The 144,179-nt window shown below is 42.0% G+C and overlaps 1 protein-coding gene across 3 annotated transcripts; it reads left to right on the top strand.

Moving 5' to 3' along the window:
- The first annotated feature begins 58,263 nt into the window (after positions 1-58,263).
- EXOC2 (exocyst complex component 2) lies at positions 58,264-143,379 on the top strand. 3 transcript variants are annotated; one of them, XM_083519143.1, is made up of 28 exons: positions 58,264-58,343; positions 60,463-60,622; positions 61,415-61,591; positions 62,491-62,617; positions 73,507-73,620; positions 76,217-76,341; positions 79,414-79,494; positions 84,324-84,469; positions 84,575-84,656; positions 85,665-85,767; positions 89,502-89,620; positions 97,520-97,645; positions 98,486-98,610; positions 102,035-102,103; positions 103,023-103,180; positions 104,449-104,570; positions 105,111-105,172; positions 105,886-105,966; positions 106,437-106,496; positions 107,383-107,444; positions 108,929-108,995; positions 110,002-110,118; positions 112,909-113,050; positions 135,261-135,316; positions 136,083-136,205; positions 138,969-139,030; positions 140,679-140,738; positions 142,689-143,379. In XM_083519143.1, the coding sequence occupies exons 2-28, from the start codon at positions 60,505-60,507 to the stop codon at positions 142,780-142,782; spliced, it is 2,778 nt and encodes a 925-aa protein (XP_083375269.1). In that variant the 5' UTR covers positions 58,264-58,343; positions 60,463-60,504; the 3' UTR covers positions 142,783-143,379. The 3 variants fall into 3 exon arrangements, with proteins under 3 accessions (XP_083375269.1, XP_083375270.1, XP_083375271.1); XM_083519144.1 differs by having other exon boundaries at positions 58,336-58,499; XM_083519145.1 differs by lacking the exon at positions 58,264-58,343 and adding an exon at positions 58,352-58,406.
- Positions 143,380-144,179: the final 800 nt, after the last annotated feature.

Below are 144,179 nucleotides of genomic sequence, written 5' to 3'. Positions count from 1 at the left end.
TGTTGTTGTTGTTGGGCAACAACCATGTACATGAAACCTTCCAGAGTAACCTAAAAACCTAGCCTCCTGTCCCAAGGAGCTTCCAGTTTGCATTTTGACTGATTGGGTGGAAACAGAAGGTAGGGGAGATAGAGGCAAGGGCAGCAGGGGAAAAAGATGTGTGGCATACAGTTTAGTTCAGGGCTCAGTTAGAGATTATGGCGGCCATTTTAGGTACGTAAATTATGGTTGAGGGACAAATGCAATAGGGAGAAATGGATTTACGGTTAGGGAAATGATTTCGGAAGCAAAAGGGACACATGGAGAGGAGTGTAAGAATATTTTATTGTCAGGAATATCATCCGAGATGTCATTCTGATTGCTCACCACATCTGGGGGGTGGGGAGCCCAAACAGCTCCTTTCACTTCTACTGACTTTGTTTTCTCAGCTGGATAGCTTCAGGGGAAGAAAAGACTAAGGAGTAAACTCTACACAAATCTGGAGCGGAGGCCCTAAGGCGATTGGATGGTACCTTCTACACCTCCTTCCGGCAACTCCTGCAACCAAGCTGGTATTAAACGTCTTGCTCGGCTTTCCTTTGGACCACATCAGCAAAGCCAAGAAGAGGGTCATGTTGGCTGGGCAGCCCAGGACCTTCATTCACGCTGCCCAGGCTCGCACCTCCAGCTTACAGCAGTTTGACTGCACCCCCAGAAGCACACTCCATTGTCTTTCGGGACTGATGGGTACCAACAACAGCAATCTTCCAGGCTCGCCAAGCTGCACATTTGCCATTTTACCAGTGACCGCAGGAAACACGAAGCCTCAAATTGCCCAGGGAAAGAAGGAGATAATGCATTCCCAACTCCTGCTGTTCAGGGCGGCACCCTGCCCTAACTGATTATGCACCCTGGTATGAATTGGGTGTTCTTGGGCTGGAGGTGTGGTAGATAAAATTAATATCTGTATTTACACTGCCAAGAGGTGATTTCAAAATGGTACATGATTATGCAACAGGAGGTCATGGAGTTTATCAGTAGACCGTCAGGTGCAGAAGACAAGCAGCCCCAAGAGGTTGGCAGAAGTTAACTTTCAGGTTAAGGGTGACTATGAAAAATTAACAGTAATGATTGCTGTGTGCAATGAGGGAGGGCCATAGCTCAGCGACAGAGCATCTCTTTTACTCACAAAAAGTCCTGGCTTGAAACTCCAGCATTTCCAGGTAGGGCTAGGAGGGTTCTCTGCGTGAAACCTTGAACTGCTGCTACCAGTCATTGCAGACAATACTTAGCTAGGTGGACCGATGGTCTGAGTCAATAAAAGGCAGTTTCCTATGTCCAATGATTTCAACAACAACAATCTTTATTATGGTCCAGAGACCCAACAAATCGTTACAAAGCAGTACACAATTCATACAGCCTACCTCCAGATGGCTTTCAGGCAAAATTTCTACGATCTCTGCCGCAGGTACCCAACTGTGTCCCCAACTCCATACTTCTGTTAGAAGCTGGTGAATGCCCAATTTCAACTAAAGTGTGGTGGGCTGCCCTAAAACATTGGCTCAGGATTTCAGTGTTTGATCTAGGGAAGGGTTTGTACCAACACCTGACCAGTGAGGAATTTGTCAGCAAATGGCAAAAAAACATGAATAAAAAAGCCACCTCTATTGGTCTGTCACCCCCCCCCCAACTGTATTACCTGGGTTATGAAGGCACCCAAAAGATGTTAAAGCAAAGATTATGGGATAAGGCACACAGAGACTTGCGATCTCGATCACACGCAGTCTGCTGGCAGTAGGAGTACAATATGGGCATGTCTTTAAGTTAACATCTTACATTAAAAACCTGACAGTACCAAACTATTGAAGGCTTTTCACCAAAGCCAGACTAAACGTCTTTCCTTCTGCAGCATTGGATGGCAGATTGAGAGGTGTTCCCTACCAATGATTTCTATGTCCCTAAAGCCGGAATTTTTATATTGTGGGGGCGTTTATTGTGGGGTGTGAAGTAGCGGGTTTCACTTCTAACTGGGGATATTAGAATGAGATTGTGACACACATTTGAGTAACAAGGTAAATCTCCTTGCACCCCCCTTTAAAAAAAAACACCAAAAACTAGGGTTGACCTCTCAACAAAACAGGAAATCCCCTTGCAAGTAAATTCCCATAACCAGTCCCCTTGCTGTTTAGTCTGTGTTGGATCAAGTGGTGGCTTGCTTGTTCTTTTGATTGGCAACCTTAGTCCTATAAAAACAAATGTACGGAGGGAGTCTCGCAAGAAAAGCACCTCCCCACCCACCCCCGGCAAGCTGAAAACCCTTTTAGCTTTATTTGGACTGAAACTTGATGATAGCTATACTAGACAGGAAGTCCTCTTCTGCAATGTAGCCTTAACAGGATGACACATTTTCTCACAGAATGAGCAGCAGGGTTGGCGAAACCCACGCCATTGCATGTCTCAGGATTTTTTATATTTAATTTCACTGTTTTCAAAGGAGGAAGCTGTTTATTTTCCTTCCAGTTAACACGAATTGTTATGCCAATAAAGGTGAGAGCTTAAAACAGCGCATGACAATGGAGACATGGAGCACCAAATGTTTGTGAGTTTGTGACATGGGCTGATTCACATGATTTTTACTTACACAGATGTAGGCTTCATCTATAGAGCTGCGTGAGGGTGCATTAAAACAAACCAAAGCCAGAGGAACTAACAGCAGCAAATATTTTTTTTGTGTTTGCTAGCCTGTTTCACACATCACAGTAAACCACAGTTAATGGTTTGCTGTGAGCATGCTGCAATAGACTGTTTTACTCCTCACTGTTATTCTGAGGAGAAACAAATTATGATTCTTAGCGCTATGTCCAAACCAAGGATCAAAGTTTCTTTGACTCCTGATAAATCATAATCGGTAAGCCAAGAAAAAACACACTGCAAATTGTGATTTATCATGAGAAAAACAAATTATTATTATTATTATTATTATTATTATTATTATTATTATTATTATTATTTGTACCCCACCTATCTGGCTGGGGACTAATAATAATAATAATAATAATAATAATAATAATAATAACTACTTTTATTTATATCCTGCCCTCCCCAGCCGAAGCCAGGCTCAGAGTGGCTAACAACATTATAATGATACAACATTCTAAAATCATTTCATTATAAAATCAGTTCAAATCAGGTTACTGGCAACCACTGGGCTAGAGTTCTGTGAAGAATTGCCAAAGGAGGGGGTCAGGTTGTGCCTTGGCCAAAGGCCTGGTGGTACAGCTCTGTCTTGCAGGCCCTGCAGAAAGATGTCAAGTCCCACAGGGCCCTAGTCTCTTGTGACAGAGCGTTCCACCAGATTGGAGCCACAGCTGAAAAAGCCCTGGCTCTGGTTGAGGCCAGCCTAACCTTTCTGTGGCCCGGGACCTCCAAGATGTTTTGTTTGAAGACTGTAAGGTCCTCTGTGGGACATACCAGGAGAGGCGGTCCCGTAGGTATGAGGGTCCTAGGCCGTATAGGGCTTTAAAGGTTAAAACCAGCACCTTAAACCTGATCCTGTACTCCACCGGGAGCCAGTGCAGCTGGTATAGCACTGGGTGAATGTGCTTCCGCAGCAAGGACCCCATAAGGAGTCTCGCCGCGGCATTCTGCATGATAAAACATCAAACATTAAAAGCTTCCCTAAACAGGACTGCCTTCAGATGTCTACTAAAAGTCAAATAGTTGTTTGTTTCCTTGACATCTGATCGGAGGGTGTTCCACAGGGCGGATGCCATTGGTTTGGACACAACACTAAGTCAGGTCCCAGCAGGAGATGGAGCAAAGCAGGAGCAATTCCTTCCTGCATAGTAAGCCAGTCATCCACAGCTGAACATTTTGTGCCAATGAAGTCATTGTATGAAACTCCATCCATTCACGGAAAGATGGCAAGATGGTGGTGCAAACAAATCCTTTTCACTGCATTTCTTATTGATACTGAAGCTTTATGCTACCAGATATGTCTAATAAACGCCATCTGTTCTCCCCTCCCTGAATGAAGCTTCTAAATCAGGCTTCCTCCAGATGTTTTGAGACTACAATTCCCATCATTCCTGACCACTGGTCCTGCTAACTAGGGATCATGGGAGTTGTAGGCCAAAAACATCTGGAGGGCCGAGGCTGAGGAAGCCTGTTCTAAATAAATGAAGTTTCCCTCATTCCCTGGTATCGGCGGTATCATCATCAACATCACTATTATTATTATTATTATTATTAGACATTCCTATTTTCATTTGAGAAATGTTGGAGGGCATACCGTATTTTTTGCACCACAACACTCACTTTTTTCCTCCTAGAAAGTAAGGGGAAATGTCTGTGCGTGTTATGGAGGAAATGCCTACGGGTGGCATGCCTATGGATTTTCCTCCTCTAAAAACTACGGTATATAGGTACTCCAGAGGAATAATCATATGACATTTGAAACTATGGGGTGGTTGCAATGGTGATGACCTATCTCTACACATTATGTTGTTCTTACTGATAAGTCTGCAATGTGCACATTTTCAGATTTATTGCACGGTTCTTTATATCAGAGAGTTAGGATAGGTTCAGTTAGAATAAGATACATATTATTTAGACTTAAGTAACCAAAATACATAATATGATCTACATAATAAAAATAAGGTGGTGGGAGGGGGAGAATAATTTTGGTTCAGTTTGCGGTTAAAGGTAAACCTACCTAATCTGCCCTTTTCAAAACAAATTGCCAGCTGACAGGCAGCTACTCTTCAAAATGTGCAGTTCTCTGAATTTTGTAATACAGTTCTCTAGCCAAGTAATGTGTTCAAAGATACATTGACTAGGGTCAAATGTGCATTAAAAGGCATATATTGGTCAAGATGACATACAAAAACACCATATAATATGGGAAACTGCTCCCAAAGATTTGTATATCACGTAAATTCGCATATGAACATGTATTAGGAGAATCTTACACTAAAATGCTAATGAATTTTCACGAGAATGTTTTTTTTTAAAAAATGCAAACTGATGTGGAAATGTGGGGGACCAAACTTGAGATCAGAAAAATAAGAACCTGTGAGAAACTGAAATTGACAGATTCGCTTGTCGCTAATGAGAAACTAAATGCTGTGCATATTAAACAGATCTTAAATAGCAGGAGAAATTTAATAACTAGCACCCTAAGTTTAAATATTTACTCTGCTATTTCTGCCTGCAGTACCAGTGTAATTCCTTTTGTATTTCCGGTCACAGTTGTCACAGTTCCTGTGACAATGTCACAGTTATTTACCCCGTGCAGACCTGGAAGTTTGCACTCCCAGTCCTGAAAATTTATTTCTTGGTACACCAAGTCTCACAACTCATTTGTTCTTTTAGGGAAATGGAAAGAAAACCTCAGTAACAGAGATCAATGGGGGGAAATCCACTAAGTTTTCCACAATAAATTCTTTCAAATATCATGCATTTTGGATTGGAAGCAAGAAACTTCCAAGAAACTAAATTAAGAATCCTATTCTTGGTTTATGGAATGCCTGGTTTGATATAACAAAATTGTTCTTAAAGAATGTGATTTGTTTCATTAAACAGCTGAATGGGAGCCAAGCTATTGGGAATGCTTATTCTAGTTCTGCTCAAAACAACCTCTGCACAGAGATTGGATTTTGGTTGATGTACATGATAGCTTCCTATTCCGATCAATTGACACTGCAATCCTCTACAGAAGTATGTTACTCCCAGGTAAGTGTATTTAGGATTTCAACCTAATTACACTTCATAAACTGGTGAATCAGTGGTGGTGATCCTCACATCCATAGGTCTAACTGGGCCCATTGGGGTATGGCTTGCAAGACTGCCCCCCAAACCATGCCCACCTATGCCACACTTGACATCATGAATGATGTAACCAAGCAGCTGCCAAAGACCAATCAGAAGTTTAAAGGAGCTTAAAGTGCTGATCAGCTAACAGTGAGGCTATTTGAAGCACCATGTTTGCAAGTACAGATTGTACTCAAGCTGTGGCTGCAAACTGACATTTCCCCCCTCTTCACACCAGTTTGCCAGTCCATTGAGGAATAGTGTCCATTTGCAGGTGTGGTTTGTTTCCAAACCAAGCCTGCAAATGGAGAAAGCTGGGTTTGTTGTCAGAGCTAAACAACTGACTGGAACCAACAGTGAGTCCCTCTGAATTTGTCACCAGATGTCATAGTGACATCAGGTGATTGACAGGTGAGGGCTTTTGAAGTTTGTCGCCAGACTTCATAATGACACTAGGTGATTGACAGGTGGTTGGCCTCACCCACCTGTCAGTGCAGCCTATGGGGGGGGGGGAAATCCCCCACGCCTGATAAAGATGGAAGAAAATTGCAGGGAGGAGCCACAAAATCCCGCTGCTTATATCCATGTTGCCATATATGAAAAGTATGCCCTGCTGTTAACTATCCTTGCTGAAACCTGTTCTAATTTCAAATCCTTACCACGATGTACAGTTACACTCGAAAGACATATGTTACAGTGCTGAGTCAATTAGGAAATGTTCTCTTGGGTTTTTTATATGTTATCGCATCTTCAGATATAAACAATTGCCCATCACATGATGCAACAGAAAAAGCTTTTTTAAAAAAAGAAAAAGAAAAATGACTTTGACTTTATGATTTATTAAGTGACATGTATAGACTTTTAAAAACTTAGTTAATGACACTCATGTCTCTAATGACAAAGACACTAGAGTTTGCCAACATTTCCAAAGTGCTAAATTGGCAAGTAATCATGAAAAGCAAGATATATGAGTCAACCAATCACTCTCCAGTGCTGATCAAACATTTCTGGTATTTCTATTTTAAAGATGTAGTTGTGATTTGGGGGCACCTAAGCCCAGAGCTTGTACATATACACAGTATGTCTTAGGTAATTTATTGTACTTTAATTTGGCAAAGTCTAGTCTTAAAATAACCGAAGGAGGCAGCTGTTCTGTTCATAATTCTTTACATATGATTTCACTTTGCAATGAGGAGACTGAATAAGACACTCATTTAATCCTCTGTAACTTTGAGAGGTAAATAACCCCCTTGTTTTGTGGGGAAGGCAGGACATATGAGAGGTGATGTGAAGTATAATTGGCAAAGGTTCTAGAGCTAATTGATCAATGACAAATTCATGGTATGGATTGTATTGATTAGAGATACCTTAAAGGACAGTGAGACTGTTAACTTTTTATCAAAAATGCGCAATGCTAAGAAAATCAGAGTCCTTGCCCCTCAGGCCTTGAGTCAGGCATAGGTCAGCAACAAAAGCAACAAATCACCTGAGGCCAGTAAAGTTAAAACTTTATTCAGGGAAATAAACTACAGAACTCAGGCCTAGGGGTCTCAGCAACTCTTCCTACTAGGTCTTGCCCCAATGAAGCAGTTGTGAGGATTAAAGGTCCCCACGTTCCCACCCTCTCTAAGGCTCCTCATCTCCAGGGTTTTCCCCGTGCAGTCTCAAACTGTGCCTGCACACAACTGATCTCTGTTCTGCTCTTTTCATTTCTCTGTGCATTCTTGGAGACCAGGGCAGAGGGGAGCTGGTTGCAGCAGGGGGGGGGGACTCCCTGTATTCTTCAGCAGCTTCCTGACCCCCCCCCTCCTCTTCAGCCTCTGCTTCAGCCTCAGAGTCTGAACTGCTCTCTACCACAGACTCTTCCTGCTCACTAAACCCTGTTGCTCCTCCATCTTCCAACACCTCATCCCCTGGTCTTCTTCCTCTGACCACTCATTATTATCCCACCACCAATCCCCTGTATGTCCCCTAGAGGGGGTTCCCCAGCTGGTCCCTTCCTCTGCATCCAGCCAGAGCATGACATTGCCTGAGGATGGGGAAATAGCCAAAATGGAAACTAGCTTACAGTGCACTCCTGATCATGTCCAATCAGAAGTAAATCTGATTGAATTTAATTGGGGGCTTACTATTAGAGTTGCAGCCTAATGTTGGTACCTGGACTCTATTGAGGCTGCTTTTTCCCACCTCTTACTAGGCTGCAATCCTGTAACCAATTACCTGGGAATAAGTCCCATTGAACTCAATGGACATACTTTGCCCATGTATAGACTTATGCTATTAATGTCAAGCACATGTATATTTTTGAAAAAAGTTCCTTTGAGATGTTAAAGGCGTATGGTTTCACTGAACTATCCCTGGCATTTTATCCTGCAGCTATATTAATCAAACAAGCAAATAATTGCTTTTCAGGTTGGAGGCGGGTTTGGATCTGGACTTATATATAAGTCTACACTGCAATTGCCAATTTGCAGAAGAGTTGTACAGGTGCGGATGTCTTGTTTATGTTTATTATAAGCCTAGCTAGTTCAGTTCTAATGAGTGCTATGTGAAGTTGGGAAATCTAGTAATGAATAGTCTGCCTGCTTCCTGCATGTTGCTAATCTTCATAAACAACCCTTTAAGAGTGTTTCATGGTAGCAGCAAATAACACATTTGCTTATCAGTTCCTACTATTTTCTTTCTGCTGTTGCCATGAAACAAGGAACACTACTAGAACTGATTCCTTCATTTCATGTCAGCTTTGTATATTCAGCATTCCTCCAAAGAGTTTTGGGCACTGCACAAGGTGCCATCTGTGTTGAGCTCAATGAAAATCCTGTGGGGTAGTTTAGGCTCTGAAAGTGTGACTTAATCAAGAGGGTCAGAGCGGAGTGAGAAATTTGAACCCAAGTCTTCTTGTTCCAAGAAATACACTGCTGTGAGGATTGCTCTGGGCATTTAGCATGACCTGCACTCAGTGCCTTTTGTTAGCTAAAAGTGATGGCTGGTGGCTACTAGACATCACACCTCTCCTGCTTGGATTAGGGGCTAAAGAAAACTGTTAGGGGAGTGGAACTAAAGAAGGGGGGAATCTAGTTTTTTGCAGGTAGTTGGTACAAAGCAATTTGGGAGAGGGAAGTGGAATTCTGTTTACTTTAGGGAAACTTAGAGGGCAACTCTGTGCTGGGATGAGCAGCTCAGGATCCAGCAGATCCCTGGCTTGGCTTGTTGATTCCCAGTTCAGGCAGCATTAAGTCCTCCATACAGTGGCTAAGCTGCATACTACACTACCAGGGGCGGAGAGCAGACGGGGGCATGGCTGGTGGCCCGGGGGCATGACACGCATCCCAGGGGCGTGATGCACCGCCTGTGGGGGCATGGCCCCCGGTGCATGGGAGAGTGCGCAGTGTGTGTCCGGGGGGGCCACCGCAATGGCACCCTACCAGAATAGTGGTGCTAGGGACAGTCTGCTCACTCCGCACCCCAGTTCCTCCACCAATGCCCCCATCCCAATTCAGCTGCAGATGCATGGAATTAATGCACTGGTGGAACACTCTTTCTCATGAGACCAGGGCCCTGCAGGATCTGATTTCTTTCTGCAGGGCCTGTAAGACAGAGTTGTTCCGCCTGGCCTTTGGCTTGGAGTCAGTTTGATTCCCTCCCCCTCTTTCTTTTTCCGTTCTCCTCCTGTGATGAGGCTGCATTTTAATGTTTCGATGTTTTAATGTTTTATTTTAATCTTGTTTTTAAGTGTATTCATTCAACTTGTTTTTATCATTGCTTGTTAGCCGCCCTGAGCCCGGCCTTGGCAGGGGAGGACGGGGTATAAATAAAATTTATTATTCTTATTCTTATTATTATTATTATCTTGCTCAGCCAAGGCTTGGTTGCCTGAGTTGAGGCTAGTGTAACTCCCCCAGTAAACGGCATTCTGGGGGCAGGACCACAGGGGAGGGGCATAATCTGTATTTTAAGTCTGGTTCAGATGGTCCTGTGACCTGGCAACCTGCCACAGAATTCTATTTGAAAGGTTTGTTCCCCTTATTCCAGGTTTAAGCAATGACAGCAGCCCCTTTGCTGAATGAAGTGTGAATCTTGTGTAAGTTTATGTCAGCTCACTTTGCACCGGTTCCTTGTGCATAGGATTGCTCCTTAAGGCTGCTTTGTCATTCCTCACGCCACAACTTGTAAATTTTAAAATAGATGCTACAAAAATACCATGGGCCCCAGTACTAGGTACATAAGAAAAGCCCTAATGCATCCTTTCTCAACCTGTGGGTCCCCAGATGTTGTTGAACTACGACTCCCATTACCCCTAGCTAGCAAGGCCAGAGCTCAGGGATGATGGGAGTTGTAGTCCAACAACATCTGGGGACCCACAGGTTGAGAACCGCTGTCTTACTGGGTTTGGCCAAGCATCCTGTTCTCCCATTGGCCAATGCCAGCATCCTGTTCTCCCATTGGCCAATGCCATGCCTATAGGAAGCCCACCAGCAGTAGCCCCTCCTGAATGGAGGACTCCCCTCACAATGAGATGATCTTGTAGAAGACTCTCTCAGAGACTTCTTACCTCTCAGGGAAATGAATAATCATAGCTGTAAGGAAGCTATTTCCCCCTGGACATTTTGGGGAACTTTCTGAAGGTCTTTTCACATGTTACCTTGTATGGATGTGTGCTTCTGGAGTGACAGAGAAGGGTTGGGAAACACAGAAGGAAGCCAGTCAGAGAGTTAGAGAATTGGTTGAGGCTTCCTGTTGAGAGTATGTTTGGTGGCAAACACAGATTATCTGCTGTACAGTGTGTGACATGCTTGTATTGAAGGGCCCTACTTGTAAATAAATTTCATTGGACTCCTGTCTGAAGAAACATGGACAGGATCCAGCTCCAAGGGTGCAGTCGACCTCCCATTGTTTAAAGTGGAACTAGATTAGGCCTTAAGTTTACTTTTCAAAGAAACTCTAATTGCTACCAATCAAAGCACACATAGGCCATTTGGCAACTTATAGCAGTTGATTTCTTTTTTAAAAAAAAAAAAAGCTGGAGATTTTTCTTTGCTTATTAGACTTTCCAAGTAGTTGGGTGGGTTTCTTCATTTCGGAGCTCCAAAACAAAAGCCAACTATAACAGCTTTCCTTTTGAAGTCTTTTCTTTAAAAGTGACCCGCTTTCATATGTTTACCAGAGGGTTTTTGTTTTGTTTTTTCCTTACAGAGAAAATCCTCTGTGTGAGAGAATTGACTAGGGAATTTGCAGGGGGATGAAAGATTTTTGTGAAATTAGTAACATGCGTGACCATCTACAAAAATAAAACCTTGGAACTGGATGAGATCGGACAGATGAGCAGTTCTAGAGTATGCTAGGTTTCTTCTCCAATGTGTCCCCAATGTGTGAGTAAAATATTTTCTGCTCTTTATTGATCTGAACGTGGTGGGCATTCTGATCCACTTCAATGCAATAAAATAGGTACTTGCTTTGAGAAAAAAGAATATGTAATATAAAAAAAATCAGCTGGGGGCGATACGTACATGTTCATTTATTTATTTGTTTGCATGTACAGACAGTCTTAAGGGACGTGGGTGGCGCGGTGGGTTAAACCACAGAGCCTAAGACTTGCCGATCAGAAGGTTGGCGGTTCGAATCCCCGTGATGGGGTGAGCTCCCGTTGCTTGGTACCTGCTCCTGCCAACCTAGCAGTTCGAAAGCACGTCAATGTGCAAGTAGATAAATACCGTATTTTTCGCCCTATAGGACGCACTTTTCCCCCTCCAAAAATGAAGGAGAAATGTGTGTGCGTCCTATGGGGCAAATGCAGGCTTCGCAAACCTCTCCGCAAGCAGCAGGAGTGCTCCCGCTGCTTGCGGAGAGTTGCCTACATGCTGAAGCCCGCGCGCGCTGAGCTCAGCGCGTCCAGGCTTTGCGGACCTCTCAGCAAGCAGCGGGAGCCAGCGCTGGGCTCCCACGGCTTGCAGAGAGCTGCCTGTTTGGGGGCTGGGGCCGGGGGAAGCTCGGGCTTCCCCCGCCCAAGCCCCGCTCCTGGGGGGGGAAATATTTTTTTCCCCTTTATTTCCCTCCCAAAAAACTAGGTGCGCCTTATGGGACGGTGCGTCCTATAGGGCGAAAAATACGGTAGGTACCGCTCCGGTGGGAAGGTAAACGGCATTTCTGTGCGCTGCTCTGGTTCTCCAGAAGCAGCTTAGTCATGCTGGCCACATGACCTGGAAGCTGTACGCCAGCTCCCTTGGCCAATAAAGCAAGATGAGCGCCGCAACTCCAGAGTCGGTCACGACTGCACCTAATGGTCAGGGGTCCCTTTACCTTTACCTTTACCTTTACACACAGTCTTATCCTTGGGTGCTATATGAGTTCCAGCATTTCTCATCCAAGCTGTTTGTATGAGGAAACTGGATCAGCAATCATTCATTCAGACAAACAAGAACTTGTAAAATGATCAACAGTTTAAATGAGGCTTTTAACTGCTGGGAGATACTTAGTCAGTTGACTTCTACACCTCCCACAATCCCATGCTACAAAGTCAGCATCTCGCTGGATGCCACCCATCGTATCTGGCATATCCACAAGTCCTCCTTATATCCCTGCTTGATCCCAGGGGTCTTTGAGGGAATCACGGTGAGTGGTCCCCCATGGCTCACATTCATAGCCACAAGAGCCTTGTATTTGGTATTGTGTGTCCAATTTTGTGGAACTCCCTGCAAGCTGAGGTCAGACAGGCCACCTCCCTGCTGAACACCCAGATTTTAATCTGAATCCAGATGTTATTGTCTTAACTTGTTTTTTAGTCTCATTGTAGTGAGTCTTCTTAGAGTCTACTGTCATTCAATGGTATATGAACTGCTGAAATAAATAAATAATAAATATGGCCATCGGCCTGAAAAAAAGGTTCCCCATAGGTCACAAAGGATGGTTCCCAAAGCAGCTAAAAGCAGCTGACCACAGTCATATAGTGCTTTTAAAACTGGTCACAAAAAGCTGGCAGATTATTAGCTACAGTTTCTGAGCCGCATTGAACCTGGTTACAGAAGGACAATTTCCTCAAGGGTGCTATATGGACCACTGGTCTGGCTTAGCATAACACAGTTTTCTTCATCTTCACCATCACTATTATTATTAAATCGAGTAGAAACAAACTAATGACCCTACTGGATAGGATAAATCAGCTCAGTTAACATTTGTGTTTTGAGGGCATTAGTAACTGAATGACTAACTAAGCCATATAAACACCTTGCTGATTTATCATGATTAAAATTATGTATCCTTTATCTGGCTGTATTTCTGAGCTATGCCCAACCTGCGGTGTAATGAAAAACAGTTGCCCAACAGCAGCGTCTGCTGAATTTTATCTCATGGTTAATCAAAGATAACGTTTGTAAATGTTTTTCAGTAACAGGCAATCTGCATCTACCTTGTTACATTTTTACACGACCTTGCAACAGATATTTCCTGGGTAGGTTTCACAGATGCAAACGAAACAATAACACGATGAGGATGTAATTCAGTCTTAAAACAATACGAATAACAGCTCTTAAAATAGATTTAACATTTATTTAAATTAATTAACATTTATTTAAAGAGGTTTTAAAAAGCCTGGGAGAATATGCCCAGCAATGAAAAGTTAAGTTTGCATCCTGCAATCCGTACTAGGGAGAAGGTTCCACCCAGGGGATGTCATTACTGAGAAAGCCTTGTGCCAATCACTTCCCAGGGGATGTGGGCAGATGAGTTTAGTGCCCTGGCAAGGTGTTGTGGTAACAGGCATTCAGGTCCTAATTCATGCAGGCTTTACAGCTGAGCCATTCACACTCATTCCTATTTTACAAATGGGAAACTGAGGCTGAGAGAGTTGTAACTGATTGAATTTATGCAGAGATGTTCCCAGCCTGCATTTTGACATATACAGCAGTACCTTGGGTTATAGATGCGTCAGGTTACAGACGCTCCAGGTTACAGACTCTGCTATCCCAGAAAAAGTACCACCGGTTAAGAACTTTGCTTCAGGATGAGAACAGAAATTGTGCGGCGGCAGCAGGAGGCCCCATTAGCTAAAGTGGTACCTCAGGTTAAGAACAGTTTCAGGTTAAGAACGGACCTCCAGAACGAATTAAGTTCTTAACCCGAGGTACCATTGTACCTCATGGCCAATTTTGAGGCCTAGGTGATATGTAAACTTTGCAGCCCCCACCCTAGCAAGGGTAAGGAGAATTGCCGTGTGGTGGCCCTGAGTTTCCACAGTGAGCAATATTTTATGTTCAGTAGAAAACTAGTGGCCTTCCACATGCTACTTCACTCCAATCATCCATCCCACCATTCAGTCCAGACACTGAGGTCCAGTTCTGAGGGCCTTCTGGCTGTTCCCTCACTGTGAGATGTGAAGGTAGAGGGAACCAGGCAGAGGGCCTTCTCAGTAGTGGCACCTGCCCTGTGGAATGTCATCCTGCCAGATGTCAAAGAGATAAACAATGACATGACCTTTCGTGGACATCGGGAAGTTTTTAATGTCTGATGTTTCCCTGTGTTTTTATAGTCTTTTGGAAGCCGCTCAGAGTGGCTTGGGCAACCCAGTCACCTGGGTGGGGTATAAATAAATTGTTGTTGTTGGAGTTGGAGTCCAACAACAAAGGGCCACAGGTTCTCCACCCTTGTGTAAGGAACAGGATAACTGAATTATGCTGGGGCTGCCCATCCTATTGCAAGGGTGGAGAACCTCAGGCCCAGGGTTCAAATGAAACCATTTACCTGATCTTGGATATCCCCAGGTACACCTTCTCCTCAGTCACATCCTCTCTCTCCACCACCAGTTCTACCTGAAGGTTTCTGTGTGGCTGAACATTGATAGTGATTTTTCCGCTTGCCTGGATCAAGGATCGAGAGGGGCAGTTTTATAAGAGTATACATTTAAAGTAGATGTACACATGATTAAGTTAAGTTAATATGCAGAAAATATAAAAAATAAATGTAAAGAACTACAGAAAGGGGGGGGAGGAAGGCGAGTTTCAAAATGTTAAAACAATTGTAAAATTATTGAAATAAATAAAATTGAAAATCTTATTTTATTTTATTTTTAAGGATAGAGAGGGGCATGCGTGAGGACCCTCCAAGTGTCCCTATTTTCCAGGGACACTTTTCCTTAGGCCACCCCTGTTTTCATCAGAGAAATGTTGAAAGGGATAGAGTTATCCGATCCCCCCAAACCATCTGAAGGCAGCCCTGTATAGCGAAGCTTTTTTATTTTAAAATACGTATGCTGGTCACTGCCTGGAGTGGCTGGGGCAACCCAATCAGATGGCTGGGGCATAAATATTATTATTATTATTATTATTATTATTATTATTATTATTATTATTATTAGACATCCCTATTTTCATTGGAGAAATGTTGGGGGGGGTGTATAAATACTGTGCAAATGATACAATTCGCTCGTATTGCTGCTCCCACTTTGCCCTCTGTCCCTGCCCACCACAGTCATGTGGCCCCTGGAAAGTTGCCAAGGAAGGAATGCGGCCCTCTGTAAAATATTCCCCACCCCTGAACTAAGTGGCACAGGTGGGTATTGATTTGATGAGGAGGATGTTGTCTCACATCTCACCCACCCTTTATTTCTAACTCTGGCGCTCGGCCTTGTTCTCCCCACAACTCTCCTCCCCTTAGGGTGCTTCAGAAATACAATGTGGCAGAAAGCTTACTTGACCCTTGTCACAACTGGCCCACAGCCTGGATTTCCCTGCATGATTCTCGACAGTCACCAGAGCCCTCCCTTGATTACACCTTTGTAAAGGCTTAGAATGCATTAAGAATAATTGCAGTTTGTTTAATATGCCCACATCCTTGAGGCTTTAAAAGCCTCTCTGCGCCGCAGCACTATGCCTTCCTGTTGAAACTCTGAGAAAAGCACTCCACAGTTCACGGCACGAAAGTAATTTAATCAAACCATTTTCTTTCCACCGCCGTGCTTTGAGTTGAACCAAGGTTTTCATTATGAAGCGGTTACTTAATATTTTCTTCAACGTTAAATGCTTTTTATTAACGTTTCAATAGTACATATGCCGTTGAGTAAGTCGGGTTGCACAGTTAATGAAGCCAGTTTCATAGCTTGTAGGATTGCGTCGGCTGCTAATAAAAACCGCTTCAGTTTCACTACCAACATTCTTTCGGAAAAATTCAGAGACGGCTGCCTTTTCCATGCGCTATGCGCGTAAGCCTTTCCTGGAATCTGGAAGCTTGTGAGGTACAGGTCCTGGATTCTAGGTCCTGGGAAAACCAACACATATAGAAGTCTCTGCATATAGCCTTTCCAGTTACTGATGCTCAGACCCTCCTAGTGTCCCTGTTTCCCAGGGACAGTCCCGGATTTTACAGAAGCCATCCTAGTTTCTGATTTGAGCCCAGAATGTCCCGCTTTTCCTTAGGACATCCCTGTTTTCATCGGAGAAATGTTGGAGGGTATGGAGTTATGCAACCCCCGAGCCAAGGAGATAAGTAACTACACAACCTTTTAAGAAGACACCTAAAGGCAGCCCTGTATGGGGATGGTTTTTTTAAAATGTTTAATTATGTTTTTATATATGTTGAAAGCTGACCAGAGTGGTGGTAATAATAATAATAATAATGGAATAGGACATTCCTATTTTCATTGCAGGAATGTTGGAGGGTATGCTCACACCTAATGCTTAGACATTTGGAGACAGGGAAAGGTGCATAATATCTGGAGTTGGGCCAAGACTGCCCCTTTAATCATGTGGACCACTTTCACGTTTATAACACAAGAAAGGGGCTTATGGGTGAATCTGTCAATCTCAGTTTCTCATCAATTTGTGTGTTGTTGTTGTTTTTTTTTTTTGTGTGTGTGTGTGTGTGTGTGTGTGTGTGTCTGTTTACAAAAAAAACTGGTCCTCATGTGAATTCATTCCCAGTCACAGGTAAAAAAGTGGTTTGTGCTTTAAAAAACAGTAGTAGCCCGCATACTTTTCTGTGTATGACTTCTAAAAAGTCAAACAGTCAGGTAGTCTCTGGATTTTTAAAGTCCAACCTGCTTGATAAACCAATTGAAGCTGGCTGGCTCACCATAGTTTGCTGAGGGTGAAATTACTTTAACGCACCAACAGAATACAAACGCCTGGCAAGTAATTCAATGTGCTGTTTTGAGGGACTGAATATCTATGATTGAGCGTTCTTTTGTGACCCCTAGTGGTTAATTCTAATAATGTCCTCAAAATGAGTAAGGGTGGCAAATCTTCTTAAATCGCTTGCTTATTTCCATTCCTTTTTAGCAAGCTGAAAGAAAGTGAACTGTCAAGCATTTGCAGCAAATACTTCCATTTCCCCATTTTCAAATTACCAAAATTACATATCCGTCTCTACATTTTAGTGCATCGCATGCAAGATGTGAAAACTTCATTCAGCTGTCTCGGTGAAGAATCAAATCCTTTTACTCCTAGAGCAGCCCTTGCCACAGCCTAAATAAAACGGATGTGCAGTGCAAAGCTATGCATGTTTACTCAGAAGCAAGTCACACTGTATTCCATGGGGCTTACGCCCAAGTAAGTGTGCATAGGATTGCCTCTGTTTCATGGAGTTTTAATTCCTAGTTCTGTGGAAGTCATCTCCTTATGATGTTACAGTTTATTCGGAGAAGGCTTAATTCGTTTTACATGCTGATGCTAAACACATTTATTTTTGAAAAGTCACGCCCATGTACATGCCCTTTCTATTGTACTCCTAGTCACGTATTTACGTGATTTCATTGCTTTGTGTGCCTGCCTAAGTAGTTCATTTGCTGGAAGAGTATGCTTGTTAAAAATATATTATTACCTTGGACAGCAGCAACGTGGAATGAAAAAGGGGAAAGGGGGCGTTTGTGTACTTTGTGCAAGGATTTCTCTGGTCCACTTTAACGGAGAGGAAGCTGTACAAATCATAGGCACACATTGGTAATGAAACTCTGTTTAGAAACACCATCTCTAACTTAAACAGAAACTCCTGCAAGCTGAAATGCAGGGACTTTCAAACCCTCAGTAAAGAGATGTGGACAAGCTAATGGGCTTTAAAATGCTCCATCTGTGGAGCCATCCACAAGGACTGAGTAACCTCTTCGGCAGCTCTCACAGATAGCAAGACCCGTCCTGTAATCTTTCGACGTATACGTCGAAGAGCCGAAAATAAACGGAAAATGAAACAGAAGCGCGGCAGCAGTCGAAGCAGGTCACGTTCCTGATTGTTACCATCTGGGGTTAGGTCCCACAGAACACAGGAATGGGAGTTGTGTGTATAAACACCGGCTAATTGGCAAGCAATGTGGGGGAACCTGATCCTGCATTAATGAGGGCGCTGCTGCCGGGCCACCAAGAGACAACTGCTTGGGAGCCGAAGGAAGCTCTAGTCACGCATCTCTGCAAGTGTCATCATCCGCCCAACTCGCCAGGTGTTGCTGAAGGCCCAGACCCTGCCACTTCTGACCTCTCCACTTCCATGGCAGGAAAGGCAAACTAACACTCCGTGAAACAGCTGACACTTGGTCCATTTTTAGCAACCTCCTTAGGAAATTCCATAGCCGTACGAAGAACTGGATATCTCTTTGGTGCATGTTATCATTTGTGATCGCTTTCTTTCTCTCTTACGCTACGAGAAGTAAAAAAAATTTAAATAGAACAGTTTCCTAGGACTTGTTTGTTGGGATTTTCAGCAAAGAAAGTGCATTACAACCCTTAGGCTTCTTGTTTTCACAGAATTGCACTTTTACAAATGGGTGGCAGAGGCTGGAAGAAAATAGTCTGGATCACCAAACACCACCCTATAACAGTGGGACTTTGAAACACACTGTGTTTCCCAAGCCAACATGAATTTTGGTTTTTACATTTGGCTGAGGTGGGTGGTGGAGTGGAAGGCAGAGAAGGTAAAGGACTCCTGGACAGTTAAGTCCGGTCAAAGGCAACTATGGGGTTGCGGCTTTCAGGTCGAGGGAGCCAGTGTTTGTCCACAGACAGCTTTCCGGGTCATGTGGCCAGCATGACTAAACTGCTTCTGGCACAACGTGATGGAAACCAGAGTGCACAGAAGCACCATTTATCTTCCCGCTACAGCAGTACCTATTTATCTACTTGCACTGGCATGCTTTCGAACTGCTAGGTTGGCAGGAGCTGGGACAGAGCAACGGGCGCTCACCCCGTTGCGGGGAGTCAAACTGCCGACCTTCTGATTGGCAAGCCCAAGAGCCTCAGTGGTTTAGACCACAGCGCAACCTGTGTCCCCAGGAGAGAAGAGTTTGCTAGGTCTGTATCATTCTTTGTTTACATGGCAATAAAGCTGCTTTACAAGGAATCAGACCACTGGTACATCCGCTCTTTTAATGAGCCGGTAGCTTATAGGCAGCGGATGGGGCTGTGGTCTAAACCACTGAGCCTCTTGGGCTTGCTGATCAGAAGGCTGGCGGTTCAAATCCCCACAATGGGGTGAACTCCCATTGCTCTGTCCCAGCTCCTGCCAACCTAGCAGTTCGAAAGCACGCCAAAAGTGCAAGTAGATAAATAGGTACCACTCCAGCGGGAAGGTAAACAGTGTCTCCGTGCACTGCTCTGGTTTTGGTGTTCTGCTGTGCCAGAAGCGGCTTAGTCATGCTGGCCACATGACAAAGAAAAACTGTCTGCAGACAAATGCTGGCTCCCTTGGCCTGTAAAGCGAGATCAGCACCACAACTGCAGAGTCGTCTGCGAATGGACTTAACTGTCAGGGATCCTTTACCTTTATCTTTACCTTTAATTTAAGTTAGAAGTGAATTGCAGACTTCACAATAAGGCTGCATATGCCTAAGCACATATGAAGCACATTTGAAGAATTCTGGACACTGTGGTTAAGGGTTTCTGGGAATGGCATCTCTGTAGGGATAAACTACAGTGCCCAGAATTCCTTGAGCAGGGATATGTGCTGCAAGTGTGCTTGAAGGGTATTGTGTAGATGTAGGCTGAGTTATATGTGTTTTGTAGCAATCTTGGATCAAATCCCCTCCATAAATGTAAACTCTAAAAGTGAACAAAAAGTTAGCAGAAACACACATTGATGTTATTAGATCAAGAGCTACGAAATAAAAGAGGGAAATGTCTCAAAACAAAACATCCATATGGTGCAAAACGTCAATGGATGTCTTTTACAAGTACACAAAGTTTCCTACATCAGAGGAGAGACTCAGCATTTTTCGCATTGTGATCATTTCCAGAGTCCTTGAAAATGGCCGACTCGTGAGGCAATCCCACATTCTCTCCCCGAATGTACAGTTCATTAACATTCCTACTGGGATTATGATCAAAGTTTTGTAGTCAGTTCCATTCCACATGCTCCTTTCAATGTGTTCCAAGTCTTTTACAAAGTCAATGTGTTGTGTATTTGTCAAGAGACCTTCCTGAACTTTTCCCACCATATCTAGAGGGTTAAAAGGTAGACATCTCAGTTACAGGGGAAATGGCTTCAGATTGGCCATTTGAAGTAATGTGCATTAGGGGACAGCACAGCTCAGTTTGAATTAGCAAAGTTATGGTTACATTATTTCAAAGCAGCTTTGATTTTATTATTGATTATTTAATTTCTAAACGGCTTAATATATTTAAAATATATCTAAGCAGTGTACAAAAAACTGAAGCAACGACAGACAACTTAAACAAAATGTTACAAAAATACACATTTCAATATAAAAATGTTACATTAATACAAAGTTACTCAGGGCTTTTTTTTGGCCGGAACTCGCCAGAACTCAATTCTGGCACTGCTCATGTGGGTGCCATTGCCATTCTAAGAGAATGAGGGAGGCATTCATGGTGAGTTCCAGCACCTCTTTTTCTAGAAAAATAACACTGAAGTTACTAATATACCGTACGTATATGAATCAGTATTGATTTCTTTTCCTTCTGACACACTCTCCTTCTCAGAGTCTGGGTTCTCACCCAGGGTCCAAACCAGGCATAGGCAAACTCGGCCCTCCAGATGTTTTTTGAGACTACAATTCCCATCATCCCTGACCACTGGTCCTGTTAGCTAGGGATGATGGGAGTTGTAGTTCCAAAACATCTGGAGGGCCGAGTTTGCCTATGCCCGGACTCCAAACAAACTCTCAGCTCACCCACAAAAGTCTCACAAGGAGAAGAGTTTCTGGTTTAAGCTACAATCCTAATTAAAGTGTTAGTCTAGAACCTGGGAGACGAGGGTTAAAATTCCCACTCAGCAATGAAGCTTACTGGGTGACTTTTAAGCATATGGGTATTATTTTTTATTTTATTGATAAGCATGTTCATATACCACTGTATCATAAAGATTTATCCCAGCGGCTTGCAAGAATATAAACAAAACATTATCAGCATGTCATGGCACCAAATAACACTTTGTTGGTGCAGATTTCCCTAACAGACAGGCAGACAGACAGACATCGATTGACACTTAAGGCCTGCAATACTGAAAACTGGGTGGGGGCAGAAGCCCCCTTGTTCATGGCCCCCATTCATTTCAATGGAATATACACATATTGCTGCCTCCACCACTGAAGTAAGCTGTGACGTTCTTTTGTAGACTGAATTCCCACATAAATAATGATCCCCTGAGTCAGACTGGCTATTAAAGTATGAGAGATGTGTTTAATCTTAAATGTCCTGTGGACATCTGTAGCAATCTATCGCTGTTTGATTGGCTTATTCCTGTCAACAATAAGAATGTTTTTTAGGATTCCATTAGGATTTTTAAAATTGCCATATTTTGGAGAGGGGACTATAGAGTATAAAGGAGGTTTATTGTAGAAAGTGGAATTTTGGAACGGGGCAGCGTTCTCCTTTTGGAAGAATGAGCACAGGTTCTTGATTTGTCTCTAGGCCAACTTCCATCAGACAAAGGCTTTATGGTGTAGAAAGTACGGTACTCATTCAACAAGAAATTATATTTTTGAATTAAAAGAGCAGAAGGCAATAATCAGACAGCAAGCAAGCAAAGCAAAGACACTTTAATAAAAGAGAACACAGTCATTTTGATACTTAGCCATATTGTAATAATATAGTGAGCAGACTGTCCATTAGACCATAGCCTTTGGTCTGCATGGATGGGAACGCACAAAAAGTGTAAAATTAGCCACAAGAAAATGTTCTTGTTATTGCCTGAATACAATAAAGACCAAGTGAGATTTACAAGGAAAATTTTAATAAAATATTGATTGTAGAAGCAGTAGTTTTCAAAGTAGTGTTCTCTATATTCAAATATCTGCTTGTGTGTGTGTGTGTATGAACCTTATTCAGTAATAAGGTTATTCAGTAATGAAAGATGAAAATAATAGGTTTCCATTTTACTTATAAATATTTTCTCAAGCAGGAAGCCTATTAAATCATGTGGAGGCTGTATCACATAGTATTAAACCGATCATGGCTGGGGGAAGAAAAAGAAATAAAACCACAAGTCTTCAAATACATAAGACTAAGACATTGCACCAGCACCGGTATTGGTTCCACATCACCAGGGACCAGCTGCACACTGGACACACACTGTGCTGAAATGTGACTGGTTCCTATAGTCCGCACTAGGAACAAAGGAAGCTGCCTTCTACCAACTCAGACCATTGGTCCATCCATATTGTCTACAGTAACTGGTAGTGGTTCACCAGCATTTCAAACAGGGTTCTCTCCCAGTCCTATCAGGAGATGGTACCTGGGACCTTCTGTATGGAAAGCCAATGCCCTACCACTGACCAACCACCCTTTCCCACTAATAGGCATCAATTGAGCATTGGAAGTGTGACTGGTCTCCATTTCCTCCTCTGCAAATCTATGTGATTGGGAGTAGGGGGAGAGTGCCCAGAAGCATCCTTTGATCAGTGTTATCCCCATGATGTTGTTTTCAAAGGAAAAAGGTGTTGAAGGACACTTCATTCCTGATCAATGTCCATTTAGGCCAGCTGGTATGTTGCCATGGTGTGGAAACCACTTCCTGTTTATCAGGTCCCATGCTAGGCTGGTAACTTCCATAGATACAAACCACTTGGGATGGGCAGATTTGCACAGTTACTTACTATGCCAGCACCACCTGCTTCAAGCATGGGAAGCAGCTATGTCATCTGTCCATCATATGCATTTCCTGTTTGCAGGCAGCTCGATCCATGCACTTCCTGTATGCAGACATTTTTTATGTGGCATAGGAATTGACTGTGGAAAGTTGTTATGGGCCTGCCTAATAGTGAAGAAATTATAAAATTAAACTATTGGGCATAGGTTTTTGATAGAGCTCACTACAGATCCTAACAAAGTTTTTTAGCCCATTGGTACTTAAAAGAAATACTTTCTTTAGACCTCAGGCTCCCTCATCCTGCTGGTATCTCCCTCTTGTTCTTCAGTAGCTCTGTATAGTTACATCTTTGTTGGCCCTCATTCACTTGAATTTGCTATTAAAGGGAATAATACTCTTTCACCTGTCCACAGAGTTAATAGTAGGGAAGATGTCTCTTAACAGAGCATTCCTCCAACTCCCCCCCCCCCATTAAAAAAGCCAGTTCTTTTTGAAAACAACTTGCTCCCCTTGAGTGCTAGAGTTGATATTCCTTCCATTCACTGATCAATTTTGAGGGTGTGATTGGATTACTAAGCGATCGACAAATATCTTTTTGCAGCCAATGCCATTAGAACACCATTTCAGAATATCACAACCGGATAGTGTGTTGTCTGGTAATTTCTACTATGGAGCCCAGTGGATCAAACCATTCAGTCTAGTGAGTCCTTTATGTCTGATCTGGTGTACATGCCACAGACAAATTGCCATGTCTGCCTTATGAAAAAGTGAAGCCCCTTAGATTTGTGGGATCATACAAGCCCTTATTCATATATTTGAATGCTTGCCTGAATTATTATAATGCAAACCATGGTGGTCTGCTAGGATGTAAGACCCAGGCTGCTGGGAAAAGGATAGTTACATTAACATGAGGCGTGGCAGCATCGGGGGTACCAGCCTTGTCAATGTCTCATGCTGTGATTAAACACAGGGGTATTTTTCCTACATTAATGAAGCCCAAAGGTATTTGTTTTGATTTCATCACTCTCACCTCATTAGGCATGAGAAACGTTAACTTATACACTGGGCCGGGTTTGCCTAAGGTTCTGTTTACTCTTCATAAATTAACATGTTAATTCACTGTAATAAAATTCATGGTTTACAGAAAGATATCAAACATCGTCATCCATTATACTCCTTAATGCAGCGGCTTCAGACTGTGCAGCTCACGGCTCTATTTACAAAGCAGCTGGATGGAGCACTTAAGACCGCAACGATTTACATCCTAGTATGCGCCATTTTCTGAAGTAGGCCGGAAAAAAGGACAGAGGCCAGAGATTATTTCCATGTACTGTGACTGACTAGCTTCAGAGCATAAGCCTGAAGGGTGTAGAACAGGACTCCACAACATTTGATCCACCAAGCCAAGTGTAACCCATGGCTAGGTTTAGTTTTGGAGGATTGTGGGGTATTTTTTATTTTATTTTTTTTGCTTGGGGGCAGTTTGTTTTCATTCACCTCATGTGGCAGTTAAGGCATTGGGTGGAATCCTTGTCTTTCAGTTTTTGAGTGAAGTGGTGCATCACCCTGTCTTGAACCAGTGGTGTATCCCTCGTGAGAGGGGTCTTGGTAGAATCTCTGCCCAAAAGCCAAGCGTGGGGCAGATAGGCCATAGATCTTCCAATGGTGGTCTTAGGATGGCCACCTCAGTAGGTCGATGTCTCGGGGGAGGCCTATATTCATTGGCACGACCCTGATGTGGTTTCAGCCCTCCAGCGGGAGGCTGAAATGGATACACACCCAAGGCCTGAGCAAAAATTCCACCTACACTTGTAATCAATAAAGCTGTGGCAGTTTTAAACCCAGACCATTACCTCTTTGAGTTTGTTTGTTCTATCTTGGTACTTACTGGCTGGGGGAGGGTGGCACTGCAATTGGTACTTCAAAAGGCCAGAAGGAACAGATTATTTCCATGTAATATGATTGACTAGCTTCAAAACATGAGCCTGAAGGCTATGGATCAGGGTTCCACAATGTCTGATTCACCAAGCCCAAGTATAACCTACAGGTACAACCAACCATGGCTAGGTTTAGTTTTTGGTTTCTTGCTTTGGGGCCAGTTTGTTTTATTTCATGAAGTTGCCGGGAAAACAAGCAAGCAAGTCTCTCTCTCTCTCTCTCTCTCTCTCTCTCTCTCTCTGTGTGTGTGTGTGCTTGTGTAATTGTTGCAACTCTATGCCTGGGATGCGGAGGTATATGTCTTTTGCAGCTAGCTTCAGTTGGTGGGTCTTGAGGTTCTAGTAAAAAACAAAGAAACAAGGGAGATTCTACACCCACCCACACCCAAATTTGTACAATAGGGAGTGGGAAGCCTCTGATCCTCCTCTCTCTGCATGCTGTTGTTGGAAAGCCACTTCCATTATCTCTGAACACTGGCTATTTTCCGCCATTGCCCCTACACTGTGGAATGCCCTTCCCTCTGCCATAAGTGAAACATTGTTCATCAGTTGCTTCAGACATCTCAGGAGACATTGCTTTTTACCCGGGATTTCCACTGACCCATGAGATTCAATCCTTGAACTGCTAAATTCCTGGCTTTTTATAATACTGTTTTATAAGTCTGTATGTTGCCAAAGTATTGGAGTCTCAGCTTCACTGGAAGGACAGATCCTGAAGCTGAGACTCCAATACTTTGGCCACCTCATGAGAAGAGAAGACTCCCTGAAAAAGACCCTGATGTTGGGAAAGATGGAGGGCACAAGTAGAAGGGGACGACAGAGGATGAGATGGTTGGACGGTGTTCTCAAAGCTACCAGCATGAGTTTGACCAAACTGCGGGAGGCAGTGGAAGACAGGAGTGTCTGGCATGCTCTGGTCCATGGCGCCACGAAGAGTCGGACACGTCTAAATGACTAAACAACAACAACATGTTGCATCTCTGTTTTTATGTTACTGTTTTGTTGTTTTTACATTGTGTTTTTGTACACCACTTAAGATATTTGTAAGTATTAAGCACCTTAGAATGCTTAGATAAATAATTTTAATTACGTCTAATTTGGAAACAGAGGAACAGACCGGTAATCAGTGCAGACATTCTGGAATTGATTTAACATTTTGCATGGGCCACACCAACATCCTTGCAGCAGCACTGAAGATGGTCTGAAGTTTCCAGAGACTTTTCCAAAGTCTAGAGTACATTGTAATAGCCAAACCTGGATGTAGCTAAAGCGTGTGTTACCATAGCCAGGGCTGACTTTCCTTGGGAATGGCTGCAGCTTTTCCTGCCACAGAGATAGGTTTCACTCACATAGTTTCTGTATGTTAGCCTGCTCTTAAAGACACAGGAGAAGGGCCAGCCATATTGCTGAAAACCTAGGATGGCTAAAAAATAAAAGTGTGGTCTGATAGCCTAAAACTCAAAAACCAGCTCAGCTGGTTAGAGCGTGGTGCTGATAACTCCAAGGTTTGATTCCCATATGGAACAGCTGCCTATTCTTGCATTGCAGGGGGTTAGACTAGATGATCCTCAGGGTCCCTTCCAACTCTACAATTCCATGCTTCTATGCTTCTACCCCTGGCCCATTGGCATACACTGACTACTTGCTACTGCATTGTATTCCATTGTCAGCGGCTTTGAATATTTTTTTAAAGAAAAGGAGGATCTAAATCAGCTACATATTGTGGAAAGTTGTTTGCCTATTTGCTATGTATTTGGAGACCTCTTAAGATACTGTAACCAAAATTTGCATGACAGTTCCTGAGATCAAGGAGCGGGCTGTCATCTCTCTTTTGGTACAATTGGATGCCATTTTGAATCAAGATGGCAGACTGGTGCTCTCAAAACCACACTGATTTTAACCACTAATTTCAAAGCTGCCCTGGTTTCTTTGGTTCCTTAGAATTACTGAGCAATATCAGGTAAGGCAAAACCTCTGATTTAAAAAAACTAGGATTTTACCTAATGACGACTGCAATCCTATATAAACTCACCAAGGAGTAAGTCTTATGAAACACGCACTGTAAAGTTGCCACTTTGGAAGAAAAGCTCTGAACTCAAAAAAGCAAAGGGAATTGACTTCAGTGGCAAGGAATTTTCAGTTAATTTCCCACAACTAACTCTCTCTCTCTCTCTCTCTCTCTCTCTCCTTAATAGAAAATATATTTGCAATAGACTTGATTACATTTATGCCCAGAAAGAAAAGGGCGTGGTAAGATTGGCACAAGGGTAAACAACTGGCAAATGATTCATTATTCAAAATGTGCCCAATAGCTTTTGTTTTCACTCCAAAGCCTTTTAGAAATTAGAAACTGCTCACCAGATGGTTTTTTGTGTGTGTGCATGTGCGAGGGGAAAAAAATACTAATTTTAACTGCTAAAAGGTTCATTGTTATAATATTTTTCTGCCGAAAATCTCTATGTCTTGTTAAATGTTTATTGAATACTGTAATGGTATTACATTTACTGTTAAATGATATTGACATTTTTGAATAAAAAGAGGGGGTTGGTACATTTCACCCGCCTCCCTTTACCCTTTTTAAAACCGAGTCAGGATAAAATACGAACATCTGGTAGGAACCTTATGTGTGGCATTGAAACAAATAGCACTTTTGGCAGTGTTTCCCTTGAGTGTATTTTTTTTTAAGCAGCATATAGCTTTTGTAGCACTGAGTATGATTAAGTACAAGACCTTCTTGCTATCAGGGTAATGTTTAAAGACAAGTCGCCAATAAACCCTCAACAAGGTGGCTAGTGAAGTTAGGTTCAGCTAGCTATGAAACAGCTGCTTCTGGAGCAATAGCCCAGCTGTTTGGCATGGGAGAGACCTTCCTAGCATTATATTCATCATGTTATTAAAAATAGAAAGCTAGCTCACCCTGGACAGCCTCTGGCAGCAGAAGCTGGAAGAAATGGCAATCCCATCCCCACCACAAGGAGCGTAATAGGAATAACGGGTGTTCCGTGTTTATCAGAATCAATGTGTTTGTAAATGGTGGATGAAAAGGGATAGCCAGCAGCAGAACGTGGATCATTCTCCACTCTTCTCTTTGGTGCACCGTTCCATTGCTATAGTATTTTGTTGACTATAAGTGCTTTTCCACATTCCTCGCAGCTTCTCTTGTAAAGGTGGAATTGGGTGAGCTGTTGGATAGTGGAGAATCTTCCCCACTCCATCAGTGTTTTAGGGGAACTTGATGCCTTAAGTAGGATTTTGGAATTTCAGATCTAACCTATTGGCTTTGCACAGGAACAACTTGCCTTCATGCTCCCTTCACTGCAAGGTTCAAATTCCAGCCCTCTATTTGAGAATCAATGGTCTAAGCCACCAAACACTGTATTCTTCTAAATCAGCCTTCCCCAAACCTTGATATGTTCTAGGAACATAGGAAGCTGCCATATTGTATTGCATTGCATTTATACCTCAAGTTTCCTCTAAGGAGTTCAAGATGGCATACACGGTCCTCTTCTTCCTAATATTATTCTCCTGCTTTCATTTGACCAGAGGTAGTCCATATGGTGCTCCCCAGATGTTTTGGGGCCATGGCTCCCATCATCCATGATCACTCCTTGTCCTTGCTGGGAGGTGTAGTCCAACACTTCATTGGCTAACTCCTAGATGGGCTACTTCTTTGAAGTCTCTCAGCCCCACTCACCTCACAGAGTGTTTGTTGTGGGGGAGGAAGGGAAAGGAAATTGTTAGCCGCTTTGAGACTCCTTAGGGTAGTGATAAAATGGGATATCAAATCCAAACTCCTCCTCCTCTTCTTCTGTCTAAGCTGCTCTGTGTCTGTGTCTCACACAGCTTCTGAGACAGCTGTAGACAATGGGGGCAAATCTTCCCCTTTCAGCTCCTCTTCTGAGAGAAGCTGATCTGCCTAAGAATGCATTCCCCAATCCTCTGCTTCAGACCATTCCCTGACACACACATGTGTATGAATTAACATATGGAAATTATATGCAAGCAATCTTTTCTTGTCCACTTTTTTGGCAACGTGTATATGACCTCTATGGCACGCAGGTTTGCCACTTGCAAGGTCGGTGGTTTGAATCCCCGTGGTGGGGGTGAGCTCCCGTTCCTCAGTCCCTGCTCCTGCCAACCTAGCAGTTCAAAAGCACGTCAAAGTGCAAGTAGATAGAGACCGCTCCAGAGGGAAGGTAAACGGCGTTTCCGTGCACTGCTCTGGTTCGCCAGAAGTGGCTTAGTCATGCTGGCCACATGACCCGGAAGCTGTCTGTGGACAAACGCCAGCTCCCTCGGCCTAAAGATGAGCGCGCAACCCCAGAGTCGTCCGCGACTGGACCTAACAGTCAGGGGGCACCTTTACCTTTACATGACCTCTATAACCAGGGCTCCCGAACCCTTGCTCAGAAATCCCATATTTACTTCTTGATTCCACTACCAATCTATGCATGGGCTTATGTCAGGGTAGTCAACATGGTGGCTTCCAGCATAGCCAGTGGTGGAAGATGATGGGAGCTGGAATTCAACAACATCTGGATGGCACCCAATTGACTAACCCTGGTTTATGTGCATTATTTAGAATTCCTTGTGGAGTCCTTTTCTTTGTGTTGTGGCTACCAGCAGGTGCGCAGGTGGCTTCAGGCTAACTTTAACAACAGTGAAGTAAGATATTTTGACTGCGCCCTCGTCCTGCCCTTCTCTTTAAATTTCAGCGTCGGGTGTTCATTCAAAACCACACCAAAAAATGTGAACATTCGCTCCAGTATTCTAGATGTAGGACGGGAAATTAAATAGCTTTATGGCTGTGAATTCTTATCCTCATAGGCTCTTCTTAGCTTCATTAGTCAGCTGCAAAAAATGTGCTCCAGGCTGAACTTTTGGTCATTTGACCAAAGGCAAATTTTAATACTCAGTTTTGAAATATGTATTTTAAGATGCAGGGCTTGAGGTATAAGAGTTTAAAATAATACTTTGTTCAAAGGCTTGTGTTTCATTTCTATAGTGTAAAAACTCTGAAATCTAGAACTAGAAACAAAATCAAATATGATTTTTCCCTCTCTCGCCAATAATACTGAAACATGGCTCTCAGTTTACAGCCAATTTAGTTATGGTTTGTGCATTTTTGTCTGGGCCACGGACTTCCCTTTCTAGCAGTATTTGAAAACAGAGTAAAAATGTGCATAAAAATGTCCAGAATTAATGTTAGGCCCATTGCAGCAAAAACTGTGTAACCAGAACCACGGTCAGACATCTTCAGAGACCATCCCCTATGAGGGGTCCACACTGCCAGGCCTTTATTTGCCCTGTGCTTGCTGAGCCACCCTCTCTGACCTGGGGCTGAGTGAGGATGGAGGAGTGAGTGAGAACAACTACAACAAGGATAGCTAGCAGCAATGGTTAGTCTCTTGCAGCAAAACAACAAAAGTTCTCTGGCACCTTACATTGATTTAAATATGAAGAAAGCTTATGCCGTATAAATAAATACATAAGTTTTCTAAATGTCACAGGTCTCTTTGTCATTTTTAAAGGGGGGGAATTATTTACATAGGGCTGGCTAACCCAAGATTGTTGCACTTTGATTCAAATGTAATGTCTACAGCTAGACTGAAATGAAGAGACCAACAAGTCTTAAGGCTTACTGCATTAATGTGGTTAAAGAATTGTGCCATCCCTATACAGTCGTACCTTGGTTGTCGAACGGAATCCATTCCGGAAGTCCGTTCGACTTCTGAAAACGTTCAACAACCAAGGTGTGGCTTCTGATTGGCTGCAGGAGCTTCCTGCACTCCATCAGAAGCCGCAGAAGACACGTTGGACATTGGGCTTCCAAATAACGTCTGCAAACCAGAACACTCACTCCTGGGTTTGCAGCATTCGGGAGCCAAAACGGATGAGTACCAAAGCGTTCAACAACCAAGGTACAACTGTAATTCTTTTGATGTATGTGCATTTGAAAAAAGATGCATCCTTGCCTATTATGGGGTGAACAAATTTGTCTGTTTCTGGTCCATATCACTTTCACATCAGCATTAATCTGTTCCCTCTCCGCAAAAAAACCTAATTCCTATCCAAATAATTTCTTCAATACATATTTAAATGTGTGCTTTCTCTCAAAATACCTCTGAGAGCTTAACACATTAAAGAACATTTTCTCTCAAAATACAGATATTCAAATGCACATTTTGTTACATTTAAAATGCTGAGAGCATTCAGAGAAGAGCGGTAAATCTGGGGAATGGCTAGATTCTGACCTGCACATTAGCCTGAGAGGTGAATATTGGATCATTTCCTAAAGGAATTTGCAAAGATCAAATTCTCCACGAGAAAAGATGTATCCTTTGCCTACACAGAGCTTTAAAAGCTGAAATCCTGAACCTAATAGGCATAAGATCCATTGAACACAGTGGAGTTTATTTCTGAGAAAGCATGATATGACTGCCCTATTGATTGCTAGCAATCGGAATAACTATCCTAGCACTAACAAAATGATACAATGCATCCTCAAAGGCAAAAAGGGGGCAGTGATCTATCAGCAACAGGGACCAGGACATAGGGATTGTGCTTGGTAAAGAGGAGTTGGCAATACCAAAAAATCTTACACTCATTGTCTCAAATGTCCTAGCAGAGTACCAGAAACAGCAGCTTTAACAATGATTCATCTGGTATCAAATGAATGCTTTCCTATGCTCACTTAAAGGCAGGTCATAAAGTTAACCTGTTTACACTGAACTTTTTATAGCATACATTAACATACACATTGAGCTTGGAGAATGTAATTTAACTTGAGGGGGCAAGAGCATGCTAGGATCCAGCCTTTGGTAATCTGGTGCCTTCCAGATGTTTTGGACGACAGCTTCCGTCAGCCCCAGCCAGCAAGGCTATTCTGATCAGTTCATGCTAAGGAGCAGAGCTGAGGGAGGTGAGGAAAACCACTGGAAAATGAAGAGAGGCAAACACACTACAAGATCTTTTGTTTTCCCCATACCTATTCCTTAACAAATCCCTTTATTGAGCTGTGTTTCCAAGTCTTGGACGTCTGCTACAACATATGCAGACAGACTTTGTATTTGTGGTCAACTTCGGGTGGAAGACATCACACATTATCTGTTAGCCTGCCCCTTATATAGAGAACCAAGAGATCGTTTCCAGAAACCTTTGTTCACAGAAGCAAACAAGTACACACTAGTTTCTTTTGAGTGACAATAACAGCTTTGTAACACAGAGACTGGCCCCCTATGCACTGGCTGGGGGGGGGGGGAATCAGGAAAAAAACAATTAGATTCAGAGGTTTAATCTGAAATCAAGCTGAATTTGCGTTTCTTGGTGTCTCTGGTAACTTCCCTCTTACATCAAACTGGATTTTAAACAGGCAAAATAATATGGAGCTGTCAGAGGTGCACAAGGGTTTTAACACTCAGAAAATTGGCAACGTCTTTTTTATATTATGGATTTTCATATTATGGGTGTGTGTTCTGTATTGTTTCATTAATACTATTGCCTAATACAAGTTTGGCTAAAATAATAAACTATGATAAGAATCCCTTGGTGGACACTTGCTGGGCTTCTAAGTCCAGTGCTTTCACTATTTTTGAACTCCTCTGTCAAGTATAATTTCTGGACAGCCACATTCATGGATTGTTAGTTATGTCATGTGTCTATCCTGAAAGCATTGAGGGTGCATATCAACATGATTTTGTGTATAATTGTAAGCTGCGCTGGGGTGGGGTTTAGTGAATAGCGGTAGAGAAACAAACAAGCAAACTTGAATGGTGGAGTATGTAACACCTTGGTGCTGTTACAAACGCAAATCATCTTGAATGCACAATAAAAAAGGTCCTGAGGTGACCATACATGTTCCATTTAGCAAACATGTCTGATCGCCATGTGAGCAGCTGGCTCTGCTCACACAAATGCTGACTTTAAGCTATTTCCCTTACTAGGAGAAAGAGAGAGTGCTTCTCCCACAGGTAGCTCTTCCCCTCACTGCTATTAAGAAGCAATGTGGAGCAGCTAACCGTGGCTCAGGTAAGAGAGCTGGTGGCTCACCTGAGATATTTGGAACAAAACAATGGAGCAGGATAGGGAACTGAAGTCCTCAGCCAAGGCTCTGTTTTGATGTCTTCTTTGGCAATCATTTGTAGCCGAGTAAGATAAACACAGTTTTAATAATGAGTCCGTAAGTGACCGTGAAGGCCAATTCTGGATCCACACGCCCTTCCACAGTGGGGACATTGGTGGGAGCTGATCATGGTGTGGATTTGCCAAGTGTGCCTTCCTCTTAGCACGTTTCTCCCTTGCATCCTGAGTTTGAGTGTCTTCAAAGTCCATGACACCTTTGGTAAAGGCTGTTCTCCAATTGGAGCATTCACAGGCAAGTGTTTCCCAGTTGTTGGTATTTATACTACATTTTTTTAGATTTGCCTTGAGACAGTCTTTAAACCTCTTTTGTTGACCACCAGCATTACGCTTTCCATTTTTAAGTTCGGAATAGAAGACGATAATCAGGCATCCGCACAACATGACCAGTCCAATGAAATTGATGTTGAAGAATCATTGCTTCAATACCCAGCCAGGAACATGGGAAGACTTCTTCTGAGGATGAGGTTTGGAACCTTCAGAGATCCCCAGTGTGATGACCTAGAATTTTAAAATTTAGATATATTTTTTTAAAAGCTTCTTTTTGAAACTTTTTTAGCTACGGTGGCAAACTATGATAGTGGTGCGAACATTTGCTAGGCCATCTGGGCCAGAATATTTGAGAAGGATCCCTACCTCTTGACCTTTTTCATACTCCAAGGGAGGCAGCAGGCAAGGAGGCAGACCCTCCAAGTGTTCCTATTTTCCAGGGATGTACCTGATTTAGAGAAGCCATCCTGAAATGTCCCACTTTTCCTTAGGATGTCCCTATTTTCATTGGAGAAATGTTGGAGGGTATGGTAGGATGTTCCAGCTGAAAAAAAGTCAATACTATTATTCTTACTATTTCCTTCTAGATCAGGAACCAGGTTCTTGGTGTTGTGATGATCGTATTAAACACCTGTTAGTCAGGTGGGTGGGTTGAATTCTGGGTTACCTCCAAGGAGGTAACAGGTGCTGTCAAAGGTAACAGCACAAACCCAAAGTTGGGCAGCTGGGTACTTAGATATATGGCATGCACAGACACGTCAGCAGGCTTTTGCTGTACAGTGTGTGCACACATCTTTGGACCATCAGGGCTGTTATGTGGAATTAGCTCTTGTTGATATCCACGGGATCTCTATAAATATGTTTAGGATTAAGGTGAAAACAGTGGATCAGCACTGTCAAAAAACCTCCGGCGGATATTCTTCTAAAGCCGAAAGACAGCTTTACTCTCACAGTTCTGCACACACCTACTTCTTAATGTTTTGACATTTTACATGTCCAAATTATTCTGGTTTCTTCTGCGGAGACCTGTAATTATTGGTCTCTGTGTATTTCCTGCAGACTTGATGAAAGCAAGCCAGGATTGCTACCAAGCAAACGAGAGCAATTTGGGATTCTGATGAAAGTGAATAGTAATTGGTCACTGAATTTAATAAACAAAAAGATTTTGGGCTCAAAAACATCTGCACTGAGTAGGTATCGTACTCCAGCTGAATATGCAGGGATTTGAGTAAGAAGTGAAAATAAGGATAAAAGTCATGTTGAGCAGTGTTGGTTGTGGTTATACGTTTCAAAGTCTTTAGACTTTTCAGTAAGGCTTTTTTAAGAGCATGAACTGAACAGAAGAAACAGCAAATATACAAGGCAGCTGTTTGAAAAGGAAATCTTAATGTCTTGCATTGGGTTTTTTAAGGAGGGAGGACTTCACCGTTCCTGATAAGGCTTTGGACCACATGATGAGTATGCTTATTCTAGCACCTCAGATTCTCCACGCTTCCTGAATTCATTAGTTTGAGAGAAGGTGCATTGAGATCTTTGATGAAATGGTCAGGAAAATGAATATGCTGGCATTTCTGTACTCTATGCCAAATTAAACCAGGAAAAAAGGATTGGTAGTTATATTTGGTCCATACAGTGCTATTTTTCTAGAAAAAGAGGTGCCAGAACTCACCATGAGCACCTCCCTTGTTCTCTTAGAATGGCAATGGCACCCAATTGAGAGGTGCCGAAACTGAGTTCCAGAGAGTTCCAGCTGGAAAAAAAAGCCCTGGGTCCAGAGTACAGAAATGCCAACACACACACACACAATCTGATTCAGTTCAGGTGGGCTGCTACTGGACCCTTTTGACTATATATAATATTGCATGTGCTGGTGGCGCTGTGGGTTAAACCACAGAGCCTAGGGCTTGCCGATCAGAAGGTCAGCGGTTCGAATCCCCGCAACGGGGTGAGCTCCCGTTGCTCAGTCCCTGCTCCTGCCAACCTAGCAGTTCGAAAGCACGTCAAAGTGCAAGTAGATAAATAGGTACCACTCCAGCAGGAAGGTAAATGGTGTTTCTGTGTACTGCTCTGGTTCACCAGAAGCGGCTTAGTCATGCCAGCCACATGACCTGGAAGCTGTACGCCGGCTCCCTCGGCCAATAAAGCAAGATGAGTGCCGCAACCCCAGAGTCGGTCACGACTGGACCTAATGGTCAGGGGTCCCTTTACCTTTAATATTGCATGCATGGGTTGGGTGTTGCAGACTGCATTTTAGATTAGTAGCCAAATTCTCAGTGTTCAATGTGTACCTGCCTAAGGTATGCTGCAGAGTCTTGTGACTTGATATTACACCCTGCAGACATTTGATTGCCTAGGCACAGTCATTTCAAGCTGTATGTAAGCTGTTAGGGACCTTCCACTTAATGTTTCTTTCAGGGTGCTGTTACTCATAGATCATTTAGGATCTGCTGTCATAGCTGTCAACTTTTCCCTTTTCTTGCGAGGAATCCTATTCGGAATAAGGGAATTTCCTGCGCTGTTTTGTTTCCTTGAATCAAGAGTTAACTTCACTGACACCCTGTGAGTTCTTGCTGATCTGATCCCTGACATGAGTCTCTTGTGCCTTGCAAGACTGCCAAGCATGCAGACGCTTGCTGTGTTCAGGAAGATGCATCTGTTCCCAGTGACAGAAGCATCAATGTATCCTGCCCTCCACTTCTGACTCCAGTTCCTTCAACCCAGATGTGGGCTGATGCCCTCTTTAGATTCTCTTGTTGTCCTACTATCCTTGCAAGGAAGAAGAGAGATGGGAGTCTTGCTTCACTAGATGGGCAGCCGTATCCTGGAAGGGCAAAATACCCGTCTTCTCCAGCCTCTGTTCCCTGGTCTCAGCTTCCTCCCTTATCAGTTCCCTCGTCAATCTCAGCCTGCCACACCATTCCTGAGCCCATCAATGCCCTGGGGCTCAAGACATAAAGGGATTTCAGTCCGCCACTCCTCCTAATCCTTATGGTAGAACTGTGCTTGTTCTATTGAAGATGTATCATGTCTTTCAATTCCAGACCTTTCTTGAATTGAGGTATTAGAAAGTTTTTTTGCAACCAGTGTAGCTAGCCTTTTTCAATGTTGCGGCTTTTACTGGAGGTTATATTTTCATTTTCCGACACATGATCTGTATAAGCAGAGTATCGTACTGGACCGTAGTGTGGACTGTAGTCACCTTTTATTGTAAATGTTTTTGGTTCTTCCAAGTCAATGTTTACACTATTTTTATAGTTCACACATGTGAAATAACAGCTGGAGTTTGCCAAAAAAATGTATTCATCAAGTGGTGTAGAAGCAGTAGCTTTAAAACTAACACAGGTGCCCTCGATCCCCTATATAGAATAAACAGAGGCACATGACCAAGATATGCAGAACTCATTTCTTGAAATAACTTCTCTCCTTTTGCAAAAAAATAAATAAATATGCCATCAGCTCTGTTCTTCAAAGACATCATCCACAAATGAAATTCTATTAATTGCCGGCACTATGTTCTCTTTAATGGCAGAGGTACAGTCCAATTCAAAACTTCTCTCCCTCTCTTGTATACTGCCTTTCATCAGTTGATCCAAGGATGCTTGAACTGCAAGCATTATTATAAGTAAGTCTTGTTGAGCTCATTAGAACCTAGAGCTAATGCATACATGTTGAACTGACCCTCATTTGAATCAATGACAGCTGGCGCCAAAGGTTTAACGGGCCGGGTAGAAATCTCAGAAGATGTAGCACCATTCTTGGGCAAGGTGCACCAGAAATAGAGTGATACCTGTTGCACCTGGCATGAGAACCCTTCCACCCTATTACGCTTTTTATAGAAGCAGACCACTAATGTGAGCCATAGTATTCATGCAAATTGGTATAGAATTATAATCTGTGAATAGGTTCTTGCTTCCTAGCAGTTTGGCTGTTCTGCAACCCTAGTTCATGTTTGGATTTACCATCTTTCCATAATGTAGAGATTGTGACCTGATGAGGCATCTAGGAAAGCTGACCCTACAGTTAAGTGAGGCAACCAATCCTGGCTGTTATGAAAGGGTAAATAGGTAAAGGGACCCCTGACCATTAGGTCCAGTCACAAACGACTCTGGGGTTGTGGCGCTCATCTCACTTTACTGGCCGAGGGAGCAGGCGTTTGTCCTCAGACAAACATGTGGCCAGCATGACTAAGCCACTTTAGGCAAACCAGAGCAGCGCACAGAAACGCCGTTTACCTTTTTGCCAGAGTGGTACCTAATTAGCTACTTGCACTTTGACGTGCTTTCGAACTGCTAGGATGGCAGGATCAGGGACCGAGCAATGGGAGCTCACCCCGTCGCAGGGATTCGAACTGCCGACCTTCTGATCGACAAGCCCTAGGCTCTGTGGTTTAACCCACAGCGCCACCCGCATCCTATGAAAGGGTAGCAAACTGTTTTATTTTTTTATTTTTTTATTTTTTTATTTTTTTATTTTTTTTATTTTTTTTATTTTATTTTATTATTGATTGATTGATTGATTTTAACTGGGGCAGGAAGGAATTCCTTGTGGCATTCTCTCTCTCAGTTGCCAAAATAGCTTGATTAACTTACTGCTGCTTCTTGGGCCCCTCTCCCTAATCACTTGCTTCACCACACAAACTACTCCAGAGTAAGGATGAGGAAGAAATGTGCTTCAGTTCACATTTTAAGCCAAATCTATGAAATTTGCGTGTTACGAGATAATGCAAGAAGTGAAACACAAACTTCCTTTGAGATTTGCACTTATCCAAAATTTACAGTGCAGTTCTCTAAATACTGTTTACAAAAAAAAAAAAATCATATATGGGGTGTGTGTATAAATTTGAATATATTAATAAAAATAGCATGCAAAAATGCATTATATTAGGATAAATTTGGTGAGATTCCTGCATTGCAGGGAGTTGGACAAGAAGACCCTTGGGGTCCCATCTAACTCTATGAGTCTACAAAATGTTTTGCAAAAATGTGTAATTAGTCAAAACTGCATGCAGAAATATGTTTATTAGGAGAAATGGGCACTGAAATGCTGAAGGATTTCCATGAGGAATTATTATTATTTTAATTACAAATTGCTGCAGAAATGTGGAGAACAGAACTTAAGACTAGACAAATTAGGAAACCAAAATAACAGAAATGGACAGGTCCTTCCATCCTTAAAAGGGTAAAGGGACCCCTGACCATTAGGTCCAGTCGTGACCGACTCTGGGGTTGCGGTGCTCATCTCACTTTATTGGCTGAGCATGTGGCCAGCATGACTAAGCCGCTTCTGGCAAACTAGAGCAGCACGCGGAAACGCTGTTTACCTTCCCGCCGGAGTGGTACCTACTTATCTACTTGCACTTTGACGTGCTTTCCTTACTCTAAAGTTAAAGAACTGGTCCTTGGATTTCTTCATTGTCTATAAGGGCTCAAGACGAAGGGGAAGGTCAAGCTGACTAAGGGAGCTTGCAGTGATGGACAAATGGTCACAAGTTAGTTAATTACTTGGGGTGGGGTGCGGAGATGTGGTGAAATATGAATCAGCCCTGAGATCGTATGAAACATCACTTGGGAAGACAGGCTGGATCAGCGCTGGATTTAGATTTAATGAGGCCCTAAGCTACTGAAGGTAATGGGGCTCTTTATATGTCCAGCTGTCCTTTGTCAACAACAAATTGTTGCTGTTTTTGTGTTGAATATATGCTATATGGTAATTAAGAACAGATTAAGTTTGAGACCCAAAGTACCACTGTATATAGAAATGAGCAAACCAGTGATATTTTAGGGAGCAGGCTAGCAGGCGGGGCCCATTACTTACATCACAGGAGCCTACACAACACAACACACTGTTGCTGTATGTTATTTGTTTTTTTATCTTATATTTTGGAAATGTACATCCATGTTTTCTTTTTCATTTAAATTTTTGGGGGGCCCGCAAGAGAGTGGGGCCCTAAGCTATAGCTTGTTTAGCTTATACGTAAATCTGGCAGTGGGCTGGATCCAGAATTGGCCTCCACAGTCACTTACGGACTCACTGTTAAAACTGTGTTTATGGAAGACAATCTTACTCAGCTACAAGTGATCGCCAAAGAGAAATAGAAGAGTATTAAAGAAGGGGAGGGCATTTCTGTGAATATGTATTCCTTGATTACTACTGAAAGAATATTTTATCAGATCTTCTTTTTTTTAAATCCCTCTTTTGTGGTTGGAAAATAAGGTAAGCTGTGGTGAATTCCAAATGATTTACTGCCAACACAGTTTCTTGTTACACAAGTGCGAGGGGTGGCCCATACAAGAATGCCATTGCTGAGGCGATAAAATATACAAAGGATGTAGGTCTGTATACAGAAAGGCTCATGTGGAAATGTATGGATGCAGCCTGTTTTCTTCATGCTTGTTTTCAGTTGTGCACTAAATTATTACGTATTTTGTCACACACAAAAAATATTCTGATGCTTGAATTTGTGGGGCGGGGAATCCAAGTAGCATCTATCAACAGAAAAGTGATTTGTGTGCTTAATTTAAGTACTTCTGTCTTGCACCACATGGGGAAAATCAGCATGCACTGTTGAAAGACAACAGTTTTACTTTTGTGAAGAATAACAAAGGTTTCTCCGCCCCTTCCAGATTTAGCCTTCGGAGGCTGAGATTCTGAGCCAAACCCTCAAACCCTAATTCCAGCTTAATTATGGCTAACTTCTATACTTTTTAAAAAATATTTGGAATGAAGTCCTGCTGTGCTCAGTAGCACTTAATAAGTAAGTTTCAGATAGTGCAATGCGATGTTCACTTACCTTGAATAAATCTCAGCGAGTTCAACTAGGCTTACTCCTGAATTGACATCTATAGAATTGCACTGAAGTTTTAGAGCGTTTGAAAAATATTAGCCTCTGTCTTCCAAACAGTAGCAAAAAAGCACAAACTATGGGAACCTCAGGCCACGGGACAGTTTTGGGGCACTGTCAAATTCCTATAAAGCGGGGAAAGGGTGTTGGAGAATAAGGCCACAAAGCAAATTGTATCAAGCAGCCATGTTATTTTTGTGTTAGCATTTTTGGTTGAAATTTCCAATCTGTTCTGGGTATCGTGGACAGAGCAAACAAGAAAAGAGAATCAAAAACAGCTGTCAAAAACCATAAACCCACTTTAAGGGTCAGTTGCAAAGACTGGTGTTCCCGATGTGTTTCTTCATACCAGGTGAATTGTACCTTTGACTCTTGCATCAATCTGCTCTAATTGTATACTAACTGCAAATAAAGCCATATCGGATTTGCTAATTTGTCCGCTGGCAAATCTAGGGCTGAAGAGAAATATGCAATGCTTTTTTTCTGGGGGGACACAGGGGTACGCATACCCCTAAACATTTTGTGAATCTACGTTTGGCCTCATTGAGGGGCAGTATTTCAATATGAGTAGGAAAATGAGACATGCACATCACAGCACTGGGCTCCACCTAGCCAGCACTGTGACTATTTTTATTTTATTTTACTGGCACCTCCCAAATCGCTGGGGCGTTAGGAGGCTAGAAAAAAAATTGCTTGTGGGGGATTAAGGCTCTGAAATGGAGGGTTTGCCACCTGTGGCTTAGAGTTACGTTGTCATTAAGGTGAGAGAGTCTGAAATTTCAGCATTGTGTTTTGCTCAGTTTCTTTACTTGGCCTTAAATCCCACTGGAAGCAGTGGGGGCATATCCAAGCAATTGTGTTTACAACCATGACCTGCCTAAGGCCCCAGCTACACTATACACCCAAAGCAGTAGCCAACAACTTTAAACAACCATGGCTTTCCCCCAAGAATCCGGAGATTTGTTGCTTATTAAGGGTGCTTAACGACCCTTATTCCCTTCACAGAGCTATCATTCCCAGAGTTCCCTGGGAAGAGGGATGAACTGTCAAACCACTCTGGTAATTTTTAGAATGAGCATGTATAGCTGTTCCTTGAAGACAGTTGTGCTTTGTTCAGCCGTACAGGTCTGTTGGGCAAATTGGTTCATCCAGCTACAATAATTAGCTGTTTCCTACCATGCCAACCAAGGGATATTGGGGGGGGGGTAGAAATCTCATTCAGTTTGCCTTTCAAGGCAAACCTGCCAAATTCTCAGTTTCCAAAACAAGACTCTAACTGAAGCACAGCTATCCTCCTGAATTCACCCTTATCTGAATTTTGCAATGTAACTCTCAAACCCCCCTCCCCCTGTGCCAAATGCATTGGTTAGTGAAAAGTGTGCCTGAAATGAATATATTAGTGAAAATTACATACAAAATGCATTACATTCGGGGGAATTGCTTCCAAAAATATACACTAAAATACTCATAAATCTTCATGAAGGTTGTTGGGGGTTTTTTAAATAAAAAATTGCAAACTGCTGCAGAAATGTGGAGAACTGAATTAAAGATTGGAAAAATGAAAAACTGAGAGAAACAAAACTGGCACACCCTTTTATCCTTTGTCAAGGTATACTTGAGACTGATTGCCACTATGGCTCTGGAATAGCAAAAGGGAGAGGGAGAGAGAGGGAGAGGGAGAGGGAGGGAGGGCGGGGGAGAGAGAGAGAGAGAGAGAGAGAGAGAGAGAGAGAGAGAGAGAGAGAGAGGCTCTTTGTCATTTTTGCTGCATGATTTCCTTGGTTGCCTTGCAGAGCTGCCTAAAAGCAGATCACAAATCCAAGGAGGTCTTCGTCTTAATTGGGTTTTGAATTGGCCCGGCAGCCCATGACCTATAGATGCAGAACCAATGTACTCCACACCTGGAAAGGATGAGCTAATAAGCACCCCAAGAAGAGGCTTCCACGAGTTCTGTCCTTCTGAGACCACATAAGCTTGCGCAGCATTATAGAAATATGGTAAGAATTAGGCCAGTGGTATTTAAAGTATTGTTTTGAAAACAAAGGACAAAGATAATACACACCACACTGTACCACACATCACTTTCAAACAGGCAAAAAGGTCTAGGTTTCTCCCACCTCCCCTCTCCTCATCAAAATATTTTCCGCTAGCTTTATTTCTATTTCTCCTTTTAAAAGCCACAGAGGGGGATGCTACACTAATGCAGTATAAACAAATGTCACTTTTGACTTTTGGGTATTCCGTTTTGCTTGTACAGTGGTGCCTCGCAAGACGAAATTAATCCGTTCCGCGAGTCTCTTCGTCTTGCGGTTTTTTCGTCTTGCGAAGCACGGCTATTAGCGGCTTAGCGGCTATTAGCGGCTTAGCGGCTTAGCAGCTATTAACGGCTTAGCGGCTTAGCAGCTATTAACGGCTTAGCGGCTTTAAGAAAAAGGAAACAAACTTGCAAGAACTCGCAAGACGTTTCGTCTTGCGAAGCAAGCCCATAGGGAAATTCGCCTTGCGAAGCGACTCAAAAAACGGAAAACCCTTTTGTCTAGCGAGTTTTTCGTCTTGCGAGGCATTCGTCTTGCGGGGCACCACTGTATCTGATGATTCTTGAAATGTATTCTTGTGGTGATGTGGCTGCATGGCGCGTCTTCGCAGAAGGGATCTTTATAGAACTTTAATCATTGTTATAAATAATGTGCTTTGATCTCATATGCAATCTTTAAGATGCGAGCTTTTTCATTAAGTGCTGTGATTCTGTTTCAATATATATATATATATATATATATATATATATATATATATATGTATGTATATAGTAACATATCATTTCCAACAATCACATAACATAACTTCTTATCTTACACATTGTTTTAGACTTCCATCAACACCTCTTATGATTTTCCATTTTTTATCACTTGCTGTGATTCTGTTTCAAATGACACCCTGGAATATTTGAGCAAGAGGTACCTGAGCCTTGTTAATGAAATGAATGAAATATGAACACATACTAATACATTTCTCCAAAATGAGAGTGCCTGGAGCAGAAAAGTCGCACACACCCTGCCCAGGTAAAATATGTATATTTTACACATTACCTAACTGGCAATTTGCCACACATTAAAGGCACCCCCAAATTTGCTACCCCAGGTGGACCTTGCTTAAAGAAGCGAAGGATCCCTCACCAAAATGCTCCCAATTTTGCAGGTGATGATGTAATCCTAGGCGTGAGCGTTCAGAAGCAGTGGTACAGTCATGTAATTTTAAAACCTGAACTTAATAGTCTCACGAGGGTGGGTGGGTCTCTTTAGAGGATGTTTATGACTTCACTTTAATGTGGCAAGCCATGCCTGCTGCGTTTGGTGGGGGGTTTCCTCCTGCTCCTTTCGCTGAGAAGGGCATCAGACCTCTTCCTCAAAGTCCACTGTTCAGAAGTAGGCCTCACTTAAATGTATACCAGATTGCAGCCTGAACACCTGAAATTCTGCAAGCCAAGGAGCTTACACAACCTCCAAGTGTTCCTGTTTTCTAGGGACAGTCCCAGATTTACAGAAGCCATCCCAGTTTCTGATTTGATCCTGGAATGTCCCGCTTTCCCTTAGGATGTCCCTTTTTTCCTTGGAGAAATGTTAGAGGGTATGGAATTACATGACCCCCGAGCCAAGGAGATAAGTAACTATGCAATAGTTTCCAAGTGTTGGTGCTGACCTTCAAAGCTCTAAACGGCCTCAGTCCAGTATACCTGAAGGAGTGTCTCCACCCCCATCGTTCAGCCTGGACACGGAGGTCCAGCTCCGAGGGCCCTCTGGCAGTTCCCTCACTGCGAGAAGTGAGGTTACAGGGAACCAGGCAGAGGGCCTTCTCGGTAGTGGCACCCACCCTGTGGAAGGCCTCCCATCAGATGTCAAAGAGAAGAACAACTACCAGACTTTTAGAAGACATCTGAAGGCAGTCCTGTATAGGGAAGTTTTTCAATGTTTAATGTTTTATTATGTTTTTATATATGTTGGAAGCTGCCCAGAGTCGCTGGTGCAACCGAGTCAGGTGGAGAGCATATAAATAAAATTGTTGTTGTTGTTGTTGTTGTTGTTGTTAAATAGGACGTCCCTATTTTCATCAGAAAAAATGTTTGAGGGTACGAGCTTACATAAAAATGCACAAATCTATTAAATGTGCTTTGGACCACAAATGAAAATTCTGGATTACATTTTTCAGAATTAGAAATTTGGAAAGGGACAAAGACTTTGGTGGTGAAGCGGATAGGTAGTGTATCGGGCAATACAGTATATTTGGATGACCTGGAAAACATGGCTGGGAAATGTATTCAGACCTGTTGGGCTTTCAACGCTGGAACATCCACAGACAGACCTTGATGCAGACAAGTATGCAAGGCATTTCACCCCCCTGCCCTCAGATTCCTGCCCCATCTCCTGTTAGGACTCAAATACTGACACGGTTTGCATTTTTTTGGTACAGAATGTATTGATTTAATGCGTAGAGATCTTTCCTATTCTATTGTTTCAAGAAGATTCTGGAACTTTCTCTGTGTGATACAAGCTTCCCTCAGATTCCTGCCTCTTGTGGGTATTGTTTCGTTCATCTGCCCTGTGTAGCAGAAGGAAGCCACCTTAGATGGCATTTTCCTGTTGGGACTGAAATACATGGTCACTAGTGGCAGACCTGCGTTCAACCCTGGGATCTAACATTGTTTTTTATTTTTCACAAGCCTTGACCGGCCATTGCTGTTTCAGGTGGCTAAAAAGTATGTGCCTGGTTTGTACTTTGAATGTTTAAGAAGCTTAAAGCCGTAAAACGCATAATGCAGCTTGAACTTTTTAGTGTTATTCTATCAACAGAAAGGCAAAGTCTTTGAGGCTCGGCCTTTGTCAGAATGTAAATTCCAGCTTGTAATACCCGGGCTGTATGTTTCAGGAAATCGGTATCAACCTATTAGCATGCCGTTTTCCTTGGAGAAGAGCCATTTTCACACTGAGCCTGTATTCCTAGCTGCAAACCTTCCTGTCACTGTTCCGTGTCCACGACCCAGCCTAAGGCAGCCTTTGACGGCTCTCTAGCCATTTCCTGCATTCTGCCCGAGCACTAATTGAAAATTTGGGTGGCCTTGCTTATTTATTTTCATGGAATGCAGTAGGTTATATTTTCATGGCACTTTCTCAGCAGTGCAACGTTTCAATTTCAAAATTGCTGCGGCGCGAGGAGAAGTGCGCTCCCAGGCGTGCGCGAGCACAGACAAAAGGATGAGGCATGGAACTTTGATTAAACCATTAGAAAATAACGGAGGAAAATAAGGAATCGGCGTTGCTTTTCTCTTGCAGAACCAGAGGCACAAATGCTCGTTTTTAAGCGTTAACGTGAATTTCAATTTTGAAAGCTCGGATGCCAAGCGTATTATTATGTGTATTACTTTATACCCAGATTAACACTGCCTCTACCATACCAATTTTCAGCTCTCTCTAAAAAAAATGTTCCAGTTACAGATAGGTAGCCGTGTTGGTCTGCCATAGTCAAAATAAAAAAAATTCCTTCCAGTAGCACCTTAAAGACCAACTAAGTATGAGCTTTCGTGTGCATGCACACTTCTTCAGATACACTCTGCTTTCTTTAAGGTGCTACTGGAAGGAATTTTTTTATTTTTTAAAAAATGTGTTTTGGGCTTTCAGGATGATGCAATAGGGATCCTCTGCAAGTTTCAATGGGTATACATTCCTCCCCTCCAAAAAAAATAAAAAAATATCCAGTCTTTTGCTCCCTCCTGCTCTAAGTTTTACAAAATTGCCAGGAAACCCGAGTAGTGTGGACTAGGCATGGTTGATTTTTTCCAAAACGTTATTCCACAAAATTTTGGTGTGAAACCATTTGGGACAGTATATTTGGAAATCTGGCTTTCAAGTGCATCATTAAAAAAGAACTTCTATATAGCTTCTTATGGGTTCCTCCTCCCTTAGCACCATTTCCTTTAATCCTATGTGTTTTTCCAACATATGAAATACTTCTTTTGTTTTATATTAATATTTGAAAAAGCTCTGCTATGTTGTACTTGTCAGAGTGAGGCATGTTCATGCAAATCTACATACCTTAAGCTGGGACAGTAAGCTGTTGCTGACATTGCTGGCATAGCAGGACACAGATACTCACTCTCTGTATGCCACTGACAGCACAGAATACATTTATCTATCGTAACTTTGGCATTTAAATAAGTATGGTTTCATTGGAGCAAATTGACTTGGATGTGCTCAGAAGAGTCCATTTTCTTCGGTGGTGGATCTCTTCAAGATGTGGCAAAAAAAGGAAAAAGAGCCATCTTCAAATATCTAAAGGGCTGTCACACGGAGGATGGAGCAAGCTGGTTTTCAACTGCTCTGGAGGGTAGGGCCCAAACCAATAGCTTCAAATTACAAGGAAGGAGGTTCCAACTAAATTTCAGGAAGAACTTTCTGGCTGTAGGGCTGTTTGACAGTGGAATAGGCCCCCATAAGAGGTGGGGGGCTCTACTCCCTTGGAGGTTTTTAAGCAGAGGTTAGATGGCCATCTGTCATGTATGATCTAGATGAGATTCCTCAATTTCAAGGGTTGAACTCAATTTCAAGAGTCCCTTCCAATCTACAGTTCTATGGACTCTTTCGTTTCTTTTGCTATTATATATTCTTTCTATATCTTTACATATTTCTAGTCTTCAGGCTTGAAGATTGTTCTTATGTTCTTATGTGTTGCTGGATCAAATCAAGGGCCATCTAGTCTCTTTGTCTGGTTTCTGTTTGTAAGCAGCAACCACCTCCTTTGGGCAACTTTCACCTTTTCTGAATAACAAGCAGTGTCACTGGGGCAATCCACCCGTGGATCCCAGATTTATTAATGTGCCCATGAGGTGGACATTATTACATTTAGGATTGCCAAGCTAGACAATATTAAAATGTCAACCACCTCTCTTGTACCAGACTCGGGGAAAGCTCAGGGACCCCTTCCAGCCTGGACTACACAGAGCTTTGAATGGGAAAATGGTCCTAACCTCTACAAATGGAGGCTCACTTTCTAGAGGAACAATGCTAAATGTATAAGAAAGCACACTGATTTTCAGCATTGTTGGCATCCGTATGTCTTGAGAGACAACGGGGTGCACTTCCTGGGATGAAGTCAAATCACTGGAGAATCACAGCGCCTGCTGTGGCTGCAGAGACCAGTAACTCATAACTGCTGCCCCCTGTGTAGTTTTTGCTGTGTTAGCAGCACCCAAGTGACCTCTCTGGGGTGCAAGCCGGGGCAGTGTGTATGGAGGTCCTGGGTTACCTAGACGATGAGACCCTCCTCTTGGCCCCACTGATTTGGGCCAATGGAAAGCAGAGCAAAAGATTTGGCACCATCTTAGCTGTAGGACTTGGCAGATGAAGGCGTACAAGGCATCATCCAACCGCCTTAGGGACTCCACTCCGGATTTGTGTAGAGTTTACTGCTTAGCCTTTTCTTCTCCTGAAGACATACCGCAAGGCAGCGAGTGTGGATTTTTCTTCAGGGTTTACTCCCAAAGCCTTTCTCACAAATGAGTATAGCCGCAAGGCAGCGGAGGTTTAAGATCAGAGTTTTCCTTCTCCGTTTTCAGCATAATACATCAGGATTATTATTATTATTATTATTATTATTATTAATCACCCACCCCTCACCAGCAGGAATATTGTTTCCATTAGACTCTTGTGCGTTTTTTCTTTAATTTAGAATTGCAAATAGTACATGGAAGGTATTTTTCAGAAGCTATGTTTGTACCGAGCCAGAAAAATAGCAGCAAAAAAAATGAACAACATTCTTTCCTGATCTGTGGAAAAACATTTTTGCCTGATCTGTGGAATACAATATTCAGTACTTTTTAGCTGTACAGGGTTTTGTGAACAATTTTGGGGGATTTGTTTGGCTTCCAAAAACAATGCCTCAGGGTCAACAGTGCATGGATTCACAGATAAGGCATTGAAGAGAAGAGGAGGGTGGAAATGACTGGACTGCAAGCCAGTGAGATAAAGCAGTGTGAGAACTGTGGGTTCTAGTCAGGCTACAAAAGGCCTTTTTCTCTGGCGCTGTGGATAAATGGACTGTTAGACCATATTGTTCTGGCCATGCTAAGTGAGGAGATAACTCTTCTCAAGGTTTCCATTCCTTCATTTCTACCGTCATTTAAGATGCTTCTTTGGTGGGTATTGATTGCTAGATGTTTTGATGGGGGCTGAGGTGTCCAAAATATGGGCTAAGTCTTGTGTTTTACCAAAGAAAGACTGTAAAAGGTATAAATGGGTTTCAAATGGTAAAAAATAAATAAAAATAGAACAAGTCACTGCACAGGCTGTAGCCTGCACTATAAGAAGAAAGGAAGGCAGCAAAAAACAGCTAAATCAGCCCTTCTGTTTTAACAGCACCACTGGCACTAAGTAGATATCCTTTACTTTCCCTGGTTGCCTACATTGAACAGTCCATAAACAGAAGCTATGTACTACCACCAGTGTTGGAGGAAGTATGGCTCTGAGTACAGGTACCAGATACTGGGAATCTCAAGTGAGAAGATTGTTGTTGAGTTCATGTCCTGCTTTCTATTGGCATCTGGTTGGTCCCGATTCTCAGAGAGGTTTAACATTCAACCTCTGTTCTCATGGAACTCTGGGAATTCTAGTCCCCAATAACTCTTGACACTCTTAAAAACTACAGCTCGCAAAACTATTTGGGGAAAGCCACGTTTAAAGTGTTTTTAAAATGACTGAGTTGAGGGGATACAATAGTGGTTTATAAGATTATGCAGAGTGTGAGGAAAGTGGATAGAGAAATATTTTTCTCCCCCTAGAACTTGTGGGCACCCGGATGTTAGAAAATTCAGGACAGATAAAGGAAAATTCTTCCTCACGCAGAACATAGTTAAACTTTTCTGTCACAAGAGGCAGTGATGGCCACCAACTTGAACGGCCTTAAAAAAAAGGATTAGATAAATTAATGGAGAATAATGGTGGCTACAGTATGTTCTCTCTCTCTATATATATATATTAACATATAAATTATAAAATGTACCACAAAACCTATCACTTATACAATCTTTTTAGACTTCCATCAGCACCTCTGATGATTCACCGTTTTAACCACTTCTTATGCATTTCTTAACTTTATATTGCCTTTACATCTCTTAAAAAATCATCCTTCCGCTTCTTCATTTTTGCAATACTTCCAATAATACTCCTCACAAAATGTCTTGCAAACCTACAAACGTCGTCTGATCTTCATAAATACTTTTCAAGTAGTCCGTAAATTTACTCCAGTCTTCTGTGAATTTATGGTCCCGCAGGTTTCGAATCCTTCCTGTTAGTTTATCTAGTTCTGCATAGTCCATTAACTTCATTCTCCATTCTTCAATCGTCGATAATTCTTCTTGCTTCCTTTTTTGGGCGGTGGCTACAGAATGTACACCTCTGAATACAAATGGCTAGAAATCACAGACAGAGTGTTAGGGATTGGACTGAAGAGGGCGAGACCACTTCTCCTGACGCTACAGGAGAAGAGGAATGCAGTATTGATTTACAGCAGGGGTTTGAGGAAGGTCACAGCTCAGAGATAGATGAACAAAAGAGTTGGGAAGTGTTAGAAGAAGTGGGGGGATTGTGACAGGGCAGCCAGCTGACACGTTGTCACTAGAGAGTATTTCTGACCCCCCTTCTCCCAGAACTCAGTGTTCATTAAGTGTGCAGTAACAACGGAATCAGAGATTTTGGGCCACAAGCAGCCACCGTAAAGGGAGATGCTGTTACTAGGAAGGCGGGAGGAGGAGCCCAGTTTGGAGCAATGCCATTGTTAAGGAGTATTGTGTTCTTTTGCCTCCCATTATTAAGATTAAATAAAACTCAATTAAAAAGGACTATACCTTGTTTTCTCTGCCCTTGCTGCAACCGGGGGAGGAATGGTTTTCTCGAAGCCTTGACAGAGTCTTGACACAGAGACAGCGCTGTTGTGCTTAAGTTCTGTTTGCGGACTTCCCATGGGTATCTGATTTGCCACGGTGGGAACAGAATGCTGGACTAGAGAGGCTTTTGCCCTGATCCAGTAGGACTCCTCTTATGTCCATGCTGCTCTTACTTGGAGATGAAAAGAAGAATTTTATCCATAACTCTTCCAGCTTCCTGCCATGTTGTATTAACTGGGAAGGGTGATATGGACATGGTTTTAAATAGAGTTGGCTAGACAGTCCCGGAAATAAACAGGGCAGTTTCTAAAAAGCTCTTAAAACCACTAAGTAAAAACCTAGGTTATAGAAAACAATGGTACTGTTGATGGCTGCGATGCCCTAGTCTTCAGGCTGAGTATCTGTGGGGGCTTGTGACATGAAGCTGGTTTGCAACGTTTTTATCCATTCTTTATTAAAACATGTAGCCAAAACATTTTACTATAGGAAAGCCACCCAAAAGATGTTCAGGATTCGCTTGTCACTTCGAGCTTCTAACAAGCAGTTTGCTAGAAATTAGTCCTTTTTCCCATGGATTGATAAGCCTGTTTTTCAGTCCCTATCTATGACCATCCTGCTTTCTGAGCTCTACCCAAGGTCATGTATATTTTCACTGGGATATGCCTTTAATATTGCATTTAATATGATCTTTCCTTTTATGTGTAACAGGACGGGTTGATTTACAGCAAGGCAACTGAAACTGATTTTAATCACAATAAAAACAAATCCTTTTCTTAAAAATAAACCAAAGCTCAAGCAAAAAGGTTTTTACATGGCTTAAGAACAGTTTGCTTTCACCATCCCATTCACCTCCAGTCAAAATATTCAGGTAGGCAAGTGCTGGTTTGTTACAAAAGCAACACCTTAAATTTCATTTGTACACAGTCCATGTATAAAATTTGTGTGACAGCTTCTGTAATGCATATGTGAATATACTTCACTGAATGTCGTGGGACGTACTTCTGGATAAACCTGCATAGAATTGTGTTGCACAAATCTCTTTATTAAACTTGAAAATATGCACGTTTCAGTTGAATTTATTGTTGCTTTAGCACTCCACCAGTGCTTTAACATACAAGTTATCATATAAAGTTGCAATTCCAATTTGTAACCATTAAGGGGGTACCCTTATACAAAATAAACAGCATGTCTGACAACGTCCACCATGCATTGTAAATATGATCTCCAGATCTTACTCCTGAAAACATGCCGACACATCATGACTTTGTACAGTTATTATTTCATTTATTTTAAAATACTTATAGGCCACTTTCATGAATACAAATCTTTCAGGGAGGCTTACATAATAATAATAAAAATCTTTCAGGGAGGCTTACATAATAATAATAAAAATAGAACAAAGCATAAAAGCAAATAACATTACTACAAATCTCCCTGGCAGTAATAAAAAGACCCAGTCTATAATGTAAAACATGATTTCCACAAAACTAGCTGTTCAGAGAATACAGAAGAATGCCCAAATCAAAAAGAAAATACAGCTCTTGTGCGTGCCATCTGAAATAGGTAAGTCTTCAAGGCCTTTTGGAATGACTAATCTAGGTGGCCATCTCCGGGGGTTACTGGTAGAGTTGTAGAGCGCTGGGGCCACCACAGAAAAGGTCCTCCCCTCATCCCTGAAAACTTCATTGATCTGAGGGGCAGACAGTTGAGAAAGGACTCTGTTGTAGATATTATGGGCTGGCAGGCTGATATATACAGTATATGCAGGCAGCCCTTCAAATAGCTCCAGTTCAAATAATTTAAGACTTTAAAGGTTAAAACCTCTAAAGGGCCTTCTCAGTGGCTGCTCCCAGACTCTGTAACATGTGCCCTGGAGAAGCTAAACTGGCTCCCTCTTTGCTGTCCTTTCACCAATAGGTAAAGATTGGGAACTGACTGGTTTTAATGAAAGGGCTCGTGCCATGCTGTTTTTATTGTAATCATTTGTGTATTTAAAACATTTTATATGTGTATGCAGTTTTAATTCTATCAATGTTTAATTGCTTTTAAACTATTGTCATTTCTATGTTTTTAGTGATTCTCTTTTTTTTATCTGTAGGCTGCCTTGAGTCCCACCAGGGGGAAAAGAGGGGTATAAATAAATATACAGTGGTACCTTGGATGTCGAACAGCTTAGTTGTCAGACAAATCGGCTCCCAGAAACCACAAACCCAGAAGTAAGTGTTCTAGTTTGCAAACGTTTTTCGGAAGCTGAATGTCCGGCGCAGCTTCCATGGCTTCCGCTTGAGTGCAGGAAGCTCCTGCAGCCAATTGGAAGCCGTGTCTTGGTTTTCGAATAGTTTTGGGAGCCGAACAAACTCCCGGAACAGATTAAGTTTGAGAACCAAGGTACCACTGTATAATAATACAAGTAATAAAACCAGCACTATGAATTGGGTTCAGAAATGCTCCAAAAGCCAGAGAAGCTGGTATAATAATAGTCCTACAGGATTGAACTGCCCCACTGACAGAACTTTCTGACTGCTGCATTGTGAACCTGTGAACCAGCAGAAGTTTCTGAGCCATCTTCAAAGATGCCCTCACATAGAGCACATACAACTAGCCAAGCCTAATAGTGACTAGAAGATGAGTCACTGGGGCTAGGCCTGACCTCTACAGATAGAGCCACAGTTGGTGCACTAGTCGAAGCTGGTGGAACATATTCCTGGCTACTGGTCTTCCCCAGCTAGCACTGAGTCCACAGAACGACTTCAAAACAGCAGAAGGAAAAGATGCGTAGCTGTAAAAAGCATAGAGTCTGGGTAAGTCATTTCCTGGTTCACACTGATAATATATTTTTTAATGTCCTGAGGATATAAGGGAGAAATGCTCATAAGAACCAATGGAGAACTCCAGGATTCTAATCTAGCTACAGCTGGGCATATATAACACCCCATCTTTGCTCAGCAATGGAGAGAAAACCCTCAAAATGGAGATAGACAAATAGCCCAAAGACTGAGCGGTGGATATGAAATGCTCACTGACCATTGAAGGGTGGGGGGCAAGAGCAAAACTGTGCAGGCTAAGAAGGGAAATGGAATGAATGTCTGGAATCCTGATCACAAACACAACATACTGCCATATTCTGTTGCAGCGCCCCACTTTTCATGTCCAGATTAGTGTCAGACTAGAAGCAAAGTTTGAACCAGGACTTCCTAGCTCATGCCGAAGTCCCTTTCCTCCTATGCTGCGCTAGCTCTCTCTAATGGTCATTTCTGTAATATCTGAGGAAGAACTCACATCCATTAAAATGGACATGATCAGTTCTTATAAGAACCTGTGATGGGGCAGTCATTAAGCGGAAGCTCTTGCGAGTTTGATGCCAGGAGGCGCCCAAGATATCACGACAAAAGGCCATGACCGCCGTCAGTGTGTGCTCTCAGCAAGGCCCGAGGATCCCCACGTCCCTCCTCGCCAAACCACACAGCCCTCAGGCCAGCTGTACAGATAGGAGGAGGCGGCGACAAGCAGCTTTCTTAAATACACACACACTTTCCCACCCCCCACCCTGCCGGTACCTCAGCTGAGTGACAGCCTCTTGATGTTGCGTGCGAGTGAGTTCAGCTGGTGCTGTGTGGTCTGGGTGTGTGGTCTCCAGCTTGGCCGAGAGGCTGCTAACAGGGTGGATGAGAGAGAGCAACTCTGTTTACTTTAATTTATTTCGGATGCCGGAACTGTGCCCAGAGTTTCTCCTGAGCTTGATTCCACAGTTAGTGGCAGCAATCCCTCACAGCTGCGGCGCAGTCTGAAATATGCGCTGAACTCCTCGACCAAGTGCCTTTGCAGCATCTGCTTCAAGTCCAGCCTGCTAATCCCCTGTGACTCAGAAATGTTAATGGCATTGCTGAGTGCTGTGATTATTTTGGTTTTACTATGTCAAGATAGGATCTCCCTCTCTCTTTTTCTCTCTCTGTCTCTGAATCCTGGAAGATGTACTTTTTGTGGGTTATTTAATGCAGGAATTTTAAGATATTGGTAATATGTACTGTAGCTATGAAGTCTGATACAGCAGGTCTTTTTAAAGACGTGTGTGTGTATGTGTGTGTGTGTGTGTTTAGCTGTGACATACAAAATTGTAATCTAGATTCCAGATCTATTTGGGTCATGCAATGAACCTCAAGTTGTGCAATCTCATATTCATATTTTGACCCTTTCCCATTAATTTACATTTTAATTTGCTCACTGCTTTAGAATTGGTGAAATGCCAGAAATCTGCTTTTATTTTCTTATTTATTGTACGTATTGATATTATACCGTAAACTGCTTCAAAGGCCTGTTTATTGGGATAGTAAAGCACATTAGGAATGCTAGAATAAAGCCGCAACCTTATATACTTGCTTACCTGGAAATATGTTCAATGGGACTTACTTCTGAGTAGAGATATAGAGGATTGTACTGAAAAACAAAACAAAAAAAACCTATTCAAAATTGACTTGTCATTTGCTAATATTTGCTTGATGTGAATGCCGGTTACGACAAGATAAGGCAAATTAACCTTTAGTTATTTAGACTGTTTCTTTATGCGTGCTTATCTTTTCATTTTAAGTAGCTTAGAGATATTTGAGAATATATTTTTTTTTGAACCAAATGTAACATTCATGACCAATACTTGTTTAAAATGACAAGTCTCCTTTCATTATTCAAATAAACATGCATTCACTCTTAATATGACTTGGAATTCCAGCATTGTTTAGCTTATTCATTCCTAGTCTTTTCTGGCAGACTTGCAGGAATGAACTTAGTATTATTGATGCAGCGTTGAAGGCTGTAATATTCATAGCAGTGGTGAAGGCTCTTGCAAATCTGTGGGCTAAAGCTCTCCAAAGGGATTAAGGAATATCACCAACATTTTTTTTAAAAAAAAAGTATTGAGGTGGAGGGGGGAAGTGCCTTACTGTTTTAACTTGTGTCTACTATATTTCTGCATTTATGTTGAATTCTAATTTTCCTTAATTTGTTCTTGTATTATCTGCAGTGATCTCAGATCACAGCTTGGAAGAAGTGAAATGGTTCACTGTTTCAGTCCCTGCCTGTGACATGACACACAGGGGTGGGGGGAAGAGGGGAGAAAAAATGCAAACAGTCATCAAATCTTAGTTTAACAAAGTTAAATATAAGTTCTTTGGGGAAGGGTCATAGCTCAGTGGTCAGTATAGACAATACTGAACTAGATGGGCAGATCAGTCGGTCTAAAGCAGCTTGCTTTGTTCTTATAATGGCCAGTTGGAATGGATGTTGTGTTGTTCAGCAAACCAGTTACATAAGAAGTAAAGCAATAATAATGCCATATAGGTATCACACTTTTAAAACATGAGACAGCAGGGGGACTGTATTTTTTAAGACAATGCTTTCTAAGACTCACTCATTCAGAACACTTTTATCCTTATGTGGTTCTTAAAGCAGCTTACAAAATATTTGCACAATTCAATCACGTTTAAAAACTTTTTGACCCATACTCAGAAATAACATTTATTAGCAGTGTTTATACACATTTATGTTTAAGAAGACCCCAAAGTGCTTTCCATATCACTACAATATCAACAGAAGACAGAATACATTTAAGACCTCCGTACTGACCAAAATGCGATTTCATGCATTTAACAACTAAAAAAAATACCAAGAAAGAAAGAATTTAAATTCAGACCCAAACATTTCTCACTCATTCTTGGTCCTCCCTGGTGTTGCCAGTGGGACAGGAGGCCCACTGAGTTTCTTTGAAGTTAGTTGAGTATCACAGCCTTGGAGTCAAACTCCCCCTCTTCAGCAGATGAGTTCAAGGATGTGGGGTCGAAGGAGAAATTGCAGACAGAAGCACTGCCACAAGACTATACCTTGGTGCCAGTACCCCACCAGCCTAAGGATGTTGTATTGCCATCCTCTGACTCAGAGGACTCTATAGCAGAAGCCCCAGTACAACCGGTCTCCTTCACTTGCAACTGGGACAAAACGGCTGCTCTTACATAGGGATAGCTCGAAGTCTGACTGTTGCTGAAGCAACACCCAAAGGCTGTTCTCCTGTCACATTGAGGATGAACGCTGCACAAATCAGCTTTGCTTTGTTGCTGTGGAGGTCAGCACTTGCAGCAAGACACTGAGCAGTTGAACTTTGCTCAGTCCATGGTGAAGACAGTCTTTCTTTACTGGTTCCCATGGATGGCCTCTAAAACCAGGGAGAGGGGCTAAGCCGTCAGAAATTGCTCAGCCTGTGTTCAAGTCAATTCTCCCCTCATGCATAAGGTAAAGGGACCCCTGACCATTAGGTCCAGTCGTGACCGACTCTGGGGTTGTGGCGCTCATCTCGCTTTATTGGCCGAGGGAGCCGGCGTACAGCTTCCGGGTCATGTGGCCAGCATGACTAAGCCGCTTCTGGTGAACCAGAGCAGCACACAGAAATGCCGTTTACCTTCCCGCCGGAGCGGTACCTATTTATCTACTTGCACTTTGATGTGCTTTCGAACTGCTAGGTTGGCAGGAGCAGGGACCGAGCAACGGGAGCTCACCTTGTCACGGGGATTAGAACCGCCAACCTTCTGATCAGCAGGTCCTAGGTTCTGTGGTTTAACCCACAGCGCCACCCACGTCCCGACATCTTCTTAAAAACAATACTTTTTTGTAGATGTACTGCTTTCTCATATGCAAATTTAATCAATTGATAAATATATTAAGCAATCAAAGATGTAATTATTGTGTAACAGTCCTAATGTAAACACAATGTTTTCATTGCCCAAGCTTTGCTTCTTTTAAATTTACTTATTTTGCTGATAATGGACACTGGTCAAACTCAAAGCACTATAATGCTCTTGAGTCTTTTCTTCATGCTCATCATTCCAGTGCAGTTTTTTTTTTTTAAGTGTTCTGCAATAAGCACGGAAATACCTGAGTAGAAATATTAGATTTTGGGAGGCTCAGCATTTTTATTACATGAATTCATACTGTAATGGAAAGAGGCAGAGTGTGCCAGCTTCTGAAATCCAATAAAGCGTGCTGCAATATTTTCTAATATTACTGTCTAGTATATTCTTAATTCCAGTGCATCACCTGAATGCCTTGGCATTATAGACTAAGGGGAAAGTGGAACTGGGGGGAAAAATAAATACGGAGAAAATAAATCTTCAGCATATAATTTCCTTCATATTAATATTGCTTTTAAAAATAATAATAATAGTTTGGGCCTTTATTTTTGACCCTAGGATTATTGTTCTCCCAACATGTCTTACTGTGCATAAGGATGTCTTTTACTCGGGTAATTCACTGAATTTGTGCTCCTTGCACAGTATTCATGTTCTTACACTTTGGCCTGTCGCCAGAGTTTCAAACTTTCAATAGGTTAGAAAGTTGCAATCTCCACACACACAAACACACACCCCACTGAAAGTATCAGATCAACAACATTAGTTTATTTATTTTTTGCATCAGTTTTAACATCGCCCCTGTGTGTAAACGCTCTGAGTCTGGACTATAGTTACAGGAAGCTCCTTGCACATTGTTGGATGTTCTAAATAAATATTAACAAGTAGGGAAACAAGCCACGCTGAGCAAATCAGATGGGGTCATGTTGTACTGATTTCTGTTTCAGTGTATCTGAAGAAGTGTGCATGCACACGAAAGCTCATACCAATAACAAACTTAGTTGGTCTCTAAGGTGCTACTGGAAGGAATTTTTTTTTTAATTTTGTTTCGACTACGGTAGACCAACACGGCTACCTACCTGTAACTTGCACTGATAGAGGAATTCTATCCCTGCACTACCCCACTGCCCCTAAATTGCAGCAATCTGGGAGGAAGGTTGGCAACTCTGCAGGTCACCAGGGTACAGTAGATGGTTTTGCAAATTGCAGCACTTGCCGCCCTCCTAGCTTCAACGACCTGTCTCCTCGCCTTGTTTGAAACAACCACATTGCGCTGTGAACTTTCCGTCCAGAGCCTCTCGTGGAGGGAGCACTGCAAATACCGCAGTGTTAACAAGCTAACAGTGAAATAACATACTGAAATCTGGGGTAGCATACCTGAACCAACAGCATAAGGACAATTGTTTTCTGAATGCTTTGCTACTGAACGAATAATAATAAAAAAAGGAAATGTATTATTCTGCCACAAGGTAGATAGAGGAGAAGCAGCAATAACTCAATTTGCACGGATATAACGCGCGCGCTCGACCCTGGCGAGGGACATGGAAAGGAGCGAGGAGGAGGGGTGGGGCAAAGAACTCTGCCGCTCCCTCCTCTCGCGAACCATTGGCTGCGGACGGCTGAGTGGCAGCGCCGGCTTAGCCAGCCAGCCGGCGCTCGCCCGGTTACGTCATGTGCGTCGGCCTCCGCTCCGTCGCGTCACTTGCGTAGCGCTCCTTCCGCCCCTTTTCCGCCAGCTGCTCTTCCGGCGGGAGGTAGGTCTCTGCTTGAGTGGCGTTTTAGGGAGCGGGGCGGCGGCTGCAGGCTTCCTGCCTCAGGTGGCGGTTGACGGTTGGGAGAGGGTCCTTCTCCGCCACCTCCGTTTCCAGCTCAGCCGAGGGCGCTGAGGGAAAGCCCGGCTGACTGGTTGGGTGGGGCTTTTATTTTTATATTATTTTATTTTGCCAAGGAAGAGGGTGGGGGAAGGGAGTTAACTGGGAGGGGTTTTTTGTTTGTATTTTGCATTTTCTGTTTTTATCTTGTATTTTTACGCTGTGAACCGCCCTGAGGTCTTCAGATGAAGGGCAATACATACATACATATATATATATTACATATATACACACACACACATATATATAATACACAATGCAGGCACACACACATATGAAATAATAATACAAGCATGCAATAATAATAATATGAAATAATTATTCATATTATGAAATAATAACAACAACAACAATAATACAAGCACACCCACCACACATGCATACCCCACTGGCCGGCTTGTAGGTGAGCCTTGGGATGCCACCATGCGCTTTGGGCTTTCTGGGCCACCAGGCTATCATGGGTCACGGCCAGCCTAGTGTCACAACTCAGACAGCATGCATGAAACATGTTCTGGTTCAGCCTCCTTGTACAGTCATACCTTGGAAGCCAAACAGAATCCTTTCATTTGACTTCCAAAACATTCAGGAACCAAGGTGCGGCTTTCGATTGACTGCAGGAACCTTCTGCAGCAAATCGGAAGCCGCATCGGATGTTCCAAGTTCCAAATAACATTCTCAAACTGGAACAATCACTTCTGGGTTTGCAGAGTTTGGGAGCCAAAAGGTTCATCTCGCAAGGCGTTCAACTTCCAAGGTACGGCTGTACTTGATCCAGCACTTGCAATGCCTAATCCTAACCTTGCTTCACTCAAATGTACTGTTACGCCATGCTCAGTGAGGCTTTACTCTGGAGTAAGCTAGTGAAGGATTTGAGCCTTGAAGCAGTTTATTGTTGCCGCCATTGCCTTGAGCATGGGGGTCATGCCCATGGGTTGCTCCTGTCACCTTTTCAAGCCAATGTCTGGCCGTTAAGTTTGCCTAGTGCAGAAGGCCTGGGTGATTTGCAGTAGATCTGCAAGGTTTCTGATTCCAAACTTAAGCTAAAAATAGCAGGAATTAAATAATGCCCCCCACATGCCCTAAGTTACACTACAGAATTAAATAAATTTAGTACTCAAATTGATTTAATTCCAAGTGCAAGTCTTTTGAACCAGGCTCTTTTTAGTGTGCGTATCTGTCTTTCTAGTATAAGACCCTAAGCCCAGTACATAAGGTGGACCACCGCTGCTATGCCACCCTCCAGGCAGTGATGGTGTTGCCACTTGCTGGATGCAGTGACAAGGGCAGGGGAAGCATTCGGATGGCTGGAGCAGGCATGCTTTCACCTGTTACTACCATTCCACTGCTTCCTGCATCCTTTGCTACCGTACTCCCAAGTAACAGCGGCACTGCCACATGCAGAACAATGGTGCAGTTGTGGTGCCCCATCTTGCACACTGCAATAGTGCACACCTGAAGTCTGCCCAACCCAGATATATCCTGTAGAAAGAAGGGCACTTTGACAGGTAATTTCATGCTTGCTTTTGATGTGAATCATTTTGGCTCATGGTTCCTTTCAGATATCTCTGAAAACAAACTTAATGCCCAATATGGTAATGTTGCCGTAAAAGTAGTTCCATTGGAGTTGCTGACACAAGTAAATAGAACTTTAATTCCTAATTCTCATCATGGGTGTGGATCTGAATGTCCAACCGGTATAGCAGGAATCAGGGCATTTGTGTACAGGCCACCCACATGGAGCTAGTGGTTCACACAGACAGCGTTGGCTGGGAGCCTGGCAGCGATCCTGGGAGCTCCCAGGGTTTTCAGATGGGCGCCCCCATGCATCTGACCCAGCCCTAATTCGAAAGTTGAGAAGTTTCATCTTGATATTCCTTAGGAACCATCAGCACTTAAGAATTAAACACACCTTAGCAAGCCATTTTAAATCACGCAATTGAGCGTTTCTAGGTTTTATCGTAATTGGTGCGATGTCAACATTTCACTTTTCTCCCTGATTTAGACTGCTGAATATATCAGTCTTTCATCAAAGAAGAAAGCTATAATGTCTCATGCACGCAAGCCCCCTCTTGTGACGGGCATTTCTCCCAATGAAGGCATCTCATGGACAAAGGTCACAATTCGAGGAGAGAACTTGGGAATGGGCCCAACAGATCTAATAGGTAAAGTCAAGAAAGCTGTTTCCGTCTCGATGGCAGTACTATGCACCCAGCAGAGTTTATTTGGAAATGTGCAGTTGCTGATAATTTACAGTAGTGGTATTATGAAAACACTTGATAGACAATAAAATGTTGTTGGTTTTTCTTCATGAAGTTGAAGAGATCTTTCCTAAATACCAGGGGAGGAATTCAGTGTTGTGCTAAAACAAACGTTCAGTTAGCTCGAGTATTTCCACTTGCATGACAGAACAACCCCTCTCACCCCATGTGCCGTTCTGGGGGTTCTCCTGACACCTCTGGAGCCAATTTGAGGGATGGGGAAGAGGGGGGAGCCCTGTTGCAGAACTGCTTAGTTGAGTCCAGCCCAGGGGAAGTATTGTTGCGGTATTTCTTCCTGAGCTTCCTTTTTCTCAGATCATGTTGAAATGATGGGTCAGAAGGGATGCAGTGAAAGGTTTTCTGCCAGGGGAAATTTAATTTGCCCCTTCAAGTGTCTCACGCCCCCAGTTTTTAGAATCACTACAGTAACATGCCACTTGTTCTCTTTGAGCAAGCTTGCTGTGTTGTATCTGTATCATCACTTTCACCCGGTAGTCAAGACTGAGTATTTCAGTACTGGCTACTAATGTTTATGTATTTAGAGCAACACTTAAAAAAAAATTCTGGAGTGAATGCATAAGACACTTGAGATGCGTTTGTGGGCTGAAAGCACTTCAGGCTCCCCCGATAATGATAAAATAAAAAATATTCACTGTTAAGCAACATTTGTTCCTCTGCTTTGTGTGACTCTCTCAGGCTTGACAATCTGTGGACACAACTGTCTTCTGACTGCTGAATGGATGTCTGCCAGCAAAATTGTGTGTCGAGTAGGTCAAGCTAAGAATGACAAAGGGGACATTATTGTCACTACAAAGTCAGGAGGCAAAGGAACTTCCACTGTTTCTTTTAAACTCCTGAAACCTGATAAAATAGGTATGGTTGTATTATCCATTTATTTCTCTTCCTGTAAGTATTGTTCTGTAATAATTTTTTTTTGTAAAAAAGGAAATCTTCATGGGATGTGCAAGTGGGTTTCTTGAACAAATCGTAATACTGTATTTATACAGATTTATACTATTGGCCTATCTAGTCCAGTTCTGTCAACTCTGACTGGCAACAGTTACCCAACCTGTCTCAGGCATAGGTTTTATCCATGCCTGGTCCTTGAAGTTGGTATTGAACCTAGGGCCATGTAGAGTATTTATTCTGACTTTGAACGTCAGCTGTTCTATGTAAAATCTTATGAATTCAAAATACTTGAGCTTCTCTTGGTTGCTGATCAATTTTTAAATTAGGCTATTCTTATACTAGCACCTCAAGCTCATGGACTTCTGTATAGTAGTATGTTCTGTTGTATCCAATGGGCATTCCACTGAGTTTCTAATAAAACTGCTATGATTATATGATTATATACATGATATACCGGCCCTTGATAGCGTAAAATATATTTGAATCTTTCTGATGCTATTTGGGCACGTGTGCATTTTAAAGCAGGGTGGAATGTAGAGCCAAAATTAAATGTATTATTTTTGCCAGTTGAAGTTTTCCTTTTGCAGTATAGATACAGGAAAGCAAACAACAACAACCCACCATATTTTGTGTCGTAGGTGAGAAATCCAAATAAAATCCTCTGAACCGTATTGCTCTGTAACTCTTTGGCTGCAGAGGCAGATTAGGAGCAGGATTTCGAGGTTGCTTTTACCCTATTTTCCCCCAGACAATTATCTAAGTATGCATTTTATACTTGTAGGACTTTTTGACTTAGTGCATGAGAACTTCACGATGCTCGACAGAGCTTGTTTTTCTAAGGATATCTCTTTTGTTTTCTCAAGGTATCTTGGATCAGTCTGCAGTCTGGGTTGATGAAATTAACTATTACGACATGCGCACTGACAGGAACAAAGGGATGCCCCCTTTGTCTCTGCGCCCTGCTAATCCTCTTGGTATTGAGATAGACAAGTGAGTACCAAGTAGTATCAATTTACATTCTTACCTGACTTCCCTGTAAGAATTCAAAAATATTTCAGAATGTGAGATTTGAAGAAAGCAAGACTATAGTATGATTTCACTTTGCCATGGAAAGATATTGTTTCTTCAGTTTCTTATTCTGGAAATGGGAAGAATAATTACTGTATATTTCTGTCTGAGGTTATGCCCTATCAACTCAAGAATTTCTGCATGTGCAACAGGTCTTTTCCCCCTGCATGTGTGCCAGTCCCTCCCCAAATCTATTCTTGACAGCTAAGCGGAACCCCCCAGAACAGATCACGTTTTAGCCAACTAAGTCCTACCCAGAGTAGGCTCATTGAAATTAATTGAACTGTTAGTCATGTTCATTAATTTCAGTGCGTGAACTCTTGAGTGGGGCTGACATTGGCTACAACCCTTAGTTTTCATAACATACTGAATATTAGTGTTGTTCATATTTTTATTTATGAAAATATTTCCACACCACTTTTTATTTACAGAGAGGAATATGAAAGTGGTTCACAGTAATAAAACATAACAAATCTAGTTAAGACTTCATACAGTGTGAACAATTTTAATAGCTGTGGGGGAGGACAGGATGAGGTGGCAAATGACCTGAGATCAGCTGTTAAAAGCACTAGCTAGTTTTATGTGATTCTGTTTAGATTGGGATTTGCAGCAGGAGTTGCAGAGTAAAAATATATTTTCCATCCATCTGTCTTTTTTCTTTTAGTTTTTATTGAAATACTAATTTGTTTCCTAACCACAAATCTGAGTGTTTTTATACACAAATGCCACATTTATGCCAAGGTTCCAGTAGTTGCATTCATATAAAAAACAGTTTATATATATTTAAAACACTTGCTGTCATAGCAAGTTAAGTGCTGCAGTGCTACTCTAATATTGCAGATGAACATACCATGAAGAAGTAGATGCAGATAGCTGGGCACTTCGCCAGCGGCCCTGAGGTTCCTGTCTGGTGTACTGTCCTGTCTACTTCTGCAGTCCTAGTGGTGAAGGAACCAGCTAGGAACGAGAACAGTGGTTATAGAGATATCTGGCCATGTGGTAGACATGGCTGTGTTCAGGAGTTCCTTAGGGTCAGTGGTGGTACAGGGGTCTGCTGATGGCTCCTTGTCCTCCTCTTCCATTGAGGAGACAACCAGCTCCAGGTCTCATCAAGGCTGAACCTCAATACTTGCACAGTAGACGGAGAAAAGCAGGCTTTCAGATAAACCAGCACAGCAAATAGTGCTCATCTTTTTAAAAAAATAACAACAAAACTAACTTTAGGGATATTGACATACAACATATGACAACATAGTAGTTTTGGCTGGCATGTGACCTCAGTGCTACAATAGCAATTTTAACAAAAATCTTTCTAATCTGGATATAGTGTTTCTGCTAAATATAGCAGACAGTAGTTACTATGTATTGTAGGTTCAATCCCGTATAAATTAGGTTACTTTATTTAATTTCCAAGAGGACTATATGTGTAGCAGTGCAAACGTCTACAGCAGTGGAGAACCAATTCTAGCAGGAAAGCCGTTCTTCCATAATGGCTAATGCTTGGATCCTTAAAAAATTAACTTAAGGAAGTTCACACAAGGAAAGCTGCCTGTTCTCTCCCAACACCCACTATAGAAGAAGGTCACTCAGGTTTCAGACTTGTTGTGAAAACCCAGACCACAATAAACTTATTTGCATTTAAAGTGTCATAGGACTGTGTCTTTTTGAGCAATACAGTTACTCAGTGGCGTAGCGTGGGTTGTCAGCACCCGGGGCAAGGCAAGTAATTAGCACCCCCTAACCCGTGGATTTGCGCCTCCTAACCCCCAGATGTTGCGCCCGGTGCGGCCGGCCCCCCCTGCACCCCCCATGCTACGCCACTGCAGTTACTCTGTGCTGATAAAACTGATTTGTAGCTCCTTTCTTCTCTGACATGAATACGCATTCCCTAAAATATGACAGTAATGAGCAATCCTACATATACTTCATCTGCCTAGGACTGGCTAGGAATAATAGTACAAAGCCTGTGTGTGCTTTGCGTCCAGTTACTATGTCATTCCTAGGCATTTCTCGAAATATTCGCAGTAGCACTACATGTCGTTTTATTAGTAAATTTAAAAATGGTTTCCATCTGCAAGGTCTAGCTTGTTGAGCATACACTGCCACCTAATGGAGTGTGTGAATCCTCTTTTGTGTAGGCAAAGTTGACAATTTTATCAGAGGTAGTTTATTTTTTTGTTTATATGTAAATACAAGAAGACTGTCATTCAGCATCCCAGCTGGGAAGCTAGCTGCAGGTTTAGTTAAATATTTTGATTGTCAGCATCAGAAGTCAAAATCTTACAAGGAAAGAAAACTTCATATCAATATAGGCAAGGTGATGCCTTCATAGGCCTAATCTGGCCAGCGTTAAAACATTTCCAATGATTTAATTGTGCTCTCGGCTCTTCAGTTGAATGGAGTAAAAGTGCTCAGCTTTGATCAGGTTTTGCCCTGTATTCACCATCAGTTGAAGGTCCTTCTGTTGTCTCCCACTGTCTTATATGGATGCAGTCAGCAATAGTGAAGTGAGGTTCTGCCACATCAGTGTTGCCCTTAGGCTGGGTCCAGATTTGCCATTAGCTGTCCTTTGGACTGTTTCCAAAGGCCATCCTTGTCCTCTGTCCTACCATTGGAGAAAGTCCTTATTAACACCTTTGGGTTTGTCCTGTTTAGTCTACTCCAGCGTCCTTTCTGCTGGTCTTCTGCATGCATGAGTAACAGAATACAGCTGGTACAAACGTTTGCTCCTATGAGTCTGGCGGGGGGGAATGTGAATGGTTACTTAGTTTGTTTATGGTGGTTGCCATTCAGTCTTTATTTACTTAAAATGGCTCTTCTTGACCTATAAAATCCTATGGAATCCAGTTCACGGGACTTTTCACTGACAGTGTCCAGTAGAACTGCCTGGTTTTAGTTTTTAAATAGATTTTACGTGGCTTTGTGCACAGAATCATTACCTCTGGGTGGCTGATAACTTTTTAAAAGCTTTATTTGTGAGGCACAGATTTACATTTCTTCTTATATAAACCTGTCAAATCCCACCATATAACTAAATTCTCTCAAGGGAAGCAATAGTATTAAACTGTTTCTTCTGAAGCATTTGCTTAAATGGAGTATTCTCACACCTAGTTTCCAAGCTAGGGCTGAAATCGTAGCCTGGCAGCACCTGGAGGGCCAGAGGTTCCCAACCCATGACTCAGGGAGAAGGAAAAATTGCATTCCTTTTCTGTCTTCCCATCCAACCTCAAGAGCCCTGTTCATCCTTAGGGGGAAGTAAGTAACCAAGGCTACCACCTACTTTATCTTTTCCTCAAGAGGCAGCCTCTGTCTTCTTCAAACCTCTCCTCTTCTTACCCCATTTCCACAATTACCGTATTTTTTGCTCCATAAAACGCACCAGACCATAAGACACACCTAGTTTTTGGAGGAGGAAAACAAGGAAAAAATATTCTGAATCTTAGAAGCCAGAAAGCAGCAAAAGCAGCAATCCCTCTTGCTGTTCTGGCTTTTGGGATAGCTGCGCAGCCTGCATTTGCTCCATAAGACGCACACACATTTACTCTTACTTTTTAGGAGGGGAAAAGTGAATCTTATAGAGCAAAAAATACGGTACTTCTGAGGCTTATGAGACATCAGGAGGAGTCTGAAGGCTTTCCAAGTCTTGCCAGCCCCACCCCTGCATTTTGGCATCCCATCCTAGCCAATTACTGGTCAGGCTGCTGAAAGGCAAGTCCAGCAGTTCCTTCTCCACAGTTGGGTTTAGATGAGCCAAGCAGAGGCATCAAGGAAGAATAGCAATGACAGGTATAAAAAGAGAAGAGAGATTAGAAGAATAAAAGAAGCACTGCAGATTATCAACATACTGATAACGAATTTAAAAGAGGAAATCATCGTGACAAAAGGAAGATGATAAGAGGTGGGAAGAAGATGGATTGTCCTTAAAAGCTATAAAACAGTACTAATGAAACATACATGTTATATGCTACAGATTATATTTTAACCGCTTTTGGGGCTGAACATAATATTAATACAAAATGCCAATATAAAATATAACAGTAATACAGAGTAAATATTAGTACACTACAAGGCAGTACAGTCAATCAGAACAATATAGCAAATATCCAAATACCCACCATTCACTTTCACAGGCAGCTTTCGGCGCAGATGTAATTCCCAGCATTCCTTTTGGAAACTGGGATAACTCACACTCCCCCCCACCTTTTCCAGTCTCTCATTTCTAATCAAGTTCATTCACAACAGTAGCCATGGGGGAGTGGCCTCAGCCTTATCAGACAGTGAAAGAATGCCCCCCTAAGCAGTCATTTCTTTGGTGTCAGCCCCTTTAGGGTTTCCCCACCAGGACTGTCCTGCCAGGGGTCTCCAAGTAGATACGCTACCCCCCTCCCCAAAAAACCCTAACCACAGCCATAGCAAATTCTTGTTCTTCATGGGTACGATGAACTAGCCGAACACTATGGCTCCTCCAACAGTTGGTATCCTCTTTACAGCTCTTCATAGTCCTGTTACCGACTTGTCTATGACTCAATAAGCCAAGTTAAAAAGCAAATGATTGAATACTCAGTTTTGTGGATAACTCAAATTTTCAGTGATTTCTTAAGAGCACATTGAGTGGAATGACAGTAATAAGAAGCAAATTGGAAGGGATCGGTACATGTTGCACAGTTGAACTTTGGAATTATTTACCATGAACTGTGCTGATGGCCACCAACTTAGAGGGCCTTAAAAAATTCATGGAGGATCCGACTATCAATAGTTACTAGTCATGATGACTATATTTTACTTTCAGGGTTAGAGGCACCATGGCTGATATCCAACTACACTTTACTGAGAGTAGATCCATTTAAATTAATGGACTTAAGTTTCTTACGTTGATGGACTTCAGTAGGTTTGCTCTGAGTATGACCATCATTGGCTATCATCCCATGATTTTGAATCCCAGTTGCTAGGAAAGAACGCTGAGAGAATGCCATTACCCTCATGTCCTACTTTTCAGCTTTTTGGACTAGATAGGCTTTTGGTCTGATCACAGTTGTTAAATCTGCATGTAATTAAGACATGAATAGCCTCTGCTGTATCTGTCTTCTCCAGAAGAGGCCATAACTTCCAAAACAGCCGAATCTCCTTAAAAATAAAGAAATCTATCCATAGTCACCACTTGACTATCCAGGAAAAGTAATGGATCCAGGAGCATCTGCAAGCTAAACCCAAATGGTGGAACTGCAGTCTAAAGTACATCAATCTGATTAGTTTTATCAGTGGTTTAAACAACACTCCCTTAATTTGTTTCACTTGGATTTATCTCAGAAAAAGTGATTGTGTAAGGCAGAGCTTTCCAAATTGTGTGTCGCGGCACATTAGTGTGTCAGCAACAGTGTGTAGTTGTGTTGTGCAAACACTCCCTGCGCTCCTCCCGGGGCTGGAAAGGGGTTAGTTTGCTAGTAAAACTGAATTACTGTGTTGTGAAATAATGCATGTCTAAAAAGTGTGTCACCAACATGAAAAGTTTGGAAAGCTCTGGTGTAAGGTGTGTTTACTGCTCAGTGACTGCAGAACCGAGGAGTGACTTACATTTGTAGAATAGATTAGTCACTAAAGATCTCCCAATATGATCCCAAGCACAATGCTTTTATTTCAATTTAATTTTAGAAACTTTTCAGTTGGAAGTTTATAAATCAGCATTGCAAATCATGGGCAGCTCATTCATAACATCAGTATCATCGCTTAATGATGATGTAATGAGTCAACAACTTCCATATGTGAATGATCCATAAGGAATCCTCATTACCATAGATAATCATGTCATAGCTCCTCCACCATAGAGCTTTGTTGAGTGGTCATGTGATAAGAAATCAAGTGGTGAACATGCATGTGTGAATTCCCCTTTGAAAAGCTATTTATGGGGAAACGTCCCAAAATTCTAAAGATGGTGTTGCCTCTCGACATACAGTGGTGCCCCGCAAGACGAATGCCTCGCAAGACGGAAAACTCACTAGACGAAAGAGTTTTCCGTTTTGGAGGTGCTTCGCAAAACGAATCTCCTATAGGCTTGCTTCGCAAGACGAAAATGTCTTGCGAGTTCCTGCGGGGTTTTTTCCTTTCCCCCCCTTTTTCTAAGCCGCTTATCCGATAAGCCGATAAGCCGCTAATAGCGCTAATCCGTCAATGGGCTTGCTTCGCAAGACGAAAAAACCGCTAGACGAAGAGACTCACAGAACGGATTCTTTTCGTCTTGCTAGGCACCACTGTACCTCCAGGGGAGCCAGCCAAACCAAAAGCATTTGAAGTTGCATTCTTCTTGATGTGACACTTTTATTTTGTTTTTAAGATAAATTAGATACATAATGCCATTTCACATTTTCCAGGCGGCTCAGCATGGTCGCTCTTTGGTTACAAGCTGACGTTTGCCACCCCGTATTTTGACTCTCACCTCTCAAGTAAGACAGATATCATAGACTCGCCATTGTTACTGTTGCAGGCTGACTATGGTACTTGAGCCAGTAAGCAAGTCCTAGAAATTAATTTGACAGTGGAATGCAATGAAAACATAACACACTTTGAGTGGAGCCAACTGTCTCATATACTGTCATCCAGTCCGTTTGACAAACTGAGCTATGATAATCAAACCACTTACCAGAATACAATTCTGTTTTTATTAATGGACGTTGCCCAATGGTCCTCATCCTATCACAGTCTCACTTGATTTCTTTTTGGCATGCTTTCATAAGCCTGTGTGTATTTTGTGATTAGCTTCCAGAAGCATAGAAATTGATACTAGGTGCTGTAGTCAACATCTTGAAATGTTATTTCATTTTTAAAGGGACTTCTACTTACTTATTTATTCAAACATTTTTATGCCACCTTTCAGCCCTAACAATGGCCTCCAATGTGGTTTATTTTAAAAAAAATTAAGGGTAACAGGATTAAAACTAAAAAAATCAAAACTAAAAATAATACAGTTGAAAGTTTCAATATCAGTTAAAAAAAACAAAAAACAACATTCAGACCAAGTGGAATCTTTGTTCTTTTTTTACTGCCCACTTTGACAGCCACTGTTTTAGCAGGTTTTTTTTAATTAAAAAAATCCCATTTCCTGTCTTAGCATTTAAGACTGTCTACCTCTTGTTAATGTTTTAGCTCCCTTTTTAATTGTTGAATTGCTGTTTTTATATTGTCATTGGATTTTTGTAATTTTGCTTTTTATTTTTTATATTTTAAATATGTACTGAAATAGTTATTATTTGAATAGTGTTTGCTATCAGGAGACTAACTAATACATTTAGTAAGCAAGTAAATAAAGTTTGCAAAATAAAGTATTGCCTTTATACGTAGCAAGATTCAGCTCTGCTGTCTATTTTTTGCAACGTTTGTAACATTTGTAACATTATAGCCTTTGGACCCATAGCAAGGCAGGAGGACAGGGAATAGAGGAAGGAAGGCATCCTTATTGCTGACAATTGCTGAGTGATTTAGATATACAGTGGTACCCCGCAAGACGAACGCCTCGCAAGACGGAAAACCCGCTAGACGAAAGGGTTTTCCGTTTTGGAGGCGCTTCGCAAAACGAATTTCCCTATGGGCTTGCTTCGCAAGACGACAGCCCATAGGGAAATCTCCGGGACAGTGGGAAGCGCAGCGCGTCTTCCCCACTGTCCTCGGACCTCCTCCCGCCGCCGGCCATCGGAAGGAAGCTCCGATGCCCGGCGGGGGGGGGGACGCCTCCTCCCGCCGCGCGGCATCGGAACGAAGCTCCGATGCCCGGCGGGGGGGGGGGGACTTCTCCCGCCGCCGGACATCGGAACGAAGCTCCGATGCCCGGCGGGGGGGGGGGACTTCTCCTCCCGCCGCGCGGCATCGGAACGAAGCTCCGATGCCCGGCGGGGGGGAACTTCTCCTCCCGCCGCGCGGCATCGGAACGAAGCTCCGATGCCCGGCGGGGGGGGAAAACTTCTCCTCCCGCCGCCGGACATCGGAACGAAGCTCCGATGCCCAGCGGGGGGGAGGGACTTCTCCTCCCGCCGCCGGACATCGGAACGAAGCTCCGATGCCCGGCGGGGGGGGGACGCCTCCTCCCGCCGCGCGGCATCGGAACGAAGCTCCGATGCCCGGTGGGGGGGGGGACTTCTCCTCCTGCCGCCGGGCATCAGAACGAAGCTCCAATGCCGGGCGGGGGGGGGGGGAACGTCTCCTCCCGCCGCCCGACATCGGAACGAAGCTCCGATGCCCGGCGGGGGGGGGGGACGCCTCCTCCCGCCACCGGGCATCGGATGGCGTTCCTGAAGACTTGGGGTGGGAGGAGGGTTTTCCTTCCCACCGCCAACATTCAGAATGCTGTTCTGAATGTTGGCGGTGGGGAGGAAAAACCCTCCTCCCACGCAAGCCCCGGGAACAGAGGGAAAGCGCTGCGCGCCTTCCCCTCTGTTCCCGTACCTGTCCTGAAGGCTTGCGGTGCGGAGAAAAGCCCTTCTCCGCACCGCCAGCCTGGCAAGCGGTTTCCCTAGGAATGCATTAATTGATTTTCAATGCATTCCTATGGGAAACCGTGCTTCGCAAGACGAAAAACTCGCAAGAAGAAAGAACTTGCGGAACAAATTAATTTCGTCTTGCGAGGCACCACTGTATCTGTTCTTCAGTTCATTTGAGCCAGTAGAATCTTGTGAACAGTGAAGAATAGCACTCATGTGGTTTCTGGTGATCTAAGCTCCACTATTCAGCTTTCAAGATGTTATCCATAGCTAGATGCATTAGATCTGGGTTTCCCAAACGCTCCGACAGTTGAGGCACACATATGGAGGAGTAAGCAATACCTGTCCTCAAAACAATGTGTTTCTATATGAGTAGGTAATTTGGCATTGGGAGCAATAAAGGTTAGGGAAGGACCTAGCTCAGTGCATGCAGAAGGTCCAAGGGTCAATTCTCGCATCTCCAGGTAACACTGGGAGGGACCCTCGTTTGAAATCAGTATAAGGTAACTTGCTATGCTCCTGTGTTATTGTGACCCATAGTATCAGTGCGGTAAAGATGTCATTGCCCCTACCCTTAGTGCATCATCGTCCCTTCTCAATTTAAAGGGTTCTTGATGGTGTGGATACGATCTGCATGTGTTGCTTATAACCACATTGACCCATAATAAAAGATGTATTGGAGTAGGGCAGGAAAAAGTGGTTCCAGATCTCCATCATGTCTATAGGCTAACGTTCGGAATTCACCAGGTTCCAGGCACATTTCACACCTGGCTATCGGATAGAATTGTATCCGTTATATTTTTATCTGCACAAACAGAATGAATTTCAGGAACCAAAAAGCCGTATTGAAAAATAGGACTTTCGAGCCATCTGGCCCCAAAATGGCAACTAGGCATTCTATTTTGGCGACTGTAACCCTGGTTCAAGGGGCCATTTGCAGCCTAGCTTATGTATATGAGTTTCTAACATTGCTACATAGGCTCTAAACTGAACCACCTGCAAAGGGCTCTAATTTTCATTGAGCCATGTAGTTCCAAGGAAATAAATGGGGCATCCGATCCAACACCCTTCCCTGAGGCAGAATATCCTCTGCATTTTTCCATTTCTGACCTGATGACACAGAGCCTTAAACTCATACCAAATTATTTGGTTTTCTGTTTCTATTCCCATTTTATGAACAGGAAGAAGATAAATAAAAGGGAATAAGGGGCAACCCAGTCAGATGGGTGGAATATAAATAATAAATTTTAATATTATTATTCTGTAAGAAAGCAAATTTATTTATTACTGTAAAAACGTGGGATCCATTTCCATGTGGTCCACCCTGCAATGGTAATGTCTGTACACAAAATTCGTGGGCTTAGGTTTAGCAGACATTGTTGCTTCCCATGCCTCAGTGGTAACATATGACTCAGGTCTAAGAACAGGATGTTCACTCAAAGGGGGTTCTGTTTTATTCTAAATGTGTCATGCACCGTAGAGTGTTCGCTTTTATTGCAGAGTTCGCTGGAGTAGTTAAGAAACAAGAGATTTGGTTTCTGCTTGTTTGTGGTCTCTCAGTGAATTTTCTGAACAGGTGATCCATGGCTAACTACTATAAGTAGAAGTGCAGGGGTGATTAATACAGGAAAACAAATTAGTCACAGGTTTCATCCATCATGGAACATAATGTAGTTGTTAAGTTTCACGCGAATCAAGGAGCCGTGTAATATGATAGAGCTTGCTTAAATGACATTCAGATCGGTTTAATGCAGTGTGTTGTATGTAGGGCTCTTCTTTCTTTCATTCTTTCTTTCTTTCGGAAGGGGGTGAAGGAGAGACAGTTGAAAACTCCAATTGCTTCAGAATACTTCTGCTAGATTGTTGACTGGGGCTGGTTGAATGGAACCTTGCCAGTTACAACCACACTAGCTTCCAGTCCCATTTCACAGCACAATTCAAAGTGCTGGTTTTAACCCTTCAGTCTGTACCCAATAGACTGCCTTCCCCTACACGAGCCTACCTAAATGTTAAGTTTGTCTTCTGAAGTGCTTCTCTGGGTGCCCCTGTCATTAGTTATATGGGAGAGTACCATTCTGGATGTGGTGCCTCACCTCTGCCATGCCAGTGACTTACATTCTCAGAGCTTTAAAAAATCCCCAGCCGCATTAAAACAGACCTGCAAACATTTGCATGAAAAGTGCCATGAAATCCATTGATGCCCGTGACACAGGCAACTTGTATGTGGGATTGTAATGTTAATGCTTCATACCTTCATTTGAATGACAATCCATTGTGTTTGTATATGTAAGAGAGCATTCTTCCTCCTGGCCTTGTTTCTGTAAATATTTTTTATTTACTTTTCAGAGGAAAGTTTCCACAAAAGGAGCTGGAAGCTCTGTTTCCTGGGATGAGTGCTGACTTCACCAGTGAAAACTTTTCTGCAGCCTGGTATTTGATAGAGAACCATTCAACAACAAGGTTAGTAAATACGAAATTTGTGTGGGTGCTTTAATACTATCCAGGAAGGATCAGTAATACTGGGTGTGAATTGGCGGTTGATGGTTGCAGATCAGTAGCTCATAAAGATTTGCGTCAGTGACATCTTTTACTGACTATGTGAGGCAACCTTTAGGTTGGTCCAGAGGTTTCATCTTGTGCAGAACGTGGCAAGCTAGATTGCTTGTGCAGGCAAATTATCGCCAGCATATAATTCCCTAATTGTGGGACTTCAGGATAAGGTTACTTGAGAGATCTCCTTAACCCTTAAATACCTAGTAGTCACTGCAGAGCATGGGAGAGCTTCTCCTGCAAGTTTCAAAGATATCAGAAGCCCATTCCACAGTAACTTGGAGCAAGGCTTTTAGTATGGCTTCCTATGTTTTGTCTAACAGTACAGTGGTGCCTCGCAAGACGAAAAACTTGCTAGACGAAAGGGTTTTCCGTTTTTGCGTTGCTTCGCTAGACGAATTTCCCTATGGGCTTGCTTCGCAAGACGAAAACGTCTTGCGCTTTTTTTTTAAAGCCACATGAAGAGGCGCAGTTGCGACGGACCGTGCTTCGCAAGACGAAAAACATCGCAAGACGAAAAGACTCGCGGAACGAATTCTTTTCGTCTTACGAGGCACCACTGTATTCCTGTCGAGGTGGTGGCACTGTAGGTTAAACCACAGAGCCTAGGACTTGCCGATCAGAAGGTTGGCGGTTCAAATCCCCGTGACGGGGTGAACTCCTTTTGCTTGGTCCCTGCTCCTGCCAACCTAGCAGTTTGAAAGCACATCAAAGTGCAAGTAGATAAATAGGTACCGCTCCGGCGGGAAGGTAAACAGCGTTTCCATGTGCTGCTCTGGTTTGCCAGAAGCGGCTTAGTCATGCTGGCCACATGACCCGGAAGCTGTACACTGGCTCCCTTGGCCAATAAAGCGAGATGAGCGCTGCAACCCCAGAGTTGGCCACGACTGGACCTAATGGTCAGGGGTCCCTTTACCTCTGCACTTTCCACTTGCCCACGGTCTGCACTTTCCAGAAACAGTTGAAGACATTTTTGTTCTGACAAGCTTTCCCAGCTGGATGAACAGATCTCTACCATGGGTTTTTCCTTCCCTCTCCTTTTTCAACTCATCTGCTGTTATTTTCTATTATGTCTTTAATTGTTTTTAGCAGTTTTTATTGTGTCGTGCACATCACCTCGAGACATACATGTGGAAGGCGAATAAATAATGAATAATAGCAATTGCAAAGGTTGTGGATTGCATCTTAACTCTGAGATTTGGTGTAAATGTCTTAATATTAGCCATAAATTAATAACTCGGGGAACAATTTTCCTATTCATCAGATTTACTATCATATTAATTGAATGCAAGAGATGAATGAAGAATGTAAGAAAACGTTCACCAGCTTGAATGGCTTTAAAAGAGATTTGGACAAATCCATAGAGAATAACACTATCAGTTGGTACTAGTCATGATGGCTATCTATTGCCATTATCACAATAGGTGAACACCACTTCTTGGGGCTCATAAGTGGAAGAGGGCTGCTACTGGGCTTCCTATAGACATCTGGCTGGCTACTGCGAAAACAGAATGATGAACTTCCTTGGTTTTTGTCTGATCCAGCAGAGCTGCTCTTACTTTGCTTGAAAACCCCAATAATTTGATTTTACCATGTTTTTAAAAAAGTAAACCACCCCAGTACTTTGCCTCTGATATGTATGAAAAATTGTGCTTCTCATTTCACCATTTTAGTGTGTAGAATGCATTATTTCATACCTCCATCTATTTGAAATACCAAACTCTTTTATTTCTTGGAATGTAGCCCTCTAGACAGTAGCCATAATTCATAGCTGGAGTTCATTGTTAACGTATTTACTTATTTAAATTGAATATTCCTCCTCTTGGCATGTTTGCTGAACCAAGTACATTTGTCATTATGACAAGAATAAACAAAAGTACAAGGATAGAAAACCGAAATTTTAAAAGGCCAAGATCCAATTATTGTTTTAGACTAGTAACAGCAACTAGGAGATGAAAGATTTGTATGAATGACATTTTGGTTTGCTATATCATGCAGCTGTAGACAATTTTGTTAATTTGTCTATTTCTATTCTTTTTTCCTTTTCTTTCTCTTCCCCCCCAAAATCTAGTGGTTGTTTTTTTAAAAAGAAAATGTAAAGGACCCATTACAATACTTTGTGTTTCAGTTAACAATATTGTTTCTAATAGATATTGAGACCTAGCTGGTCTCACATCTTCTGTAAATCTTCCTCTTTTTTTGTTCTGTTCTCTTCCTTCTCCTTACCTGTTCCAAATGTTTTTGGTGGTGCATTCACATAACCATGGCTTTTTCATGGTTGATTCCCATATTCTAACCTGGTAATTTACAACTTCCATCAAGTATTAGCAAGCACAACACTGCAACATGCCTCATGCCACTGGAGAAATTAGGAAATTGTCCACTAGGCATTCTGGTGTCTCTTAAGTCTGTAGCTAGGGTTTTCAATCTCTTCATAATTTAAGTATCTCATTTCGTGTTTATTATATGAATGAATTCAATTTGCTTTCTTGCCTCTTGGTTTCAGTTTTGAGCAACTTAAAATGGCAGTTATGAATTTGAAGAAACAAGCCAACAAGAAAAATGAGGGAAGTCTACAGTATGTCAAAGGAGGTCTCAGTACTTTCTTTGAAGCACAAGATGCCTTATCAGGTAAGTGTCGGATTCAGTATACAGAAAACTATACTGTATTAATTGCCTTTATTTTTGCCCTGATTTCTAGAAGAATATGTGGATGGACATGGATCAGACAAATATGAACATTATAGATGACTAAGGTCACTAGTGGAGGCAGGAAGTTCTGAAGAGCTGTAAATCGATAGAGAAAAGTACCTGTTAGGTATTTCCAAAAGATTTTATAACTTCCCTCTCCAAAAATGCTAATTCTTACTTTTGAATAGCATTAACTCACGTGAATAGATGCTTACATTATTTTACTCTGGTGACTGAGTTAACAGGCTTCTCTATATTACTGAGGTAAGAATTGGTATAAAATACATTTGTTTTCTGGAAATTAAATACATAGATGCTCTCTTTCAGCACAGTTTGTAGCAGGCCCCTGAGTTCAGAGATTTGCGTAAACTGGATCCTTGCATAAACTGATGCTTACGTCTCATCTTAAAACAATCTGTAGTTCATAGAAGGAAAAGCTCTCTAGTTCTATCAGCACAGAGGAATCTGAGGGAAGCTGCTATCTGGGATCAGAAAAGAAGTCCTTTACGTGAACATTTGTCATTACCCATTTGTTGAGAGTGTTTTGTTTTTTCCCCTCGTGGGAAGAATTACATTTCAGAAATGTGAGATTCTGGTCATGGAACATTTACAATGTGTTCTGCACTTTTATAGGCTTTCTTAACTGCCTTTATTGTTTAGTTTGTGTGGATGTAGAACTGGAGAGTAAGTGTGCTGCAGTATCTCATAGAAGGTGCGTTTCAGTATTTAAAAGCTTTTTGGGGCTTTTCCAGCTTTTTGATAGTGCAAAGCAGAAATGCCCTATGCTCTTAAGTCCACGCAGATAAAATCAATATTGCGGCACTAATATAATAATAAATGTTTTCTTAGTTTATCTATTGTATTGTTTTGATCAGGCACATCTCCTGGAAAAACAAACTCTTGTTCGTAATTAGTGTTGTAAAATGGATATTGGCTTAAGCATGACAGTTCTCTGCTTTTTAACTAATTGCCATTCTGTGTGAAAGCCACATAATCTGGGTCTTCTTTCCATTTGGCAGCATACAAAAAGAAATATATTTCTAGTGTTTGCTGGTATAAGCAGGGAATAAAAATTGGGAAAGTAGGGATGCCATGTAACTGATGCTTCATAATCTAAAGAGTTGTAGCGTTACCAGTTGCCTTCATTCCTGTTGGACAGGCATGGTGGTCCAAATCCAGCCCTTGAATATATTTTATCTGGTTTTTGGTGGACATATCAGATTTTAATCATGTGGGCAGAACATTTTTCAGCACTTTACACTTTATTTTTCCATGGCAAGATCTTCTTATTTTGTAACTTTGTTAGTGAATCGATGCCATTTGCAGATATGAAACTAGGCAAGCTTGGCAGGTTCAAAGAGTTTAGCTTTGCTTACCAAATGCAAGTAATATAAACATACTAAATTACATCACTCTCTGGGGCACCAGAACATTTTCCTATGCACACTGAAAATTTTCTGCTGCTAATTACCTATGCAGATCATCTTAATTTGCATAGAAAAATTAATACATCTCTCTTGTCAGATCTTGTCTATAATCCCCTGTGTACTTTAATTGTAAAGTGGTTGCATTTAGATGATGCCAGCATTGGAACGTGATCATTTGTGAGATGCAGATAGAAATGGCATCTATGTAACTGAGTGAACTTATGTGGGTATACAAACATACAAGGTGATCAAGAAGATTTTGTATTTTTACATTAAATGGATCCAGTAAAATATATCATTTTACCTGATTTGTAAATCCTTTGGGAATGCCAAAGCAAGCACTACTGAACTTCCTTCCAGTGAACATTTTGTTGTTTGGCAAAACTGTGTAAGATCAGCCCTTCTTTCCCTTTCCCGTTTCACATCTAAAACAATAGTTTTGTAGACATTACACATTCCAAATTGGTATGGATAATGGCTTTTAATTCAGCGTTATTTAGTTAGGCATGTGATGTGTGACACGGCACAAGAAGTCTTAACATCTACTTTGGCATATTTTTGGCTTGCCCTATAGGTTTTTCATTTCTTATTTTCACATGAAAGTCAGTTTCAAAGCATAGGCCTGCAGAACAAGCTTCCCACCCTTGGTGTAAATTGATAAATGAAGGACTTTGGTGGGAATGAATTCAGCAAATATTCTCCCACCACCGTTCTCAAGCAAGAGGTCCCATTGCCTAAACTGGAAATATTCAAATGTTATGTTCCCAGTCCAACCGTTATTCAGAAATCCTGTGTGTGTGTGTTCTTCATAAACTCCCTGATTCCTAGTCACAATAGCCCCTGAAATATGCTACAGAACAAGCAATAGTAGAGAATAATAGGACAAGAATAAAGTTACTGGACATCAGGAGTGAAGGAAGCAAAGTGGGGGGGAAAGTATTTTAATTTGGAAGCTAGCATGGGAATCTTCTGGTAAGATACCCTAAATAAATAAATGAAGGACTCAGGCATGGAAAAGCTCTAGAGTTAAGGAAAGTCGTGGCAGTGTGCCCAGGTACTGTTAGTGAAGACCAGTGGTTTGAGGAAGGCGTGAAAAGTTGGTGAGATAACAATTATATTTAGTTTAACCTATTCCACAGTGCCGCATTGACCTTTCCAAATTAGAGCACAGTAGGACCTACAAAGTGGTATAAAATAAATTTGCTTCCTGAGAGTCAGATAAAGCAAGAAATTATAGTCAATGAAGCAAAATAAAATATACGAAACAGAACTATTTTATACTACATACAATAAAGCCCAATATATAATACAGAATTTTAATGTTAATTTAGAGGACTAAATAAGGAAACCTGGCCCCCCACAGGTTGATGACTTCAGCCGTACTGCCAAAGATCATACCGTAAGCTTGCAGAATAGGAGAGTTTAGAAGTCTGAAGTATCTGGCTCTTATCAACAGTGCCCGCTTCACTAGATCCCTAATTCTTTTGTAACAAACACGTACCGCTCAGATCTAACAAGGGTATTGCTCAGACATGTTGTCTCACCCATTAAAATGGTTGGCATTTAACAAGATGTTTTATTTCAGCAATCCATCAAAAACTGGAAGCGGATGGAACAGAAAAAGTGGAAGGATCCATGACGCAAAAACTAGAGAATGTTCTGAACAGTGAGTTTTGAACACCCAGTAACAGCTATTTATAGACTTCGTGTTTTATAACAAGTTGAGGCATATTTCTTGGACTTTGAAATTTTGGGGGAAACACATTTTTTTCCAGATTCTTATTTCCAAATCATGAGAATATATGGAGCCTAAGAGTTTAACAAATGATAGCATTGCATAGGATTTAATTACAAAGGGCAATTCATCTGGATATGAGGCAGGTTTACGGAGCGTAGTTTAATAGCTTTTATTATATCATTTAACATTTCATATTCTTCAGAAAGAGTTTTGAATATCAATCGAGACATGGAATAATTTTGCAAGTACATGGTCTTGTTTCTCTACATTGGATGCCACTTGTGAAAATATTGGATAAATGGTAGCCATTTGGGGAGCAATCCTATAGTAACATCCTCTAACATGAGCAGTTTAGGATCTCTGGTTGATCATTGAGGTTTTCAGCATAGCCAGCTTACTCTGGCTGAACTCCCTCTTCCTTGGCTTACCTGGTCATACACTGGCATTTCTCCTCCATCCTGACCTATCTGGGACCCAGCCAGCTGATCCAAGCTTGCTAAACCTTAAAGGGCCCCCTGACCATTAGGTCCAGTCATGACTGACTCTGGGGTTGCAGCTCTCATCTCGCTTTATTGGGTGAGGGAGCCGGTGTACAGCTTCCGGATCATGTGGCCAGAATGACTAAGCCGCTTCTGGTGAACCAGAGCAGCACACAGAAATGCCGTTTACCTTCTCGCCGGAGCGGTACCTATTTATCTACTTGCACTTTGACGTGCTTTCAAACTGCTAGGTTGGCAGGAGCAGGGACTGAGCAACAGGAGCTCACCCCGTCGCGGGGATTCGAACCGCCAACCTTCTGATCGGCAAGTCCTAGGCTCTGTGGTTTAACCCACAGCGCCACCCGCGTCCCTGCTAAACCTTAAGCTGGTGAAAGGGCTGTTCTGGGTGTGGGACGAGACAGGAAAAATGGTCACCTCAGTCACATGACCCGGCACCTCAGCAAAGTTAAGGCAGCAAAAAGCCGTTAACTCAAACTCTATTTTATAGGCTTGTTTCTCCTCTGCCATGCTTATTCCAGCTCAGCTAGCAGTAGCCTCACAGCCAAGTGGTGTTTGGATCTGGTATAGTTTTACATCAGCTTAACTTACACTGGCTTGCTTTGTGTATAGGATGGCTCCCTGAGTCTTTGATGTGCACTGAAGACACTAACATTTCCATTTCTGCTATATCTGAGAAATTCCTTAGCCTCTTTAGGTTTCCAGGAATGCTCTGTGCCTCAGTCTGGTGATACCACTTTATTTATTTTTTAAAAAAATCTGTTGAACTCTCTCTATACAGTATATATGTATATTTAAATGTGCACAACCCCTGTCCTAAATATAAAAAGCCTTCAAATTACAGAATGTGATTTCTAACACAAAACCTTTGTCACTTAATGGCATTTCTGAAAATACTTGGGAGATTTGCAGAGGCACTGGGAGTTTTTGTCTCATGTTATATTCCACGGAAATAATTATATTATGTACGATCAGGCTTCTTTCTGAGCTTTCTACTCAGCCAGAGGCTTAGATTGCAGGATCCTGCTACATGAGAGGGTTCACCAGTTCAACCCTGGTATCCCTGCAGGCCCTTGTACCCCCAGAAAGTTGACTCCAGAAAGTCAAAGGACCCTGTGGACCACCTGTTTTTTTGGGGGGGGGGCTATGGAAAGGGCTGGAAAATTGTGAAAACGTCCCACCTCTGCATGACCAGAAGTGGCTTCTTTTTGCAGAATGGGATCTTTGGTTTCCTAGCACTAAGGGAGAGAGATATTCATGCTCTCTTAACATACCAGCTTGAAGCTTTTATAGGGGTTTCATTTCAAACCCTGCCTGGTTAATACAGAGATTTTGCCTTCTCTGGATGAAGCCACGGCCTTAGAGTAACTGATCCACTTCCTAAGTGTATGTTATATCCTAATCTGCCACACCCTACTCTTCCACTCGAACAATTTTAGCAGAAGATGTAACCTTTGCCTCACTTGCCTTGAAACACATATCACAATTTAATAAATAACGGGATTGTAATAAACTACATTTTGAAGGAAGAAGACAAGTTAATGCTGAAATCTTAGATGATATAAAAAATTATTCATCCCAGCATTCTAAATCAAACTTAAATAGAGGTTCATGATTTGAAGGCTGGTTTCTAAATATGTGATTAGGTGTTGCTTTTCTCCATCTTATCCAGAGTTTAGTTGAAATAACTTGACTTCCAAACTAGGAAACATTTTTATTTGGCATTTTGTTCAAGGAGTCTTTCAGAAGAACCATTAAAATATGAAGAAAGTGGGGTTTTTTTGGTGGTGGTAAATTGCAATGGATATTATACTGGATAAATTCCAGCACATGGCTAATCAGGGTATTTGGTTGAAAAGAAAAGTATTTTGCAAAAGACTCTTATTTTGTTTCATTGTGAGGTAAGTTCTTTTACCTTCCTCAGTGGAAGCAATACTTCCCTTTAACTGTATCAGTAAGCACAGAACTGCATCCTGATAACTGACTCACTTTTTGAGGATATGAGGATATTGAATGAAATCAGAAAACTGACATGAAGGCATTTTCTTCTCCCTTTTCATGTCAGGATGTTTTGTTTGCGTATGATTAAAGTCTCACCACTGCAATTGGAAGTAGTAAGCTTTGAACAGCGGTATGCTATACAGAATCTCATATTTATAGTTTACTTGTCTGTTGGGACTCTCATTTCCCTACAGGCAAAGCTGGAGGGAAGCAAGTGTGAGCCAGAATTTCAGGCACAGCTTCTCACATCCCAGTTCTTTCAGTCTTAGGACATCTGGGAAAAGAACTTTATTTAAAACCAAAGTGATTAAGAAAGCAATTTTACCAACTTTTACAATATGACAAATGTAGCAGTTCTGAGGGTTTCAAGACAAGATCCAGTTAACTTCAGTTGTATAAAACAACCCTGTTTGAATAAGGTCAGTTTTTAAAAAAAATAAAAGAAGTTTGGCTGACAACATTTGTTTTGTATAAATAAGATGTTGCATACTGTATACAGATCTCTAAAAAATACTAATTTCTTGCCAAATTCCTGGTCATCTTGGCCAGAATAGGTGCCATTTGCTGTAATAGGAAATGGTATAACATTAATTGTTGCATACTATTAAAAAAAAACAAATTTTGAATAAAAATAGCTTTTCACTGTTTCTACCAACTGGAAGAAGGCTGTTTTTGAATATGCTATCTTGGAGTTCCTTGACTATGCTGATCTATGTTTCAAAACTGGAAATTTAAAATCACTAAAATGTCAGTAAATTGTTCTGAGCTGACTATAAATGTTTTTGAATCTGTTTCAGACTTTAAATGAATAATGCCATGCGGTTTTTAATCAAAATGCATTTTGCGACACTTGTTTGTCAGAAGACCACATTTGATTTGGCTCGATATCACCCTATTTCCTTATTGGAACATTATTTTCTTCCAGATACTCATTTTCCAGAACCATTTTTTAAAAAACAAAAAAAATGTAAAATATAATCCGGTAACCCATTTCTAAAGAATAGGATTTAGCAAAAATACCCCACTAGGTTTGAGACATCAGGTAATTGTGGTGTGTTGTTTTTCTCCCCCTAACAACCATGAAATGTAGTAGGACCAATTCTCTTGGCAAAACAAAGTTTCTTGCATCGAGGGCTTGAAACTTCATCAGTGTTTAAACATTATTTAGATATAACAATTATTTTACAAAGGCTACTTCTAACATGAGCAGCCCACCCACAGTGTTGACGAGAGAAAATGGCATGCGAGCCACCCAGTGAGACTGATGTAATTTTTTCATCTTTGCTTAAATTATAGTCACTAGACCAGATAATGTAGAAACTTTTTTTTTTTTACAGGCAGCCATCAAAAGAGCTAAAAACATTCACCTTTTTCTGGTAAATTAAAAATAAGTCACAGGTTTGAAGGGGGGGGGAGTAAAATGTCTAATACATCTTATTGTGAGTGAAAGAGGCAGGGGCATATATTTTGTCAAACTGAAACATGCTTTAGTATTGGATATACTATGTTGGGCATGAAGATTAAACACAATTAACGGCTTGATCTCTCATAATTTAAACATTTAACACAGAAATTCTTACCCACTCAGGTCCTTAGGTTCCTGGTTCAGGATCTACTGAAACCAGTCTGTGTTGCTCAAAACTCTGGATCCGAAGAAAAGTCAGAGCTTGTAATTTGATAAATTTCTTAAACAGAATCATTTAATGGAAAATAATAAGGGCACCCTGCTAGTCACATTTTCCTAAAAAGTCCAATTATCTGTTTATTATTTCTCTTCCCACCAAAGAACAAAACCTGTATTTTGTTGCTCATAACAATGGCATTAAAAATTGTGTTTGCTTCATTGTATCCTTCTGTAATGAAAGGAATGTATTGTGTGATGATCAAATTGCCTACAAGGCTTAGGTAGAACTGCAAAATTCAGCTCTGTAGCCAAAGCAAACTCTAAATTCACCACAATGAAGTCAAAGAATTTGGTCTAAGAAGTAGGGTTGCCTTAATTGTACTGTGGTTTCTACCACATTAAAAGTCTTAAGTAATCAACACTTATAAAATATTGATTCAGTACCTTCGGTTTTTTTTAAAAAAATTCTCTTACAGATTTAATACGCATGTTTGTATGTGTTAATGTAGCTATAATTAATCACTATAATTAGCTTGACAGATACATAGTTAAAACTCATTACAAGCTACTCTACTTTCCATTGTAAACAACTTATTTACATATATGTTCCAATTTTTATGTTTATTTTTAAAAAGGAGCAAGTAACACTGCAGATACCTTGTTCCAGGAAGTTTTGGGTCGCAAAGACAAGGCAGATTCAACAAGAAATGCACTCAATGTCCTCCAACGCTTCAAATTTCTTTTTAATCTTCCATTGAATATTGAAAGAAACATTCAAAAGGTACTTGTTATTTTAAGATACAGTACAGATAAGGTTTTTACCCGCATGAACACTATATATTTCTGATGGCAAATCTTTTTTCTTTCCCTTTTTGTATTTTTCAAGGGTGATTATGATGTAGTCATTAATGACTATGAAAAAGCGAAGTCACTGTTTGGGAAGACTGAGGTTCAAGTGTTCAAAAAATGTGAGTTTTGAACTTTAAGAAAGTCAGTTAGGAAAGAGTAACAGCACAAGCTAAGAAGCCCTCTGTGGCATTTAATTTCTGTTTTTGCGAGGCATTTTGCAATGTGTGGAATAATTACTTGAAACAACAGTGCAGATTCCACCTGAGAAGTACAAGAGAATGTACATTATTCTGTACTGCATATAGCAGGAGTTTGTCAGTCCTTTTGCCATTATGTAACATGAAACAGGTTGAGATTTGGGGTGTCTTCTTTAGGTATATTTGCATCTTTTAAAAAGCTATGGAGTTGCAGCCTGCAGTTTTAAAAAATACTTTTCTTGCAAATCTTTCCAGGCTAAAATTAAAATATAAGTTGCTTGTGTATTTGCCTGAGTGCGGAAAAAGATTCTGAATCCTAGTACGAGTTCTTTCTTGATGCTCTAAAAATACATTGTTGCATATTACATGTGGTTTTGATATTCTGCAAGGTACATATTTCTAGATCTGTAAGTAAACTATCATTTCAGAGTGAAATGAAACTGGAAGAAATTAGTAATAAAACAAATCAAGGATTTGACTGAAGAAGTAACAGAAATTCCAGTTTCGCTTTCTACTTGTAGTTAGGCATGAAAAGCAGAGAACTAACAAATGTAAGAATGAGGAAGAAAATTATATGAAGGTGATAGTAGTAGAGATAACTCACAAATTATGCCCATCTAACTTTCCTGTATTCAGCTGTATATGCTTGGCAATTTAAAAAAAAATGTCTGGGGAAAAACTTTGGCAATCCCATCCGCCATTGAACCCAATGTGTTTTGATTATACACAGTTTTGGCTTTTCGCTCTATCACCAGAATATACCCCTTTGTAAGTTGAGAGTCACCTGTGTAATATCTTGCTTTTTTTGACTACTAAAAGTTTTGCTTAAAAAGCTTGAACTAATAAAGGTTTTGTTTAAAAGGTTTAGCTTTACATATGCATAACATTTTATGCTAAGGAAAACCAAATTTATCCTCTTTACAACCATAGATTATGCTGAAGTTGAAACACGAGTTGATGCATTAAGGAAACTGCTTTTGGATAAATTGCTTGAGACTCCATCAACATTACATGATCAGAAACGCTATATAAGGTGACATTTTCACGTTTTTGTCTTTTATATATGTTCTTTGTATCGATGGGAATATTTCTTGGATAATACCTTTTTCTTAACGTAGTAATGTGTTACCATAAAATAATGGCAAAATCTCTATAATGTTTTTCTACTGTAGTGTTTTGTGTGAAACATTAACATCAGATTACATTTAATAGTTTAGATAAGTTTGAAAAAGTCTCTTTCCTTATTCATTTTTTCAAAGTGTTTCTGACGTTTTGTTTAACTGGAAACACAACAAATATTCAACACTTAGATCCTATGTTGTTTCATTATAGAATGCATTATTCTAATACTAGGCATACTGGTTTCATGGTTGATTTTGTGCAATGTAAGAGGTGTAAAGTAGCTTTCATCTGAAAGTGCGTATTAACAATACCTTTGAAATGGACAATACTGAAATTAGGAGAAGTTAATTATAAAAACACTTTGCAACCTTTGTATTGCTGTGTCCTTTAATACTCATTTAATTTCACCCTTTCTTTTGGAAGACACATACAGAGCTTTGAAAACACTTATGCAGCTAATCAATATTTTTCCTGCAATGCAGAGTGTCTGGAAATTTGTACAGTATACAAGGCATCTTAAAGGAGCTATATATCACTCTGGGGGCAGGAAGTTTTGGTTTCTCTTGTTGTCCAGTTTATTCAGTTAGCTATATTTAACTTGGATAACTAAATACGAATTTAATGGTTTGAGAGATGGATATTAAAGCAAATTATTTTAGCTTATGTCATTTTCTTTTAAAGAGGAGACAAAATAGTGATGATGTTTTGTACCCACATTGACCTCTAGATGCTTCTGCACAAGTGATGGAGTTGAATGGGGCAAACAGGGATTTGCTGTTTCATCTGTTGGCCTTAATCCATCTTGTTTCCTGCTTAGAAGCAGTGTGCTATATGCATCCCTGCAGCAACAGAGGGCCCATTTTCATCATGATTTCTTTTTCATATTTTGCATCCTAAACTCCGAGACCCAGAACATTTGGCAAGAGCTTGAAATGGCTCGGTGGGGCTTGTATTCAGGGCATTTTAAATTTGGCACCAAATTTAAGCCCCACTAGGATTGGTTCCAAAAGTGAGGTTTTCAGGCAATGTGTGCCTGCAAGACCCACTGGGATATTTGCTGGAACTGAAAATCCCCAAGTGCCTCTGATCACTGCTGAAGCAAGGGAACTCCCCAGTGCTGCCAACCTCAGCAGGGTTTTCAGGCACTGCTGATCAGCAGTGTGTGTCAGGACACATTTCTAGACAAAATTGCACAGGTTTAATTATGAGGCAAACCTAAAGTTAATTTTGGGTGTCCTGAAGCCTAAATATCCACAAGTTTCTTAATAAGGCTCCTGTTGCAATGGTTGGAAATATTGCATACTTTATATATGACTGACTGGAAAGAACCTTGAAGAACTGAAATGCTGCTTTAGGAACATATAGGGTTTGGGGTTTTTTTAAAAAAGGAAGCTGGTAGCATATGCCTAACTTCATTTATAATGTCTGCCAGGTGCAGACGGGAACATAGATTGTCACCGCTAGTCCCCAGAGAGCACAGTGTGTCAGCCTCTCATTCACAGTAGCCGTGCGCAAGGCACTGAGAATGGGGAGAGACACTTGAAGCTTAAGCAGCGCTTAATTGGGTCAAAATCCCGTTCCAGTTGTGGAGGAGCAGACAATTCTGTACATCCCATCACCACACTTACTTTGTACAGTGGTACCTTGGGTTACATACGCTTCAGGTTACATATGCTTGAGGTTACACTCTGCTAACCCAGAAATAGTACCTCGGGTTAAGTACTTTGCTTCAGGATGAGAACAGAAATCATGCTTCTGCGGTACAGCGGCAGCGGAAGGCCCCATTAGCTAAAGTGGTGCTTCAGGTTAAGAACAGTTTCAGGTTAAGAACGGACCTCCAGAACGAATTAAGTACTTAACCCGAGGTACCACTGTATGTCATAACACCAGTGCTCCTTGCAGCCAGTTGAATGCACCTATGTCTGTGCAGTTCTTTCTTCTCAATGAAGAGACGGAAGATCACACAATTTGGCCCACCCCCTCCCCTATGAGGGAGAATATTCCTGCTTCCCTTACTGTGTTGCATTATGAGCACAATGGAGGGGAATATTCCCGCTTCTGTCCCACCGAACAGGATTTGGCTCAGGTAAGCATCTGAATTAGGGTCCTATGTGTCTCCTCAACCTGCGAGGATGGATAATGAATCCTCTTGCCAAATACTCTAACTGTTCAGTTTGCTTAAGCCCCTGGAGCTGATGCAAGAGCTTAGAATAATTTTTCTGTGACTTCCCCTTCACTCCCCAAGAAATGTAGGGGAAGTGGTATCACAGCTGAGTAATACGGAAAGATGCAGTGAGGTAGAGTAGACAGTGGGAGGAGCTGCACCCCAAGACTCGGTGTACTAGCTAGAGGCGTATTTCATAATTAGCTGCTTCTTTTTTTCACCCTCTCTTCAATTTTTTGATTTTATTTTTTTTAGGACAGAAATCTTGAATACTTGCCAGTGGGGAAAAGAAAGAAAGAATAAAAGTGCTCTGGCTTAACTATATCCCTTTATTTATATTATGTCAAACCCCGCAACACTCATATACTGAGTGGGGATTTAAAAAGGCTTAAAACTTCTCGGCTTGCTTTGGTGTATTACTAGGATATGAGTGATATAGATGCCCCCCCTTTAACATTACTATGCGTTTGTAAATAAGGGGCTGCCTTTAGTTTATGTCTTGTAGTCTGCATCTAACACAGCAACCTGGCTGAAGCTGAGCAGGTCTTGTCACTGCCTGTACTACCTGATATAGGTGTAGTAAATAAGTTATCATTTGCAGTTATCATTTGCAGAGTCTACAGACTCCTATAGCCTTGGAAAATAGTGTTGCGGTATGAATGCAATCCCATATAAAAATGCCATGGTGTTAGCTAGAAATAACTGCCTATGGTAGCACAATCTGGCAAAACAAAACAGCAGACTGAAAGCATAATACCACAATGCCTCCATTTCCAGATTCACAGTGAATTTACAAAAACTCTTTTAAAAATAAAAATCAGTATTAATAACTATGTGCACATGATTTGTTTCTGTATTAGTGTATCTGTCTCTAGGCATTTACTAGTGAAGGTTTTTTTTGTATTTGGAAACTTAAAGCTAGGTGAATAGGCCACTTTTTTAAACGACTTAGAATGTTTGCATGTGTAACAAGCCTTAATCTCCAATTACCTGTGATTGTCTACCTTTCCATTTTGCTTGGGAACTGGGCCTGTCTTACTCAGAAGTCAGGATTAGTTGTACTTAAGCTGCAATCCTATACATACTGTTTTACCTGGAAGTATGCTCGATTGCACTCGGTGGTTCTAAAATGTCCATGTCTAGGATTGCACTTTTAACTGGAAACAGCTGCCTTGGAATATTGCGAAAAGATACACATTTAACACAAGCTCTGTGGCTGTCTTTCTGTTGATTGTAATAGTGACATAGGCTAAAGCCGTATCCCACTCACCTGGGGTAAGCCCCACTGACTCACTGGGACTTACTCTTGACTGGGATTGCACTGTTAATTTTCAAATCATCAATTCTGTTTCAGAACTCTGGTTTTGCTCCTTTTTGCCCAGGATTGGGGTGGGTGGGAAGAAAGGGTAGTGATCCATGAAACACAGAAGTGTCATGGATTGGTTCTGAATCCTCATTTATTCAGCATAATAATTTTGCAGGTATCTTTCTGATCTCCATGCAGAAGGGGACCCAGCTTGGCAATGTATCGCTGCCCAACATAAGTGGATTCTGCAGCTTATGCACAACTGTAAAGAGAGCTATATCAAAGAACAAAAAGGTAATTAATTTTTTGTTTGAAAAAGTGTCCTCCATTGAACCTGAAGACTGCGGTATAGGTTTTCCCTCCGCCGCCTCTCTCTCTCTTTGTAGAGATTTCGCATACATAAACCTTTTCAGCTATTCAGTTTTGATCCATCTTATTTTACAAGAATTCATATTTCATATGAATTCTTACGATTCTTGAAACTGACAGGGAGAAAGATACAAAAACACAACTCCCTTCCTGGTAGGAATGATACCCAGCCACTGCTTGTCTTGCCATCCACTTTTTCTGGTGATCAAGAGAAGCAGTGACAGCTGGAGCTCCCATGAGAGCATTCCTGCTGATGTGCTCTTCTTCCAGGGACACAAAAGCTGCAAAACCGTTTTTTATGGAAGAAGGTAGCTTGCAATTGAGGGACTGGAAAGAAATACGTAACTGTGTCTGGGAAAAGATGTGAGTGGGTTTAAACAGTTTCTAGTGCATTGCTGTCTTTGCTAGGACCAAGTGCATGATTAAGGCATGCCGAGTTTGATCTGGTTTTAGATCCTGGTTAGTATTAAACCACAATTCAAGTAAGGGGAAACTGTGGTTTAAATAAGTCACAATGTTAGTACTGCAGCTGGGCATGCAAGGGCAATACATAAAAGTGGAATACGCAGGCTCTCTGTTTGTTTGGGGGCCAATAAAGCATGGTTTATCAGCCTGAGATCATTATGTCTGAGTTGCGCTGAAGACTCCCCAGAGTGGCAGAAATCTTAGTGCTTAGTGCTGATTTCTGCTGCTGGGGAAATACAGTAATATGCTGTGGCTCTTCTGCCTGATTACTGCTTCTCTTTTTGTCTGTTGGCATTGTGTGAGGAAAGAGGGTTTCAAACGGACTTCCCAATGCAAGTTGTATAGCACAACAAACAAGAAAATCAGGAAGGGAGTGCTATGCAGTTTAGAAATGAAGTCTTTTAAACATATCTGTAGAAAAGGCTTAACTTATTCCTAGGTATGCTTGATATCATGCTAGCTCCTACAGAATCTCTGAGCACTTTTGCAAAACGTTCAACTTTGATAGAAAAGTATGAATATCAAGCAAATTGTGAAACTTGTTTCTATTCCTGGAGTAAAGATATGTGTTTGCTTTTAGTGCTAACGTACCAGTAGCTTTGCCTAAGTGCTAGGAAATCAGACAGATCTTTGCCCTTTCGTGCCTCCTACCAGACTTCTATTCACCTTGCAATGAATGATCTATCTTTGTTTGATCAGACAGACAGGCCAACAGGGCCTGTGTCAAAGGAGCCTTTTCAATTTGTTATCCTAGCAGCTGGTTCTCCTCTGTTGCCTTTGCATACTGTACATCTGGAAGAAGGCCTCTTGCAGCTGGGAGTTATTTCATCCCTAACTCACATCCCCTGTTCCTAATAGAAATATTCTTTTAACAGTGAATGTTCAGACAAAGCTTTAATGTAGTATCAGTTATGAAATTAAACTAATAATCATTATGCAGCTTGGCATTTGCTTCTTGAACTCTTGCCAGCTTAGCAGACGTTTCACAACTTTTGAGGTAGCTTACCTACTTCCGTCGGCCGCATCTTAAAATAGGATGGACATGACTACAAGTGCATTTATACCAAAATATTGCAGATCTTAAAAAGTATAATAAAGCTCAGCGAAGGTCAGTATTGGTCAACTGGGTTCTTGAAATTTGCAGAGAAATGTCTATATAAACCCTGTTCAAATTAAACCAGTTCCAGTTCCTCTGAATTTTATGCAGTTTAATCACGACCAGCGCTCAGAGGCACACTCTGTATTAAATAGATTTGGTATTGTGCAACTCTTTTCATTGGGGCTTACCCAAGAGAGGTTCATCGTATAATCCATACTATGTCAAGGCATCTTAAAATAGGCCATACATAGGCTCCACACTGTCACAAAGCTGACCACAGCGTCTTACTAATTCTGTATGGGTAAATTCGCTCTACAGCAATTTGAATTGGGTTCAGATTAATTGCTGACCTCCTCCATGCTGAACAGAAGACAGCAGCAAGTACAGCAGCAGTTGAGCAGCTGGATCCTATTTCTTCCCTTTCCCTCCAGCTTTTAGCAGGTGCAACCAAAGAGGAGGCTTCTGACACGGCCCGTGAAATGGCAACCTTCCCTGGGCATATGAGGCAGAAGGTGTAGGTTGCCTTGTTTAAAACAAACAAAGCTCTAAATTGCATTCACTGTAGTGTTTTGCTAACCTAGACATACATACATCAGGAACAAATGAGTGGACTGCTCATTCAAAAATGACATCATGATGAAGTTCAAGGGCAATGTACGGTTATGCCTTCTCCTCTACAGTTTCTTCCTCAGAGTCCCAGAGGAGTGGCATGAGTCTGTGCGCCACTTGTATTGGCTATAACATGGTTTCCCAAACTTGGGTCTCTAGTTGTTTTTGGACTTCAATTCCCATCCCTAGCTAGCAGGACCAGTGGTCAGGGATGATGGGAACTGTATTGCAAAAACAGTTAGAAACCCTAGTTTGGGAAACCCTGGGCTATAGTATTGGTACAGTTCTTGCTCACCTCCACTAGCATTTAGAGCTTAGTCCAAATATTAAAGTAACATGGAGGGTTTTTTCCTAATTTTTCTTTTTATATGTAGTTTGTTTTATCTTCATTTTCAAAACTGCTCCATAATTTTCAATTCTTGACCATAGGGGTGGGGGGTGGAATATCCGACTAAGGCCTTATTCAGTGTACACCTATGAAAATAAATGTTAAGTAACTTGAGCCCATTGATTTTAGTAAGTCTATTCTGTGTTTAACTAATGTTAGATGTTTGCTGCAAGACTTTAGTTTTCTTGTGGATTAGACTCTGACCCTTAATTCTGAGCTTCCCCACATTTTAAATGCATAAAATTCTTAGGAGGGCACATTCAGGATTTTACCATTCACCTAAAGCACTAAAAGAAGGAACTCGGAAACAGTCTAAATATTAATGGCAGGTTTTACTTCAATACACTGCAAAATCTGGTAACTCAGGGGTTGTTGTTTTTTTAAAAAAAATCATTTATCAATCAATTGATAGATATTAAAACCACTTTGTTCAATACCAAAATGTGTATTTGTTTTAAATGTAAAAAAAAATGTTTCTAAAGTGAACTGAACTAGTTGGCAGTTGTGATAGCAAAAAGCTTTATAAATGAAAGGCATTTTTTTTTATTAGCAACATCTTTTTAATGTGCGCTTGATAAATGGCTCGTCTTAGTTTCCAAATATAGACAGATACGGGGAACAAACAGGACATTTAAAAATACATTGTTGATTCAAGTTAATTTTAAAGGAACTTCCTTAATTTCTTGCTTCGGCAAATTGAAAGTCTTCTGTGTGGCGTGTTTGAAAGGAATCCTATCCTCCTTGTGTCGGTGCAGGCTTTAGGCACTGCCTGTTTGGTCAACAAGCAACGGTGGGTGGTCGGGCTGTAGCTCAGGACAAGGGCCTGCTGTGCACAGGAAAAAATGTTCAAAGGTGTTTAAGGGCGGTAAGGAAGTCTGCTGCCCTTCAGAGAATCCAACAGCTATAGATCAGTGTTTCTTCTCACTATTGTACCCGTTAAGAGAGACCACGATATGGCGTGCAAAGCAAAAGAAAATACTGCAGTTTCATCATTGTGTGACATATCTGTAGAACTTTCATAAACTTGTGTACAGACTCTTATGCGTAACAGTTGATTTTTCTGTTATTTGATGGATTTTCCTTTATATAAACAAAGATCTGTTGGATAAGCCATGTGCTTAAAGCAAGATCACAAATAATTTCATTGGAATGTTTTTGCTAAAAAATCAAAAACAGATAGAACTAAACTTTACATTAGCTCTTATCAACCACGTTAAACCGCGTGTCTCGCTTAACGTGAATTGTGCAAATGAAGTTTTGGAAAAAATAAAATGTTCTGGGGGAAACGAAATTGCAACCAAACATTTGTGCATTGCTTCTTAAAATATCAAAGCTTCCTAGTTCAAAATTATTATTCTTGCTAAACCTAGACTTCTAGCAAATTTATCTATAGCCACACTCTTAATAACTGATTCACGTTAATTTTCAGGGACCTGTATTGAAACCTGTACATAGACTGTGCAAATGTAAATTTTCCCAACACAGTTGCAGCTTTGTATAGAATATAAATTGCAGTCTCTCTAAACGCCATTTTAAGTAGTATACCGAAATGTTTAAAAAGATTCCTTTTAAAAGGTAAGCACTTGCTCTGTTTAAGGTCCGTTGGTTTCTCCATTGTTCACAGACGTTTTATGTTATTTTGAACGCGTCTTGTGTTTTCTTCGTTACTCTTAGTTTTGGAAAACGTATTTTTTAAAAAATAATCACAGCAATTTAGGAGTGTTTCACACACAACACACCTTCTTCCAGCAGATTGTGAGCCCCCAAATTTCCCCTCAATGCATGTCTGAAGTCTGAAAGCTACAATAACTTCTCCTGAATTTGAAGAAAACACAGCCAGCTAGATAGTAACATCTACATCCAGTGCTTAAAATAGCGGTGCATGGTTTTAAATGGCCACGCTTTAACTTTTTGTTCTTAGTGAGTGAGGTTTGAATGCTGATTTGTACAAGAACTCATTTTCTCCCCTGGCTGCAATGTGTAGTCCTGAAGCGCTATCTCCTGGACAACTTGGAAAAAAGTCAGCTTTGCTAATGCGCTCCAGATGTTCATTAGTCCTGAGGGTATATGTGCTGTTGCCATTCCCTGCTCCTGTGTTGTACTTTCTTGTAATGCTAGACAACCAATTAAGAAATTAGTTTCATGTTAAACTTTCTTTTCCTGGTACCACTGCAAACTGATGATGTGGTTTCTAGTGGAACAAGAGCGTATTCTTTGCCCTGTTTTCTATTATTGGTGAATAAACAAACCATTGGTGGGGTTTTTTTTGTTTTTTGTTTTTAGTGCAGGAGTGGCAATTTGGTGTAGTCATGCTCTCATCATATCAATCTAGTAACAGACAAGCTGTTTTGACCAATACTACAAAAGGATCGCTTTTTGAGCTGGTGTATTTTTTTGAAATAACCATACCAGTATACTAAGCTATCTTTTTTATTGTTATTAAAAAAATCCTAATTACTAGAAATCCTTTGAACTTGAAATAGGCTACAATGCATAAATGAGAAATGTGTTTTGAAATATCAAAAGCACATAGGAGGGGGGAAACCCATAGTTTTTACTCTTTCCTTTTGCAATGCAAGTTGAAACATTCTGGATTTTTTTTTTAATCAACTAATACTAAAATGCCAGGAAAATGTTTTTGATGTGAATATGCAAAGAAAGGGGTAATGTATAGCTTTAATGTATGAAGAAGAGCGTTTGACCTGGAAAAAGCCATGCCAAACAGAATAATTATGTTTCAGTTTTGTTTTGTCTTACTATATTTTTCCAGTGATTTTCAGGAAATTTACAGATTATTTGACTTAGTTTTAAACAACAGAGTGAAAACCATATGTATGTAAAATGAGTGATTCAAAGCATTTAGAATTTCAATAGGGTTTCTAGAATACCCTTGTGAATTTTGGGTTGGGAAAGAAAAAAAATCATAATTAGCATGCTTTCCTTTTTGTTTGTTTTTGTTTGGTTTTCCTGTTTAAGAGAGGTTACGCTAATGCTAATTTAATTCGTTTAAAAGCCATTCTGCAAATATCGGTCAAATGCCCACACTCAGTATATACATCTGCATAAGTAGATGTGTTTTTCAAGTACTTTTGTAAATTCTCTGTACTATTTTTTTTCTCCTTCACAGCGTTGGTGCCTGAGCTTTACTCTTAAATATTGTTTTGCAGCTAACCTAAATAACAGTTCGTGTAGACCCATTGCTTAAATCAGTCACTCCATGAAATAAAGGACTGAATGGCCAGGCTGCCAAATTGTTTATTTTTTGTTTGAAAGTAGGTGGGTGCTGTTTAATACGAACATATTGACAGTATTTGAGAAAATTCATGAATATTTTTTGTCAAATTGTTTACAGTATACTTTTTCAGTCAGGAGTTACATAGATTTACTAAGGTTGCAATAAATTTCCATAAAGGTTACATTTGTAACTTTCTTTTGTGGTTGACTGAGCTGGTGTCCCAAAACAGCTGATTGACCTATCAGAATCATAATGTTTTCTACCAATCTAAGGCTGCATATACCAGAATAAGCACATCACATCATTTGGCACTTAGGGTCCTCTGCACAAGCTTTTCCTGGTAGCAGTGGCAGCTAGGCCCAGTCAATGCCTGAACAGGGCAGAACTAGACTGAACAGATCCATATTTTACAGCATAATCCTTTATACGCCTGCTTCTTTAAAAAGAAGTCAAAGCAGATTTACAAAGAAACTTGACACATTCTACATTTGCAGCCTTAAAATGACAGTGGTGCAACAACCAATTGCAATCATCTTTGCAGGAAATCCAGGAGAACTGATCTTCAATATTGCTTGCATGCCACCAATCTTTGAGCAGTGTAAGATTCCAGGGGTTCCAAGGTTCGGTTTACTTGGAATAAGGTACAGCGGAGACTGTGGTATCTTTAGGATACAGTGGTACCTCAGGTTACATACGCTTCAGGTTACAGACTCCGCTAACCCAGAAATAGTACCTTAAGTTAAGAACTTTGCTTCAGGACGAGAACAGAAATTGTGCTCCAGTGGCGCGGCAGCAGCCGGAGGCCCCATTAGCTAAAGTGGTGCTTCAGGTTAAGAACAGACCTCCGGAACGAATTAAGTACTTAACCCAAGGTACCACTGTATATGGTTTATTTACACATATATGCAACCTGAGCCTGCGTTTCTGGGTTTCTGTGGATAAGGGAAAGAGACACAGCTTGCATTAAGATTCCAAGAGTAATGTTTGCATATCCCTCTTTGAATTTAATTAGGTTTATTTGTTAAGGGTCTGTGAATCACTCCGGCTTAATAGTGAGCTCATGTGTTTAGTGCCAAGAGAAATGGAACCAAAAGCGGGTTTCATTTTCCAAGTAGCCAGTGTTGCATTTTGCAGTAGGCAAAAAGCCATTTCCCAGATAAGTCATAACATTTGTATCTGCAGTGTGAATTGTGGGTTCCCGGGTGTTACTGGTGCTTTGTGGGTGTCACTTGTGACATAGCTTTTCCTCCCTGCTCAACCACATTTTGTTAATTGCTCAGACATGCAGCACTACTGTGTACATGTTTTGAAAGTTATTCTGAGGTTGTGAATTCCCCTGCTCCACCTTCCCAACTGTCTAATGCAGGCATGGCCAAACTTGGCCCTCCAACTGTTTTGGGACTACAACTCCCATCATCCCTAGCTAACAGGACCAGTGGTCAGGGATGATGGGAACTGTAGTCCCAAAACAGCTGGAGGGCCCAGTTTGGCCATGCCTGGCTAACGTAACATCAACATTTAATCAAAGACTGTATTATTGGATGCTCTAGAACCCCAGCATTCAAACTCTCCATTTTTTGCTTAAATGTATTTACGTTCTTCCATAATCTAGGGAGGAGCAGTAAATTTCCTATGCTGCCTCTAACCCAATTCTATATTGCTTACCTCTATACTTCTATCATAGAAATTACCCTTATGTGCATCAGCTCATGCTCTGGAGTCCACCTCCAATGTTGCAGGAGCAGCAAAAAGCCATAAAGCTACTGGCCTACCAAAGTATAGTGGAAATGAGCTAGTGTTGTTTATATCAGAAAGGTAAATTCCATGTGGGTTCTGAAGCATGGGTGTGCCCTTTGCAAAAAGTATATATCATAAAGAATAGAAAAGTATACATCATTTTCTTCATGCACCCGCCTGTCTGTGTAGACCTCAACACTACGCTATGTTTATTTGTGTGTTTTAACACTGTTCAGATCAACAGATTGCTAATGCCAATAGCTGTATAATTCTCCTCCCCCCACTTCCCAGGCAATCCATTACTGCACAGTCCAATGTTGGATCTGGACAGTGAAGTACGCTCCTCCTCACTTGGCCATCTCAGTCGGAGTGCTTCACTGAAAAGAGGCAGCAGCAATCAGTCCAGTCGTGACGAAAGTAGGTGCTGAGATTTTATTTCTTCTTCTGCTTTTTGAGAAACCGGTGTTGCAATTTGATGCTGGTGTGATGCCCTGATCATGTCTGCCTGCTTGCACAATGGGAATCTTATTGTGCAACAGGAATTCTGGTTTCTCATCTTCCCCAAACCCCCCACCCGTGTGCCCCCAGAATCTGCTCTGGGGGATGCTCCAACCCTCTGAAGCAGATTATTGGGTTGTGGGGAGAATGTGTGGTCGCGTAAGCAGATGCCTACTTTCTCAGTGCCCTTGTTTTTTATCCTTTTGTAAACAGCTTAGAGGTTTTCTTACAATCAAGTGATACATACATTATGTTAAATAAATCCATGAATCAGGAAGTTTTCCTGGCTTATTTCTCACCTCTTCCATAAACTCACTAGGTGTCTTTAAGCATCCAATACTGTTCATGCCATTTCATGCAATTTCGTCCTGAGACATCAGTTGTAAGGATTACAATAGAATAATTGTGTGAAGTGGTCTGAATTTTATATAGAGCTATGTAGATTGATGATGATGATTTTTTTCTCCGCATCCTCACAGCATCCTTACAGTGTGCTGTCACCAGAACTTGAACCCTATGAGAAACTAATCAGATTATTTCTTCTACCATGATGGAATCCTGTCCTGGCCCCTCATAGCAGCATATTTCTCAGATGATTGTTAATCAGTTAAAATTCCTTCTTGATGTGAGCACCTCTGTAATTGCCTAAGGTTAAACTTGTAAAGCAGACGAATTCCAATGACACATCTACAATTGAAAACAATTCCTTACCGATGATCCTTCAGTAGTTAACTGCTGATTTTGTTGCCCCTTTTCCAGCTTGGCGATTTAAAGCTCCTCAGCAGGTGGCGTTTGTCGAAAAGCTAACAAAGCTTGTCGTAAGCCAGCTCCCCAACTTCTGGAAACTCTGGATTTCTTATGTGAATGGGAGCCTCTTTAGTGAGGTATGGCATTCAGTCTTTCCCATACTTTCAGCTGTATACAGTTCTTTGAGGAACATGACATCTTTCTCCAGGTTTCTTTTGTTTATGTATCAGTCATGCTTTGTACTCTCTCAGTCCCCTCTTGCTAGCCAAAACAGATGAAGAGCCTTGGAACAGCCGGTGTGAGACTTGTCAATGCAACTGGATTGAAACTGCTTCCTTACACTTCTTCAGATCCAATATGTCTAGTGGTTAGAGTATCAAATTAGCCTGGGGATATTGAGGTTCATATCTCCCCAAGCTCACTGAACGACCTCAAACAAAGCACTATTTCTAAGCCTGACCTATGTCTCAGGGCTCTTCTGAGGAAAGATTTGGTGGAGGAGAGGAGGGGGAAGCAGATCCAAGTATACTGTGTTGAGTGTTTGAGAGGAAAGCAGAATATAAACCTAATAGAGTGGTACCTCAGGTTAAGAACTTAATTCGTTCCAGAGGTCCGTTCTTAACCTGAAGCACCACTTTAGCTAATGGGGCCTCCCCCTGCCGCCGCCGCCACCACCACTGCGCGATTTCTGTTCTCATCCTGAAGCAAAGTTCTTAACTCGAGGTACTATTTCTGGGTTAGAGGAGTCTAACCTGAAGCGTCTGTAACTCGAGGTACCACTGTACATAATAATAATGCCTTTTTTGTCTGGTTCTGCTGCAGACCAGCATCAGTGATTAGCAACACTGATCAGCTGCCAAAGGTACAGCGAGGGCCCCTGCTACTCTGGCATCCCTTCCCTGTCTTGATGGTGGGCATGGCGGAGGGGATTGGGTCCCTCTGTCCCCCTGCATGTCAGTCCTGACAGCAGCTCCCCTTCATTACCTTATTTCTACTACCACACCGAAGATCAGCCACAACTGCCGCTGACCCTGGATTTCTGTATGGCAGATGAGAGAGCTGAAAAGGAGGAGTTCTCATACCTATTAAAGGGGCATTAAATATTGTGCCCCCCAAACCTGGAGCCCCCCATCTTCTGAGAGGACAAGGGTCCTCCATTATTTTCCTCTAGTACTTTTGACGTCTGGACTTTCATATGAACCCAAAGTTCAACATCCAGTACACTTCTGGGTGCCTTAAAATGAAGTCCACACTTAAGCAGGCAGGGAGAGAAGCAGTTTGGGGTTTCATCCCACTTAGCCCATAATTTTTATGGCTGTTCTGAATTTCTGACAATTTACAGCTAAAAGGACAGTTGAGCATAGACACTGAGGCACAAAGAAGCAAACAAAAAACCCCACAGGGGCCTCATGTAGTCATGAAAGTGATGAGCAATGATTGAAAGGAAACGACCAGTAATAAAGGAACTGTGATTTATTTTCTCGAAGTTATAAGGGTGATCTGTATTTCTTTAAAAACGCACACGTTTTGGTTAGGGTTTTCAGTTTTTTTCAACAGAAGGTTTGTAGCTAAACGGAGACCTATTTCTGTGTACAGATTGAATCTGTACACAAAACTAACCGTTGGTACTTACCACAGAGGTCTGTATAGGTAGGTGCTTAACTATTCAGCAAAATCAGTGGTGGGTGGAAGGGAATCAGTAGCTTTGGTGCACCTTTACGTGTTTCTAGAATCTATAGGGTTGAGCGGGAGCAGAGGACCTCTGATTTTAACTCCTTGCACAAAGATGGAGTCATCCATTGCTCTGTCACATTCTCCCTCTGATCAACTTGTCTAGACTGAATAACACAGGAAGTAAGCAAAACAGGTTTAATGAATATTGAAAATTTGCAAGGTATACAGACAGGCCGAGTTGAATCAGCTTCCTATGTTTAGCAAATATTTAAATGGGGCAGTACATACTTAGGCTCATTCTTAGTAGGCAGGGTCTGATTATTACTTTAGAAAGTGGAAAGTATAGGAAAAGGGTTTTTTGTAGCTGACAGACTTGTCTCTGTATACTTGAATGTAATATAGGAAATGTGAACTCCATTACTGCCATTTTAGTTTCACCCATATTAGAAACATCACTTTTTTAAAAATAAAAAAGAAAGACAACAAGTTTTATCATTTAAAAAAATAAAGAGGCATTTTTTCCAAACTCCAGTTTTGCTATCATCACTACTGTCCATTAGATGTCATTCATTTGTAACAATATGTGAAGGCTGCAATCCTAACCCCTGGACAGCAGCAGCAAGACTGGATAAAGTGCATCCACCGCTCTGGTTCTTGTGCAGGCCCAGGGCACAAGGTGGTGGTGGTAGTAGTGGTGGAGGAGGAGGAGCCAGGGAAAATACCCCTTCACTGTGGCAGCTTCCAAGCTAGTAGAGTGAAGAGTCCTAGATTGGACCTGTCGTCACATGGTGGCAGCAGGGTCTGCACAAGATCTGAGACACCCCATTGACAGTGGCTTCTGCATTGGGGTGCTCCTCTCCAACAGAAGCCCTGGTTGTCTCCCGCTTGGACTACTGCTCTATGTGTGGCTACCTTTGAAGGTGCCTCGGAAACTACAAGTAATCCAGAATGCGGCAGCTAGATTGATGACTGGGAGTGGCCGCGGGCACCATATAACACCAGTCCTAAAGGATCTTCACTGGCTCCCAGTACGTTTCCAAGCACAATTCAAAGTGTTGGTGCTGATCTTTAAAGCCCTAATCCAGGCATCCTCAAACTCAGCCCTCCAGATGTTTTGGGACTACAACTCCCATCATCCCTAGCTAACAGGACCAGTGGTCAAGGAAGATGGGAATTGTAGTCCCAAATATAGCTGTCAACTTTTCCCTTTTCTTGCGAGGAATCCTATTCGGAATAAGGGAATTTCCCTTTTAAAAAGGGAAACATTGACAGCTATGGTCCCAAAACATCTGGAGGGCTGAGTTTGGGGATGCCTGCCCTAAAGAGCCTCGGCCCAGTATACCTGAAGGAGTGTCTCCACCCCCATCATTCAGCCCAGACACTGAGGTCCGTCTGGTGGTTCCCTCACTGTGAGAAGCAAAGTTACAGAGAACCAGGCAGAGGGCCTTCTCAGTAGTGGCACCCTCCCTGTGGAAGGCACTCCCTTCAGATGTCAAGGAGATAAAGAATTACACAACTTCTAGGAGACATCTGAAGAGTATTGGGAGGTTTTTAATGCTTGGTGTTTTTATTATGTTTTTAGATATGCTGTAAGTCGCCCAGAGTGGCTATGGAAACCTCCTGCTACTACTATTACTACTACTACACTACTACATTAGTCTTCTATGATTTATTAATTTGCCAAAGTTTTCTGGCATGTTGATATGTTTGATCTAAGCATGAATTTTCTACTGTTTCTTAAACTAATCAGACTTTGTCTATTAAGAATTAACCTGAACATATACCATTACTAAGATAAAATTCATAGACCTGCTGATTTGTTCCAGATGAATGTTTGCAATAGCCATCAGCCGTAGTATCTCTGTTGTTGTTTTTCTGTTTCCCAAGACTGCCGAAAAATCAGGCCAAATGGAAAGATCAAAGAAGAATGCTAGACAAAGACAGAATGATTTCAAGGTAAGTAGGTGTGCAGCCACCCAAAGTGGAAGGGTGTAAAACCTTTGAAGACCATCAGGGGTTTATTTTTAATAATATATTGTAATGGGATGACCTAATGAGACATACAGTCCTCAATGCACTCAAGCTGCTACCACCCGATCAAGAAGATACTGGTTTTAAAGCTCTATGAGCTCTCCATCCTTGCTGGGCCTAGCACCATGCTTCACCCATTTATTTGTTTGCACTTCAGATAGCTGGTGCAGTTAGGCAGGGCAGGAATTGGCTCTCTGATGTGGCAGACCTGCAGTAGATTCTCTGGACATTCACATATTATACACATAATAGCCTTTCCATTGTCTATTTATTGCAAATTAGGCATAAGTTAAATAAAATTGGATGAGAGGGGGGAATGAGCAGGAGAAACCCCATTTATGGTCTGTTGTTGTTTTAGTTGATATATGCATTGAATTAGAAATAAGTAGAATAATTTAGCAGTTGGCTCACCATGAATGTCTCCCTTGTTCTCTTTTAATGGCAATGGTACCAACCTGAGAGGTGCCGGAACTGAGTTCCAGTGAGTTCCATCTGAAAAAGCCCTGGTCTTAAGAATTACCGTATTTTTCACTCTATAAGATGCACCAGACCATAAGACGCACCTAGTTTACAGAGGAGGAAAACAAGAAAAAAATATTCTGAATCCCAGAAGCCAGAACAGTAAGAGGGATCATTTCGCAGCGATCCCTCTTGCTGTTCTGGCTTCTGGGATAGCTGCGCAGGCTGCATTCGCTCCATAAGACACACATACATTTCCCCTTACTTTTTTAGGAGGGAAAAAGTGAGTCTTATAGAGCAAAAAATACGGTAACTGGTTACATAAAACACAACGTTACACATGTTCCGGTGTTTATCCACGAAATGTTTCCTTTTCCTGTTGTAGATGATGATTCAGCAAGTGATGAAGTCCCTGGTCAAACTGATCCGAGGTGCTTTGCTTCCATTCAGCCTTGGAGAAAGTGAACTGAGAGAATATGGTGGCTGGGAGATGAAATCTGAACTTTCTGGCCAATGGTTACCTCATGTCATCCAGACAGTTAGGTAAGTACTGTGGTAACTCAGTAGAACACCTGTGTGCATTGGGATAAGTGACATGGGGTTAAGCTTCAGTGAGCTCTGTTCTCTGACCCAGTCGTGGGTCCTGTGTGAAGCCAAACAATTGGGAGTCATGGTGTTATGACAGCTTGGCTCTGATCCAGATCAACAACCCAGAGAAATGGATGGCTGAGACTCAGAGAGCAAAAGCAAGAAGGTGTAAACGGTATTTAAGCAGTGCAACTATCCAGGTGTCCGCTCAGTACCTTTACTGGAGTAGATTGCTGACAAATAGTATTTATAGAAATTATGGCAAGTGGGAAGTACTCAAAAGATGGAATCAGGCATCAGCTTGTTAGCTAGGGGTTGGGGAGAAAACACAAAACCAGAGTGTGTTATCAAAGCATCAGTATTGTCACCTCTAGGCTTCTTGGGACCATGTAGTGACACACACACAAATAAGGAGAAAATATTTATTTATTTAGAATGCTTAAATATTAGTTTGTAGCTCCGGAACACAATCAAAACAGCTCTTTAAAGTTCTTCAAATGATTCTACCCGATCAGTAATGGAAATTGTTACGTCCATATGAAACCAGGATAGAATCTACACACATATAAAAATGCAGTGAAAATGCTTTTTTAAAAAAGTTTTGAAAAATACATTGAATTTTGCATAGCTCCGTATCGCCATCTAGTGTCACATTTGTATATTGCACTTAAAGCTTGTACAGGTATAACACACTTAAAGCTTCCTATTTGCAGCTGTATAGCTGAGTCCCAGGATTATTCAGACAGCATTTCCTGAATGATCCTTGTTCTTCCCTGGTGTCATCCAGGTAACTGCTCCCACTGAGGTCCTCTAATGCAAAGGAAAGGAGTTGAGCAGCTAGAAGTTGCTCAGCTCTGTGATGGAGGCAAATCTTCCATTGCTCCCAGGCAACAACACCTGCTTAGGTCTTCTGAGGCAAGGAAGGGGAGCTTAGCAGCTGGATCACACACTGTCCAAGGAAGAAGCGGCCTCCCTTGCCAGCAGTTGGTAATTTCCCAGGCAGTGCAGAGTGTATTGAGTTTGAGAATGGAATTAATTACCCAGTACAGATGAATAATGATAGCATAGTGGCTCTCACAGAAAAGAGGGAGGTGCTGTGATTTTGTTATTTTTTTTAAGCCTACTTCTCTTCAAATCTTAGGGTTCTCAAGAAATTATGACTCCCCTTAGCACCTGAACTACATCAAAAACTATAACTTCACGTTATTTCCCTCATTTTCCAGGCTTAGTTATGAATCTCTTGCTGCGCTTGAAATACCAAATGATATGCTTCAGATCATCCAGGATCTTATTTTGGATCTCAGAGTTCGCTGTATAATGATCACATTACAGCATACAGCTGAAGGTAGTAAAATACACTTTATTTATCTGTCTTGTTGGGTGTATATCAACACAAGTGTCCTTCTGGTTGGATTTCCCCCCTAAATGTTGTTATCCTCTTTGTGATTTTTACCTTCATATATGTCAAGCATACCATTTGATGCTCTTATTTTCAAGTGTTTTAGTAAACTGGGTGTACTGCTGTGTCATCATATTAAAAGTAGAAATGACAATTCAGCAAAGGATTACAAGTATTGGTCTTCGCAACAGTCATTTTCACTCTTGTGGCTTCAATATGCTGCATTAGTGTTATATCATAAAACAACTATTTCGCACATAATCTCTGTGACACAGCATGGTTTATATCCAACCTGTTACATGCCTGTAATTAGCTGACTTGCCTTGCTGTAAGCATGTTTGATGCGTAATAAAGCTGCTGCCATCTTTTTAAGGTACCAGCGACAATGTATTTGGATGACAAATCACTACAGTGATAGACAGAGGGCTTTCCTCATTTTTATTTTTACCGAAAAATAACCATCTAAAAACTTGTCTCATTTTGCAGATGTAAAGAGATTAGCTGAAAAAGAAGACTGGGTGGTGGACAATGAAGGCCTAACCAGTTTGGTGGGTATGCTGCTATGTCTTTAGGCATCTGTATTGAATGATGGATTCTGTAGTCTAAGTCCAACTCCCTGCTCACTATGAAACTGGCTGGGGGGGGGTCTTGGGCCTAGTCTTCGTTTCAGCCTAATCTACTTCAATGGGTGCGTTATGAGGATATAGTAGCTTAACCCCATTCATGAGTTGCTGGTGAAAAGTAGCCTCGTTTCTCCTCACTCTTTTGTGAAAATCCCACCCTTTTCTATCCCCTCATATCAGTGAAAACACTGATACATGCCCTAGTCATCTTGTCCTGATAAGCCAGGATCAATGTTAGCAAATGCAATTACATTTATTTAAATTTATACGTATATCAGTATATGGAGAGCTAGTAAAATATAGTGGCATATCAGACTAGGATCAAATTCCAACTCAGTCTTGAAGCTTGCTGTGTTACTATTTCTCAGCCTGCGATTTGTTAAGGGGAGAGGAGAGCCCTGTATTGTTAACTGGATAGATAAGGTATTTTTAATAATGAGATAGTAACATTGACTTCCAATTAACATGGCACTATAGCTGTTACACAATATAACGAGCATATAAATCCCTGTATGGTCTGACTGGACATTGAGAGCGGGAGCTTTAAATAGATGGTTGATTGGAAACCAGGACTATTCCACTGCAGTCATGATTTCTAGGTTTCAGAAGTAATTTCTTGTTTATTCTCTACCTTTTAGCCATCCCAGTTTGAGCAGTGTATTGTTCATTCTGTGCAGTCGCTTAAAGGTGTCCTGGACTGCAAACCTGGAGAGACCAGCGTAAGTCATGTCAGGTCGTGTTTGGGGAAATTCAAGGGTATGAATAGCATGATGGACACTGAAATCATCTCAACCTCTTACGTATATAGAACAATAATTTGTTCCTTACACACTCCTCAGGATAAATGGAAGGGATTATAAGGAATTCCTAATAATGCTATTCAGATAAGTAAAGAGGTTATTCAAATACTATTTGTAGTGCCACTGCATCACACAAACAATGGTAATGCTGGAAAAATGACATTAGCATTGCTCTTCCCATATAACTCCACCTTGCCTGTGCATTTTCTTCATTCTAACATTACCAGGAATGGCATGAGATAGAGCGAAGAGGAAGTTCTAAGTCTGGCCTTAAGATTTTACTGTTCTACTCTATCGCCATAATATGCTGTCCTCATGTTTTTGTCTTATTAATTTAAAAGGTTTTTTCCCTGCTTGCTTTTTTCAGTTGCCATTTTCTGTTTCTTTAGGTTTTTCAGCATCCAAAAATACAGGAAGAGGTGTGCCGACTGAGCACTGATATTATGCAGGTAATACAAACGTGTGGCTTTAGGCAGTTCTCTAAGCAGTAAATGTGTGTCTGTTGAATTCTACATACTTGAGAAATCGAGGAGAGCATTCGCTTTTCATACAGTTGGCATTTAGTCTAATTCAGTCAGGGGTGGGTTAGAGGGTTCAAGAGTAGGCAGCTCAGAATGTTAACTCTTCCGTCTCAAATATGAGTTTGTGTTGTGCAAAGCTCCCTTAGAGCTAGTCCTGACTCAGAATTGCATGCACCCTGCCTCTTCCATGTACAACTGGCGATCATGAGTAAGAGGGAGGCCTGGCTGCAAATGACCAAGCCATGTAGCTGAACAGAGGGGTCTGAACTGAGGCCTGCAGATTTGAGAGAGGGAGGAGTTCACATTTCAGATACACAAATACACAACTGCTTTGTGCAACCAAGAACAGTGTGTGCTATTTAAAGCCTGCTTCAGGATTAAACAACTTCTTCCACTGATTTCTTCCTGCAAGTCTATCCTCCATCTGCATTTGCCTTTTGAAGAAAAGACAGAGCTGGGGTGTGTTTTCCTCATAATGTGCAGTTCCTGCTTTTAGCAACAGGCACAACTGAAACGTGAAGAACTGCAACCATTGATACAGGCATACACTTATTATAAAAGTGTGGGTTTGTTGTCATAGATTATACCTTCTATTAGTTTAATTTCAGCTCTCAAGTGGAGAGGTCTGAGTAATAAAATACAAAAAATGTGATGACACAGGCCATTAAAATTTGGTTAAATTGCAGGTTGTGAGAGTGAAGGGGGAAAACGCTATGAATATGTGGTTTGAGAGTTTACTATTGGCTAATGATGTTCCTAACAGTCAAGGTAGTGGTGTTAAATAGTGATTTCCCCCTCCGTTCATCCTTCACAGGTATTCATTGACTGCCTGGAACAGCTAAGTACCAAGCCTGATAGTGATGTAGATAATACACAGTAAGTAAAATAATCTGGTCGTGGTCTTTTTGGCAGTAATCAGTGTGCTACTTATTCCAAAGTTCAACAAGTGGTTTCTGGTTGCATTACTGCAGGCTTCCTCAACCTCTGCCCTCCAGATGTTTTGGCCTACAACTCCCGTGATCCCTAGCTAGCAGGACCAGTGGTCAGGGATGATAGGAATTGTAGTCTCAAAACATCTGGAGGGCCGAGGTTGAGGAAGCCTGCATTACTGGTTGATGTGCATGCAAAGAGTAAAATACCATTTCCCCATGGAGAAGGGTGCCATGCTTCTCATTAAGAGAAATCATCTGAGGCAGAGTTCCTTCTCATTCCCTCATTGTCTCTCAACCGCCAACACTGAAGCATATCTATTCAGCAGCATCTTTAGCTAGTCTTAGTTTATTGGTATCCTTCCAATGTTCTGGTTCTTGTTTTTGGAGTTGTTTCTATGGTGTGTTTTTTTAATTTAGATATTATGTTTCTGAACAAAAGACTTTAAAATGATGGCTTAGGCCAGAGATGGCAAACCTGTAGTCCCCCGGATTGTTATTGTATGACAACTTCCATCATTCATGGCTGTTGGCTATGCCAGCTGGAGAAAATGGCAATTTAAATCTGACATCTGGAGGGCCACATGTTTCCAGTCCATGACTTAGGCCAAGAGTGTTCATGAGCTGTTAACTCCAGAGGTCCCATTGTATTCCAGCCATACTCCAAAAGGTCTAAGTCAGGCATGTCCAAAGTCTGTTTCGGGGGCCTAATCTGGCCCGCCAGTCGATCTAGTCCCCGTGGCAGTATATGTCCTGGGGTAAAATCCTAAAAGAAGCTCAGCAACTTCAGTCCTAAATAAAAGCAACAACCTTGGTCAGCGTGTTCACTTCATCAAATCCTGCCCTCCTTGAAAAAACTCTGGGCATCCCTGGTCTAAGTGCAGGTCCATAATACTGTTAAACAGAATCATTCCTTCCCTGGGAGCTTCAGTTCTGTTAGGGAGGTTAAGAATTCTTACAGACCATTCTCAGCACCTTTTCTGAACTACAGGTTCTTCTTTGTGGGATCTGTGCAGTCTCACACAGTCTTTATATTTGAAATAAGGCCTAGCTCACTTCCCACCCACTGAAAGAGAGGGAACTGAAAATTCCTACAGATGCTGCCTGTATGACAGTGAAGAAAAAGAATTTGAACAGGAAGGTGAAAACCCATGTCCTTTGAGGTGTGGGAGCAGGCTTCCTGCCAAAACCTTTTATCACCAAGCTCTTAAAAGTTCTTTAACGGGGCTTTGCATGGGCATAGATTCCATACTGCATAGATAAAATCTGACTTCACAGATGACCACTTGCAACAACCGCAGTTACAAATAGGCAACCTGTTTCTCTTTGGGTTTAAGTGGCGTAAACCCAATTTGAGTTAGTAATGTAGAGATACATTCTTAAGTGTTTAGAACAAGTACTTCACCAGTAACTTCTTACAAAATCTTTCAGTCTTTCAGCTGATGTTTCATCTTCAGATTTATTTGGAAGTATCCATGAAGACTCCAGTTTGTCTTTGGTAAGTGTGACTTACCATTACATACACATATATGGGCAGAGTAATCCAAATGATAGGAAGCTAGCGTCATATGTGCCAGTGTAAATTATGCTGGTGTAACAAAAAGCTGCATCACAATCCAGAAATGAAAGTTGTTAAAATTAAAGCAAAGGAATACTTGCTAGGAATCGATGTGAGTGGTATCGCTCTTACCTTTTCTGAGCCCTTCATTCATCTACTTAAAAGTTGGTGTTGAGTCTGAATTGGTTACTGGCCTGAAGGTATATTTTAAATTTAAAAAATCAGAATCCCACGTTTTTTCATATCCCTCCCAAGATCCAAAAGGAGTCCTCCATGTTATTAAATTTTCAGATGCATTATGTCTCATTCAGGTATTTGGGCATACATAGAACTAAAATCAAAATATGTATTTTTTTCATCATTAAGTATGGCCTTGTGTGGGATCAAATATATAAGGCTTTGTCTGGGTGGAAGCTAAATGTTGCTATTATGGACAGATTAGTTGCAATTAAGATGAAAGCCGTATCGAAAATTCTATTTATTTTCCGAACTCCCCTATTTAGACCTCTGTTAAACAGCTTCAGTTATGGCAAAGAGAGATTAGCAGTACATTTTGAGGAGTTAAAAATGGCCTCTACCTTATGGAAGTGTTAGCCAAATAGCAATGATACAGAAACTCCACTGCCCACTCAAGGACAGGTAGGCAGTGTTGCATCAAGAATATTGTGGTTGGGGACAATGCTGTATAACCAGACTTGCTGGTTCACCTATGCAAATAGGTTAGCAATTCATCTGAATACTGTGTTTGGTGCCCATGTTAAGGTTACACTTGTCTTTCAGAAAATTCTATTTTAAAGTCTCAGTATTGCCCCATGGCCATAATTTGTAACCTTATCCTGATTTCTGTCTTAAACAACAATTGCTTTCTTCTTAGCAAAATTGTTTACCTGTGTGCCTCTCTTGTGCCATTAATTCATTTTTCTTGTTGAAATCTTCCTTGATTTAGGAGCGGAGACTTTTAATTGTGCTTAGCAACTGCTGCTATCTAGAACGTCACACTTTCCTAAACCTAGCTGAACACTTTGAGAAACATGGCTTCCAAGGAGCTGAAAAAATCACTCAAGTAAGTATTTGATCGCAATTCTTTCAGTCTCAGTTTTCAGTAGGCTTCCAAAATAAATTATAAATAAGATTAGCACCACTGAATAGAAATTTAATCTGCAGTTGCTCAGAAGCACATATGCTGGAGTTTCTACATCTTGTTCCTCAACTATGTTTATTTTTTTTTAATCTAGAGAATTTGGTTTTGTTGTTGTTTTTAACTTACATTGTTACCAAGTTGTTTTTTGAAGTACTCAGTCAGATTTCATATCTGGGACTTACAACTTTAGATATTTTTTTAAGTAGAATAAATGCACTACATCCATAGTTCGGCATATTCCACATTCATAAAGAAATATGTAGATTGACATAAGAACTGCCTTGCTAAATCAGAGCAAAATTTAATTTAGTCCGATATTCAGTGACAGCAGTCACAATACCTTGGGAAACTCATGCGTAGTGTATGCTGAGCACAGCCATTTACTGTGTGGCCTCAGCATCTGGTAATCAGAAGTATATATCTTCTGCACTTGGAGACTACATTGTCCTCAATTATAGCTGGTTCTTGTAAGATTTGCTATCTGCGACTTGTCCAATTCTTTGTAAAAAAAAATGAATCAATGACTAGTGTTGCATCATTGTAGCAATTAATTCCTTAAATGTATTGCATGCTGTGTGAAAAGGTAAAGTTAGATGAGTTTCAAGCAAATGCACATAAACCGGAGTCTCTAGCCACATCCCTGCAGAATGAAGCCAAAATGCTCTGTTGTAAACCGATCTGAAACTACAGGACTGATAAAAAGACAGAGAAGCTGGTCAGGAAAATCTGTGTTGTTTCTGCAGATGGCAGCTGGACAGCAACCAGCCTGGAGACCTAAACTAGTAACCCTACTGCAGAAACAGGTTGGACTTAGGATGCAAAGCCTACCAGCCTATTGGGGTCCAACTGTTGGGGTCCATCTGTTGATAAGCAACAGATCAGGCTAATGCAATAGAAAAAATGGGGTCAGAGAAATCTACCCTACGGACTGGATTATGACATTTTCTTTTGCTTGTTCTGAACCTGCTGGAAATGTATGTTAAGTGGATGCTTTGAGAAAGATAATACTTGTTTTTTGTTACTAATTGGATAAACCTCTTTAATTTCTCTCTCCCCCCTTCTTTTTCTTCTTTTTGCTCTAAATGAAAAAGGCTCAGCTTTTTGAGCTCATGATAGGGAAGGTGTCTGCATTCATGTTCATCTGCTTATCAAATTTCTATGAACAATTTTAGTCTGTGGTACATAGTTGTAATTGTTTTTTGTGGCATTAAAAAATTCCAAAGGTATATAAAACATTTACAAAAAAATATTAAAAGTAAACTCCACAGCCAAGTGCTGGGGTTTTGCTTCTTAACAAAGAAGAGAAATGTCAAAAGTGGGCGGGAGATGATGTCTCATTGTCCTGACTTTTTGTAAATTGATAACTTACTTTTTAATCTGTAATTTTTTGACTTATTAGGACTATACAGTTAGTTTCTTACACAGAAGTGTGCATACTTTTCATAGTAAGCCTGCTACTGTTGCCATTTTCTAGGACACAACAAAGGCGTCTCTAAACAGCTGTATTTATGGTGGCTATATTTTTGTAAATTACATTCAACCATTCCTTTTCTTCAACCTTAACATTTGTCCCTCACATAGGGTAAGTGGAAGGTGCCCCCAACATGCAGCCAAGTAGCAAAACATACCTACCACCCATCCTTTTGCTCCACCCTGCTCACATGTACTATCACACCTCTATTCTTGGAGCCTGTTCCAGCCCTTTGGAAATTAGATGTGCCAGAAAAATAACATAGTGCAGCACTATGGCACCTGCATGCAAAACTCTCTCCTTTTCTTTGAGCCCTAGTTCTCTGTGCTAAGGAAGAAAGACAGGGAATGTGCTGGCATGAGAGGCAAAATGCAACCATCCCATCAGTATTTATATTTACCAGATCTCTATTGTATTTTACTACTCGTAATTTGTACTGCTGCATGATTTTTAGCTATATTGACCTAGTCTTACTTGTCCATTGGTTTGACTAATGTTGGTTTAAACCTAAATAGAGCTATCCTGCAGTGTCCTTTTTGATAGAATCCTTTAATCTTTGCTCCTTTCAAACTTACAAAGTCTGATGGCTAGTCTTTAGGACTCAAAATCATACTATATAGACATCTGGGATGTTACAATTTTGTCATTATTATTCCCATTCTTGTTTCAGCACAGCTTCACCTGCATTGAATATAATAAAGGCTTTGATGCACATCATCCATAAGTGCCCAGTCCAACATACTTTTAATTTTGCCCTTTGGTTGTCACAAATTTATTCCCGGTGCCTTCATGCTGGGGAAGTATTGGAGCCAATGTCCTCTGTTGTGCATTTTGAGAGCCTCCCTATAAAAGGATTTCTTAGCTGCCCTTCATCTTACTACCAAATTTCTGGGTCTTCACTCAGTCAGGTTTCTATAAAAAGAAGAGAAATCAATAGGTAGAAGCTTTTCCGCATGTCCTATCAGGCAGGACAACATCTCGGTCCAAGTGAATGATTAAGGAATATATACTATTCTGGCTGGCAAAATATACCATCCATCTGACTTTGAGGAATCTGCCAGCTTCTTATGAAGCTGCTTGGCTCTTTGTTCATTTTTTTTAAACAGAAATATTGACTTCCAAAATATACATTGTATAACATTATAAAAGTATTAGATGCCTGGCTTTTTTTAGTAAATGAGAGGAGATTTACACACAATAATACTATTGTAAATAATCATATTTGTACCTTTTTGTTTTAGGTTAGTATGGACTCACTAAAAGAACTTGATCAACGACTGTTTGAAATGTACATTGAACTAAAGGCTGATCCAATAGTAGGCTCATTGGAACCTGGCATTTATGCAGGTTATTTTGATTGGAAAGACTGTCTTCCTCCAACAGGTAGGAATCTTTAAGCCTCTGAAACTGTAGTAGAAACAGATATGATTTTTTTTTTATAAAAAAAAATTATATATCACCACTTAAAGCTTTTTTCCTTCAGTGGATCCATTGTATATAATTCTTAGAATGCTTTTCAAATAACCCATATAATTATAGCATCTTCTATCAGTGCTAATCTCTCTGAATTGTTGTTTTTGTTATCATCCACCTTCATTTTTCATACATTTTTGAATAGTTATGAAAAACAACTTTGCTGATTTTTTTTACAAATCCATTATATAAAATCTGGTCACTTGTGTATGATACCAGAAAGCCATTGTGTAAGAAAATGTGTGAGAATAGCAGTTTTGAGGGAAGCTTGACCTGACCCACTCCCTCAGATGATAAAAGAAACTGGTATAAACGTGTTTAAGTATAAAATATGTAATGTGTGTTATTTTCAGTATTATTTTTAAAAAAGATCGCTATTCATCAAAGCATATATTTAACAAGCAAATTATCTGTGCCTACTTAGAATTGAGTTTCGTTTAAAAATATAAACACTCAAGGATCTTAAAAGTTATTTAAAGTTTGGTACGTTGTAGTCTAGTGATAGCATCTCTGCCCAGTCTGGGCGCATGCTGAGGCATGCCTGAAGTTCCTGCAGCTACCACTTTGTGGCAGCAGGGAGCAGGAGACTGTGAAGCAGGAACAGTGTAATGTGCCAGAACCAGCCTGCAACTTATGTGCAGTTTTGCCCATCGTGCTAATCCTGCTATGGCCATGAACTTCAGGAATCCTGAAAGTTGCTACATTGGTGGATCTCTCAGTGCGGTTCCTCCTCTCACAATGTTAGCTAATGCAATTCTCAGTTTGCAGCGATATTTTTTAGGCTGCAGTTTTGTCCCCACTTTTACTTAGGAGTAAGCCCCATTGAGCAGAGCAAGGGTTTCTCCCAAGGAAACAGGGATGGGGCGAGGCTGCATGTGTTATGAAACTGAGTGTTCCAGAATGTCCAATAAGCATCTCTTTGGTCGAGAGACTTTGGCCAACATTGATTTTAAGGCTTGCTGAGTACACCTTGACTTCCTGCCTCAGACACAGGAACCTATTGGGTGCTATCTGGCATTGCACAGGAAGCTTGCTACTGGAAGTAGATTTTTCCTCCAAAATCTATATATGTGCATTGAGGCACATGTACACAGGACTCTTGAAATAATGTATCACTTTTTACCTCCTTTCTACATCCATTTTCCACACTAATTTTCAAGCATATTCAATATAACATAGTTCCAGGTCTACAGACATTTAAGTCGTGCTTTGCTGAAAGTAGTGGCAATAGTCAAGATGTGTGAAGGTTTGTGTATGCATATGAACCGCTTGATTACTCAGTACTTTCGGACGTGCCGCTGCTGTCCTTGAACAAATGAAGTGTGGTACATCTGTATTTCGCTTTCTGCAGTAGAGCTTCAGCGTTTGACCTAGATTAGATGGCATACTTAAATCTATAGCAAACTGTTGCTTGGCTAAGTAGGGCTTAGGAACAGTTGCCACAGATGGTACCATGGGCTGAGCATTGGGAATAGACCAAGGAAACAGAAAATCAGATCCCCTCTCAGCTATGACACTTAGGGCTGTATTCAGTGAAACCATTGTGCTAGTGAAAGCCAGTACAATGATCCCCGCTAGTGTTACAGGATATTAACAGAACTGTTTTTCAAATACAAATTAATGTTAATTGTAAAAACAAATGAAGTCCTTATAGACACCAAAGTCTGAAAGACTTAAAGTAAAAGTGTTTATTACTTGAGATGTCTTCGGGGAAACCTTTTTTCTCTCTTTAGGATATTGCCCCTGCGTCTGCTGAAGTAGCTTTTACCTATGAAATTTTATGTCAGAAATGTGTTAGTGTTTTAAAATACCACATAGCTGCCCCCCCTTTTTTTTTACTTATAGACAGTTTTCAGATACAAAATCTGGTGCAATCAGGTATCGAGGGAATCAACATACTGGAAAGCAAAAGGGAGGACAGAAGAATAGGGGGTGAAAGTTGTCATACGGTTAGCCGGAGTTCTTGGACAGACTTATGTGAATATTTCAGTAAGTTGTAAGATGAGTTCATTCCAATAGTAAATTTGTGATCTGTGATAAGGAGTTGTTATTTCTCACTTGCCTATAATTACTAAGCACTGTGAACCGATTAAGAACAAGACTGTCCCTGCCCTCTGGTTTTCAGTCTAAAAGTGAAGACCCCCAAAGGAAAAAGTAATGGAGACAAAAGAGAGAAACTTGGAAACTGTGGCATCAATCCTTTAAGTTGTGTAGGAATGACCAGCTTGATTGCAAATGGTTCAGAGAGGTGAGGATGGATGCAGTTGAGAGAGAGAAGGAGCCAAATGGCAGCTGATCAGTTACCCTAGCAGAGTTGTCCTAGTTAATCCAGTAGGATCTGATTTGTGTCACCTTTTTCATAATAAATTTGATGTGCAAGTTTGTTCTCTGTGGTGATGTTTGTCCCAGAGTCCCTTATGCACACATTGATATAGTCATCGACTTCCAGTGACATGCCACTGTTGCTCTAACTGTTACCAAGAGATTTAGAATCAGAAATAATAATGTTGGTTGGTTGGTTTGTATACCCCACCCTTCTGAGTGGGTTGCCCCAGCCACTCTGGGCAGCTTCCAACAAAAATACAGGAAAAAACCCAACATCAACATTTTGAATTGTGCTTGGAAACATACTGGAAGCCAATGTAGATCGTTTAGGACCAGTGTTATGTGGTCTCAGCGGCCACTCCCACTCATCAGTCTAGCAGCTGCATTCTGGATTAATTGTAGCTTCCAATTTACCTTCTACAAGGTATCCCCATGTAGAACACATTGCAGTCGTTCTTGAATAATGTGTGGTTTTGCTCTGCCAGGCAACATACCCAGAGGTGCTAGGCAAGGGATGGCAAGATGGATGGTTTAGTGCCAGTCACTGAGCCAACACTTTGTTTTAGAAACTTGACACAACAGGGTACCCTGAACTTTACAACTCCTGTACCTGTCATTTAAATTGGGTTTACTGGGCATTTGAGCTTTCATTGCCACCAAATCTCATCCTTAAAAGGGTACCCCTTGCACCTTTCCACTGATAAGATTTCTGTGGACAGGAGAGGAGGATTTAATCCCGTAAATATAGAATTGTGTAGGGTTGCCATATTTCTAAAAGTGAAAATCCGGACAGAGTTGTTGAGGGTTTCTTTTTTTGCATTTTTGAGCGGGGGGTAGATCCTGCCACCTTCCCATAGCCTGCCTGATTTTGAGAAGGCAGTGTAAGGGCTCTTGGATGCTTCCGCAATGCTCTGTGGAAGCGCTCTGAGGTAGGGAGGAGTCTGGAAAGCAGAGAAGGCAAAGAATGGAAGAGGAAGATGGATCCTGGCAGAGGAAAAGAGGGAAGGAAAGGAAGAGGGTCCAGAGGCGGAAGAGAGGGTACGGGGTGGGGATCCAGACAGGAGGCAGGAGGCAAAGGGCTGAAAAAGCCATGCAATGGAGAGAGGCTGGGATGGGTGCAAGGGAATGTAGCAGCAGAAAAAGCGAGGGCGAGCATCAGAAATCGCAGCAAGAGGAAAACACTTTAAAAGCAACTTAAAATTTGCACGAGTTTTCCCATCCCAGCAACCCTATGTTTGTGGGATGCCATTATAATTGTCATTTTACAGACTGAGAACAACATGATAGCTGTGACTTGCCCAAGGCCGCATGTGTTTGGTACTGTATCCACAAGAGAGAGAGAACCATAAATGGTTGAAACGGTTGTAGGTGAGGAGGAACCTAAGAACGAGTCTTTCTGCTCAGATCCATTTGGCACTGATTCTGCTTAGGGCCAGCCAGTCAGTATGAGTCCTGGTGCCTCAGGGGTGCACAGAGCAAAGGCTTAACTATACCATTGCATGTGCAGCTTGCTAATGGCGTGGGGGCAAGCAACCCTAGCACTCACAGAAAGGAACACAGTGCTTTACTATGAAGTCTCACAAATCATATGAACATACTTGTGGTGCAAGGGGCATTGCTTTCTCCCAAACCAAGCTTCACTGCACTTCCATCTCAACAGTTTCTCAATATCCAGGATCAATAGTTGGCAAAGACAGTGAAATTTTGGTCTTATGGCAGTCCCCTGCGCATAAAAAATATACTAGGTTTAACCACCGTAACTCAGAAAATTTTGAGAGGTGATGAGTAAGAAAAGAAGACAGAATATAATATTCTTTCATTTTGAGGTCACGTTTATTTGGAACTTAAGTTCCTTCTATCATTATGTGTGCTAATATAATACTGGTTGTTTAAACCCTTCTATTTAAGATTTAAAATGTTGTGTAAATATATAACCCTTGCTTTTATTAGCAGGCAGTTGCACGGGCCCAGGGATGTATAGTTACCTTCCAGGTATTGACTAAACACTTTACCATGGTTTTTATTTTATTTTATATTCTTTATTGAAAAACAAAAAGTACAAAATTACAAGTGCACAGGGTAAGAAAAGACACAAAAAGAAGAAGAAACAATGAAGAAAACAAAACAGAAAAAGATATTGTGTACCAAAAAAAGAGGGGAAATTGTTACTGTAGCTAACCAGACCTTAACCTAATATGGTATTTATAAAAATGAATTCCAAATATTGTTAAATTTGTCCATGGCAAATCTGTGTTTGTATGCAACTTGTTCATGTGTAGCGAGTTTGTACATATCTTCCAGTTCATCAATACCAGTCATTTTGCCGTAGGAAGGACAGAGAGTTCATTCATATTGTCCCTTTGTTAGATTCCTTGTGTTGGGTATATAATTCAAAAGGGTGGTAAAAGAGTAAAATGTACGGGTCAGATCCAGTATCATAGACTTCCCCTGTGCGATCTTGGCCCCCATATTTTCTCATTGCTTTCCACCCTGCCAGATAGAATAATAGTAGGGACGTGGGCGGCACTGTGATCTAAACCATTGAGCCTCATGGGCTTGCCAATCAGAAGGTCGGCGATTTGAATCACTGTGACGAGGTGAGCTCCTGTTGCTCTGTCCCAGCTCCTGCCAACCTAGCAGTTCAAAAGCATGCCAGTGCAAGTAGATAAATAGGTACCACTGCGATGGGAAGGTAAACGGCATTTCCGTGCGCTCTGGCACTCATCCCGGTCCTCCATGCGCCAGTAGCAGTTTAGTCGTGCTGGCTACATGACCTGGAAAGCTGTCTGTGGACAAATGCCGGCTCCCTCGGCCTGAAAGTGAGATGAGCACCTCAACCCCACAGTCGCCTTTGACTGGACTTAACTGTCCAGTCTTAACTGGACTTAACTGGACTTTACCTTTTTACCTAATACAATAGTCCATGCAGCTCTTCCCCTCCCCACCTCCCAGCTTGTGTGATGATTATGGTGCACAGAATCTGAAGACCTGCAGGCAAGTTGAGTCAAAAAGATTTTGTAGCAGAGGGGGGGGAGTATTGCACAGCTGCAAAACCTGATTGACCTGATTGACCAGAGACAATAGCACCCTGGACTTCTGGGAAGCAGAGGTGAAATATAAATGCAAATAAATAAAATTAACAATTTACCTGTAGGCAATTACCATTTTTTCTGGATGGGCTACCTTGAAGTGACTGCTAAGCTTGACGTTTCCCCCCGTAAATAAAGAAGTAAAATGAACTGTTTGAATCTTTGTTTTGAAGCACAATCATAGCAGTGAACTCCTTTACTACATCAGAGTATTCTCAGGCACTCTTCAGTTTACAGAGTTGGGTTCACTGGTAAGTTAAACTATGAAAACAGTTTATTGGTGGGCAACAGGAAAAGAATTTGGTTTGTTTTGGGGGTTTTCCTCCCAACACATGACTTTAGTAGCTTTCAACATAATGTTTTTCGATCCATAATTTTTTTGGTGGAGTTTTAGGTTTAAAAAAACCTTGGCTGGTGAATTGAATGTAAACCTTAGTCTGGAGCCAAGCTGTAATATTGGGAGATCGAATGATCCATTAACCAGTATAGCAGGGCCATTGTAATAGCAAACATTTCATTATTTTAAAATTTCTCTACACTCTGCTTAGCAATTTCAATTTAATGAAACACTTCACAATTTTATTAATGTTTGGATGAGATTAGAGCTCTGGACTTGTTCTGTAGCTTGGAGTGATTCAGAATTATTAAACCCCTAACTTTGAACTGTGAAAAATCTTCAGCTTTCCAGTTCTTTACTTCATTCATAAGGTTAGATAAGTTCCAAATGTTGAGCTGAGTGCCATAGCTCACACTAAAAAAAAACCACTTTCCATTCTGCCACTCTCCCAAGTATATAAGATTATGGTTCATTTTGATGATGATTCTTTGGAAGTAGAAAATGAAGCGTGAACTGCTAAAAACATTTAAAGGTGTGTACTAGGAAAGTTTTGTAGTCCCCCTCTGAGTGGGGTAAATAGGAAGCTACTTAGAAACCATGTAGCACATAGTGTGTAAAAGTATCCCATTTTTATCCAAGTTTGCCAGTTCAATCCTTCTAAACTGCAATTTTGTCTTATTACCTTGTGGCATTTAATTAATTGTTTGCATCTCATTGGGCTCGCTATTAAAATCTTCAAACACATTGAGAGATGACATTCTTTTCAGGAAGCATAATATCTGAACATGCATAATGAGATCTTAATAGGCTGCCAATGTTTGCGCAGACTTTAATGCATGCAGCAGTCTTGAGATAAGGATGGGCGTTACAATTTGACTGCAAAAACTGAGGCTGCAATCCTAATCCTACTTACCTGGGAGTAAGCCTCATTTAATTCAATAGTAAACCTGGGTAAACCTGATTAGGATTGTGCTGTAAATAACTGAACCGAGTAATGCACACAGAACAAGAGGGTCAGTTCACACATAAACTCCCATGGCCCAGTTCTCTCTTCCCCGAAATTCCTTGCACATGTGATTCCATGCAGACAATCTCCTTTGGACTGGAAATACATGTGTGCGCCCTTGAGATTGAGCTACTGCAGTTGAATTTCTGTGATTCCCACACACCACATACGTCCTTTCAGTGTGGGACAATCTATTGGGCACATATATATTCCATTTGTGCTTGTGGTGCAGCCTCTTATGCAGCAAGTATGTACATGTATTTGCTTACATGCATTCCTGGCTCCCATGATCATCCCATTACTTTTCTGAAATAGAAGAGTAAATAGAGATTTGACATATACTCATATATGTGTCTGTTACACTGTATAGTTTGCATGCAGTGGCAGAGTGTTTGACATTGTGCGTATGGAATTCACAATTTCATCAGCACAAACAGTATCCTTGGCACCGTTTGTATTACCGTACTTTGTTTCACAACAGGTGTATACCATGCGATTGTGAGCAAATCCGTAGGCAGTTTGCAGAAATTCGAAGTGGTTTACAAAAGTCCACCTTTAAAAAAAGAAACCCTAATTCATGTTTGTTCAGATCTTGGGATGTCCCAAGCCTTCTTTTTGTGTTTGAAATATCTCTATGCACCTAATACCTAGAAACCCGCTGGTTTTTAATTAATCCAGTTCTTCTCCTGTACCAGGAACTGACCTTTTAACATTTGTGTTGGGTCTCCACACACACACACACACCCGATGATAAATAGTCCTGAGTGCTCAGCAGTGGTAGCATGTATTTGGTCTTAGTGATTTTGTTACAAAGGAACAAATGAAGCATCCAGTTTCTCACAGTGGCCATCAAGATGCCTATGAGAACCCCAGGGCATGAGTGGAATAGCTCTCACCAACGATTGCTTCTGAGCAACTAGCATTCAGAGGCCTCCTCCTCTGATCCTGGACTAGTAACCATTGATGATCTTATCCCCCCACAAATTCCTGCAATTGTCTTTTAAGTGGTGACCCTCACTACCTGGTGTGGTAGGAAATTTCATAGTTTAATTATGCCCTATATGAATAAGTATTTCCTTCTGTCTGTTCTGAATCATAGCATCCAGTGTAGCAGTGTGGTTTGAGCTAGTACTGGGAAGACCAGGGTTCAAGTCAATTAGGAGCCTCACTGGGTGGCATTAGGCTGAGAGATAGTGACTGGCCTAACCTGCTTCACTGCGTTGTTGTGAGAATAAAAGAGAGGCGAGGAACCATGTGTGGCATGCCAGCTTGAACTCCTTGGTCCATTTGCCCCTTTGGGTCTGTGTCTGCTAATGTTAGGGAGATTAATTTGAAAGTGGTCCACCACAGGCTTTTAACCCTGATCTGACTACCACAAATTGTAGTAGCTATTTCCCCCTTATGCTAGCAGGCTTGTAAGGTACAAGGAACATACTGGCAGATGTAACTGTGTACACAAGTTCTGGAAGCAGATTGTAACAGAAATTAGTATTATTATTGGCACAATGGTAACCTTGAACCCCAAGTTATATCTTTTAGTGGGGTGGGAGAGCTGAAAATAATGCCAAATATATTTCACATTCGGCAACTAATGCGCCCCTTTGGTTTCAGATAGTACATGGGTAGACAAGTCTAAATAGCCTGGGGCACAAATTTTCACAATCCTCTAGCACATGGGTAGGCAAACTAAGGCCCAATCCGGCCTAATTGCCTTCTCAATCCAGTCCGCAGATGGTCTGGGAATCAGCGTGTTTTTACATGAGTAGAATGTGTCCTTTTATTTAAAATACATCTCTGGGTGTTTTTACATGAGTAGAATGTGTGCTTTTATTTAAAATGCATCTCTGGGTTATTTGTGGGGCATAGGAATTTGTTCATTTCCCCCCCCCAAAAAAAAAGTCCGGCCCCCCACAAGGTCTGAGGGACAGTGGACCAGCCCCCTGCGGAAAATAATTTGCTGACCCCTGATCTAGCAGCTGTGGGGGCTCATTTACCAGAAGTAATGTATTTAGCATTAACTCGGAAAGTGTATCCTCAAATCCTTGGAGGCTTAGTTTGGTCAGAATCAAGAACAGTCATACCTTGGAAGTCAAACAGAATCCGTTACAGAAGTCCGTTCGACTTCCAAAACGTTCGAAAACCAAATTGCAGCTTCTGATTGGCTGCAGGAAGGGCATTCTCTGGGGCAGTGCCTAAGTTGTGGAACTCCCGGCAGAAGTGTGCCTGGCAACTTCACTATACTGTTTTGGGTGAATGATGAAGACACACCTCTTTACTCTGGTCTTTGGCACTTGAGGTGTATATTTTTAAGACCCGCCCTACTTTTGCAATTGTGATTTGTTTTAAACTGTTTTTAATGTTGCCGTTTTAATTGTAACTTGTTCTGGGACCTTAGGTTGAAGGGTGGATAATGGTGTTGTTGTTATGTAACAGATGAAAACCTAGGCTGCTTGAGGATTCTCATTTCTCAGAGACAACTCGTAACACAATAAAAGGGACAGAATGGTTGCCCAGTTACCCAGCTATTCTGACTTGGTTGCCTATATTGAATTTTTCCAATTTTTTTGCCCCAAACCCAATGTACTATAGCCTCTGTCTCTCATCAAAGGTTTTGGCATTTTTATGGCCATGCAAGGAGAAGACAAGTATTTCAAAGAGAATTAGGCTTCTGTAATCTCCATCACATTCCAGGCATTTTCCCCCAGATGAAGTCCTTTTTCAGATCAATGGATTCATTTTCTTATTTTTCTAAAAAGTAATATTCATAATGTTTGAGTGACAACCAAACTAAATTCATAAACATTGCATATCTCTAAGCCCATTCTTCATTTGCAAAATTGCTGTCATTTCATCTTGTAAAGGCTATGACAGGTTATTATTATGGCAACAGCTAACAGCTTTATGGATTTATAAGCGCCTATCACTTTTCAGCTAGTTTGTGTATTGAAGATTTTCATATAATTTTTTATAAAATCATAGCGATGGGAGGGTTTGGAGAAAATAACACCTTGCACCCAGTGGATGGTTTATGTTCATAAAAAGAAATAGTGGATTAAATGCCCAAACACTAAAGCATTATTTTTTGTTTTGTTTTGGTGGGTGGCACCTTTTTTTAAATAAAAAGTGGGTTTAAATTAAGATGTACCTATTACTGATATGTTTATGAATAAGCACTCTCTGCTTATAGAGTGGTGTTGTAAAGTAGATATTTAAGTAACTTAGTTTGTGTCTTTCAAACCAATGAAGACTGCTGGTAGCATTTTAAAAAATGAATAGAGGCACCAGATTGGGGAAAAGATGCATAGTTAAGCTCTTTGCATCTTCCATAGAGGTGCGTATCAACAGAGATGGGTCCTCCAGCGCCTCTTGCCTCAAAAGAGCATGGCACCCATTTCCAGATTAAACCATGCTAGTGGCTTAGCCAGTGGTAGAAGTCAGCCAGCAACCTGCATCTCATATGGTTTGCACTTGGGTGTCTACTTGAGAAAGCAATTCCTGCTATTGAAATGTTGCTTGCGCTCACAAAATCAGAGTGTTCAATCCAGCCTACGTATGTGGGTAGAATTCCTCCCGCAGGACTTGTGCTGGCCGAAGCGGGAAGTTGGTTTTTACTGGCTCTCCTTGCATTTCCTGTCGGAGGACCATCCAGCAGTGGTGCTGAGGGTTTGGGATCTCTGCTGGAACTCGGTAGCTTTTTGTGCAAAGTAGGTACCTTTCTGCTTTCAGGAGAGCAATGAAAACCCCCTTTTTTAAAAAAGCTCAAAGCAAGGAGAGAGAAAAGAACCCTAGGGTATTTATAGCAACTGTTTTCTTCAAGTTATTTTTGTCAGGTTACAACTACGTTAGAATTAAGGAGTTAAAAACAGGAAATGTGATTAAAGTGGTGGGTAGTCCCTCCAAAGACTTTCCAGAGCTGGCCTACATGTTCACATTTTATTTTTCTAGCTACTATGATATCAAAGCAAAGTGATGCAGAGCATCTTGAGATCCTGCTATGATCAGTGGAGGAATGTTTCCATTAAAAGCAGGAAATGGCTCATAGAAGAAAATACTTCCTTCCTCATGCAGATGATCACCATTCACTTCCAGTAAACGTTTTAAGCAAACTGTAACCTCTTCATTCTGGATTTCTGTGCATGTTGTTCAGGTTCTAAATTACAGTCAGGGTCAACCTAAACATGGCCACTCTAAATCTGCTTTTTCCTTTGCTCTTGGAAAGTTTATTCTCTTGAAGAGGAACAAAATTATAATCAAGGGTCTGTGAGCATAAGTATGGAAGGCAGTGGTCTTACTTTGCAATTATTAGTTTTATTCATGTGGCACCAGTTTACAAGTAATTGGCATATTCATAAAATCCCGATTTTGATTGTTCCATTTTCCAAGAAATTTAAAGAAACCCTTTTAAGGTTTTACAGTGCGGTCTTTCAGCCGAAGACGTCAGTGAGGTTAGTATCACAGCCTCAGATTTGACAAAGTGCTTCCTCTTTGACTTCCAGAGGCTGTACCAGTTGAAATTGTTGACACTTCAGAAAATCACATACTCTTACTCTTTACTTGATTGGAACATGCCTAGTCCCTGTTCTCACAATCATTACCATGGATTTGGATCAGCACCCCATATGTTAAATGCTGAAGTGCCCTTGAGCATTCAGTATCCTTTAATCCTTTCAATGCGTGTTTAGAGGCATTTCTCCAACTTCCTCCTTAATCCTTGGCTGATCCAGTATTGGTTGGCAAGAGTGCCACAAATTTGCACGGGTGTCCCAGTCCATTCCAGGCATGGGGAACTGTTTACTGAGGTCTATTGTGTGTCCCCATTGTGCAGGAAAGCAGAGGGAAGACCAGCACATTGCAGTTTTCTAGCAGCTGGCTGAAGCTAGAATGATTGCACAGTCACTGACATGATCAGGGTCATCCTTCAAGCGTTCTTTGGAGTAGTCTATTCTCTTTTGCCTTTGCTCAGCATTGCAGTGAAAGATACAGTCCTGGGGCAGATCCTGCCTTCAGTCCCCACCAGGCAAGACTGAATGCCCCTGGAAATGTGACCTTGCTGAATCCCATGCACCCTTACCACCACATCCCAGTGTGGTTTAGAAAGAGCTGCTGCTCTGTCTTTGTATATATATTTCAGAGAACTCCTGCTGTTCCTATTCAATTGTCAATGTAGAATTACTGCATGGATTCCTACGCAAGGAAGATGCTTGCAAAGCCATGGAGCATGCATTCCCGCTGGCTACAGGCCAGCACCAAGCAGGAGTAAATCATTTTTCAAATAAAACACCCTTTAAAAACAACAACTGTCTATTGCATTAGCTCTGCACCCCAAATTGATTTATGGCCAGATCTGGGTCAGGTCAGTTGTTCCCCAGGTCAGACTGGGTCATGGACCTGATGTCTACAAATAATAAATGCTAGACTGGGAGACCCAGAAAGTCAGCACAGCCATACAGTGCCCATGGCAGAGGAGAATGCTGTTGTACTCAGGTCCTGCCTGCAGACATCCCATAGACATCTCCTTGGCCACTGTGGGAACAGGATGCTGGCTGAGGTGGGCATTGATTTGATCCTGCAGGGCTGTTCTTTCAAATGCTGGGATTTAATTTGATTTTGCTAAAAGCTGCATGTGAGTAGTTCATTTTTGCTTGTGGCTGGATCAGGAGGCTGGCTGGTTGAGAACAGGATTCTGGATAGTTGAACATTAGCCTGAACCTACAGGACGATTCTAATGTAATGCTATGCTACCTGCCCAGCCAGTAGTGTGGTATCTTAGTGAAGAATCAGGTGTATTCCCCCCCCCCCCTTCTCTCTCTATCTCATCCATTTTCCTACTCAGGCGAATACAGCAGTCTATTTTGTGTGTCCCTGGGGAATTTCCCAGTCAGACTTCTACCTTCTGCTAAACGAGTCAGAAGGCATGTGGGTGGGGACAGTTCTGTCAAATACCATGACATCAGATCTGCTGCCTATGTCTGTCTTTGCATGTAGAAGGTTATGGTTTTTATAACTTGCACCTTCATCAGAAATACCTTGTTCATCACTGACTGACAAAAAAACCCCACTTGATTTACAAGGCTTCCTTTTCTTTTAAGGCAGTTAGGAAGACTTGATAAAAACCCATGTCACAAAGCACAATAGTCACAAGTTTTTACACTGACCTGCACATTAATTGGGAGTGGTATTCAACTATGTTTTACTCAGAACAAATCTGTTGAATTTGATCTAACTTAGTCATGTTCGTTCATCTCTGTGGGGTCTACTCTGAGGAAATAGCACCCTTTTCTGCACCTCAAGGTGTGCTGCCTCCACCTCCGTTTATTTTCTTCTTTTCTTTCGTTGGGGGCGGGGAATGGAAAGACTCATTTTCACAGCATAATGTGATCACTGCTCCTCTTCACTGAACTGGGGAAATGGCAAGGAAAGAAGCACTCCAACTGAAGGCCATACCTAGGGGCAACTTGGTGCAGCATTCCTCACACAACTTATCAAATTTGGCGGGCCTCCACCTGTAAGAAGTAAGCCATCACATGAAATTGACAAGATGGCTTTAGAGCTCTTAGTGCCATGAAGAGTAGTGTGACAATAATATGCACCACAGGAAGTATCTCAAGAGGTACTGTGATGCCACACACAAAAACTCTCACTTTCCTCCTCCATTTCAGCTCTGGAAGGGACTTCTGCTTGGACCACAGCATCCCCAGCTCATGGGGTCTTTGTGCTGCCGGCAGTGTGGTATATTCCAGTTTTATGGGTGGTGCTAAAAAAACCCACACTCTGCCACATGTAGGATGTGCATTTCATGAGCTGTATATATGAGATAGATTTGGACCGCACAAATTTGACATAGACTTTCCTCAGAGAAATGTTGGAGGGTATGGTAACGCTCATGTCATGGGCTGGGTACAGAAGGCCACAAAGGCTTCAGGAGTTTATACCCAAGAGAATTGGGGAAGGTTTTTATCTTTCCCTTCAGAAGCTGTACATGCCAGCACACAGCTCCCAACCAGACTAGGAGAGTGAATGCAGAAAGGGCTCTTCTGCTCCTGAAGCACCCATAACTCAGTGCGTTTGAAGAAAACATAGGTCTTTTGCAAATTGGCAAGCAGTGCTATTTCACTTTTCAAAGTGGTTTGAGGGGTTTTGGTCTTGGATGTGTGGGTAAACTACAGATCTCTTGTCAAAGGGAAGTGCAGGTTGCACTTCCTAATTCAGCCAGCGTTGTTCATCATATCTTCAGACTGGGCAAACCTCAAAGAGCTTCACATACAGGGAAATTGAGTTGAAAAAGAATTCTTGCTTTTCCTGCTCTCTTGGCAGCATTTAACTCCGTTCTTTGCGCTCTTAGTTCTGGAGGCTGTGGAGGGGGTTATAGCGTTTGAAGTTCATGCCCTCTTTGAATTCATCCCAGGTTTCTGTTAGATGTGTTTTGGCATTTGAAGGTGGTAATTTGCTGGAATTATTAGAGGGAAAGTTCTTACACTCCCAGACTGCCTCCAATAGTCCCGTGCTTAGCATGGGGGCTGCAAGAGAAACTTTAATTAACCTTCTAACATAAATCCGTCTCACCCAATAACCCATTTCTGATACCTCAGAGCACAGCGAAGAACACAAAACTTGAGAGAGCATTCCTTCTCTGTGCCCTAACCAGGCACTCACTTCAAATAATAAAACTTCCAGCCTTTTATGCAATGTGATTTTGTTCCTACAACTATTCTGTGGAGCCTACTTCAGATTTTTACTCATTTCTTAGTTCTTTATCAGTACAAAATGGTCTTCCAGACTTAGCTTAAATCATAGTACTGTTCCATTGTGCCTACAGGAATTCATTGGGGTTTCTTTACCATGGTTAAACAATCGGTTTTGTTGCAGTTAAAGATAATATAATCTTGCACCTGTAACTATGTGTTTGCGCAGTCAGGAGCCTCCAGCTTTTTAAAATAAGAAGGCAGAAATGATGCTGTCTGAGCCGGGCATCAGGCCCCTTGGGTGTGCCAAGCTGGGTGCTGAAGACAGGCCTGTTGTTTTCTACTGCTCTGAAGTGCAGAGTGTTTGAGGACCAGGACATTCGCAGGGAAACCAAAATGCTTGTTTACAAAGCTATTGCACTACCAACCTTACTGTATGCTTGTGAAACATGGACCAAACTCCATCTCCAACTTCTTGAAAGATTCCATCAATGGTGTCTCCGAAAAATCTTACACATCACTTGGGAAGATAGGCCAACTAATATCAGTGTACTAGATGTTGCACCAGTGATTTTGGCTCTTAAAAATATATTTCATCTTTTTTATTTTGATTTAGTTTACTCATGACAGCCAGATGAAAGACTGGTTATGAAATGTCTAGATCTGGTTATGAAAGATGAAAGACTGGTTATGAAATGTCTAGATCAGCTAGTTGACTGTGTTACCTAAATGGAACAAATAGTACAATATTCTTGCTTTTCTTCCTTGTCAATTGTGTTCTGTATTTGAACAGGTCATATGACTGCAATTAAAGACTAACTGATTCACAGTTCATCTTAGTTTCTGCTTTCCCCAGAATAATATCTTTCCGTTCTATTTATAAGCTATCACTGACGTTATTGTAGCACGTTTTATTTTTCTCATTCTAAACTTGGCTTATCTCCCTCCATTGTAAAGTACCATTTGAATGCTAAACAAACCCATGCGCTCTCTATGCATTTCACCAAACTCAGTTTAAAATATTCACAACAGAGCGACAGAAATAAGCAAATGTGAATAAATATATTTACTATGTTAATACACACTCTTCCTGTTGAAAAGTCCTGTCTGTTTCAATATTTTATTTACTTATAAAATGGATTGCCTATCTTTAGAAAGCTCAAAGTGGTTTATAAGTGTGAGGGTTTGATTAGCTGCTTGTGCGTGAAAACGTGCTCCCTCAGAGTTTGTGCGACCCCACAAACCTCCGTGTGTGACGGAGCTCCTCAGACATGTCTGCTCTAGTCACTAGTAGAGTCCGACAGTGGCTGTCTGCGGAAGCGTTTCCAGCAAAGAAGTTCCTTAACGGAAACGCGTCTCCTGGACTCACGGCGTGACAGTTTCCTGCGAGGTGTGGGTCTCCCTATGGGAGACTCCGATACCTCCCCACTGTTCTCGCTGGAAGCCTCCCTGAGCCCTCCCTCCTGCTCGCATTCCCTCAGAGACCCACTCCTCCCCCTGCTGGTCCCTGCTTCAGCAGTTGAGTCTCTTTCATCCTGCCTGAGTCCCTCCACCACCTGATGCTCTGATGGCAGTTCCCTGACATCCACCTCCCCTCCAGGGCCCCCCTCACCCCCTCCCAATTCCTCCCCCCTGGGAGGTGAAGGGCTAAAACCCCGAAACGAATCTTCCTCATCTTCTGACGTCTCGAACAATTCTCTCCATCGATCGTCGTCCTGGCCAGCTGAATCCTCTTCCTCTTCAGAATCTGGGAACCCCTCCAACTCCTCTTCCTCGTCGGTGGTGGCAAAGTATTCCCTTCGGAACCTCGCTACCGGCTGAGGTTTACGTGGGAACCTCTGATGAAAAGTCTCTATTAAAACCTCGTCATTGACATCCTCTGCCCTAACCCAGGTGTTTTCCGACTCCGGTTCCCCTTCCCACATTACCAAATACTCTACTTGATCTCCCTTCCACCTGGCATCGAGGATCTCCGCTACATGGTAGCTGTGTTCCTTCTCCTCCATTGCTGGTCCCCTAGTGACCCTCCCCTCACTGTCTCCTCTATACGGTGACAGCAACGACCTGTGAAAAACTGGGTGCAGCTTCATGTGGTTCGGTAACCGGAGCCTGAAAGCCACTGGATTGACCTGCTGTATGACTTCAAACGGACCCAGCCTTTTGGGTCTTAATTTCTTACAACCTCCTTTGAATGGCAACCCTTGGGTTGACAGCCACACCTGGTCCCCCACCCTGATGCTTTCACCTTCCCTTCTGTTTTTGTCTGCCTGCCTCTTATATTCCTCCTTAGCCCTGTTTAAATTGAGTTGGAGCTGGCGATGGATCGCTTCCATTTCTTCCACGAACTGTTCTGCAGCTGGAACGCTCCAGTTCTCCCCCTCCCCCCCTGGGAAGGCTCTGGGATGGCACCCGTGATTAGCCAAAAAGGGGCTCATCCCCGTGGACACGTTCTCTGCATTGTTGTAGGCAAATTCTGCCAACGCCAACTTCTCCACCCAATCATTCTCTCTGTCATTAACATAACACCTCAAATATTGTTGGAGAACCCCATTTGCTCTTTCCGCCTGCCCGTTGGTTTCAGGATGACGGGCCGTCGAGAAATTAACCTCTACATGCAGTAAGCTCATGAGCTTCCTCCAGAACCTGGAAGTAAATTGTTTCCCTCGGTCTGAAACCACCCTCAAGGGGGCGCCATGCAACCTAAACACATTCTCTACAAACAATTTGGCGGTTTCTTCTGCTGTAACCGCATGTGAGCAGGCTATGAAGTGGGCCATTTTAGTTAACAGGTCTACTACAACCATGATGGCTGTTTTCCCTCTAGACCTTGGCAGATCAGTCATGAAATCTATTGCCACTGCTTCCCACGGTCTCTCAGGTGTGGGCAGTGGTTCTAATAAACCAGCCGGCGCCCGCCTCTCCCCCTTGGCTCTTTGGCATTGTTCACACCCTCTCACATACTCCCGCACATCTTCCCTGACCTTGGGCCACCAAAATTCCCTGGTAACCAGCCACATGGTTTTGTGTTGCCCAAAGTGCCCTGCTGTGGGGCTATCGTGCAGCTGCTTGAGTACCTTCTCCCTCAATTCCCCTTCAGGTATATATAACGCTCCCTTATAATACAATGCCCCATTTCTCTCCTCAAAACCACCGGATTTGTCTTCCTCCCCTCTGAGATCCCTGAGTTTCCCCTGGGCGTATGCATCCTGCACCGTACCCTCTACCAATTCCCTTTGCCCCACCAAAGTCGCCCCACACACCCAGCGGTCCTCTGGAATGATATGGGTTTCTTCGGGTGCTCCCTCCCCCTCCAAATATTCAGGTTTGCGTGAGAGAGCGTCCGCCCTAACATTCTCTGGGCCTGGCACATAACAAATCTCAAAGTTAAATTTGGAGAACTCTTGGGCCCATCTCAACTGCCTTTGGTTGAGCACTCGCGCCGTTCTCCAGTACTCTAGATTTTTATGGTCCGTGCACACTTGCACTTTATGTTGTGCACCAACTAGCAGATGCCTCCATCTCCGGAACGCCTCATGAATAGCAAGCAGTTCTCGGTCGTACACCGTGTAGTTCCTCTCGGATTTGTTCAGCTTCCGCGAGAAGAAGGCACACGGACGCCACTCTGACTCCTCCTTCCCCGGCTGCAGAAGAAGCACCGCCCCTATGGCTCTGTCAGATGCGTCTGTTTCAACCCTTAGCTTCTTTCGTAAATCCACATGCAGAAGTTGTTCTTCAGAGGCGAAGGCCCTTTTCAGTTCCTCAAACGCTCGCTCCGCCTCCGCCGTCCATACAAACTTCTTTTTACTGCTGAGACAGTCAGTGATGGGCGCCGTCAGATGGGCGAAGTTGCGGATGAACTTACGATAAAAGTTTCCAAACCCTAGGAACCTCTGCACATCCTTCTTGGTTTTGGGTGTTTTCCATTCCAGCACTGCCTGTACCTTGCCGGGATCCATGGCCAATCCCTTGTCTGACAGGCGGTACCCCAGGAATTCCACCTCCTTGGTATGGAACCGACACTTCTCCAGTTTGACCCACAGCCTGTTGGCTTGCAGTCTGCTCAACACTTCTCTGACGTCTCTCACATGTTGCTCCTCATTCTCAGAATACACCAACACATCATCTAGAAAGGCAACGCAATTCTTGTAGAGCAAAGGGCCCAGCACGTGGTTCATAAAAGATTGAAAACACGCGGAGCCTGCTTGTAATCCAAATGGCATAACGAGGTATTCAAACGCCCCCAAAGGGGTAAACATGGTGGTTTTCCATTCATCCCCTTTCCTTATGCGTATCAGGTTGTACGCCCCCCTTAGATCCAGCTTTGTGAAAATCTTTCCCTTCCTCACCCTGGTCAAAATATCATCAATTCTGGGCATAGGGAACGCCACCGGTTCAGTCACTGCATTCAGCCGCCTAAAATCACATACAAGTCTCGGCTTGTCCGCATTTTTTTTGTCCACAAAGAACACTGGGCTCCCCCCTGCTGCTTTGGACTCTCTGATGAAGCCTCTCTTCAGGTTCTTGTCAATGAACCCTCGCAACTCCTGCATTTCCCTGTCTGACATGGCATACAACTTGCCCACGGGAAGCTGTGCTCCTGGGAGTAAATTGATCTGACAATCAAAGGGTCTATGAGGTGGTAGTTGGTCAGCTTCCTTCTCGCTGAACACGTCGCTGAGATCTGCATACTGTGGTGGTACCTTCACCTTCCCCATTACTTCAGTCCCTGCTAGGGTGGCTTGGGCCCCTGCTGAACCCTTCTCCCCTTTGCAGTGTTCTAGGCAATGTGCTGAACCAAAGGACACCACTCTTTGATGCCAGCCAACCAGCGGATCATGTAGAGCTAGCCAGCTCATTCCCAAAATAATGGGAGCGCCTCCCAGGGTGGCCACATTAAACGCTATCAGTTCTGTGTGCCTTGCCACCCTCATTATCATTGGGACAGTCTGCAAGCGGACTCCTCCTCCCAACAACTCCCTGCCATCAATCGTGGTCACCTGCAGGGGGTTGCTTAAAGGGATGGTCTGTATCTGGTGTTCAGCAGCAAACTCCTTGCTCATAAAATTGCAGGAGCTGCCTGAGTCCAATAGCGCCTTTATTTTTAGGGGGTGCCCATTCTGCAGCTCTAGCGACACTTCAATCACTAGAGCAGGTCGAGGAGCTTCTGGCACGGGCACTTTCACTGCTCTTTGGCCTGGCTGCAGTGCCCCAATTGTGGCAACCAGGCGTTGGCTTTTACCTGCTCCGCTCCCCCTTCTTCTCCCCCCTCAACAGCTCCCACCATCCCTTGCCATTCCTTCCTCTGGGGGCAGACTCTGGCAAAGTGGCCTGGCTGTTGGCAGAGATAGCATTTCCGGGGGCCCTTTCCCTCCTTCTTAGCTCCCTCGCTGGTTTTTGAAAATGCGCGCGCGCGCGCTGTTCCGATTTCCATCGGCTCTGCCGGCGGGAAAGCTGGCTCAGGAATGTCTGGAATGCGGAACTCCTTCCAACGTTCCCCTCTCCCTTCCCGCCTCTCCAAGGCTCTTGCCTCCTGCCGCGCTCCTATGGTCAGCGCAGATTTGGTCAGCTGATCCATAGACTCCGCCCTGGGGCTCCGTGCCAGCTCGTCTTTCACCCCCGAAGAAAGACCTTCTTCAAATAGCATTTGAACGGGTGCCGCCGATAAATCCCAACTCAGTCTGTGAATCAGCATGGTAAACTCAGTCCAATATTCACGGACAGATCGACTTCCCTGCTTACAAGCCATTAGCTGTCTGCGCACCACCCCTTCCTCAATATCGCTGGAAAACATGATATCCATTGCACGAAAGAACTTCATTGTGTCCTTTAGTATGTCATTGTGCGTTGCCATTAGGGGTCGAACCCAGTCTCTAGCCCCTTTCTCAAGATGCCCAATTACAAAAGCAACTCGCGATTCCTCATCAGGGAACTCATCGAACTGCACATTAAGGGCATATTGCATCTCTGTCCTAAAAGCATGGTAGTCCTTGGGGTCCCCCCCAAATTTCTGCACCAATCCTGGTACCTTTCTGGGGAATTGCGTGGCTCTCCCCTTCTTGTCTGCATCCTGAGCCCTTCTCTCCTCCAACCTCGCCGTCTGCAGGGCCAGTTGAACCTCCAACGCTCGGTATCTATCTTCCAAGCTTGGACCAGCTCCAGCCCCTGCTCCTCCGGTTCCGGTTGGTTCGCTCATGATGCCTTCTCTTGCACAGGCAGCGTACAAAGACTGTCGGACTGCTGTGAGGGTTTGATTAGCTGCTTGTGCGTGAAAACGTGCTCCCTCAGAGTTTGTGCGACCCCACAAACCTCCGTGTGTGACGGAGCTCCTCAGACATGTCTGCTCTAGTCACTAGTAGAGTCCGACAGTGGCTGTCTGCGGAAGCGTTTCCAGCAAAGAAGTTCCTTAACGGAAACGCGTCTCCTGGACTCACGGCGTGACAGTTTCCTGCGAGGTGTGGGTCTCCCTATGGGAGACTCCGATACCTCCCCACTGTTCTCGCTGGAAGCCTCCCTGAGCCCTCCCTCCTGCTCGCATTCCCTCAGAGACCCACTCCTCCCCCTGCTGGTCCCTGCTTCAGCAGTTGAGTCTCTTTCATCCTGCCTGAGTCCCTCCACCACCTGATGCTCTGATGGCAGTTCCCTGACAATAAGCTTGTTAGACTTTTTCTTTATATTTATTGGTAGCAAGTAAAATATTGGTTCTGTTGAAATAAATGCTGAAAATTTCATGGCCTTTCTTTTTACCTTGATTTCACTGTGCTTAGTGCCACAAGCTTTTTGGGCTGTTTGATCGCAGTTGTCTGCACAGCCTTTGTTATGAGTTACATTTGAAGCCGGGACGCGGGTGGCACTGTGGGTAAATCCTCAGCGCCTAGGGCTTGCCGATCGCATGGTCGGCGGTTCGAATCCCCGCGACGGGGTGAGCTCCCGTCGTTCGGTCCCAGCTTCTGCCCACCTAGCAGTTTGAAAGCACCCCTAAAGTGCAAGTAGATAAATAGGTACCGCTTTCTAGCGGGAAGGTAAACGGCGTTTCCATGTGCTGCGCTGGTGCTGGCTCGCCAGAGCAGCTTTGTCATGCTGGCCACGTGACCCGGAAGTGTCTCCGGACAGCGCTGGCCCCCGGCCTCTTAAGCGAGATGGGCACACAACCCTAGAGTTGGACATGACTGGCCCATACCGGCAGGGGTACCTTTACCTTTACATTTGAAGCCACCAGCTTAGAAATGAGATGGTTGGTATTGCCAGTGAATTTCTGCAATCCTGTTTTCTAAGATCATATTTCTCTTTAATAATAGTAAGATCTATTTAATAAGACAATCACAGTTGAAAGCTGCCTTTTATTGAATAGTATTTGAAAGAATGACCAAAAAAAACAACCACCACCACCCCTTGATGCTATTTTGAAGAGGAGAGAACAAGGGATGCCAGACGAGACTAGGAACTTCTGGCTTCTTTAACCTTTTGTGTAAGGAAATGTGCCTTTCTCCATTTCACTTTCAAAAAGGAAATAGATTTTAGTGGTGTGGTTGGGAGAAGTTTTCATTTTCTGTATACTGGTATCGTAGTCAACGTTGTACCTGTTACAGGATAAAAAAAGCTGCATGGCATGTCAAGTGATATTTCAGCATAACAGAATGAAAATCACCAACTATTTTGTTGTATTTTTTTTTTATTATTACAGGTGTCAGGAACTATCTGAAGGAAGCCTTGGTTCACATCATTGCTGTGCATGCCGAGGTAAGGCTTTCAGACTATCTATGGTGAGTGTCAATGTGTTTAAACCAAAACATATCAGTGGAACTGGAAGTTCAAGAAAAGCAGGCCTTTTTCAGTGCCAGAGAATCGTTCCAAATAAATATTAGCCTGGACTATGCTCTGTTGGTATTCAGTTTGTGACTTGTGAGCAGGTCCTGGCCTTTGGTGGGCTTTGCCAATAGCACTTCATCCATATTTTAGAAAGAAGCAGAAGAAGAAGGTGGCCTGATCTGGATAGAATAGGAGCACTCCTTTTTGAGACTGGCAGGACACTGGTCATTGCAAGTGCTCACTTACTTTCCTTTCTTAAATACCTATTTTGGATCACTTATGGTCGGCAGGTATTAGGCTGCTTCTACAGGACCTGTTCATTGAGCATTTATCCCAACTTGTTTGCAGGGAGACCAGATGCCGATGACAATTTAACAAGCCTTCCTTCTTATTTGTGCAGAGGTTGGGTGGTGCGGTGTCAAAGCAAGGGTTAATCCCACACTTTCCAGGGCATTCCTCCATCACTTTCCTTACAGCAAAAAAAAAGTCTTTTGGGGAAGTTGGTTTGTTGCAAAAGCCCTCCCAAGCAGCTATAATCATGCAACACAAATTTGCTGCTAGGCGATTGTGTCCCATCCAAACATGGGTGCACCTTTAGACAGGAGAAAAGGTCTTAATGCTGACAAGGCTTTCAGAGAGAAAAAGCAATTCCAGCTTTTGAGCTTTCGGTTGTATTATTTTAATTTGAAATCTGCAGGTATTTGCCATCTCTAAAGAGCTCGTACCCCGAGTGCTGTCGAGGATTGTTGAAGCAGTCGCCGAAGAACTCAGCAGGCTAATGCAATGTGTTTCATCCTTCAGCAGAAATGGTGCTTTGCAGGTAACTGAATTCTACAAGTGGCGAGCAAATGTAGCTTTTTAAACACAGTTAAGTCCTGCTCAGATGTTTGTATATTGTATCCATGGAGGGGGCACTCCCTCTACCCCCAACCAACCTGCATTGAGCAAGAAGTTCAGAAGGAGGTTGTAAGTTGGGGTTGCCATATGTCCAGATTTTCCCGGACATGTCTGGGATTCCAATGACGAAATTCCAATCTTGGGGAAATTCGGGAAATTGGCAAAATGTCAGGATTTTTGTTTTCGGATTTTTACTTCTTGAAATACGGCAACCCTGTTGTAAGTGCAGTTAGCTGAACATGGTTACAGTCCTTTTCACAATCTGAAACCCTGCTTGATTTGCAACCACAGACTAACCACAGGCTAACTGTGTGCAGCTGAACACACGCCACTCCTTTAAGACCTTTTCTTCCTACGTGGAAAGGTCAAGAGTTTGAGGAGGTGTGGGCAGCCTCCAGCCCCTGCACAGATACAGGGATCTCACCTAGACATCTTCACATCCCCACCAGCTGGGAATTCCAAAAATTAATTCGGGGTAGCCATTACAGTTAAACTGCTATGAAATGAATGCACATTTGCAGTACATGTAAATAGACATGTCTTAGAAGCCTGCAACGAGCAAGTCAATGCAAAAATGATCAAGTGTAGTCTCCAGGATGGACGGGTGCTGTAGATTCATTTCTGAAGAAGTATTGGTGTGTCTGACACCCACACAGAGTTACTGCATTGTGACGTGCAAATTATTGTTTTTCTAAGTGTATTAAACCATGTCAGAGTGCCTGGGGAGACCGAACTCTTTCTATGATCAAATTTTGCTCTCTAATAATTTGGATTCATTTGTGAAATTCAAAGAATATTTAGCTAAATATTGTGATGTAAATAGAAAATTCTTGGAAGTAACAAATAAGCCTAGGGGTAGAATAAGAATATGTGATAGTAAATATTAAGGATTAGAATATCAATAAAGGAGAAGAGGTTAGTAAATGAAAGGAGTTAATTTTATTAGAAATATGAACTTGGAGAACTGTTATACAGGAGATATAATGAAATTCAGTTAGAGGGGACTCGAGAAAGTCAGTTATCAATGTGATGAGAGTTGGATATTTGAAGAGATATTCTTTTTGTGTGTATTTAGTTTGTTATAGTGTGGTGTGTTTTTCTTTCTTTAGTTTGTTGTAGTGTGGTGTGTTTTTCTTTGTTGTGTGTTTTGTTATGTTATTTTTGTGATAAATGTTGAAAATCAATTAAAAAAATTAGAGAGAAAAAAACAATTTGGATTCATTTAGCCAGAGCTCAGCTTTCTCTGTTTTCTTGATTCGCTCACATCCCAAGGAAGTTAGGAATCTAAACATTTTTAATAGCATATCGCAAGTTGCGGAGAAGATAGTGAAGCCAACCTCCTTCTTATTTCATGGGCTTCAATAGAACTAGAATATCTAGCTGGAAGAATATAGCAGTGTGGTATTTGCTGATACTTTCAGTTTAACAGTAAGCGCTTAAGCGCACCACAGTTTGTCACCTTTTGTAATTATTATATTACACATGGTTTGGATATGAAAGAGGACTATGTAAGATCCCACCCACTTTTGAATCTGGCCCCGCCCACCACTGGCATGTAGCCCTCAAAGCAATGCGCCCCTCAACAGTAAAAAAAATCCTCCCCCTGCAGCAATCAGGCATGCCTTCTCTTCTCTGCTTCAGCATAATTTTGCTTTCCATGCTATCAGATAAAGGGGCAGAGGAAGAGGGTAGATTTTTAAAAAAATGTTCTTTTGCAAGATCAGTAGTGGGGCTATACAATTACTATAGCTCATGGGTAGGCAAACTAAGGCCCAGGGGCCGGATCCAGCCCAATCGCCTTCTAAATCCGGCCCACGGACAGTCCAAGAATCAGCGTGTTTTTACATGAGTAGAATGTGCCCTTTGATTTAAAATGCATCTCTGGGTTATTTGTGGCGCATAGGAATTCGTTCATTTGTTGTTGTTTTTTCAAAATATAGTCCGGCCCCCCACAAGGTCTGAGGGACAGTGGACCGGCCCCCTGCTGAAAAAGTTTGCTGACCCCTGCTATAAGTATATAAGGCCATTTATCCTTTCATCCTTCCCCAACCTAGTGCTCTTCTGATGTGCTGGACTACAACATTCATTAGTCCCAGCCAGTGATGGTCAGGGATGATGGGAGTTGTAGTCCAAAAACATCTGGAGGGTAAAGAAGACTGACATAAATGAACTTCTTAAAATCACTGAATGTAAAGCACGTGAAGGGGTGGAGGGTAGCCTTTTGTTGTTGCTACTGTTCAGCAGCCAGAAAGGGGGGCGGGGAGAGAACAAGATGCATATTGACAGACTTCACCCTTTTGCACTTCCTTCCTCTTTGGTGGCACTATATATTAAGAGGCCAGAACCTCCCTGGTAAGAATAAATGCAAGCACTTCCCAGGACTTTTACTTTACATTTACAGGGCGGGGGTAGGAGACTTTAAGAAACTATATTTGTGAACTTTTCCTGATAGTCAGATTTGGTTTAATTCGTTTCCAGAACTTCCCAGATCTGTTGTCTTTACAGCTGTTTTGGGACTGATGTTTCCAGCACAGGAAACAAATTTTCGGTGAAGTTCTCTTAACTTTTTGCCTCCTCCTGCTGCACCAGCAACAACATTGTTTTGCTTATGCAGCTAAACCTTGTGAAATCAGATTCTGAAGCTATAAATACACTGACTTTACGTTTGAACATTTATGTCCTTTAGGCCCGGCTTGAAATCTGTGCACTGAGAGATGCAGTGGCTGTGTTCCTCACATCTGAAAGCAAGTAAGTGCAAAAGTTGGAGGTTCAGCAAATGTGCACAAAGGTAACAGGAGCCTATGCTGTTGTATTATCACCTCCTGAGTAGCATAGAAGAAGAGTTTGGATTTGATATCCCGCTTTATCACTACCGGTGGGAAGGTAAACAGCATTTCCGTGCGCTGCTCTGGTTCGCCAGAAGCGGCTTAGTCATGCTGCCCACATGACCCGGAAGCTGTACACCGGCTCCCTCGGCCAATAAAGTGAGATGAGCGCCGCAACCCCAGAGTTGGCCACAACTGGACCTAATGGTCAGGGGTCCCTTTACCCTTTACCTTAAGGAGTCTCAAAGCAGCTAACATTCTCCTTTCCCTTCCTCCCTCACAACAAACACTCTGAGAGGTGAGTGAGGCTGAGAGACTTCAGAGGAGTGTGACTAGCCCAAGGTCACCCAGCAGCTGCATGTGGAGGAGCGGAGACGCGAACCCGGTTCACCAGATTACGAGTCTACTGCTCTTAACCACTACCCCACACTGCACACTAACAACAAGGACTGAGCCTCTTCCTGGGTAGCAGACAGGCTTCTTGAAGCAATGACATCACCCTTGGGGAGAGGTTCCCCCTGGCCACATGAGCCACTCTCACTAGGCAAGATTTTTGAGAACTCCCAACCAAGGGATCCCCAGTCAGTCATCTGGTTCATTTAGAGATTACACAGATGCTCTCAGTCCAGAGGAGTTAGGCTGTAGCTGGGCTCTATCATTCCTTTTCTCTTTTGTTGATTGCTACCACACATTAGCAAAGCAATGGGAACTTCAATTTTGAACCAATTGTGAGGTCTTGCTGGTTAGGTAGAGTTCCTGGAATTGAAGTTTCTTCTCCAGGCAGCTGCTCATCTTCTGCAGCGGAACCACAAATTACACTGTGCTAAGGGCTGTAGTTTCAAGCAACGCACATAGACTCTTCGCAGCTGAGTTTTGTATAATTTTGAAAGTGTGTTACGTTTTACCCTGCTCTACAAATGTCTAGCAGAGATTAAAAATTACTTGGCATTAGCTGAAACAGTCGGCTGTATGGTTCCTATTAGGCTCCCTTTCCCACACATCCATCAAGAACAGGAACGAGAGAGCCTGTGCGTTCATTTGTTTTGACCAGTTGGGTGCAACTGTTATGAACTCTTCTCTCCCATGAAAGCAGGAGCCTTAACATAGCGCCTTCCTGGTTCTTTCTGTGAAGGACCCCTGCATGTTATTAAAATAATAATAATAATCTGTCATTTATTAAAAGGATTAGATGTGGAGGAATTCATAGAGAGCAGCTAGTTTTCAAAGCAAATGGAGAAAAGGCTTCATAATCAAAACAAGTGAAACAGGGAGCGGGAAACAGCTAAAATTTTAAGCTTCTTTTCATGGAGCGAAATGCAGTCGCATGCATGCGCACGTGTGCATTTGTACATGTGCACTGAATGCTAGCTACATGCTGGAAAGTGTTGTAAATTGAGGCATTTTATTGTGATGTTAATTTTAGAGGGTAAATGCTTGTATTGTGGAAATGCATAACTATACAACCTGCATAATCGAAAAAACAAGTCTATGCTTAAAGCATGGATATAGGTTGGGGATAAAAAGGTCGTTGCAGATCTGAGATACAATCAGTGTGTGTTTTAATGTTACAGCTCAAGCTTTAAGCAAGCTTTGGAAGCCTTGCCACAGCTGTCAAGTGGTGGAGATAAAAAGTAAGTTTATGCCCCCTTCATAAGTTAGAAAATATGTTCTATGAACAGTAGAATGGTTAAAATGTTCCATGATGATAAATGACATTTCATAAGGTTAGTCCAAGAAGTAACCACCTTGCTTGTGGTTAAAGTGGTGATGTCTCTCTTACGACCCTTTTCTGCACACACGTTCAGAATCATCATGATGCCGTTCGTCTTTGAATGCACTCTGTGGAGCAGCTTAGTCGAAGGCAGAGGTGGAGAAACTGGAGGCCTGGAGAGCTACATTTGGGCCTCAGGCTTAACATCCGCCACTCCTGACCTGCTAATTTAGTTCAGCACCACACAAGCAGTATCAGGAATATGATCTTGTCCTTCCCACATCCAAACGCGACACCCTGTCCACTTAACCAAACTGCCACCAAAAAGCCTGTATCTTTTTTTAAATTTTCCTGTTGCGCCTAAGTGATGCCAAGAGGGAAGTTTCCTTTCAGATGCTGGGAGGTCAACACACTTACATTTCCAGATGTAACTTTGGGATTTGGTTTGCCTCCAGCAGCTTCAGTGCTGAACTTCAAGCAGCAATTGGCATGCAAAAACACTTGAGTTTCTTCCAGAACACAGCTGGCAGACTTAAGGGTTATATTCCCTCTTCCTTATTATTTGCCCTCATACACTGTTGTTGCATCTGCAAGCTCGCTGCACACTTCTTGTAATGAATTCACATTTATGGAATGATTTAGACCTGTTCGTGTTGCCAGTGACATATTATATTTAATATTGACTTATTAAGTATTTGCCTGTGTGTGGCTGCCCTGCTAGTACCTGTTCCTGCAGGGTGTTATTGAGGAAGTAGATACTGACATGTTTATGTCTTTTCCTTGCTGGCCCTGGCACAGATTATACAGCTGTGGAATTTACTGCCGCTATTAAATGCTGCGTTTTTTTCAAAAGGAAATTGGTGGTGGCTGCCTAACGACTAGCTCAACCTTTTTTTAAATACAAAATTATGTGGTTTCTTCCCTTTTCTTTCCTAGAGTTTTGAGGGTTTTACTGATCCTTTAAAAAATGCACACACAAGTGTGCATGCACACACACGCACACGCACACACACACAAATTATGCTTACCACCTAAGGGCTTGGCTTTATCATAGGTATCTGGCAATCTGAGAATGTTTATTGCATCTTTGATTTAACTAATGAGTAAACATAGCAATCAAAGAGAAAGGAGCCCAAATAACAGGGTTTCAGTTTCTGGTTGTGCCACACAGTGAGGTTATGTAGGCTAATCCCATTGTCTGCCTGAATTTCCTCAAGCTGTTGCAACGTCAAACACACACACATGCCAAAAAGATCTGTGAGCCTGCAAAACGAGACCTAAGTTCTATGGCAGGAGTGGGGAATATGTGGCATTCCAAATGGACCACAGTTCCCATCATCCCTGACCTATCAGCTTAGGGCTGATAGGAGTTGGAGTCCAACAATATCTGGAGGACACAGGGTCTCCACCACTCGTTGTGATTCACTTCAGTGTAAGAATCAAGGACACTATTTAAGAATCCAGAAAAAGTGGCCATTTTGCCCATGTTTCAAACCAGGGGTTATACTATGGTTATACTATACTATGGGGGGGGGTTCCATTTTATTGTGAACACATCAGAAAACAGATCATTGAACCTTGCTATGAGTCTTCTCCCATGTGTCCCATGAAACTAAACTAGCACTCCCAGTAAGCATACCGTACATAGCAGATTAGACATAATCTTATATGTGTGTATGCAATGCATTGCGTTCTTTACTATTAAATTTATACCTCATACTCCAAAGGAGCCCATGGGCAGCAATTTGTGGCACAATGTATTTCTGTTTCTGCCTTAATTCCCCCTGTGTATGAAGTTTGTTGGTTCTGTTCATGACCAAAATACTGCGCAAGCCAGTTAAAACCTTAAAAGCATTTTCCTTTTGAACAGGTTGCTAGAAGAGCTGCTGAATATATTCAAGAGTAGCATGCAGCTGCAGCTCACTTGCTTTCAAGCTTCTTCTTCCACAATGGTGAAGACATAAGACAACTCTGAAATGTAATCGCGTTAGGAAAAGGAAACAGCATCAGTCCTGATAATTGCTTTTTCTTCTCTATGTGCTACTGTATTTTAGTTGCCGACAAGTAACTATGTTGGTCCATTTCTGTCTCTTGAATCCGAACTCCAGAGGTTAAAAAGATTTGCCAGCCTTTCATTGCCAGAAAGAATGCCTGACAGAAGCTTTTGTAGTTGGGGGTTTGTCTTGAAAATATGCCAATTGCAATTTTCTATATGGTAATTTCCACAGCACATGTGTTTGGCATGCCAATTATCCTATCAAACAATGAGAATTTTCCAGCTTCCTCGTGTTTCTAATTAACTACAGAAATGTGGTAAAATTCTCCAGTTTATTGACTTACCAGGTGATGACATGCAGATTGTGGTTGTCATCTATATTCACCAACAGTCCTCTCGGTTTTACTTGCCCCATTTGCCAGCTTTGTAATGATCTGTTTCAACCAGAGAACATGCTGCGACTTTTATGTCAGCAAATGATCAAACGGCTTTATTATCCAGGAGTTGGAAGACAAAGAATGTACTGAAATGTTGCTGTCTAATAAATATAAGTGTGAACTTGTGATTGAATGTGTGTTAAAGTTAGATGGCGGGAGTAAAACACACGCACACTTGCATAGACACTTATTTTTCTGAAGTTAAAAATATGGACGAAACTCCAGAGGCTCAGTATGGAGGTTACGCATCTTCCACAAACTACAGCGTTGCTTTCAGGCCTGGATGATACCGAACCATTTGCCAGAACCCACCAGGTTGGGGAAGCTGCTAGCCTCTCCCTCACACTTAATTCATGAGCAGTGGTGGCTCTATAATGAGTTAGGGCACTGGGCCCTTACTTGATTTCCCCAGTCAGTTACTAACCCCATTCTAGAGAGTTAGGCACCATTTTGCATGAGTCAGACTTGCCAGGCAGCAGAGACCATGGAGCTGAAACTGGATAGGAGAGCCAAGCAGTAAGGGTGTACCTAGTTTTTCACATATGGCTTATCCATGTTTGGCTCTCGCTTTTTTGTTAAATAAACCACAACACAGTGTAATATGTCATGTTGTTGTTCATCTGAGATTGTATTTACCTAATTTCAAGACCTCCTAAGCCAGGCATAGGCAAACTCGGCCCTCCAGATGTTTTGGGACTACAACTCCCATCATCCCTAGCTAACAGGACCAGTGGTCAGGGATGGTGGGAATTGTAGTCTCAGAACATCTAGAGGGCTGAGTTTGCCATTGCCTGATTCTAAGCAGTAGGTGATTGTTACCGTATTGGCCCGAATGTAAGCCGCACCCACAAATAAGCCAGTGGCTCAGGGAAGGCTTGGGAGCCAGGGTTGGGACGGGCGCCATTGTCCCGCACCCCCAACGGCCCTC

The sequence above is a fragment of the Podarcis liolepis genome (genome assembly GCF_965112155.1).
Source record: "Podarcis liolepis genome assembly, chromosome: 8".
Taxonomy (NCBI): Eukaryota; Metazoa; Chordata; class Lepidosauria; order Squamata; family Lacertidae; genus Podarcis; species Podarcis liolepis.
The sequence above is the reverse complement of the archived record's forward strand: the minus strand, read 5'-3'. Positions and strand labels throughout refer to the sequence as shown.

Coding starts and splice junctions, on each gene's coding strand:
- EXOC2 (XM_083519143.1), top strand. CDS start 60,505: ATGTCTCATGCACGCAAGCCCCCTCTTGTGACGGGCATTTCTCCCAAT. Junction 79,495..84,323: donor ACTAGAGAATGTTCTGAACA/GTGAGTTTTGAA, acceptor ATTTTTAAAAAG/GAGCAAGTAACACTGCAGAT. Junction 105,967..106,436: donor GCAAACCTGGAGAGACCAGC/GTAAGTCATGTC, acceptor CTGTTTCTTTAG/GTTTTTCAGCATCCAAAAAT.